General features: G+C 39.7%; 9 protein-coding genes across 15 annotated transcripts; 5 read left to right on the plus strand and 4 right to left on the minus strand.

Moving 5' to 3' along the window:
* The first annotated feature begins 5354 nt into the window (after positions 1-5354).
* Positions 5355-14044, plus strand: ELP2 (elongator protein 2). 3 transcript variants are annotated; one of them, XM_087332142.1, is made up of 10 exons: positions 5355-5519; positions 8557-8644; positions 8882-8970; positions 9046-9199; positions 9299-9459; positions 9561-10256; positions 10456-10789; positions 12814-13028; positions 13127-13331; positions 13414-14044. In XM_087332142.1, exons 1-10 carry the CDS (start codon positions 5394-5396, stop codon positions 13947-13949), a joined length of 2604 nt encoding a protein of 867 aa, XP_087188268.1. In that variant the 5' UTR covers positions 5355-5393; the 3' UTR covers positions 13950-14044. The 3 variants fall into 3 exon arrangements, with proteins under 3 accessions (XP_087188268.1, XP_087188269.1, XP_087188270.1); XM_087332143.1 differs by having other exon boundaries at positions 13127-13301; XM_087332144.1 differs by lacking the exons at positions 5355-5519; positions 8557-8644 and having other exon boundaries at positions 9104-9199.
* An 868-nt stretch (positions 14045-14912) lies between these two features.
* On the minus strand, positions 14913-18839 carry LOC147853416 (Leucine-rich receptor-like protein kinase family protein). The gene is made up of 2 exons (XM_087332522.1): positions 15926-18839; positions 14913-15831 (listed from the first exon to the last, which is right to left on the minus strand). Exons 1-2 carry the CDS (start codon positions 18822-18824, stop codon positions 15443-15445), a joined length of 3288 nt encoding a protein of 1095 aa, XP_087188648.1. The 5' UTR covers positions 18825-18839; the 3' UTR covers positions 14913-15442.
* A 521-nt stretch (positions 18840-19360) lies between these two features.
* Positions 19361-108495, plus strand: LOC147853417 (DNA-directed RNA polymerase I subunit RPA12-like). Of its 2 annotated transcripts, none has more exons than XM_087332524.1 (6): positions 19361-19390; positions 107237-107363; positions 107483-107523; positions 107619-107727; positions 107931-107987; positions 108079-108495. In XM_087332524.1, the coding sequence occupies exons 2-6, from the start codon at positions 107265-107267 to the stop codon at positions 108154-108156; spliced, it is 384 nt and encodes a 127-aa protein (XP_087188650.1). In that variant the 5' UTR covers positions 19361-19390; positions 107237-107264; the 3' UTR covers positions 108157-108495. The 2 variants fall into 2 exon arrangements, with proteins under 2 accessions (XP_087188650.1, XP_087188649.1); XM_087332523.1 differs by having other exon boundaries at positions 19366-19390; positions 107629-107727.
* On the minus strand, positions 28446-40130 carry TSK (tetratricopeptide repeat (TPR)-containing protein). Its single transcript, XM_087332014.1, has 18 exons — positions 39840-40130; positions 38550-39335; positions 37257-37433; positions 37089-37180; positions 35916-36023; positions 35011-35830; positions 34254-34401; positions 34014-34133; positions 32634-32734; positions 32437-32560; positions 32252-32364; positions 32072-32183; positions 31882-31986; positions 30652-30718; positions 30432-30555; positions 30156-30329; positions 29564-29681; positions 28446-29491 (listed from the first exon to the last, which is right to left on the minus strand). The coding sequence occupies exons 1-18, from the start codon at positions 40128-40130 to the stop codon at positions 28722-28724; spliced, it is 4350 nt and encodes a 1449-aa protein (XP_087188140.1). The 3' UTR covers positions 28446-28721.
* On the plus strand, positions 44404-48400 carry LOC147853419 (plant/protein). Its single transcript, XM_087332584.1, has 4 exons — positions 44404-44664; positions 47363-47465; positions 47560-47698; positions 47807-48400. Exons 1-4 carry the CDS (start codon positions 44419-44421, stop codon positions 48027-48029), a joined length of 711 nt encoding a protein of 236 aa, XP_087188710.1. The 5' UTR covers positions 44404-44418; the 3' UTR covers positions 48030-48400.
* On the minus strand, positions 58173-85348 carry LOC147853420 (binding protein). Of its 4 annotated transcripts, XM_087332057.1 has the most exons (40): positions 84949-85348; positions 83511-83574; positions 83157-83376; positions 82908-83054; positions 81972-82265; positions 81660-81843; positions 81479-81538; positions 79170-79278; positions 78799-79034; positions 77442-77757; positions 76741-77184; positions 76497-76658; positions 76236-76385; positions 74196-74351; positions 74065-74106; positions 73590-73931; positions 73319-73513; positions 72448-72608; positions 71651-71960; positions 71120-71570; positions 70684-71023; positions 70397-70585; positions 68290-68548; positions 68033-68224; positions 67728-67949; positions 66975-67151; positions 65248-65351; positions 64751-65173; positions 64483-64678; positions 64040-64261; positions 63489-63959; positions 63053-63403; positions 62516-62968; positions 62394-62440; positions 62048-62141; positions 60744-60950; positions 60500-60625; positions 60020-60403; positions 59708-59939; positions 58173-59618 (listed from the first exon to the last, which is right to left on the minus strand). In XM_087332057.1, exons 1-40 carry the CDS (start codon positions 85077-85079, stop codon positions 58909-58911), a joined length of 9573 nt encoding a protein of 3190 aa, XP_087188183.1. In that variant the 5' UTR covers positions 85080-85348; the 3' UTR covers positions 58173-58908. The 4 variants fall into 4 exon arrangements, 2 of the variants coding, with proteins under 2 accessions (XP_087188183.1, XP_087188184.1); XR_015531161.1 differs by lacking the exons at positions 58173-59618; positions 59708-59939; positions 60020-60403 and having other exon boundaries at positions 60744-60928; XR_015531162.1 differs by lacking the exons at positions 58173-59618; positions 59708-59939; positions 60020-60403; positions 62048-62141.
* LOC147853421 (RNA-binding KH domain-containing protein RCF3-like) lies at positions 102209-105635 on the plus strand. The gene is made up of 4 exons (XM_087332012.1): positions 102209-103124; positions 104100-104516; positions 104641-104901; positions 105006-105635. The coding sequence occupies exons 1-4, from the start codon at positions 102333-102335 to the stop codon at positions 105246-105248; spliced, it is 1713 nt and encodes a 570-aa protein (XP_087188138.1). The 5' UTR covers positions 102209-102332; the 3' UTR covers positions 105249-105635.
* Positions 108496-113230: 4735 nt separating the features above from the next.
* Positions 113231-118403, plus strand: LOC147853422 (alcohol dehydrogenase 1-like). The gene is made up of 10 exons (XM_087332015.1): positions 113231-113381; positions 113693-113832; positions 113977-114014; positions 114261-114592; positions 114790-114872; positions 116110-116185; positions 116263-116324; positions 117256-117351; positions 117807-117968; positions 118144-118403. Exons 1-10 carry the CDS (start codon positions 113339-113341, stop codon positions 118261-118263), a joined length of 1152 nt encoding a protein of 383 aa, XP_087188141.1. The 5' UTR covers positions 113231-113338; the 3' UTR covers positions 118264-118403.
* A 16250-nt stretch (positions 118404-134653) lies between these two features.
* LOC147853423 (uncharacterized) lies at positions 134654-136196 on the minus strand. The gene is made up of 2 exons (XM_087332713.1): positions 135447-136196; positions 134654-135283 (listed from the first exon to the last, which is right to left on the minus strand). The coding sequence occupies exons 1-2, from the start codon at positions 136070-136072 to the stop codon at positions 134968-134970; spliced, it is 942 nt and encodes a 313-aa protein (XP_087188839.1). The 5' UTR covers positions 136073-136196; the 3' UTR covers positions 134654-134967.
* Positions 136197-144179: the final 7983 nt, after the last annotated feature.

Below are 144179 nucleotides of genomic sequence, written 5' to 3' on the forward strand. Positions count from 1 at the left end.
TGAAAATATTTCAGGTTCTTATAATCATTGTAGACAATGATCTACTGAGAAGAGCCTTCTAGAAAATGACGTCATTGTTGAAAAGAATTCACGATTGCAAGAAGTTCTTTGTCATGGATCTCGTAGTTGATCTCTGCAGCTTCAAACTTTCGGGAATGAAAGGCAACAAGCTGTAACTCTCCGTCATCTTCAGTGTGCAATAGGACACTTCCTAGCACAAAATCAGATGCATCAGCTTCAAGGATGAAGCGTTTTGTTGGGTTGACATGTGCTAAAATAGGTGCCATTGTAAACGCCCGTTGTAAACTTTCAAATGCCTTGGCTGCATCTGAACTCCATATGAATGGTTGATTTTTGTGTGTGAGTTAAGTAAGCAAAAGCACAACCTTAGAATAATTTTTAATAAATTTCTAATAAAAGTTTGCAAACCCAAGAAAGCATTGCACATCGCGCATTGAAAACGGCCATCTGCCACTCCAAAATTGTTTGAACCTTCATGGGGTCCATAGAAATACCATCTGATGATACAACGTACCCCAAAAATTCCACTTGATTTTGGCCGAAACTACACTTTTCTAATTTTGCGTAGAGACCATATTCTCGTAGTCGACGTAGTACCTGACGAACATGTTCATCATGCTCCTCTTGGGTCTTCGAGTAGATCAAAATGTCATCTAGGTAAACTATAGTGAAGATATTGTGGTGTGCATGTGTTCCTTTGTGCCACCCTTTTTAGGATGCACGTACCCAAGTTGACCCACCCTTTTAGCACACCCTTTTTAGGATGCGTGTCCCCAAAATGACCCACCCTTTTAGCACACCCTTTTTAGCCAAGCCAACCCAAATGGGTTCCATTGTATCAACTATAAATTGATTAAGAAGTAAGAAGCTAAGTAGACTAGTTTTGATCTCTTATGTGCATTTCACAATATCGAGAAAATCTCGAAAAATATCATTCGCCATATGTTGGAAAACTGCATGTGCATTCGTGAGACCGAATGACATCACAGTATACTCGAAATGTCCATAGCGAGTGGGAAAAGCAGTCTTCCATTCATCCCCCAAACAAATCCGAACTAGATTATATGCACCATGAAGGTCCAACTTCGTGAAATATTTTGTTCCACTAAGACGTTCCAAAAGATTCGGGATTAATGGTAGAGCATATCTATTCCGGATGGTCACTTTGTTTAACCCTCGATAATCCATGACCAACCGTAGAGACCCATTCTTTTTCTTATCGAAGAAGATAGGTGCACCAACAGGGGATCTAGAATGTCGAATGAATCCATTTGCGAGATTCTCGTCGATATATTCCCGCAAAGTCTCTAGCTCTACAGGGGAGAGATTATAAATTGGGCCCCGTGGAGGTTCTTTCCCTAGTTGTAAGTCAATACGGCAATCGTATGGCCGATGCTCTGGCAATGTATTGGCCTTCACCTTATCAAAGACGTCGGTGAACTCTTTGTATTTCTCTGGTAGTTTAATGTCCCCTTCATGTAAAGTGGTTGATGGACTTGCTACTATTGTGAATACGAACATATCCTCAATCCCCCCCTGCCTCACGTAACTGGCGCAAAGAGATGGTTGATAACTTATGGGATCTAGTATCAAATGTCGGAGAGTTGAGGGATGCGAACTTTGTTATTTCTTCTTGGGTCTCCTCAATAGTCCTTTTCATCCAATCAATCTTTGGGTTATGGAGTTCAAACCAAGGGAGACCTAGAACTATTGGGTGTTCCGGACTACGAATAATGTTGAAAGAGATTATGCTTGCCAAATTGCCAAGAACTATACAAATTGGCTCGAACTCCTCAACTATATCACCTAATGCTATGGGACGGCCATCAATGACTCCTTCAGCTACTGGGTTCGGGAGCTTATTCAAAAGGATGTTTTGTGACAATGCAAATTCACGGTACATGAAACAAGAGTTGGCTCCAAAATCTAGGAGGGCAGAGGTTAGGACTCGATGACATGTAGATGTGGTAAGCTCAACTTGTGCAGAAAAAACTCTACTCACTTGACTCGATGAAATGGAACCACGACTAGGAACTAACTCTATATATCTAGGATGGTCCAACCAAATGGCTCCTATTTTGGCCAGACTTACTTGTTTAACACATCCTCTAATTGACTCAAGACATCGAATCTATTCTCATGGCATGGACTATTAGGCTTACTTATGTTATTAGAAGTAACAATGGAACTCGAAGTAGGGATGTCATGTGCACTTATTTGGTATACTTGACGTCTAGGTTTATGTTGACAATTCACAACTATATGTCCTGGACCACCACAATATAGGCATAAGCGGGGCGGTTGACGTCATTGCTTCTCAGCATCTGATAAAGGCCCTTGACATTGTGTTGTCTCTATTTCCATCAGAGTTGGGCCATCCGTTGTAATGGGTCTGGAAACTGTGGAGGCGTTGCGACTACAAAAGCATACGTCTGTTCCGGTTGGCGGCGTAACATTTGTTGGCACTCAGAACATCGTTCAAATAGGCGATTATCACATCACACGACTCGACTAATGGCCTCTGTTAGAGACTTTGGATCTTCATGGAAAGTAAGAAGAAGATCGTTGACATCATTACGCAAACCTTGACGGAATTGATCCATGCAACCTCATCCCAAGGGATATCGCATGCCAAAAGACGGAAATCAGTTGCGTAAGCCGATGCAAGACGATCTCCTTGTCAGAGCCTTCGAATCTTGTTTATCGTCGTCCTAGTGCTATCGGTGTCTCTGAAACTAGTGTGAAACTCCTTAACAAATGCCTCAAAATCCTTCAGAAACGGTGATTTCTTCTCGAGAACTGAATAACCAAATGGACTTGATTCAAGAAGCCTCGAAATAAAGACCTCGTACCATCAAACTTGGCAGGGAGGCTAATCTTTGGTTCTCGAGGGGAGTTTTGAGCCCCCAACGCTTGTTCTTGTAATGACAATATAGTAGCCTCAAGTTGATGAACCCCTTGTGATAACTCTTCATATTGTTGAGCTTTTTCGGTATTCACTTGTTGTAGGTCGCCCAGTAGCCTTTGATTTTCATGCTCTAATGCCACAAATTTATTCATGATCATGTCGAGCTCAAAGAGAACACGCATGTATTCCTGTTTGCTCACAGACTCCATAACTTGCGAAGGGAGAGGAGAAGAAAGAAGAGAACTTGTTGGAAGAGGGAGGAATGAAAAATTGGTTCAAACTGTCAAGACAAAGAGAAAAAGAGAGAGAAAGAGATAGAAAGAGAGGAAAAGAGATATATTGTTAAGATAGAATGAGAGAATTGAAAAGAAAGTATTGTATTGCAATATAAGATGGAGTACAAAGAGAGAGGGAGCTATAGGATGGTGTTGAACCAATTTGGTTTTTGGAGGATTGATAGATCCCTATTTATAAGTCCCTATAGAGTAATATAGATTACTCTAGAATATTCCAGGACATTCTAGAATATAGAGTAACCTAGTAGTCTAGAAGGTTTATTGAGTATTCTAGAAGGTTCTAGCATATAGAACACTCTAGAATATTCTAGGGCATTCTAGAATATAAAGTAATATAGAATATTTTTATGATATTGGATTATATATTCTAAAAACCATACACATAAACATGTTGCTACAATGGTTAAGGATTTGACATGTGTATAACAAGGTTGTGGGTTCAAATCCTTTCGAGGCATGATGTGAGTGTCATCATGATAAAGATAGACCAACACTTTTTCGTACAAGAGACGTCATTGCATCCGGTAATTCTCGGCGAACCCTACATCACGGCGGCTCGGATGAAAACCAAGGTGCTAGACAATGGTTCAGCCTACGTGAGGATGAAAAGTCGGGACAACTAGCACTCCGTCCAATTCTTAACGGTCCAGCCGAACCACAAGCGGAATCGGGATTCTCTCGGCGGCGAAGGCTGAGGGGATTTTTAGAGAGGGCTACCAAGGCGTGGGGCCACGGGAGAAACCCCACACCTGTACCATAGGTAGGAAATTTTGGTTCTTTGACAACGGAGGTAGTACAATAACCAGCATCGGTGGCCGGGAGAAGAAGCAAGTTGAAAGGCGTGCAGAGCCTTGGACCCCGAAGACTCGATAAGTTGTGTCGTGGAGTCGGTCTCATTTGATGACACCCTCGGGGAGATCGAGAAGGTGATCAAAGAAGGCTAAGCGAATACCGGATGATTCTGGTCAATTCGGTCGAGATGTACCAAGTCATCGAGGACTTCGGGAGGATGGTCGGGTCGGATCGGATCGTGCAACCCGAGTAGACAACAAGTATAAGACTATGGACCGGAAGGTGACGCCAATCGCGACACCCTTACCAGAGGACAACTGCGAGCAAATGAAAGGGGTCGCGACTGACCCGAGTTTGCGAGATTCGGTCGGCATAGGACACTGGTTCATCGACGAGACGCTATGGGAACTGAAGATCGGTGCGGGTGGCTTTCTACTGTCGGTGGAGGAGGACCGGTTTTGGAAGATGCTTGAAAGGCACAGGAAAGCCTTCGCATTCTCATTAGGGGAGATCGGGTGCATCGACTCGACAATCGTAGAGCCAATGGTGATCTTCACGGTACCGCATGTGTCGTGGAGTCTCAAACCGATTCCAGTACCGAGGGATGTCATCCCGAATTTGATAGAGTTGCTCAAGCAGAAGGTGGAGATGGGGATTCTCAAGCCATCGAGTGCTCCTTATTCGAATTGGTAGTTTACGGTGCCGAAGAAGAATGGCATGCTACGCTTCATACAATGCCCTACTTAAGACACCACCGAGAAGGTTGAGCTCATATGTGTATGCTTTATTCACACATAGAGACTTTATGCTTCAATGTATGAATACCCCTTCTTAGGAAGGAGACACATATCAAGAACACATGTATACTCTGGTCCCATAGGTCAAATTTGGCTTCTTTATGGACGATAAAAATTTCTAATTCTAATATTACATCCATGAACGATGTAGTTTGTAGCCATGAAGCGTGTGGCGTTGGCCAACACCTCATGGACCTAGATGTTAACACTTACTCGAGTCGGTAGAAGAAGATGGCATCATATAAACCCATTCGTATGGTCACTAAGCACTTCCATGTCACCGAATTGTATTATTGTGAAGCCCCCCCCGTCAGGTGACAAGGCGGATTGTAAAGCCCCCCGTCAGGTCACAGGGCAGACCACCACTTTCATGGTATAAATAATTATGTATGTGAAATCTAAGCTTCGGGGACCCTTTCCTTATGTAAATAAATAAATATGTATGTGAAACCTAAGCCCTTAAGTTCTAAGTTCTAAGACACACAGTAGGGGCTTTAAACATACATTCAAAACCCCAAGGCAGAACAACAACATAATAACAGACAGACAGTACCGAGAGAGTGGCGATAGAGTATAGTGATGGTTGAGGCGGAGGTTGTCTTCATAAGCTGCGGATGCAACAGAGCTGTGAAGGCTGCCGCTTGGGGCCCCTGCAATTTAGTAGCCTTTGGTTCTCACAATGCGGTCGCCATCTTCTGCCCACTGGTATGAGTCCCTGCTTGCATTTTGCTTTACTTACATAAAGAAAAACACTAAAGCAGCACGTTCTTCCACATAAATCCTGAAATTCTTCCCCATTCTCGTCCACTGCTAGCCAAGAAGCACAGGAAATGACCAAGATTCACTTTCGGCTTGGAAAGGAGTCATCGTGCCATGCATACAGCATCAAGGAAGTGCTAGTATTTCACTAGCTATTATTGTCCAAAACTAGGATTGAGCCCACACTCCGAAACATATTGTCCTCTGTAGGAAGTGCTAATGTTTCTCTAACTATTGCTGGATCTCAAGCTCAAAGTGTTTGAATATACTATAAATATGAGCCTCTCTACGATGGTTCCCCCTGCTTTAGGATTAAGTACATATTTAAAAAGAGGTGGAAAGAGGAGCCTACTGGCTTGAAAGTTACTCAGAAATGCATTATGACGTTGGTCCTTTTGGTTCCGAAGGTTTCGAGAAATCTGTCTGTGATTGAAAAAGTGTACCTATGCACAATGATAGATGTAACTTACAGAGGAACATAATAATTGCGAATTCCATCCCTATTTATGTTGTCAGTTGATCAGTTGATGTAATCTCCTACAGAGCTTATTTTTAAGGATCATATTTTTGAGTTCTGTAGATGAGTCCTATGTGAATATTGTTAATCCTTTCATCCATCATTTTTCATGAATGTGAGGCGAGATTGGATTCAGAGAGGAGCGACATCCCTTGTATATTTGTGCCGGTGTGGATTAATTTTAGACTTCTAATAATTATCACAGGCTGGAATATGGTCTCAAATCCATACATATCTAGAGAAAATCATTGAATTGCATGACCAATTAGCCACTCGAAACATATTACAATTACAGTAAATTGAAAAACAATGATAATGGAAAATTCAAACTTTTAAGATCAGTAGATTTAGTCTACATTTTTACATGTTTATTTTGTCCATAGAATTTTCAGACTTTATGGAGTGACTGGGTTAGTTATAGTGCTTAAACAATCTCAAGAATCAACCGCAGTTCTATGCATCAATAATCAGATAGATGTCTTGGAACATTAAAACTTAGATGTCCCCATTATTTTTCTGTTCTCATGTCTCTCGATTGGAAAATAATTTGAAGCGCCTCAAGTTCTTGAATTTCTATAAAACACCTTCTACCTGACTTGTTATCAGTTATGAATATGCATTGGATGGCAAATGTTTTTGCTGTCAAACTCTAGGCATAGATTACTAGTTCCTTGAAACCTATCTTTTCCATAGCCATTCTCTATTGAATTAGAGTGAATATGTCAAGATGACGACTTCCCTGATAGTGGTGAAGAAATTGCAGGAACTCTGAGAGAAGAGATGAAATGCAGGAAATTGAGAGAAAGATTTTGGCTTGGAAAGAGATCAGGTATAGAGAGGATTAAGTTGAGGGCTTAACAAATTTGCGATTAAGAAGAATTTAATGCAATTTAATACAGTAAACAAATGGGATTTGACAATGAAATACAAGAGAATGCTGTCATCTCTTCTTTTGTTCTTTCAGTTTTCCTTCAGTTTGTCCCTTGGTTGGCTTCTTATTTCATCCATTGATTAGATTACTGCTCTTCTTCGATTGGATGTGACTGTAAATGCTAAATCCTCACTGTCCCTTTTATGATTGGATGTGACTGCGGAGTAGTTCTCTGCCTCCTCTGTCTCATGGTGTTTCTTTTTGCACTGTGTCTCTTTCCGGCTTACAGTTCCACTTTCTTCTTTAGTGGTGCTCTTCAGGCTACTTCTATTGGGGTTATGAGTGCCTAGGGCTGCATCATTTTCTCTTCTTTTTTTAGTTCTGTTTTTGTCTCTGATAGCTTCCATATCCTTATATTGTAACTCTTTTAAATATCATGAACATAAGGCTAAATGCTTATTACGGCATAACCTTTAGATATTGACTAGGCTTTGGAAACAGTTTGCATTGTTTATATATGCAGCCTTATCTGTATTTGTTAATTATTTCAAGACCCATGCAATGCCACTATTTTGCTATCCCTTTTTCTTTGTGCTAAAGTGGAACGCGTCTTAGGTTGCGGATTTTTGTCATGAGGCCTATGTACTTCAGGACATCCACCCTCTCCCAAACCTGCACTTCGTTTGGTATGTGCCGAGTCAAACTACCTTATTCTTAAGAAGTGGTGTTTTCTAGCATGTGACTGAGGTATGGGCTGTTCAATCCACTTGTAGTGCATGAGGCAACAGTTGTGGCTAATTTCTTATTCGTCCCCTTCAGGTTGGATTGGAAGATTAAACAATGTCCCCTTTCTATCTTGCCATTTTCTTCTGGATTGTAATAGAATGAGTTATAGCTTTATCTCTATTTGACTGAAGAACTCCTTTGCTTCTTTTAATGCAATTTTCCTGTGGTCTGCAATTATTTTACCTGCACGTTCATATCTGCAATATCACATTTTTAATAAGGAATGACATAACGATTGAGTGTGGGTATCAAGTCATCCCTATGCTGAATAGTAGAATATTTCTGACACATCACACAGCTGTCCACAAGCTGCATCATATCTTTATACATTCTTTGCCGCCACCACCATTCTTTCAGTTTTGCAAGGTCCCCTAAATGCCACTTATGTATGCCCATAGATTACAATGAAATTAAAAGACATTGTAAGGAAATGCCCATAGTCTTTTAATTTCTTCCTTACAAGTTACTCAAAGGGAATTTCCAGTCAGCTTCTTTGATGCTTTCGATTGAAACTTGTTTATCGTTTTCATTACCATGATGGATTGATGATCCAAGTCTTTAAGAAATTACTAGTCTCCACCCGTTCATCCTCACAGTAGCTTGTTTTTTATTTTTATTGTGAAGCCCATGTACTTCACGACACAGAATGGGAGATCATCACATTTACACAAGCCTCAGATTGTGATACGGAGATGGAATGGCTATCTTGCAGAAGCAAACTTTTGTTGCATTAAGGTTTTTTAATGTCTTAATTTTACATTTGAAGATGGGCATTGAGATACCTTTATTCTTCTTCTTCTTCTTTCCAGAGAGCTCAGATTGTTCAGACTCTTCCTGGGCACAAAGATCTGGTAAACTGTGTTGAATGGCTGCCAAAAAATCAAGCTCATTCTGAAGGTAAACAATGAGAAATTGCTAATGGACTGCCGTTAACTTTAACTCACACTGCATACATATAATAGACAATAGTATCTCTGCACTAAAATCTACCTGGGAATTGCTCCACTCCCATACCTGACAGATATCCTTTTATGCGATTCTTTAGAAGGCTTTAGCTATATATTTTCACATCCTGCACATAATTGATGTATGCTTCGGAAAATTGCTCATGCTTCACTTGGAAATTCTTAGCAGATGGTGTCGGATCTGAGGCACAGTATCTTCTATCTGGAAGTGCTGATGGTATTACGATTCTGTGGCGTTATGATCAAAGGAAAAATAAGGTGAAGCTGTAATCTTCATAGTAAACTTTTGTCAGTACCATTTTAGGTCCAACTTGCCTTTGCTTTCATTTGCAGTGGAGGAAAGAGATGCAGCTTCCTAATTCACATGAAAAGGCCGTTTCCTCTATTTCAGGGGTCATGCTTTCCTCTCATGAAGCTGTTTTCGCAACAAGTTCTTCTGATTGCACCGTGCATCTGTGGAATATTATACTACCTTCAGAAGCCGAAGGTTTATTTTAGGACACTTCAGAAACTTTTTAATAGCTATTGTCCCGATCCAAAGAGTGTTAGTTATAGTCATAATCGTTACATCTTATCCTGTCCTTAGATGGATGCAAGCTACTTTTCCTTCAAAGCATTTCAACCGGATCCCGGGCTGTTGTAGCTGTCTCCCTAGCTCTACTTCCAACTGCTGCACATAACATTTTACTGGCTATGGGTGGGCTCGATAATAACATCCATCTATTTTGTGGGGCACGAAATGGCCAAGTACACTACCTCACCATGAAAACAAATCAAAATTTGTTATTTTATTCTTGATGTTTATGAATCCTCACGTTTACTTGCTCATTGCTTCCTTATTTCAATAGTTTGCACGTGCATGTGACTTAAAAGGTCACCAGGACTGGGTTCGGTCTTTGGACTTTTCACAAGCTGTAATGGATGGAGACAAGAAAGCCATTTATTTGGCAAGCTCTGGGCAAGATAAAAACATAAGGATATGGAAAGTTAGTCCTAAAATTCATGGTGATGAAACTGGGGCAAATGATGGATCAAAGGGCCAAAGTTTTAGCATAAAGATGTATATTGAGGGTCCTATTTTTAAAGTGGGATCTAATCTGTGGCAAGCTTCTGTTGAGTCTGTGTTAATTGGTCATGATGATTGGGTCTACTCAGTCCAATGGCAACCACCTCAACTCGAATGGACAGAAAACTCTGCTGGATTGCAAGCAAAGATTGTGCAGCCAATGAGCATTTTGTCAGCTTCGATGGATAGAACAATGATGATCTGGAGACCTGATGTAACAGCTGATCTGTGGGTTAATGACGTGACTGTAGGAGAACTAGGGCACACTGCATTGGGATTTTATGGAGGCTCTTGGAGTCAATCTGGAGATGCCATCTTGGCTCATTCATTTGGTGGGTCATTCCACTTGTGGAAGAATGTTGGACAACAGATCTCCAATTGGCAGCCTCAACTTGTACCATCCGGACATTCCAATTCTGTTTCAGATGTCGCTTGGGCTAAAAGTGGGCATTTCCTGCTGTCAACGAGTCATGATCAGGTAGAACAGGTTCTTTTGTAGATGCTACTGCTGGTTCTCATAGAGTTGTTTAATGCTCGCCCCTTCACCTTTTCACTTTTTGTTCTCTGGAGACTTGTTTTGATTTGATTAATTCTTGGATGCATAATTTCCTATTCTCTGAACTCAGCAAATTCTTGCTTTAAATTATGAAATACTTCACACAGAGTTTATTTTGCAGACTACCCGTTTGTTTGCATCATGGGATTGGGGCAAGATGGAGGAGAAACAACAGAAATACTCATGGCATGAGATAGCACGGCCTCAAGTTCATGGGCATGATTTGAATTGCATTGCTGTGGTGAAGGGTGTGGGAAACCATCAGTTTGTAAGCGGGGCAGAAGAGAAAGTTGCAAGGGTTTTTGAAGCTCCAGCAGCTTTTCTCAAGTCCTTAGAAAATGTTGAAGGTTATATTGAGTACATCAGGGATGAATCCTTTCAGGCAGATGACATCAAAGTTCTTGGAGCAAATATGTCTGCTCTTGGGTTGTCACAAAAACCAATCTATTCATCAGGTATTTATCTACCCTAAATTTCAATCAGCTCTGAACATTTTCATTAAAAAAGAAAATTATTAGGATCCATTTTTTATTATGAGAAATGCTATATTTCTGGTGGAAGAATCATGATGAAGATCCTATGCCAAATACTGATTCCCTCTGTCCTGTAAAATGAAAATGGATGTCAGTGTCTAGACGTTGGGATTGATTCTGATTTATTAAATAAAGCCATCCACCATTCAGGTTATGTTCATAGTCAAACAAAAGATGGCTACATGATTACTTGGGTATGCCAGTCCAATCTGATTGATGCATCACCATGTTGATTCAGGACGCATGGGCAAACAATGGACAAATTTACTGGCTGTCTTTGCCGATTCAGGAAAGTAAACTCTATAGGAAGTGTTACATTTCAAAGGATGTATTTACATGGTGTGCTTCTCCGTGACTTGATGCTTGGCTCTCTTCTCACTCAATTTCTGTTGAGGTTCTCACAATTTCAAATTCTCTTGCAAATTGTATTGGATTCATGAACAAATTTACTGGTCATCTTTCCTGATTTAGGCAAACTTTACAGGACATAACTTTTGAAAATCTGTATTTTCATGGTGTGCCTCTGCCCAACTCAATTCCCGATTCTTTTCTTGCTACCGTCCTGTCAACGCCTGCACAATTTCAAATCTTCCTATTTCGATGTCCCTAGTGAGTTCTTGACATTTGTAACAACTTTCGTCGAGTTCTCTTCTGATAGATTGAGCTCACTTAACAATAATAGGATAAGAGCCTGGTAATTCAGAGTTCATGATTGTTAGTACCTACAAGAAAGACATGTGAGTTTTGCATAATTTTTCTCAAATAATTTTACCTTGGAGCTGGGACACTCTAGTACATAACTATAATTATCGGGCAGGACTCCTGGAACTTCTAAACTAATGGCATCGAAGACCTACGAAATAATGCTTGGGGCTATTAATAAATTATTCAAATAGAATTGCTTTGGCCTGGACAGTCTAACACTTACCTAGTCACATGGATGTGGTTGGAGAATGATATAAGAAAGGAAACACGTGGAATGCAGGATATATAAAATGCATGTTGTACATCTTTTACTCATACATGCCGAACTGCATACAAGCTACTACCTCTATTGAAAGTTGGAGGGCAGACTTTTGGTTACAGCCCAGGCCAGATCCCTATATTCATTTAATCTACTCGCAAGCCATCATGCCATCAGCCCCTGCTTCCCTTGTGCTCGGTCCAATGGACAGTGGGCTAAAATCGCCGTGGCATGAAAAGACCACTCTATTTTGGGGACTCGATTTTAAACCATGGGTGACTGAAGATGGTCCTCACAGTCCTGGGCCTACATTTCATGCATGGTCATGTTTCAATCAGAACATCCATTCATCCTTGAGAATAGTCAGGGTGGAAAAGAACATCAGCCAAAAGCATATAAAATTATGTTTGTCCAACAAGAAGACGTTTCATATTTTGGAAGATGCACTCACATTCAGTGGAGAAGAAGCAAATGTTTCTATTTTCTTCTACATCTGGTCATCATGTTATCAAGATGATATAGGAGCCCAATACACCTTTTCACCAGTGAAAAGGTTAAAACATGAGGGGTTTTCCAGTGTAGTGTTAAAATCGATATCCTACACATAGGTCTATTAACATATGTATTGGAAACTCAACTCCTAGAAGCCCCTATGGTTTTTTGTCCCATTGAGCTTAAATACTGGATACACCTTGCATAATTACATATTACAGGGTTTTGAAGGGTTTGGGGTATATGAATTGCAGAATACAGTTTGAACTTTCAACGTAGGTTAAATGATGCTAACCAACCTCATCTTGCTGTGATGGGAGAATTAAGCTTGGTGAGATATGGAAACAGCCAGTTCTAATTTTTTGATTACTTAGTTTCTTGCATCTCCCCATATCCATAGCTTGGAGATTTTGTTTCTGTATTTTCACTCTCTGTAACGGACTTTGTCTCTTCAGATATGTTCACATTCTAAATTCGCTTTTCTGTGCAGGAGAACCAAGTGCCAAAGGAGTAGTGAGTTCAGATGCTGAGAGCATAGAAACTATTCCAGATGCATCACCAATGGTGCTAACGAAACCACCTATTGAGGAACATCTTGGTTGGAATACTCTTTGGCCAGAGACACATAAATTGTACGGTCATGGGAATGAGCTCTTTTCAATGTGTTCTGACCACCATGGTCGTCTTCTAGCTACAGCTTGCAAGGTATATTTCAAGAGTTAAAATTTTATGGTTTAGTATTAGCATGGAATAAGATTTTGTGAACAGTCTCAAATGTAAGCATGTAATGCATTTCTTTGCAGGCACAATCATCAAATGCTGCAGAGATATGGCTTTGGCAAATAGGTTCATGGAAAGCTGTTGGACAACTATGTTCGCACACACTCACGGTGACACAAATGGAGTTTTCACACAATGACAAGTTCCTATTGTCAGTATCAAGGGATCGCAATTTCTCAATCTTCAGAATCAAAGGCTGTAAGGAAAATGAATGGATGCCTTCTGGCAGTATGTCCTTGTCTGTGATTAACCATTCATCTAAATGTTCTGACATAAACAGCATCATGTGTGTGTGTTTGCTTGTTCATAGACGAAGATGCAGAGCTAGTTTATGAATTTCTTTACAAGGTAGAGGCACATAAGCGCATCATTTGGACATGCTCCTGGAGTCCCTGCGACAAGTTCTTTGCAACAGGTTCAAGAGATAAGAGTGTGAAAATATGGGCTATACAAGATGATGCAGGTGATTACAAAGACAAGCCAATTGAGATTTTGCCCTTGTTCAAAACGAGTGTGACAGCAGTAGCATGGTCACCACACAGACTTGTCAATGCATATATGGTTGCTGTAGGAATGGAAGATGGTTGTCTAGAAATCTGGAAAGCTGAACCTATTTTCACAAGGAATACGGGAAAAATAGAGAGATTCAAGAGTTGTGTACTTATTCAATTAAATGCATTCTCATGCCATGTTGCAAGTGTCAATCGTCTAGCTTGGAATGCGAAGCCAAACTGCCACCGATATGCCTATGATGAGGAAGCAGTGGAATACATGGAGCTTGCTTCTTGTGGAGCAGACCATGCTGTGAGGTTGTTCAGTTTTAAATCTTTAGGTCTGACTACATGAGATTAGTTTCTGATAGCTTGGTAAATAATTCTTTTTATTAGTATCATTATTTTATTTTGGAGGATTTTGAATAATATCAATCTTAATTTACTTCATTAGTGACCAGAGAAATTACAGTAGGCACTTAAAATCAGTCTTTTTTGTTTGTGTAATAGATAAAAAAATTATCCAGATATTTTATTCTCTTTTCCTTTTCACTGTTGTTCCTGTCCAATATGCTTTTTGGATATGAGGAACGTTTTGGACATTTAGGTATCAATCTGGATACTAGATGTCCATACCAATTAATCCCACAAATTGATGGTTCTTGTGGAGTAAACAGTGGCGTCATGTTACTCTGGTTGCAAATCTTCAACTGTTACAATCTCATTTTCTAGTTTTAAATCTCTCTCTCTCTCTATCTTTCTCTCATATTTTTGCAAGTTTCTGACATTTTTATCACATTTAGGATGTGTTATTAGAAATCTTTTTCATTTGCGTCAAGTAACAACAGAAATTTCATAAGAACTTTTATTTGCTTTTTTTTTCTCATCATGTTTTTTTCTAGTATGCGTCTTGGGTATTTGGAGCCTCAGGACATTTGCTCATATAGGTAGAATCAATTTAGATACAAAATGTTCATACAAAGGCAAGCCCAAATGAATGTGATTTGTGATTTTCAAGGATTGTGGTTGTGATACTGTAATGCAAAGGGCTTTCAGATCAAATTTAGTTTATTTGTTAAAGCCTGTGTTATCAAGTTATTGGGCACTTTGAGATAGCATTTTTTTTCTCTGAAGATTATGGATGATGGTTTAATTCTACACGTAGGTCGGATGTCCTGATGGTAGGAAAGAAATTATTATTTGATGATAACATGCCTTCGGAAATGTATACTGGTGGTGCTATTAATTTATTAAGAGTTTCTGAGTAGCTCACATAATAAAACAAAATGTAGGTAGTATAAGACTAGACACATTGGATGAATCAACATAAATCATATTAAAGAATCTGCTATTTCAGACTTATGAAGATGTCATCAACATAAATTTGGCATGTAGATGATCCCATCAGTCTAAATTGCAAATATCTAAATGTGTGTTGCAAACTAGTAAACAAAAGAAAATGATCAAGATTTAACATAGGCGAGCCATAAATTTGAGTCATAAAATTTAAGGATGTGAACCTTTACACAAAATGATTACTACTGTGCATGCAAATTTGCGAAGTGTTTTCATTCGAACTTTCTTGTTTCATAAACTAACATCTAGATATATATCTAGAAGCAACGAGGTGACTCTCTTGATAACATAGATCATAGGGTACATGTAGATTTCCTTAGAAATATCTTGATCCACTACTTGTGGTGAAACCGACAAGATATATATCCTGGTGTAGTATGCATGCCCTTGGATTGGACTATTGAGCTGCATAATAATCTATACTGGAAGTAGAAACTTATAAGAGGTACAGTCATAATGTACATCCTCCGTGCCAAGAGAAAGTTCTAGGGGTTAGGTGCTTCCAATGAGGGGTTGGGACATTTTGGTGTATTGATCTTCAAGGGGGTGCTGGACCTCAAGAAGAAGAGCTACCACATCCTTCATGGTGGGTCTCTCTCCAGGGTTAGGGTTAACACAGAGCAGAGCAATGCCTAGCACTTGTTCCATCTCTTGAATGAGGGGGTCAGCAAGACCTCTCAACCTTGAATCCAAGATTTCGATGCTGGGTTGATGATGAGACCTTTTCATCATCTTCACCCAATCCACAATATGAACTCCAGGACCATCATTGTACCCAGCATCCACCTCCACTGCTCGTCTCCCGGTCAATACTTCCAATGCTACGACCCCGTAGCTGTACACGTCGCTCTTCTCGGTTATCTTCAAAGTGTATCCGTATTCTGTTATAGTAACGTTCACAATTATAAAAAGAGATGTTTTTGAAGTATGTAACTAACATCAAAGAAGAAAGGTAAACCCTACTATATGCCTTACCTGGAGCAATGTAGCCATACGATCCAGCCACTTTGGACATAGCTTCCGGATACTTGTCTGACCCCTCAATCAATTTCGCAAGCCCGAAGTCAGCTAGAAATGGCTGATACTTGGAGTCCAAAAGGATGTTGTTGGGCTTGACATCCCTGTGTAGAATTGCAGGGACACAATCATGGTGTAGATAAGAAAGGCCTTGTGCAGCCCCGACTAGGATCTTATACCGCATGTCCCAGTCCAGAGGCAATGTTGATCTTGCAGGCTTCCTCTCGAACAAGAGGTCGGCGAGGCTGCCGTTGGGCATGTAATCATAGAGGAGCAGTTTATCGTCATGGTTTGTGCAATAACCAAGAAGCCGGACAATGTTCCGATGTCGGATGTGGCCCAGCGTCTCAATCTCGGATGCAAACGAATCATGCATCCCCTGCTGATCTTCCTTCCTCGATGGTACATAAAAGAGCTTCTTCACAGCGACTACATCCCCGCATGGCATCTCCGCTTTGTAGACTATGCCAGAGCAACCTTTGCCGATGATGTTACTGTCATTCAACTTCTCCAGCACATCTTCCACGCAAAAATTAAGCTTCCGGAAGTGCGTGAAGTTCCACTCCCATGGTTCCCCATGAACAATGTCCTCATCCTGGGCAGGTGCAGTTGGTTTTTGCATCTTGAACACAAAGCAAAACCCTATCAAGAACAGGAAACCAGCCGCACCGAAAGTCATGAGACATATGATGAGTGATGTGGCTCCCCATGATTTCGAATATGGTCTCTGGCTTTCACATGTACCACCAAAGGAGAGAGGGTTGCAGAGGCCCGGGTTCCGAGCGAACGCGCTAGATGGGAGAGTTCTAAAAAATGGAGTGTCAGGAAGAGCACCAGTGAACCCGTTGTAGGATACGTTGAGTGCAGTGAGGCTATCCAACATGCCGAGTACTTTTAGGGTTCCAGTGAACCCATTATGTGAGAGGTCGAGGGATTGAAGTTGGGCTAACCCAGCTAATTCGATGGGTAGATCACCGCCGAGATCATTCCAGCTGAGGTCAAGAGAGATCTCTAGGCTGCTGATGGTGCCAAGTTCCGGAGGTATGGTGCCAACGAGTTGGTTGTGGCTCAAATCGAGCAATGCCAGCTTTGAACATTTCTTGAGGTCAGCAGGTATTGTGCCCGTGAGCTGGTTATGGCTCAGGATGAGCTTGTTTAGCATACCTAACATTCCGGTTTGATCTGGAATGGGGCCAGAGAAACTGTTGTAGGAGAGGTCCAGGAGCTGCAAGTTTATGAGGCGAGAGCCGAGTTCAGGCGGGAAATGGCCGGTGAAAGTGTTGGCATGCAAGTCTAGCAACTGCAGAGGGGTGATGTTGGTGATGTCAACAGGGAGAGTTCCCGTAAACCCGTTGGAGTTAACATCCAAGAATGTGAGGTTTTTGAGACGGCCGAGGTCGTTGGGCAGATCCCCCACTAGGTGGTTGCCGCCCAGGCGAAGACGCTGCAAAGAGCTGCAATTCCCCACCTCCTTGGGCAGCTCTCCTGTGAGGTTGTTGGAGAGGAGGAGGAGCTTCTGCAGGTTCTGGAGGCTGAAGATCTCCTTGGGGATGGGGCCCTGCAGCATGTTATGGGACAAGTCCAAGACTTGGAGCTGGGTGAGGTCACCTAGAGCGCGGGGGATGGGACCCGATAGGCTGTTTTCCCACATGTACAAGATCTCGAGGCTAGAGAGCTGCCCCAACGAGGAAGGGATGGCACCCGAGAGACTGTTCTTATCGAATTGCATGTCTGTAAGACCGATACAGTTGCCGACTTCATGAGGGATGCTGCCATTGAGACTGTTGTCGCTGAGATAGAGCTGCTGGAGAGATGTGAGGTTTCCCATCTCAGTAGGGATGGGGCCGGACAGCAAGTTCCAAGAAAGGTCGAGGATGAGCAAAGAACTGCAACTTCCGATGGTAGGGGGTATGGTTCCGGTGAGCTCATTGCCCCAGAGAAGCAAGGATTCAAGTTGTGTCAGCCGACCGAGCTCCAATGGAATGCTCCCTTGGAGCTGGTTCATGTGGAGGTAGAGATACTGCAGTTTTGTGCAGTTGCCCAATTCATGAGGGATGACTCCGGAGAGCTTGGTATTGTAGAGCGAGAGTACGCGAAGATTGGAAAGGGCTCCAATGCTGGAAGGAATGGAGCCAGATAAGGCAGTATCAGCGATCCCTAGGAAGGTGAGGTTGTGGCAATTGGATAAGGAAGCGGTTAGCTCCCCGGACAAACCGAGGTTACCACCCAATCGGATGGATTGCAAGCTCGTAAGCTGACCGAGGAGGAGAGGTGGAATAGGACCGGTGAGGTTGTTGTCCTGCAGATGGAGGCTGAGGAGGGAGGGGCCGAGGGAGGAGAGCTGCGGTGGGATTGTCCCACTCAGAGAGTTGGAGGAGAGGAAGAGGTGTTGAAGGGAGGAGAGTCTGGAGAGTTGTGGGGGGAGGGGCCCTGAGAGGAGGTTGGAGCTGAGGTCCAGCACCTCCAGATGGGATGCATTGCCGAGCTCCGGTGGGATAGGCCCAGTGAGGTTGCAGGAGGAGAGGTTGAGGATGCGCAGCTCCGACAGCTGCGGGCTGCCCACCTCAGGGGGTATGAATGTGTGAAGGAAGGTACCAGCGAGGGACACTGCCACTACACGCGAATCCGACGCGCGGCACGACACTCCATGCCACGAGCAAGGGTTGGGATCTGCGGCATTCCAAGATGGTATCAGCCGGCCACCGGCGAGGGCAAGCAGGGCAGTACCGTCAGGAGACAGGGCATTAGCACTCTCCTCCTGCTGGAGACTTATTATTATTATTATTTGGAGGACTACTAATAGCATCAGATTCATCCAAGCATAGCAGCAGCACCGCTTCTTCATCATCATCATCATCTGTATAAGCTGATGAAGATGATGACAGAGCTCTGCATAAGCTGCACACCTACCTACCCTACCACACCGAGTCTATCTAGTTAGTAGCGGCATTGGTGATAGTAGAATCCTCCTCCACCTCCCCTTGCAGTACACTATACATATACATAACTACTCATCACCCGAAACTCTCTGCTTGTAATGTGCTTGCTTACTTCCGCGTTTTACCTGTCAATATGTATTCTCTCGCTCATCCACGTGAATTATATATGCGCACGGACTTTCTTCTTAAAAAAAACACTACCTCACCCCCCCCACATGAGGCTCTCAATCTACTTAGTATCTGATTGATCCCAGGAATACGTATCAGCCAATTATAGGATTCAGTTCTTTTCAGCTTCTGATGGATGGATGGATAGATTCTATTTACTCTACAGTTGCCCGAGTAACACTGCAGATAGTACGTCCATGTGACATAACAAACGTATCGGACGTTAATTCTATATTCTTCTCCAATTCCGGGTAATAATTATGCAATAACTATATATATATATATATATATTAACCCCAACTACAAGTTACTGGACGATTGCAGGATCCTATATATATATGTATGTATGAGTAATGCTGCTTCTGTACTAATTATATATAACTAACTGAATCCTTCATAGGTAGGTAAGCAGGTAGCTGCAACGAGTGAACTTACTATGTATGTTGACTGTCGCAAGCGCTTCGGATGAGCTGAACGAACAAGTAATAAGTCTACTACGGTGTATCTACCACAGACGACTCAGGAGGTGTGGTCTCCCTAGAGAAACAAACTATATAACTCACTGACCCACCGCGACAATCAACAGAGCAGAATGATAGAGACGTCACTTATGCATACATACATACATACATACATACATACATATATCCATATATATGTAGGGTAAAAGGGAGAGAAAGAAAGAAAGAAAGATATATTAACCGTCTTCTAAGGCCAAAATTGAGACAAATGGTTTACAACAAAAAATGGGATATTTACCCATTCATCGAAGAGAGAGCTAACAGTGTGTGTGTGTGTGTGTGTGTGTGTGTGTGTTTTTTTGATATGAATGAATGACCATATGGGTTTGGGGGGGCTAAGACTCAAGAGTGTAAGTAAGTATGTAAAAATAAGTACGTATGTATAATGTATGTTGGACACATGTGGACGGATGGATGCGGGCGAGACAGGGGAAAAGGTTTTGTGGCATTTCAATCAGATCTTCTACATCTCTCTCTCTCTCTCTCTCTCTCTCTCACCACTCATTGGAGGCAGGCAGGCATCTTCTTTATCATCCGTCCGCCCCGTCATCCCGTGGTTCCATGAGAGACGTGTCGCGTGGGCCCTCCCTTGCTTCCCAATGGTCGTCATGTTCTCTTTTGTTTACTAGCAAATAATGTTCTGTTCATTGTGTATTTAGCTTTAGATAGACATACATATTGACAACAGGACATCCTCTCCCTCCTCCATGTGCATGCACACACACCCCCACGCACCCAATCTCCCCCTCTCTCTCTCTCCCCCCCCTCTTACTTTATTTTATTTCCTCTCTTTTTGAAAGTATTCTCGTTTTGCTCAATCTTTATAGAGCCTCGAGGCTCCAAGGCATTCTCTCAAACGTAAAAATCTCTCTCTCTCTCTTTCTCTCTCTCGATCTTGAGCTTCCCTGCTTAAAACCCTTCCTTGATTACTATGCCTCATCATTAGCACTTAAATTTATGCTGTCTTTTAAGTATTCCCATGCAATCTTCATGCTCCCAATTACTCTTTCCCAGACCTAACTTCACAAATCCTCGTCCTAGGATTTAGAACATCAACAATGAAATGAAAACTGAATGATTAGGATAGCCTCCTCTTTGTGTCCCCATGATCCATCCACTCCATCTCACTGCTCTACACTACGGATAATATATATATATATATATATAGCCCTTTATCTTTTGTAATGACTACTAGTAAGTAGTAAGGGATTGATTAGTAACATTATATCCCCAGGGTCGTGCTTGCATCATTCCTCCATCTTGTATCTCAGTCCTGAATTAACATCAATAACATCTAATTGAGACTCAATCAAAATTTTAAGCGTGAAAACCATTCTTTTTTTGCCTTCCTTGGAGTCTGCATCATCACCCCTAATTTCTAAATAGCAATGGTATGCAGATTTTGGGCAACGACATTCATAAAGCAAACAAGCATGTTGTATATGTGATCAATCTCTTCAAAGCTTATGATGAGCGATATTGTTGAGGATTAACAATCGAAAGAAATTGATGGCTACTTCGAAGTATGTGACATGTAGGTGAGAACATGTGCACAGTCCTACATAAATATAAAACAATTCCAAACTCCAAGGAATCAATGTGCATGCACATTGTATTCGTATGCACATGTACTTGTTTGTTCACCTTCTCATTGGAAAGTAGTTTATTAATTATCGAATCAAAGTTCATACGTAATACATACGTATTGGCAAAGAGCGCAATGTCATATAGAATAGTGAATATGTAGGTAGCAAAGAAACTTAGAGTAGGCAATTCTAACATCAATGAATTACTAAAGTAAGTTAATGAGCTAATTTAGTATTATTCACCTTCATTATGCATATTGTGGAACATCTTGGATATTGTTTAGAAAACCATGATCCATCCAAATCAATAAGGTATACTTTAAAGAGGTAAGACGCATTTCGTGGGGCTATGAAGATGTGCACATGTCTGAGCATGAAACTTAGACATGGGGTGTACCGTGTGATTAGGGGGACTATATCTTTCAATTCATATAGGCACTAACAATGACTCTTCTTGTTGGCATTCAATCTAGAGGACTAGGGATCTCAAGATCTAAATTCAAATCCTGTACCAACCACCTTCATTAATGAGTGTATGGTGTTCTCGATTATCTTACAAACTAATGGGGTCTTTGATCACATTCAAATATTCGTTCCCACTTCTTAAGATGCGACCCTATCTCATAACATTACATTTGTCTACTCCATTTACTATACATACATACATACATACATATAATGTCATGACTCATAACAACACACTCTTGCATCTTGCCAAACATTAAGCCAAGGGACTTTTTCCATTCTTTCATAAATGTTCCAAATCCTACTCACACTCATTAAACTGTGTAAATCTTCCATCATCATAAGATGACTACTTGCTCCAAACTCCAAATCCTCTTTCACGAAGCTATATAGATATTATTTTATGACCCACTCTTTCAAAAAAAGAAATCAAAATTCAAAGGTTTAAATTAAGCCCACAATGATGTTGACAATTAAAAAATGTTCCTTTTAGGTAGCAATTGAGTGAGAGGTGAAAATAATTTCAATTTCTCCATAAAGAATAATTTTGAGGTGAAAATAATATTGAGCTCTTGCTTGAATGCTAGAAAAAACAAGGTTGTTCAAACCCAAAACACATTATCCCTAGATATCAACACGACAACTAATCCAATAAGCCCCTTACACATGTAAAGTGCCAAGTGGACATGGTAGCCACGTTGTCAATTGTTTAACATGGTGACAAATCACCACTTTAACATGTCCGCAACACTCATTCTCCAAATTCACATTCCCTCAAAATAACGAGACATGGAGGCAATGTTGTGGCATTTGCTTTCAAAGGCACATGGGCTTAGTAAAAAAATGAAACTTGTACCCCATTTTCCTTACCAATTTAGAAAAGAATGCCCTTCCTTGCTTGATCATGACAACCCTACCACGAGGGACTCACGCCACTTTCTTTGGGCAAATGATCATGCTCACCCATCTTCTTCACACTTTCTTTACTTCATAATTTCATAACTTTTTCATTTTATTTGGTTATGCTATGTTTTTTTTTAGTTGTTTATGCCATGCAATTGCCCACAAGTACAAGAGTCCATGTTCACACACGAGTATATTACACTTTTGCAAGTTCCTCCACTTACTTAACAGTGCTTCTTTTCTCAAACTCTGGATCCAATGCAACATTGGATTAAAGATACGCAAACCCACTCTGGTTCACCTTGAAACTAGACAAACCTTGTGCTTGATATCGTAACTTGTAAAAATTGGAGAAGCTTCTTATATTTTATGGAAAATCTAATATTTTTTTATGGCTCTACAAATCCAAGTAAGGCGATTGCCCTCTCCCACTATAAGGTTTCATGAAAAAAACATTTAACGCTAGGGCTATCTTAGTGGACGTCATGATCAACTTTTAACTAATTAGTAGTTTTTCACATGAAAATACGAGGCAAAACCGATGGAATGTATGATATTCCTATGCAACCATAGATATAGCTACATTTTTGGGGCTTCAAAATGCAACTTAATGCACACCACATCTCAAAATCAAAGAATCAAGATTCCTTCTTTTTAAAGCTGGCAATCAATAACATCAACACATTTAACTTTCTACAATTTTCACATTCTTTTCAAGTATTATAAGCTTCTTATGGGCTTTGAGTCACATGTCCACATCATAATAAGATACAAATGGTACACGTTCCTTTAGCCATGTTCAATATTATGACAATTTCTATATAATATTATAATCTCTATCCTAGAAGAAGCACGCCATTCATCATTTGATATGAAACTTTAAGAAGCCTTTAGAGCAACTTTCATAGAGAAATGTCGACTAAATTTATAGATTCTATGAAACTCAAATGCTTTACCATTGCACATGATAACTAATCACATTATCTTGGAATGTGGAAAAACTAAATTTCATTTACAGACCTTGACACGATACCATTGCTTTTTTATCAAACAAAAGAATCCTTTGCTGAACTTCAATCTAAATATACATTACTTACAAATTGCACATGCTCCCAAGTCAATGCATGATTGAAGAGCATATTGTTTGACAACACATTGAGAAACAATACCTAAATGTATCCTTCTTAGTTTTAAAGCAAAGCTTGATTCTAGTGTTATGAACTCAGTCTATGTTATAGATGCTCCAAAAACACAAAAACAACGGATCTATGGATCATTTCATGAGAAAAAAACACATATCAAGAAACATTTTGTAGAACTCAAGATGTTGGCACTTCTAAAGGAAGTCATGGAGTTTATGCCAAGGCAAGTAAATCTATACACTATAGTTTGTAATGCATTCACATTGCATGAAACAAATTTTGAGGACCTAACCAAGTGTTTTAGGTTAAGACTTGCACATGGTCTTTAACTTGTGTGTGAATACCTAAGGAAATTTGGAGTTTGTTACAAATGAAAACAGTTCTAATGTCACTTCAACTTGTCACTCTCTCCTTGTGGCTAACACAAACATTAAAAAAATGTGGTTGCATAACAATTCGATGTTTTTATTGGATTAATTACATAACAGTTTAATACACCATCATGTTCTACTCTTCAAGAAAATTTCCCTAACCTTAATCCCTCTTATAAGCATATGATAGGCACCATCAAATGCACTTGAACTTCACAAAATGCCACCATGAAACAATGAAGATGCAGAAACATTAGGTGAGTACAAGTTTCTTTATGCAAGTCAAGATCAAATAATAACAGAGGTATAGAATATGAAGAGTTGACAAGATATCCAAATCCAAACCAAGCTTCTTTTTAATCAATCTCTTCTCGACAACCATGTACATACTTGTTTATTGGGCTTATCCAAAGAGCAATACTATTATCTGTTAAATCATTTAGACATTTATGGTTTTGCGCTTCAAGTGTTCTTTAACTTTTCTTGATAATGTAGTACAATTGTTCATTATAGTTTTGTTGTATACTTGTAAGTTGTTCCTATGCTAATTAATGTTTAGAAACATCTCTACAGGAGGACTATTTGCATATTGTAACTCGAACCTATTGTATTACACATGTAAAATCTATGTATATATACTTTTTAAAACTAGATCTATTTCAAGAGTAGAAATGAAAACTTTCTTCTTCTTTTTTCCAAAAAAAACTCTTTCCATTAGTTACAAAATTTTACAAATGAGAATGTTATATACAAATCCCAATAGGAACACAATAGTTCCATCTTATGTGGAGGCCCACTCACTCAAGAAAGGGAGAGGATGACAGTTGTTGAATGCAGGCTAATTGTTGTCATTCAACTCCATCAGATCCACCCATGAGGCCATCATACTGGCTCTTTAGAGTGTCTACAACTTCACTCCATATCTCCTGCAATAACATTGCTTGATGCACGGTTTGATTGGAAAAAACCCGTCTACACCGTTATTTTCAAAGAATCCAAAGAGTTATTGGGATGAACATTTCCAACATGACAACTTGAGCTTTGGCATTAATAGGAGTTGAGTGAAAATTGTCAATGGTAGAAAACAAGATCCCGTCTGACTTTATCACCAATGTCATCCCTTGCTCTTAATGTTCATACTTGTCGACTGGGGCTCGCCATGATAACCAACATACGTTCCCCCACTTGATTGTGCCTTGCACTTGGCATAATTGTAGTAAGCGGTCAACCCCCCGCCATATTCGATGGGTCTCTGGCCAATTCCACATACCGTGTCAGATTGACTTGGTAGGTTACATTTGGTCACGTTGCATAATTAGGAGAGCTAAGTATCCCACGTTGCCACGCTCCAACCGGTAGTGACCTATGTATTAACATCTATTGGAACGCGGTAATTTGCCTAGCGTGGTGTTGTTTCCATATTTTCTACCAAAACTTGGTGATAATTGTATGGGGAATATGATATGTGTGTCATATCTTTGTAGTTGTCGGCTCTCGAATGGTTTGAGCAGCTAGAATGTGGCGACCCAATCTAGTCGTGAATTGGAAGAAAGGGATGACTTTGCTTCCTTGACCTATAATATAAGGCTCACACCATGTCCATTGCAAAAGGTCCTAGTTGACCTTACTTAGCCATGTGTTTTCATAGTGTCATTTTGGTTGTACATACATGAGAGATATCCTATAATGATATCAAAGATATGTTTCCTAAGACAAAAAGAGACCCTATGACAAAGGATGATATGGAATTCAAAGCTATCCAAGTAGCACATACGGAGGGCACAAAAACCTTTACGAAGGCATAACACCCATCATCTCAACCATAGGAGGTTATGAATCGACTATCTTGATAACTTAGTACAATAGTCCAATGTTGTTTTATTGTATGCTTTATCCTAATGCCAATTAGTTTTTAGAAACATCTATAACGAGGACTGTTTTAATATTGTAACTTAAATCTATAGATACATTTCAGACCTTTTGACATTCTAGTTATACGTTAGATCTAGTTTGAGAGTATTAATATTGTAACTTAAATCTATAGATACATAATACATTTCACACCTTTTGACATTCTAATTATACGTTAGATCTAGTTTGAGAGTAGACCCGAAAACGTTTTAAGATTTTTGGTCTCCATTAATATATGAGAGACATCCTATGATCATGTCAATGGTTTGTTACCTAATCATAAAAACAGGTCCATATGAGAAAGGAGTGCATGGAACTCAAAGATGTTGAGCATCGGGCACACAAACTGTTATGAAGGTATGGTACTCCTCCATCATCTCAACCATGTGAGCTCAAAGCTCATTGCATGAACAAAGCGGGCACACAAACTGTTATGAAGGTATGGTACTCCTCCATCGTCTCAACCATGTGAGCTCAGAGCTCTTTGGTGTGATCCAATTCCAAAAACCCATCTATGGAAGAGTGCGAGCATCAATAATGTACAAGAAAATGTTTAAAACACAAAAAACTAGTTAAATGAATCAATGTGGTCAAGCATTTTATATGATTTATGCATGAATGATAAGCAAAAGAAAAAGAGATTAAGGAGAATAATAGATTATGGATGCTTAACCATATCAACCACTCCCGAATGAAGGATATGAGACAAATATAAAATACCATCAATATCCTAGACTATTGAATGTTACATTATGTTTTACCTTGGATGTTAAATAACAGATCAATGAAGAGATCTTAGCCTAACTAATAGAGTCTTGATAGCATCTCAAGATGTTGTAACGAAAAGGGTAGCTAGTCCCCTTTGCATAGCTCAACGTCAAAGACTCCGAGACAACTATGTGTTCCCACATGCCATAGGTCCATATGGGTTTGTCCCATATCCTTTGGTAACTGGTAACTATCCTACCCTTAACCAATTAAAATTAGCTATCAATTAGTTCATAAGTTTATGCGTGATAAACCTTCTGAGTTCATGTGAATCAACCAATAGATTATAGCATGATAAAAGCCACCAATAGATTATTAATCAAAAGTTACACTTAGTCTTCTCTCTAATCTTGATGCATTCTCTTCATGTATTGTGGATGACTTTATGCCTTCAACCCTTGTAACGCTCATTGCTCTCCCGCCCACATTAGCTTAATAAACACATCAAATTTGTCTACTGTTTAAACTATTGTACGTGGATGACAGCAACTATACAAGGTCCTTTCCTTTAGGTAAGTCAATAAGTTTAAATTTTAGTTACTCATAATTTGGAGGATATATTTGAGTTATTATTCTCTATTATAAGATGCACGCTAGTGTAGGAGATATATGTAATAAGAAACTTGTACTCCATTGAAGACTTTGATACCCTTCAAATGTTTTTCTCTCTGTTGGTATATAAAGATCTTAGATTTGACAAAGAAAGTTAGAAACAAGAAGAGTGAGGGCATGGATGCAAGAAAAAACACCACAAATGATGTGATGATGACAATGCATTTGATCTTCATGATAGATAAATTGTTGGAACCTGGTTGTACACGGTGAAAGCTTAAGTGGAATGACTCAACTTAAGAGGGCACTAGGTTTAGCCACCAATAACATGATTATACACAAAAGACTTATTGCTCTCTCACAACATTGGTCAATCATCATGGCCTCTAACGTCTACCTCCTAAGGCATGTAACATTGATCAATCATCACGTCTCCCAATGTCTACCTTCTAAGGCATATTCATTAGATCATTCACGTAATACAACCCTTCTTGTTACACTAGTTTGATGGTTGACTAAAAGTTTACACTCCATAGCAACCAAATTTGCTGGCAGCCATGTCATGGATATAATTTTATAGCATACGAACACTGATAATCTAGCTCAGGAAGGAGAGACAACAAAACTTAATATGGTGCAGGCATATGATAAATTTTACTAAGATTCAAACATGTAAGCATAATATTGGAATCACATTCAACAGCCATTAAAGCAGGTTTCAAAATTAGTTTATTCCATTTTAGCTTGGATCTCACTTAAAAAACCATCATCATAACCAATTATGCATGTGCTTAGGTCATGGATGACCACATGCAAATCAACAACCTTACATAAATGTAGATGTATGCAAACTAACCAGTGGTAGGGCCTCCTCACTGTCACATCACAAGAAAACTAGACTGGATGAGCCTTAACAAGATCCATGAAATAGGAAGACTACAGTCAGATAAGCTGAAGGCATGCTACAGTACAATATGACTTTTTTCTAGCAAGGTAAGGTTAACTTGTATTGGTCATTAATCTAATAACACATCTTTCAACTTATTCAAACAAGCAGGAGGTCCACCAATTGAGGGCTTTAAGAAAGTGATTCACGAGCAGGACATGTAATTTTGGCAACGATGGACAGTAGAAAACCTACTTGTATAAATGAAAGGGCCAACTCATACTAATATTAGACAAATTTGATATTTTTTATGTACATATTGATACAAGAGTATCCCATCCATGCCAATCTTGATTTCTGAACCTTAAAATTTGTAAAACTATCATCAACAAGATCAGCACCAATTATTCATTTATGATGATGGATGATTAGTTTTTTAGACGTACTACAATCTGCAAGCTGTAATGAAGACACCGGACTATATTACAATTCCACATCAAAGAGGGACATGCCTCAAAAGCGACTTTATAGGGAACTATAAATCAACTGATGCCACAGCAATGCTTTAGGCCACAATGTTGCTCATTGTCAGCACTAAATTGAACTATCCTATTATCAATGACAAGCCTCTTTGGTTGATGAACCCACCTTGATGCCGCTGTCCATGCTGAGAACAACTTATCAACATCAGCTTCACCTAACCCATTGTCACTGATATCAAGAAATTTGAGTCCTTCATTGAGAGCTAGAGCTGTGGCAAGCTCATTGAGTGACTCTTTAACAGAATCGATCAGCATCACATCTCCCACTTTAAAATTCCAATGTTCTGGGGTACACAATATTTCTGGAACAGTATGCTCATGTAAGGATTGCAACCGTTCATCATCATCTTCACTATCTGATACCACACCAACTCTCAAGAACCCTTGAGAAACTTCCGGAATTGTTTGTGGGCTTGTTGTGTTCTCTTCCTGTTTGTTTTTATGGACCAGATGTTGAAGATTGTTAGCACGCTCCAGACTTGCATTTGTCTGCTCACTAGAAACAGCATAGTGTTCTACCTTACATTTCACAACCTCTGCAAGTATGCAGCTCATTGGAGTCTTTGGCTCCAACTTAAGCTCCATATCATCAAGTTGGCCTCCCAAAGCACATTGTTTAAACTCCCTAGAACTGCTTTCTATGTTCGATGAAAGTTTATTTCCACCAAGAGTCAGCTGTCGTAAGACAGTATTGCCTTTCCTAGAACTTCTTTCTATGTTCCCTGAAAGGTTATTTCCTCCCACTGTCAGCTGTCGTAAGACAGTATTGCCTGTTTCAAGTGAGAATGTCAGAAACCATTTGACAAGATGCAACAACTTTGGAAAACAATGAACACACTTACCTTGGAGGGCTTTCACTATTAACAAAATGCTTGTCCAAGTTAATTGGCATCTCTCTAGCATAAGCACCTTCAATATGCAATCCATACGTGAAAGCATTTGCGAAATTTGATACGCTCCCTGGTCGCAAATCACATAATCACAGAAAATCTAAAAAGGTACGAAAAACATACAATTTTGCAAGGGCAGCCATGATTTAAGGGTTCTGACCATAACCAAATGGACTTGCATTTCCGGCTGTATTAGATTCCAGTTTTAAGAAGTCATAGATGGCTGCCTAATAGGCAAATTTACATGTTTTAGGGCTTTCAGTACGTGGTCTACCTCCTCAAATGGATTGGATGGTTGGCATGTGGAGTGGCCAACAAGACAATACAAGAACTCTAGTAGAAGAAATGCTTCTACAAAGCTGATATTCTTCATCTAAATGAACTTCTAAAACAGAGCTTACCTATTGGAGTGACAGTTAAATAGCTTCTCTCCCAGCTTGTTTTCAAAGAGATTTAAATAATTACGTCTTCCAAAACTCAATTACATGGCCTCCTAAAACAGAACTTATGTATCAGACTTAGAATTTTATTGGCGATTAGATACCTTTTCACCTAGCTTGTTTCCACTGAGATTTAAGTAACTAAGTCTTCTGAAACTTTCAATTTGAGAGCACTGCATTTCATCAACATCCATATTGAGCTCACAAAAGGAGATATCAAGCTTTACGACCTTTGAGGGACACACATCAATTGCACTTATTAATTCGATCAAGCCTTTCTGCATTTTCAGGCAAACAAACTAGTTAGCGAATTGTCGCAATCTCATTGGTCCAACACTAAAACATTGACTTGGATAGCATGGAAAACTTTATGGAAGTACATTTTGTAAACAACAATCCCCGAGCATAAGAGTTGAGATGGTATGGGAAGATTTCACAAGACCTCCAATTGCCTCAACTGCATGTTTGTCAAGGCTGATGCCCGTTATGTCAAGTTCCAAGAAACTGAAATAAAGACAGCAGATGTTAGAGCTAATGGCAACATGGATAGCAAAGCCCACAAACATAGAGAAAGAAATAATCCATGGAATATGCTAATACTTTCTCAAGCTTGAAAGCTTTTCAAAAAGCCCGATGATTGCCATACTTGAAATAGGATTGTTCTTCCCTGCATTATTAAGAGAATCTTTCTCACTTTAAACTAATTATTTCATATATATACTCCAATATTGAGCCAAATCATATAGATGGTATCTATAGCATATAATAAATATAATGTATTTATTCTTTGTAAACTATGGATCACAATGGATTACTATGCAATCTACTATCATACTGGATCACTGATGATGGTTTGGGTGATAATTATGGTGAACAATATCCTGGGATGTAAAACAATTTGCTATAAGTACTATATACACACAACATGATTGGACCAAAGAATTGTGTGATAATTACGCCATGCATTACCCGAAGTATTGGAATTATAAAAACTACTGTATTCTTTTAAAGCTTTGCAGAAGCACAAGATAGTTCGGGACTTCCTCGTGTGAAGATAAAACTGACAACTACCAATATATAAGACTTGCGCTTTGTGTTAGAATAAAAAATGGGTCGATTTGTTGTATGCAAGGCTACTTCAGCTGAATGTTGTTCAATGACATTCACTAGGCAGGATAAATAATTCAATCAAATTAGTTGGTAAGATATCTAGAATACTCTCTAACCTGGAATGTGCATGCAAATTATGCAGATGATTGAGCCATGGAGATTGCATGTTTGATTGCAGATAGTTGCCATGCTAATGAAAGTATTGTTGATATGCTATGACTATGTCACAAACTGACTCCTTATTACAACAAATACTCATTACCTCTTATTGCAGTTACATGTTCATAAGTTTTATAGGTTGTTCTTCAGCCTTTGGCAATTTTCTTTGCATAGGTCAGATTTTGGGTTTTGTAACTACGGATATCCCGTGAGTTACAACAAACTAAACTATGATCATTCTATTGTGTATTTTGACCACACATTGAGTTTATCCACCAGTAATATGATGTATTACAAAACTTCTAGAAATTCCATATCTCACGTACCATTGGCATCCCGAGACCAATGAAAGTCTGCTAAATATAGCATAAGAACAAAAAAATTTAGCTCATCCTATACTTCCACATTCCATAGGTCAAAGTTTAAACCTGTTCCAACTTGCAAATTTAAGGACTCGACATGCAGGAAAAAGGAGATCAAAGTGTTTTATGAGCTACATTTTGGGCAATGTATGTAAAAAATATTCTCTCTTCCTTATCCACAGAAGGAAAGCATGCTTACCAATTGATAATTTCACAAGAGGGCAATCTATACTCAGGACACTTGATATTTTCATAATTGAACGTGTTGTGAGACAGCAATCCTCTAGCTTCAGAACTTCGAGGACTGCAATAAAAATAACAATACTCAAGGATCTTTACTCTACATTATAGCAAAAGTAGACACAGAATGATGCAAATAAACAATTTACCTTCCGACTTTCTAATCAGATCGGTAAGATATCTTGCTGCTGCGTCAGTTAATTTGTTTCCTGATAAGTTCAGGACTTCAAGTCTTGATATGACAATAGGAGACTCGCAGATCTATAAAAGCACAGAAGTTAGGACAGATCTTTTTAAACCATTATAAGACCACTGCAAGCATGACTCACATGTACAACAGAAACAGCGCCCAGGTTATTGTTGTGCAGATCAAGAATAAGGCCTAAATTCGGCTGACTATTTGTCGCAATCAATTCCTGAATCTTCTGCAGTGACCGATTACCTAGGTCCAAACGTGGAATGTAAATTTTGTAAAGCATTCTGTCATATGGTTACTCATTTTCCATTAACAAACCTATGGAGTTGTGTGAGAAATCCAGGTGCGCGAATGATCCATTTGCACTTAATGCCATTAATAATGGCCAGGCTGAATTGTCATCCAAGTCACACCCAGAAACTGAAATCTTCTCCTCGGTGTCCTGCAGACATCCGAAAATATGACCATGCAGGAATGAAACCAAAATATTTTTTCATGAGATTGAGAATCTTTACTTTGCTCTCCTTTAGGCTAATCATAACTTTGGTATTCATTGTCTGCTGATAAAGCTGACAAAATAACTGATATCGCTCCACAACTGGTACAGGAACCCAACCTATCATCAAGGCATTCTTAAGAAGATTAATAAAAACCAAACTTATGCACACTTACATGTATCAATGACTACATGCATAGACCAGTTAATAATCCGCTCTTGAAAAGAGAGGTTGTATTAAGATCTCTCAATGAAGCCAAATGCTCACAAAGCATAGATTCTCAAAGAACCAAGTCAACGAAAAACATTCTATCTAATGTTCTCAAAGAATTTGGGAATTGAGGAAGGGAAGTGATCAGTACAAGGCCATATCACTGGACAACATAAAGAAAACATAGACAAGCATCACTGACTTTATAGTTGAGAAAACATCTTGTCATCCATCGTCAAAGTGTCCAAAGCATTTAAGCTTTCTCTTCAACTATTTGATTCCACGATATTGATAAATATTTAAAATTCCTCTTTTGCAGCAGATGCTATCTTCACTTTTCGAGTTCTCCAGGCCCTTCCTATTTCTATATTTCTTTTATAATATGTCTGACTTGAGAATCTTACATTATAGATGACAATATTCTTCAGTCACGTCTTATTCTATTTCGTTTTACTTTTTACTTAGTTACATTTATTTTGATTTGTTGTTATCAAAGACAATACAAAATTTCCAGATGTAATCTCTCATTTTGGCTATTTTGGCCTCTTCAAAGACGATAGTATTTCTTTCTTTCTTTTAGAAAACTAACCGACCAGGGTATAACAAAGGGGTTACAATAGATCAGGCAATCACAATTTGTCGTGCACGTAGGCCCCGGCCCACGGACCATGACCTTGGCACCCTTGTCATCGACAGATAAAGGCCATTATCTCCCGCCATCACAGGTGCTTCCCTCGCTTCGGAGACCTCTCTATTTTGGATCCACCTATGCTAGAGAACTTTCGAAGACAAAAGTTATAATATACCTAACTTGAGAATCTCACATGTACCAAAACCAGATTCTTTAGTCTCTATTTACTGAGTAATATTTATTCTATTTTGATTTGCTGTTTTCAAAGACGAGACAACACTTAAGATGTAATCACTTGTTTGGTCTTATAGGCCATTTTGGTCTCTAAAAAGACGTTAATATATCTCTCTTTCTTTCAGCCAATTAACCACAACTTTACATGTAATTGAAGATAATGTGATGTGATGTATCATACACCAAGCAGGTTTCAACCTACCTTAGCATTAAAGCTAATGCCCATTCACACTTTGACTGTAATATCTTCCAAATAATACACATAAAATATCATTGTACTTCATAGACATTGAATTTTAAGTATATATTTCTATCATACTTACAATCAACCATAGCCTCCAAACTGTCTAAAGCATCCAATTCAGGCAAGATACAAGTGACTTGTTCCAAAGGTTGCAAAACCCTGCCCTTTAACAACAGGTGTCGGATCAGTGGCCTGGGTCCTGTAAAATGTCATTTTGTTTTGCATGTCTAATTTTTCATACATGATAAATTTTTTAAGCGTACATAGAATACAATCACCGAGCAATCATTATGAAATAAATACAGAGCATTAGTTGTACCTGAAGGATTCCTGGAGACATAAGCATGCACAACCTCTTGTTTCAACCAGTCAATTGTTCTAGAAACATTTTCAACTCCTCCCATCTGCCTAAGGATATTTACTTTGATAAATACATCTCCAATATGTACTGTCACAAAATCTGAAGGCTGCAACAAAAGCATGTCATGTTAAAATCTTTACAGCCTGAAGAGCATATTAATAATTAGATATACAAAGAATTAAATGAATATATTTATCTAAATATTACTAGAGGATGTTTCATATATCATAGTGGAGACAGCAGACACCATGATGATTCCTTCGAACAATTTAGTATGTCATCACATCCCCTAAGTTAGGAAGAGGAGCAGTGCTAACATGTCTATGGCAGAAATTCATAACCTGTGTTTTTACTAATGGGACTTATATTAACTGGGTAGCCTATCAGAATTTACATGTGGCTTAAAGAAATACAAAGTTTCAGAACCCCCTATGTCTGCATACAGGTGACATACACAACAGGTTATAGTAACGCTGTAACAAAACTAGCACTTAGAAGAGATGCAATCATAAATATATAAAGGATAACTAGGAAGACAATATCAACTCGTACAAAATCTACATATATTTAGCACTATCCAATATGTGCTCCAATATTCTTAGTATGGTTTCAGAGTTTCGTACAAGTGGGTCCCTCTATCTGGAACCCTAAAACATAAGAAGCTCAACAATAGATAGAACTAAAATACAACTTTTTAGCGAGACAAAACGATAACCTGATTCAACACCGAGTTGGCTTCATCCATCATAGGTGAGGTGCATTTACCAATAAAATCCTTCCTCTGGATTCCTGACGTCTGCATTTCATCTTCATTCATGACTTTTTCAACACCAGCATTTGCATTAGAAATAGAAAAAGTACTGTCATATTTTACTGATCCTAGTTCTGAAGTTTCTAATTGTTCCGTAAATTTCTTATTAGGAGAACTAACTTTCTCTCTCAATGTGTTTCTCTCTTTGACTTCAGCACCAAAAGATTCTATGAGGTTATCAGACTCTCCTTTTTTACCAATAGTTTGGGGCTCTCTAGATTGTAATATTGCTTCATTTTGGTGATTGTGGTCAAGTAATCTTTCATTCACATTCGTTAATACATGAATTTCAGACCCATTGTCTGCAGACGCAAAGGACTCCTCGTTGTCTTCATCCAAAATCACAATACGTGGACGTTTACGAGACCTCCTTACTTCTAGATTTCTAGCTTCTTTCCCCAGATGAACATATTCTACTGACAGGATAGATGTATTTTCTTGCAGCATTGGTTTTAAGTCTTTCTTGCTGGCTCCTTTGTTTTGCAGACCTTTTCTAGGCAGGAAAGAAGTCAATGGAGCATTGTCATCATCGTCCATATCAGTTTCCATATATGCACTGATTTTAGACTTTTTCACTTCTGTACAAATTGTCCTGGCTCCCTTTTTGGGTACTGAAAGAGATTCTGACTCATTATCTGTTTCTGGGCAATGTTCATCATCCTCAAGGAATGCCTCTTGTTTCTCCTTCAATTCGTTCAAGGTGTGCAATTTAGATTGAATGGCCCTAGGAAAATAAACTAAAGCATGATATGAATTCTGAGATGAGTGTAAGCAAATTACAGATATTTATAACCTCTGAAAGATATTACTTGGCTTCAGTTGTCCGCTCTAATCGAACAAAATAGCAGTACTGTATGTTCTCCAGTGCACTAATCTGTTGTGACAACATCCTTGTCTTTCCTTGTGATTTAGCTATCCTGTAAAGCCATCAATTTCCCAACTATAAACATGTTCATATAAGAAGAGATTCAATTGAATCATAGTTTTCATAAGACCAGAAAATCTGGAAGCAAAATCAACATAAACAAAAAACAGCATGAAGAAGCTCAGATATATAGGCACATGTATAATTTCTATACTGTATTATATTCAATAATTAGATTTACCTAAAGAGATAAACAAAAAACAGATAGATGAGACACATGTGATTCTTTTCAGTTGATCATACTTTACAGTATATACAATCAGAGCTTTTTCAGAGAGTATTCTACAGGTAAACCAAGTCCATGTAGCCATAACTGTATATTGCATCAACACTCAAATTTGACGCTATATTTATTTATCAAACACGACATGGTGTGTACCCAAACTAAGATCACAGGTAGATACATAGGGCATATGCTAATATAACAATTCGCCAAATTATTTTATCCAGATTCAGCATTTTGAGCTCTACAGTATTTCTTGGAGACATCTAATCTTTGCTGGATAGAGTACATTTCTAGGACACCTAATCTTTGCTGGATTTCAAAATGCCAAGATAGTAAACTAAGTTTAGGAATTCACAGCACCATTTTTGGAAGGTACTATATCAAGTATCACTGTGGGACTCTCTAAGGCAGAACTAGTGGAGGATAAAAAAACTCAGAAATAACAAAACTGAAGAGCTACTCGGTAAAAATGATTTACCATGCATGAAATCAAGTTAATGACAAGAAAATCCTGATATTCCTCATTATTGAAACCACATGAATGAGCTTTTAAATCATTCAAGTCATCTGGAAGGAGTGGAGTTACAGACATGTTTGGATGTCAAATATAATTTATAAGCATTTCTGTTTCCATAAGTGTGAAGACGCACCAAATTTGTATATTACACATTGCAATTAAAAAGAGATCCTTTGAACACCTCAAATGCAACAGTTATGTGCTTTTCCACACTCGAAAAGGTGACGTCAAACTTGGTGGCATCTCAAACATAATATAGATCATGCACCCATCCTTTTTTACTCTGAAAAACTGCAAGTTGTAAGAGACCATACTCATAAGCATCCTTGTATGCCTTCAATGCTTTATCCCACTCTTCAGTATAGTCAAGTGCATTTCCATAGTTGATCAATGCAACAGATTGTCCCTGTCAGTGAAACCAGAGAAAAAATCAAAACTTTCAAAATAACCAATTGCAGTAAAAACTTTCTTAATAGGCTTACTTCAAGGTGTCCAATGCGTTTACATAGATCCCAGCTCCTCAAATGCCATTTCTTAGCCTTGCTAAAATCCCTAAGATTATAGTAAGATTCTCCCACAATCTCCAAGGCATCCCCAAGCTTTTCCATATCTCCAATCTCTTTGACAACTGTTTTCAACCTCTTCGCAAGTTTGAGATGCTAAAATCCAAAACAATCAAAATCATCAAGATAATGAAAAATAGATTTTCACTGATTCACAGGATAGAAAACGTATTTATGACATATCAAACAAATATTCCATACTCTAAAATGTGGGCTATGTATTTTGTCACAAGCTCAACAGAGATCCTGGACAATATGATCTCTATTTGTGTAATAGAAAAAATAACCTTGGCTGAGTTGGTCTTCATGAAAGAACCAAAAAGGTCAACTCCTTGGGGAAGGGAACATAATCTTAGATATTGCAATGAGAAGTGAATAGAATACAAACCAGACATTGGCCATGGTAAACATATGTAGATGGTGAGTAACCTCTTACCCAAGGTAAATATATTTGTTCTCCAATGCGAACTTTGTCAAGGGATATTTTTCTTGTTGATGCATTTAAAACTGTATCACAAGTTTGCAGATTTCTTTGAGGTCCCATGACGTTGCAATACTCTATTTTATTGGGGATAAGGAACCTCAATGTAGTTTGGTAGAACCAGCATTTGGTGCAGAGCATGGGAAAGTAAATGAATATTGTGATACAAAAACAAGCCTACAGTTACAAATTTGAAGGTCCTGTGCATGGACAAAGTTGGCTGCTCCTAAGTCCATACATTCTTTCGTAACAATGGCCAATAGAAAAAGCAATTGCTAGTTTGGGCTAAGGCTCACATTTTACAAATGTTAGGTGCTTTGATGAGTAATCTGCAGCTTTAAAGTTAGAAACCCAGGTGAGGAGAAGAATTAGGACTTACATGCCATTGACTAGTTTTTCATACGGGAGGTTATTCATAATTCCAAAGGTATAGATCCATATGATCACATGTTTTATGGGCATTTCAAACTGGATAGCAGATTTGAAAAACATTTATCTCAGCCAATTAAACAACTATAAATATTTTATCACTCTGTTTTCCTCCCTGCTGGCAAGTTTAGCAAGTATGGAGATAAGGAGCAAATATTCAAGGTGGCCGTGGTTAATGATGGTTATTAACCATTATAAAGATCCAGAGTACATGAATTCTAAGGCAAATTCAGAATTCATCCTTACATATAAACATTATCAGAAATTAAACTAGTAAGACAAGTCAAAAAATTTATAAGTACCTTCTCCCATGCTTGCAGGTCCTCTGCAAGCCCAATAAGTTCATTAAGCATCTTGCACTCGTCAGCTTTATGACTATTCTTGAAATCATTTAGCCTCTTCCGCTGGAATTTTTTCAATTGCTGCTCACCAACAGTTAATTTTAACAGCTTTTCTTCTGCTTGACCAACAACCTCCAGGTTCTTTTGTGCTGTTGAAACAAGGTCGTCCTCATCATCCAGAGATTTTGCTATTTGCAACGCCCTTTCAAAGCAGCGTTTAGCCTCTTCATATTTTTGGCGCTTGAAGTGCATTTCCCCTAAGTTGATAAAACCTTTTGCCTCACCTTGTGGTTGTGGTAGCCTTTGGCATATTGATATATCCATTTGAGTGTGATACTTGGCTTTATCCCACGCTCTTTTTTCGCAATACAAGCGTCCCAAATTATGATGTAGTCGGGATCGTGTATCATCATCCTCCCTTAGCTCTTCTTCATTGCAAATCTTCAATGCTTGCTGAAAATATCTGGCAGCCTTACCGTGGTCATCTATAACCATCATAAGCAGTCCCATGTTGTTGTACGCATCAATTAGCTCTTTTACAAAGGATGAAGAGTCCCTGCTAGGCGGATTCTCTTTCAGGCTTGTCGCAAGGTCCAAGGCAATCTTGAGATACTGCCTGGCATTCTGAAGTGCTAAAAAGTCATCTTTCCGCTCATAGATCTCAACATAAGTTCGCCCCAGTTGAGTGGTTGCTCTCTGTTGCTCCACTAGATTTTCAGTTTCTTCCGCCAATTCAACATGTTTTTTCTGGATAGAACAAAAACAAGCATCTTATTAACAAGTAATCATGTGTTAATTTGGGGCCTGGGCGGACGCTACATGCCTACCCTCCAACAGGTCAAAGGTTATTCCAGCAGTGTTACGAAAACCGTATCTTCTGATGACTGCAAATGGAACCGTATAGCTTGGGTGATGGAACAAGTACATCACTGTATATAACCAACCATATATATATAGTTGTTCATCACCTAATATATAGTGGTTGATGGCTAGGCTGATAAAACTGCACATGATTATAGCATAACTATTTGTTGATAAAACCATGTCTTCTTATCCTCGGTTCATATTCTTCCAAAATGTTTGACCTTACTTGAACTGGTAAATTTGGGTATGTTTCTAATCACAATAATCTACATTTCTCTGGAAATCATACACATGAAGAGAAAACTATAGACTGATTGCACAGCCTGGATCATGAGAAGACAGCTGTGCAATGAAAGAACAAAGAGTGAGGGCCTATATGCGCAGTACCTGGTATACAAGTGCTTGCTCGAAGTCATTGAGGCGGAAGTATATCTCGCCCATGGATTGGCAGGTGGGCATGAGGTTGGCCGGGAGTGAGGCATCCACGTCTCTTCTCTTTGTGGAGATCTCATAGTCCTTCCGGAACCATTTGAGGGCTTCCACGTACTGGCCCATCTCCTTGCAGATGTGGCCCACCTGATTCGCCCATCGGGCCTGCTCGTCCCTGTCCCCTCTCTCTACAGCCTCCTTATACCCTGCCCTTGCCACCTCCGCCTCCTTCCTCCCGGACCCTCTCATTCTCGTCCTCCCCTCCTTAGTCAGCCACCCGACGACCACCCGCAGCTAATGATCGGTGTGTGTGCGCGCACAGCAGCAGCAGGAGGGCTACTGCTACTGCTACTGCTGCTCTTGCTGATGATGATGATGATTAGTTAATGCTGCTGCTGCTGCTCTTGCTGATGATGATGATGACTGCTGCTGCTGCTGCTGCTCTTATTGTTGATAATGATGATGATGATGATGATGATGATGATGATGATGACGCTACTCTCTCATCTAATCTAATCTAATCTACCTCTGCCCATTGAGCGCGTGATCGCAGAAGATGCTGCTGCAGAGCCAGCCCACGCCGCGTCGTCTTCTTTTCCTTTGGGCGGGAAACAACAACTATAACATACATATTGAAAGACCGAAAGAATATGTATCTCTTTGTTTCTTTTTACTGGTTCCAACATTTGCCGAGATCTCGTCCATTATGTACATACTGTACATACCTGCCCATATGCATGCATACATGCATGCGGGTGGTATGCCATTTAACATTACCCGCATCTCACTCACTCACTACATACTTCCTTCCTGAAAAAAGGCTTTTTTGCGGAACGAAATAAATGTTGGATGTCCAATTTTTGTTTCCGCCCTACAACATTTCTCATGGGAGGATACGTCTTCTATATTGTTGGACTTGGCATGCAATATGTTTAAGAGGGTTATCAAGTACATACCTTCTTTGCATGATGTATGTATGTATGTATGATGGCTCAAATGTGATGATTGGTTGTCAAGCACATACCTTCTTTGCAAGATGTATGTATGTATGTATGTATGTATGATGGCTCAAATGTGATGATTGGTTGAAGGGCATTTATGAAGAGGCAATGACTATCATCCCATAAACATCAGAGGGTATGAACAAACACTACTCAAATGGGATTCCCGTCATCTTTCTTCTTAGAAAATAGAAACGTTAGAATGAGTTGATCCCAAATATTTCCAATAAAAGGCAAGCATATATTGTTACATTTGTTCTCGGACACGACAAAGGAATTTCTCAAACTAAGCAACTAATCTCTTTTATAAAACATGGAAGTACAACTTGGATTTTGAATAAGCAACATTCAAGTCATTCTAATAATGATCCTACCAATCATACATAATTTTGAACAAATTTTTGCAATGTGTCCAAAGTACAACACCGATGTTTGGTCTCTATAATTTGTGTAAGTTGATGTTGTTGGACCCATATGGGATCACTAACTTTGTAAAATTACTTACTATGAAGTCGACTAGAAGTATTTGAGTATCCAAAATTAGTGTAAATGTGTTAAGAGTGCCTTGACAAGGAATATTGGCACATAAGTATCGGGAAATGCTTATCAATCTTTTGGGGTACGTTGGATCAAGAAACTGTTTTTTATCATTATCATAATTCATCATTGACTTTACATGTGAAAAGTTTTCAGGTGTACGTTACGAATAGCTCCTTGCAAGGAGTCAAGTTCTTTTCTAGGTGTTATGTTTGGAACTTTATTTCCTCGTTGGCCTTATGGATTATTTGGAAAGCAAGGTGTTCTAAAATATATAATGATGAAGATACTAATGTTGTGGATCAAGTTAAATCTTTCTGGGAATTATTGGTAAATATAGTTAAAGGTGAATATGATAGCTATAAGGGTTGTGGAAATGGGCCTAACCGGAAAAGAAAGCGACTTAGAAGAGTCTGGTCAACCATTCCTATTTTTTTGGATGCAACAGGGGAAGATGTAAAGTGGAATTATGTTCCACCTCGATGGTTGTTTCCGCCACCAGCGCCATTTATATTGAACACAGCCGTTTAGGATGAGTGCGTGAGGAAAGTGTAAACTGTTTTTGTGTTGTAAATACAGGTTTTCCACGGACATTGGCAACAAGCTATTCGACGAGAGGGCTGATGTGGAAAGAAGGAAGAATGTGTAAGAGAAAAGGATGGGGTATGGTGGCGGGGTCATAGTCGACAATCGTGAGTGGGTGGGGAATTTTTACACTAATTTTTGTTTTTAATACAGGTTTTTCGTCAACAGTGCAAGATGTTAATCGGCAAGAGGGCTGACGTGGACTGAATGAAGAATTTTTTGTTTTGTGATAAGGATGAGGGAAGATGGCGGGGGGGTCGAAGCCGTCTATCATGAGTGAGGAAACTTTGAGATTAACTGTTTTGTTATTGATACAGGTTTTTTCGTGGACATTGGTCATGACGATAATTGGCTAGACGGTTGATGTGGATTGAACGAAGAATTTTTCTGTGTGAAAGTGATAAGATTGAGTGAAGATGGTGGGGAGGGTGAAGCCGACTATAACGAGTGGGTGAGAAAATGTTTACACTAATTTTGTGTTGATCAATACAGGATATGCGTGGACATTGCCACCGTGTTAATTGGTGAGATGGCTGATGTCGACTGTATGAAGAATTTCTGTGTTAAGGATGAGTGAAGATGGTGGGGAGGGTGAAGCCGACTATAACGAGTGGGTGAGGAAATGTTTACATTAATTTTGTGTTGATCAATACAGGATATGCGTGGACGCCACCGTGGTATTTGGTGAGATGGCTGATGTCGACTGAATGAAGAATTATTGTGTTAAGGATGAGTGAAGATGGTGGGGAGGGTCGAAGCCAATGTGCAGGAGTGGGTGAGGACATGTTTTAACCTAAATTTTTGTTGATTATACAGGATATGCGTGGACATTGGAACCAGGTTAATCGGTGAGATGGCTGATGTCGACTAAAGGAAGAAATATTTGTGGTGAGGATGAGTGAAGATGGTGGGGAGGGTCGAAGCCAATCATCACGAGTGGGTGAGGAATTTTTAGACGGATTTTATTCTTATCACAGATTTTTGGGGTTTTTGGGCAATGACGTTAATCGGAGACATGACTGATGTGGGTTAAATGAAGAATGGTTGTGATGAGATTATGGTCTAATCAATGTATGGCTGTTCTGAGTTGGTAGAGATTATCATGGTTGCTTCAAAGTGACAGGTGCTGCAGGGACTGTTTTGGTGTTGTGTTTTCAACGGCAACAGCCGAGGAAGGTTCAATCTTGCATGGGAAAAGACAGACAAAGATACAAGAGGTTGGACAGATTTATGAGCTTGGAAAGTCAGCTTGAAGAAGACTACGGCCAAGAAGTAGCAGATTACCTCAATGGCTTGATTGGAGAGAGCAGTTTTGTATTACCTAAGTGGTACAAAACGACATTCACAAGGGAAAATTAAAGGCCAACGAACGGGAACAACTATTGGACAACCAGGTGATGGTGAACAACTTTAGTACATGCGGAACCAAATGCAAACATGGAGTTTTTAGACTACTAGCCATGATTACCACCAAGATATGTATTCACTTGGACCGCAGGAATTTGTTTATAGGTTGAATATGGGTATACTAAAGAGCTTTAGTATATGTGGAATCACATTCAACCAATGTTGGCTGCAACATGATGTTTTCAGAGGCCATAACAAATGCCATCATTATTTGGTCCCTTTTTTTACGATATATACTTATGGAGTGGAAATTATTATGTACAATTTGTAGATTGCCTTTGGCATTGTTAATTTTAATACCAATGGAGCATATTTTTTATGGAAAAAAAAAAGTATCGGGAAATGCTAAATCAACGTAACACCATCTTCAATGTAACCATATGTAATACCCTGGTTGTTGAATAACATATTCAAAGAAGAGAGCTTTGCCTCACCAATAAAGTCTCGACAATGTTTCAAATGTCGTAAAGAAGGGATAGCAATTCGAGTTATGTAGTCCTTACACCACCGTATATTCCCATATGTCCATATGGATTTCTCCCAAATCCTAGGATAACTGATATTTATCGACAATCCAATCCAGACGTTAACCCATTAAAACAAACTATAGAATTAGTCTATACGGTTATGCGTACAACAATATCCAAACAAGAAAACCGGGTCCCTCTCATCATCCTTAAACGGACGGAGTCTGAGGTTCCATTTTCGGTTCCTCGAGCAGATGCACTGAGGTTCCATTTTCGGCTCCTTGAGCAGACGCACTGCAATGTTGTGACGTACCAATAGACCGATCAAGCTTTGGTGGATAAACGAAGAAAGAAAGTATCGAGCGGTGTTGTGAAATTGAAAAACTAAGCAAAACATCGTGTATGCGGAACTTGGAAGGAAGGTGTAAATAAACTTTAAAGGTCGGCCGCATCTCTTCTCTGTCTTTTTTTCACCCGGCGGTGGCAGGGCTACAGAGGTTGGCTGGCTTTTAGGGTTAATCACGATCAGAGGAAGCAGACATGAGCCTCGCTCTAGTGCAAGCTTATTCCTCAGAGGAGGAGGAGGAGGAGGAGGAAGAAGAGGCGGAGGTGCTGCAGTCTTCCGATGCTGAATCTGATGGTGGTGGAGCCACAGCCACATCCACAGCCACGCCTATTCCCACCTCTCAACACCAAACCACCATTTCTTCTGTTTGTTCTACAATTGACTCGCTTCTCAGCTCTTCCTCATCGCTGCTACCTTCAGCCGCCATGGTCTTCTCTGAGGTAAGGCCACGATTACATGCATACACGCATTAATAGAGGCGGACATGGCCTATGTTACGCATCCAAAACTCCTACAGTCGTGTCATCAGTCATGCAGTATATAACCCTAAACCCATTGGAATAAAAACGCCCATCGATCTGGAACTGAAACTATAGAAAGAGCTCCCTTAGTAATGAACATTACTATCAGAGCAGCTGTGCGATACGAGATACATACAACCCAGGGGAGTAGTCATCCTAGAATACCAAGTCAGCACCGTGGCCATAATGTATGTGTGTGTGTGTGTTACATATATAGAAGGGCGGGGGAGCTATTTTGGAAGTTACTTGATCTCGCTATCACCAGGCCTTCTGTACAGTGTTGTTGGCATAGTCCACATATATCAGTTGCGTTCTTTGCCATTGCAACAGTTTCCATGGAAGCACTGGATGAGTTTTGATCTCAGAGAGATGCAGAACAGTAAGAGTAATAAGTGCATTCTGCAGATTCCTTGAAGCAGACATTATAATGTTTTAACGGCATGCTCCAAAAAAGCAGCTATGATCATGACAGAATGGTTGTTAACAAATCAGTATACTATCCATCCACGTGACAGAAGTGGACAGGAAGAACCTGGAATACCTTACCTTAGAAATTCATCGTCCATTTATACATTCCAGTGGTGTCAGAATCATTGCTATGAACTCTAACCACCATTTTAGGTGCTATCTTCAAGATAGTTGCATTTATAGTTTTGAAGTATATAGATTCATTATCTGTTATCTCGGGATCAATGCTCAATTATTTCAGAGATGCGTTTGCATTTATGATCCTAATGTTTAGAATAATTGGATGGTGACTTAGAGAACCACGTTTACTAACCCTTCTACCCAATCTCCAATGTTCGAGATAGATTTACTTGTGGTCCCGTGTATATGAAGATTAGTGACCATGATTGGTCAGGATTCCCGCAAAGGTGATGTAATTTAATCCAAAATCCACTCTTCTTGCTATTTCCAGTTTGTACAGCAGGTAATTTGCTCCATATATTCAGATTAGTAACCGCCGCAATGACATGTAGAATTCCATTAAAAAAAGGTTTTCATTAATCAAATTACTCTTCTTGTGACATCCTATAGATACGAGAGTGAGGAACCTAGCTGAAGAAAATTATCAGGATAGATGTTACATGTTGGTTCCTGTGTGGAGATGTTTGAACTTGACATGCATTGTCGTTTAGCTATATAAGGAGACTCTTGTATCATATATTGCATGAAAATCACCTCTAGGGAGAGCTAGTGGATTCTCAACGATGTGAACTATCACTGTTGCATAGGTGATGAGGACAGCACTCTAGTCAGCAATCGGAGGAAATTATAGTGTGGAGAACGACAGGAACTGAAGAAGAGAAGGGGTGTTGGCAATGCTTGGTAAGGCTGCTTAGAGTTACAAGGGTTGAATGGTGTGGAGTATTAAGGAGGAAGGTAGAGGCATGGGGATATGGTTGATTGCAGTATGAAGTGGTGTGGTAGTGGCTGTGCACAAAGGTCATTGCAGAAAAAAACAAGCATAAAATGCAGATGTCAACGAGGAAGATGAAGCCAGCTACTTCAGCCACCCTCATCAGCATGAGCATTGGTTCACCTATCATTATTATCTTCTTCTTCAACAGTGCCTGTCTCTGTCTGGCTCGATTAACTCTTGAGATTCCATAGCAAGCAACCTGGGTTCAATCCTTGACATGTCAAAACCTTAACTTCAAAAATGACGACGACTAGCTTCTAATCAAAAAACACTTATTTCTTTTATAAAACGTAATAATGAATATCAGTCATTCTAATTTAGCCTAAGTGAAAGTTTTGAAACTAGTTGAAGATCTATGTAGCCTAACCATGACACAAAATATATGACATGCATGATAAGAGATTAAGACTGCAGACAAACAAGAGTGAGCTCAAGGAGTTGTCTGTTATATTACCTTGTAAGATATACCTTTCAATACATAGAGCATACAAGAACATTTTTGTTTTGTCAGTGTGTATCTCATATGCATCAGAATGTATTAACTCATGATTAATTGTCTTTTGCATGATACTACATAATGTATGTGCATGTGGTGATACTAACTAGTGGCTACGTCAATAAAAACATTTATGGATATTTGTAAGGCTCCAAATTTTTTAAGGGAAATTTCCATTTAGTTCGAAGTTTTTCACAAATGAGAATCCATAAACATTTTCTGGGTTGCAAAAATTGGTTGGGAACTTCCGTATATCTCTCTACCACCTCGTAAGCATACTGCAGAAAGGCTATTCTCTAACATTCATTAGTGTCTTTATGCAAACTATAAATTTTATGTAAAAATATGCATTCAAATTTTAGAGTTTGTAGGGTGGTTAGTATTAAAGTGCGCTACTTCGCTGAAGGTTTCAGATACTACTAATAATGGAGTCATACACTCATTACGTTGGTTTCCTTGCATTTGTTTTTAAAAAGATTTTCATTCTTCCGTCATTCACATAAACTTATGGTTATTACTTTGTTTTCATCAAGTCAATTCTCGGTTAACTACTTTAAAATATGATCATTGCTTCTTTCATGGTGTCAATTCTGGGTTTGTTCTGATGAAGATATACGCATTAGTGATGCATTTGAAACAAAGTATTATTAGTGTTCTCATTATCCTTAGAGATCTTTGCCATTGTTTACTTCTTGTAGGTAACTGGACCTCCAGATTATCTGAAAGACAGTATGGGATACCTTGTACCAATTCAAACCCCCAAAACCTTGGTTGCACGGCCTCAAAAGGATCTTCCTGCTGGTAAATTGAATAACATATGGTAATTCTTTTCTCTGGTTTTTGAATGAATTTTGTTGGTTGTGACTTTCTGGTTTGATTTGCCAAATGTTTCCAGGTGCTATTGTAGAATCAAAGCCACAATTGTTTGGGCTGCAAGAACGCGTTCGAAGTGATCAAAGCAAAGAGAGAGAAGAATCTAGAAGTCTACGAACTGCAGGGATGCCACCTCCTGATGATGCTGCAAAACTTTTGGGGTCTGTATGGTGCATTCTTTGTATTGCATTTTCCATTCATTTGTTATCATCTCCTGCGAATCTACTGGTTTAGTTGTGGATAGCTGACATGTTTGAATTTCAACATAGGGTCTGCCTGCAATGTGGTGTTCCGAAGACGTATTCTGCTGTCAAAGAAGGCTTGGTGTGCCCAGTTTGTAAAGATCGTCAGTTTTCACACAATGATGCAGATTCAAAGAGACGAGGATCTAAAATTAAGGACAAAGAACGGAACAAACGTGTCAAAGGTCAATCATCACATGCCACGTGGAAGAGTGAAACTGAAATGCACCTCAGGCAGCAATTTGATTGATGAGGGCAGACTGCTGCCGGAAGTAGAGTTCTTCCTCCAAATGTGAAAGCAAAAAGGCTGTACGATATTATAAAGAGCAATCTCATTCTTTGGGAGTTTCAAGTCAATATTTTGCTTGTATGTTTTCCTGAAAGCAGTGAAAATCTCATGCGCGGTTGTCAAAAGCTGCAATGAATATGCTGCCTACATTTTGCCTGTTTGCATTCAGGTGGGATGTCTGTTGGGGAATTATGCACTAATCGAAAATTGGATGTAATAGTGAGTAGATATTGTCATTATGTGAACATACAGTGATGAAAGTAGTTAAAGATAGGGGGAAAGTTACCTTTGCTCAGTTTTGGCATTGAAATTTACCATTAAAGTTAGTATCAGGCTCTGGTGCACAAACCTCACTATCTAAATCTGCTGCACCTGATCCGGACTTGCTCACTTAATGTTGTGCTTAACCCGAGTGTTAATAGACCTCATTTCGTTATTGAGGTCTGCGTCAGATGGTGTTAGTGAGCTTATGTATAACTTTTTGTCAGAAATTTATTGCTTTTTTAGGGCCTTAAAGTTCGACAGCTCCCTGGCCATATGAATATGATAGTTCCCATACTGATTTTTCTATCAAGGGAATGTTAATAACGTCTTCGAACGAAGTTTCTTAAGGTTTGTTAAGTGAATACTTCAGAACAATTTTCAGCAGCCGTGACTCCAGGGAAACTCACATCTTTCTCTCTAATATATGTATAGATTTATGCTCATGATAGTGGCATTTACCTTTTGTGTGGTCCTATGTCCCTGAGGGAATGGAGACAAAGGTGATTTACAAGGCAAATAATGTAATACTTGTGAGTCTGTGACACACACACACACACAGTACTACATAATTATAACGGCTTGTGCAATCGTATGTCTCTGAGGTAGATGAGACAAATGATTTATGTGGCAAACTATGTAGTAGCTTGCATACTCATTGCAGAATAGATGGAGCTAGTGAATGTTCTCTTGATCATAACTAATTGTGAAACCTCAGTTTATTAACGATGTAGTGAAACCAAGTTTCAACTCTAAACATCCACATTTCCCATTGGATCTCATTTATGAACTTCTGATAAGAGTGGGTTTTGTCTTGTGTTAGCATATGTCGCTGAAGAAGGATCATAGATGAAGGTGATTTATCAAGGTTTGAACAACTGTTTCTAGATCATGACAACCACTTGCAAAACCTTATCTGATTAGCTATTTAGCCCAACAAAGTTTCAACAAATGTAGTACTGTTGCATGCTCCAATGGTAACATTTCAAATGGTATATTTGCAATCTTCCAAGCTTTTATGGATCATCTATGGGATGTTTGATAACATATATAATTGCGTTCTCTTGCAAAGAGACGGAAGAGAATAAAGATGGGATGGAGGCCATATTTGTATATGAGACTCACATTTCTAAGTAACTTTGTGAATAAATTCACATCTTAGAGAGATGGAATAGAAGAAAAAAAGAAAGGAAGTTGTCATTATATGTTGGATTCTCATTTATAAGTCAATGAACCATTTTTTTTGAAAGTGCAACATTTTGGGAAACTCTTGACATGTTACCATACTCTTCATGTACTAAAGGCAATACTCTTTCAAGTAATCCATGGCGATACCTTTTGAAACATCATATATACATACTATCCTTGTAATCATATGCATGTAGAGATTGATCACCATACATAAAACAAGCACAAAGATGATTGATGTTCGGATTATTTAGACATGATGCATATTCTTCATGACCACCACATGGAAGTAGAGGTAGAAATAGACTATTAGATGAATGATGATTATGAGAATGGGTTAATTGATGTTATCCGTACTGAAAAATAATAAAAGTTCTAAGTTTCCTAAAGATCCATGATATGATCATGCATGTGGCAAAGAGGGTGGTATAATTCTCTCTTATGTGGATGTAAGAGCGACGCTTGCACACAAATTTCCTCGCTCTCAATACCTCCACATAATTTGCAAAGTGTTTTGGTTTTAGATATGCATGCTGGTAGTTGACTTTCAATTTCTAGTTGGTAAACAGAAATTTGAGTTGGCTTATTGCTTTGAAAGCTCAATGGGGTATGTAGATGTCTATGTACCTTGGTCTCTTTATGAATATCCTATGAGAATGTTATGAAATGATTTTTTTATTAGGACATCTATGTGGGAAGAGGATCCCCCAATGTGATTCAAGTCTTTGGGTGTAAAGTTGTCATAGGTATTCTTGTATTACTTTGTTTTGTTCAACATTTTCAGGAGTGTGTGGTATAGAAAAGGTGGCACGTTCTTGATGTCAAAGTCATTGTTGTTTAACAACTTCATCAAATGTGAATATTATGATACTTATCATTTTTTATTTACACGATTTCCTTCGATGTTTCAAGCCTTGTAATAATTTGAGGTGTTTTGTTACAAATTCTATTGATGAGGTTCACATATGAGAATTTTGCTTGTACCATTATGGGAGATATGACCAAGCTAATTATTATGATCTTGTGTGGGGTTGAGGATTTTCTACATATTATTTGTGACACCATCTTGACCACGGACATTTGATTTATATTAGCATATAGATAGCAAGCGTTGAGACTCGCATGGTTTTGAATAACTATACTTTGGGACAAGACTCTTGGAAGCGTGCTTGGTGATAATGTTGACATGTGAAACTTAACCACACACTCCTTGGGGCATGTATGTGTAAAATTCACCCTTACATTAATCTATGAGACATACTTGGTAACATGTAGAATGGATCCTCTTTGATATCTTAATCTTTCTCCCATCATTGGAGTTTGGTTCAAACTACTCATATATACCAAAATAATATATAAACAAATCCCACACTTATTAAGTTGTTGGTTTATCCTTGTATAACTATACTTGGTTTTGTTTAATACATTGTCTTTCATAACCTTGTGTATCCCCCCTTCCTCTACCTCTCTAAAATTGGTAGTCCACAGAAATAAATATATATAACAAAAAGGTTTAATAGAAAAATAAAAGAGAATAACATAATGGTTAGAGCTATTCAATAGGCTTGCAGGGGTATAGAATTTGAGTATTTGATAGTGGAGCATGAATAAAGGATTTATTCCCTTTTCTTTTTCGAAGAAACGAAGGGATGCATTTAATGCCGAAATTAGATGCCTTTTTTTCTCTATAAAAGGAGGAGAAGAGTGCTTCTTTCGGGTCCCTTTTGTGGTTTGAGGGGTATCATTAGAAGTCGCCCATTTTGAGGTTTAAGGGTGGACCATTAGGGTTTGAGGTCACTCATTTTGGTTCGGAGTGTAACATTAGGTTTTTGTTTTGTTTTCTCTTCTTCTTCATCATCGTGGGAGTCGAGAGTAACTTAGGTTTTTTGTTTAGTATTTTTCTAGACGGGCTACTTTTTCGACTTTTCGGGTTTTACCTACTTATGTCTACCTTGGTGGTTTGGTCTTCTTCTCCACGGTGGAGAACATTACACGTTGTGACTTCAAGAAAAGGGTAGGGCTACCTCGCGCTCCGGTTGTTGGAGGGAGATGAAGTGCACTACACCGCCATTCGGGTGTCGTAGCCAACGGTTGTAGTCACGGTTCCAACAACTGACTTCACTCACCTTCATCGGAAACTCCATAGCCTTCCTTTCGTTCGTTTCGTTTTCGTTTTGTGCTCAAATCTTATGACCATTTTGTAAAAACCATCGAAGTCGTCGTATTCTAGCTCTAATAATTGTAAACCCTAATTTGTAAAGTTATCCCTTGTATATTTTGCTCACGTTTTTGTTTTGATCTCATGTATATTTCCTAATCGCGCGCTAATCATCATTTGAGTCATTGCTTTGATCGTGTTTGAAGAGGCTTCAACTAAGGATTCTTCGACAAGAGCCTTCGTCTAGGTTTCTTTGACAAGAGCCTTTGACTAAGGTTTCTTTGACAAGAGCAAGCCTTCGACAAGCTCAAGTCTTCGACTTACTCCCCTTTTAACTCTTCCTAACCTTGGCGTCTTCCTTGGTCCAAGACCCTCGTGGTCCTGCTCATGTAGCACGTGCATGCACGTTTACGCAACAACGTGTGGAGAGTTATGGTACTTAACGTTTCTTAACTTGTCTATGCATTTAAAAATTTATATGAGCTATATCTTGCCGGAAAAATGATGTGTTATGGTCCTCTTTCACACATGTCTCCCTTCTTTACAATTGAAGATATATGCATAGGACTTACGAAATTGGCCTCTCGAAAAGCAAGCAATCTTCAATGTATAAATGTTGAAATACTCAAATGAATGGAAAAAGAAGCACATGCATGGATAAGTAATATTGTTGATCATGCATTGCAACATGACATGTCTTATGATTGTAATACAAATTGATCAAACCTTTACATAAAGGTGGAGATGTAGATAACGTAAACAACTATTGAACCCTCATAGTTGGCTCGATAATGACAAAACTATTTGGATGTATAATGGAATCAAAGATAATTGCATGGGCTAAAAAAATGGTAAGAGAGTTTATGGACAAGTTGGCTTTTGAAAACACCATAGCACCATCGATGACTTTGTCACCCTTCAAGTATTAAGGAAGGAAAATTGCTTGAGAGGTACAAATATATATGTTGCTTCCTATACTTCAAGAAAGCTTTTGATATGGTACCTCGTGAGTATCTTTGGAGGTGAATAGAAGAACTGGAGGTGCCAAGTGAATATATGCTTGCTAGGCGATAGATTTTCATTTTTTTTCAATAACACTATTGGTGTTAAGGAAGGATACCCACTCTCACCAACTCTATTTGGTCTATGCATTGATGAAGTATAAGAAATGGTTTCCAAGTTTTTAATGGAAGAAGTAGTTGACGAAGTTGCCAAGGGACTATAGATATCATGCTTTTGTTATATGCGGATGATGTAGTGATTTTTGCAAATACTTTAGAGGATGTGCAAAAGTTTATGAAGGCATTGGAATTTTTTTGCATGCATACTAAATTAAGTGCCAACAACTCTAAAACAAAGATAATGCTTGTGAAGAGCCAGAAAAAGATAAACCATGCATAACTTTCTTGCTCCCTCTCATCGGTTAACAATACATCTTCACTATTCGGAAATCTCTAGGGGGCATTCCTAATTCTCAGAGGGTATCTCCTATCTTAGTTCTCATCAATCGGGTCTGCCTCATTCTTTTTTTTCGGCTCCTCATCTGAGTCCAATTCGAATTCCTATCCGGATCCGGCCTCCGGTTCTCTTTCGGCTATTCCGACTTCTTGTCTGATCTGACCGGCCCACTTAGCTCTTTGGCTAGCATCCGGCTTCTGGCCGACTGGGTGTGTATCTCATTTGGTTGCTCTCCTTTGCTTGATTGAGGGGTTGATCCCTTCTTTTCCATTTCCCAGTAAACAATAGTCTTTTCTTCCATAAAGACTATGTCTCGGCTCTTGATGACCTTCTTGTCGATCAGGTCCCACAATTGATAACCGAATTCAACTTCACTGTAACCAACAAATATGCACGGCCAGCTCTTGGGATCAAGTTTCCCCCCTCAAGTCCTTAGCTATATGTACATAGCCTAGGCAACTGAATACCTTCAGATGCCAATATGACACATCTTTGCCTGTCCACACCCTCTCTGGGATATCACCATTATGAGAATCGAGGGAGACCTATTTATTACATAGATCATTGTCTTCAACGCTTTTGCCCAATAGGTTTTCGGGAACTTAGCATGTGCTAGAATACATCAGACTCTCTCTGTCATGGTCCGGTTCATTCTTTTGGCCATGCCATTTAGTTCAGGAGTCCTTGGCACTGTGTATTCTATTGGGAGACAGGTCCCTCCGGATGGAAGAGAGAAGAACAGTGCCTCGGCTGAAACCGGATGAGGAGTACTCGGCTACGGAGAGCCGGATGGTGCAGACCCGGTGAGAACCGGATGAGGAGTACTCGGCTACGGAGAGCCGGATGGTGCAGACCCGGTGAGAACTGGATGAGGAGTACCCGGCTACGGAGAGCCGGATGGTGCAGACCCGATGAGAACCGGATGAGGAGTACCTGGCTACGGAGAGTTGGATGGCGCAGACCCGGTGAGAAATGCTCACCGGATGAAGAGACATATTCGTAAATATGTTTCTGAGAGTCCATCGAGGCTATATTTGTAAATAGCCGAAAAGTCATACTAGTATAAATATGACTTAGGGAAAACTTTTAGACCGTTGTCGTTGTCATTTCTTGTGTGTACAGAAGGAGAGAGAGAGCGCGTAACTGTGTACAGAGAGAGAGAGAGAGAGAAAGAGGTTATTGCCTTTGTTGTAACCGCCAACTGTGGCGAAGATCGTGAGCATGAGGTCGGTGCCTCCGTGAACTCACTATTGTACATTCCAACATAGTGATAGTTTGCAGCCTGTGGGCTGCCGTGGTTTTTCCCTTAGTTTGGGTTTTCCACGTAAACATCCTGCGTATTTTTCTCTTCTTCGTGTCGTTCATTATTTCCGTTTTCTGTGTGTGATTCCAAGCTTGGTTGTGGTCGAGCGTTGCGTATAAGGCGCCTTGAGTTCCCGTCATACTCTAGCTGGATTCCTTATGACCGACAATATTCCTCGAACTGCCCTTTATACTCCCCTCCATTATCCTTCCGGATAGCCTTAATCCGTATTCTCTTTCCGCTCTTGCCTAGATTTCTTTGAAGACGGACAATACTTGGTCCTTTGTCTTTAGTTTGACCCCCCCAATTTTAGGCTATAATAATCTATGAAGGTCACGAAATATTGTGCACTGGCATGAGATGTTCTACAAATCATTCTACAAATCCATGAGATGTTCCCTCATCCATGACCATATCAACCATTGAGATGACAATATTCTTCTCAACATCTTCCTTATTTTTTTGTTTGACATAATTTTTTGTGGATGGTCCACCATGATATTTGAATTCAGCCATAAAATGCCCCAATTGACCACATTTAAAACAACGTCCTACAAAAAGCCTCCTAGTGAAGCTTAAAACGAAATCGACCAAATTGAGATGTATCTATACTCAACCATCTTGGAAGTTTACAACTCGTGTCCCATAACATGCAAAATCTACATTTGCTCCAAGAATTAGCATGAGGTGCAACCAAAACTTTACCAATTTGAGACATCAATTCTAGAAGTGATTCCCCAAAAAATGAGTTATTACAATCAATAGTCACCCAAATTGGATGTTGTTTTAATAAATCTTTATAATCCACCATCGGAACCCATTCTATCACATGCACTAATCTTCTATAAAAAAAAGATTGGTAGCTTTGCCATCAAAGCAGTACGATGTTTTGATGATCGGAAAACCATACCATAGAAACCTCTTGAACCCACACACACATCCTCAACACAATTAGGTATTATGAATGAATTCAAACACTACTTAATCCATGATACCAAATGAAAGTTACGAAAGCCACCCACCACTCTATAAATTATATTGCATTGAATTATTGTGAGCTTACATATTTCAATGTTATCTATTGTTAAGCGCTTTGATTGCACCACAACCAGTCATGAAGAAGAGCGCATCAACAAGGACGTAGTATGGGTAAAGGACCTATGAAGAGGAAATGGCAAGAGGAAAAAGGGCTAAGGGATATCCAAGTGTGAAAGGTCCATACCCTAAATTATAATGCTATATAAACCACATGGTGGTGGCTTTGTAAGGGTTCTTCCATTTGTAAAGATTTCCCTATTGATTAAGAGCTAGAGCTCCCTCTCCTCCTTGTAACCTTTCAGCTTAAGAGAGATTAATGAGGTGTTTAGCTAGAGAACACTAATCTCTCTTGTTTGTTGGTGCTAGACCTCTTAGCAAAGAGGGTTAATAAAAACATTCATTACTCCTATCGTCTATATTCATTAACCTATTGTCTATGAGAGCGAGCTTGAGAGAGCAAGAGAGATATCGTGCTTAATCATCTATTAATCGCTAAGTGAGTGTGAGGCTCAGAGGTGTCTGACAACCATCTTCGCCCGATTCGCCATAAAAAAGGTATACGCCGGTCCGAGCTCTACAAACGACATCGAGGAGTTAACTGCGTCGATACATAGATCCACCACATGTATTTGGCGCCACTGCCGGGGATACGACCGACGATTGAAGCCAACTTTGAGTGAGCAAACACTCATAGGCAACCCACTTAACAAGGGAAGAAATCGAAAGGAAACCATCATTTGTGTCAATTAAAATTCTCACTATTTCACATTTTCATTAAGTTAATTTTATGTTTTCTTTTAGTTTTAATTTTTTCACTCTTAATGTCCCGAACATTAGCAAGCTATTCGTTCGGTTAACGCTAAGCATTGTTCAAATTTAGTCATTGTAGGGCAAGAATAATCACTGCGATTCTCGCTGATTACGATCATCCTACGGAACACGAAATGGCCGTTGCCGCCAAAAAATTCAAATTTCCCGCTCAAAGTTCGTCGAAAGATCAAGTTCGACAAGAGACCATCTTTCGACGAAAGATTAGAGTTCGATAAGGGAAGCATCTTTCAACAAAAGATCAAAGTTTGCCAAACCCACATCTTTCGACAAACCCTTAAAGCTTGACAAGAGGATATCTTTTGACAAAAGATCAAAGTTTGTCAAACCCACATCCTTCAACGAAAGATCAAAGTTTGCCAAACCCATATCTTTCGACAAACTCGTAAAGCTTGACAAGAGGATATCTTTCAACGAAAGATCATCCTTCGTTGAAAGATCAGAGTTCGATAAGGGGAACATCTTTCGATGAAAGATCAAAGTTTGCCAAACTCACATCTTTCGACGAAAGATCAAAGTCTGCCAAACCCACATCTTTTGACAAACTCGTAAAGCTTGACAAGAGAATATCTTCCGACAAACCCATAAAGTGAGTGTGAGGCTCGGCGGTGTCCGACAACAATCTTTGCCCGATTCGCCATCAAAAGGGTATACGCCGGTCCGAGCACCGCAAACGACATCAGGGAGTTAACTCCATGGATACATAGATCCACCACATGTATGATTATCTTGTCCATTGCTTGTTATTTTATTCTCAAATTACATTCAGTTATAGTAGATACATATGTAATTATTGTTGCAGTAATTACAAACCAAAAGTTATATTTCCTTTTCAAAAAGTACCATATAAAAGATTATAGAAAAGATCATACGATTAGTGCAAGTAGCAATGGGCTTGGTTCAGTTCAGTTTATTAGCCTTAAAACCAAACCAAACCATTTATTAATAATAAAACCGAACCAAACTATTTAAAATTTATAAAGCCATTTAAATCAAACTATTTAGAGCCGAACCGTTAAAACCAAACCGTTTAAAGAATAGGAGAAACTAAACCGTTTACGAAAAATTTAAAACCAAACCAAATTTTTTATTATTGATATTTATCATCATAGTTATTATAAATTTGTGTGAGAAAATCATCATAAAATTTGTCATTATACTTACCATAAATTTTGTTATTATACTGATCATAAATTTGATTATTATACTTATCATATATTTGATCATCATAAATGAAAAAGAGACTCTACATATAATGTACATAAAATTTAATAAATTAAAACTAGAGTTTAAAATTAAAAGTTAAAAGTTAAAGCCTATAGGGAAAATTTATGAGTAATTTTTAATCTATAAACCTATAAACCGAACCACATAAACAAAAACTGATAAACCGATAAATTTAGAACCGAACCGAACCAAAATCCATTAGTAACATTTGAAACCAAACCAAACCATTTATTTATCTTCAAACCTATAAACCATTTACGCCACAGTTTATAGGTTCTTTTTAGTTTGAGCCAAAACCGGGCCCATTGCTAAGTGCAAGTGCATGTCCAAGTGAGTACTCAAAATTTCTGCAACATTACTTTTTTCTATGTTTGCTCCCTAATGAAAATGGTGCTTAACATCGTTCAACATTAAAAATTTCTGTCTTTAATTTGAAGGCCATGAAACCTCATTGCTATAATGTTGACATTGAGAAGTGGGAATAACTAGTAATTTGTTTCTTTTGAGATGTTGACACAGTATTGTAGGGCAGGGCTTCTTTGATGGTTTGTCATTGAAAATGTCTACAGACGGTCAAAATGACTGAGGTTACAACAATAATCTGACCTCATACAAATGGTTAAAAGAAAATGTACATTAGGTATACTCGGGCAAAAGAACAACAATGCTTTCACACTGCAGTTCATATTATTAGACAACACATGAATAACAAACGTATTCACAAGTAATTTCAATATCACACAGACAATTATTTCTAATTTACATTTGACGAGGGATTCAGCATTATTCAGCTGCTGCCAATGTTCTTTTTACAGGTACTTTGTTTCAGTTACCATGAAATATATTAATGGAAAGGGAGATGTCTGTTAATCAACCCAAACTTATGTTCAGACCTGTGTAGGAAGGTGATGCATTGCCAAATGCAGATAACGCAGCTGAAGGATGTGTCCAAAAACAAAGTACCTCCCACATTATGTGCATGGAAATCCACAATAAATGGAGTTTTGGAGAGGCAACCACAGCTGCTGCTTCTTTTTCGACTTGGTATGTATCACTATCTTCTCCGAGCATCCTGTCTTTGGTTCAGGTACAAGTTCTAGTGCCTCATTTGACAAATGAAAACATCATTTCAAACTGTGATACCAAATCTTCTTATGAGGTAGCAACAGGTATGTCTTGTGTGCAGAATAACCAATTTGAAATAATGTCATCACCAGGAGTTATATATTCATCTATAGGAGAGCAGACACCTCTACCGAATCAAAGGAATGTTTGCGCCCTTGATAAGTGGGATTTGACTGCAGTTAGACGCTCCAAAATATTTAACTGCCTCAGAAAAACCAAAGATTTAATCTTTACCTTCATGGCACAGGATGCATTCAGGTGTTCCTGGCCCGTAAGGTTTGGAGGATACTGGATGACTTCTTCTGCTGTTGTCTTTCAATGGAATATATTAATAGGCTTCCATCTTGCATACCGACCAAGAAACAATCCTCGGGAGTAATTGACAATGATAATATTGGAACATTTGTGGTATCATACTTTCTTATCACGTCGAGTGTGTATATTGACCGTAGAATTACCTGACTTTGATCTCCTCCACATAACAAAAACTCCCCACAGCTGCTTACTTCTAGGCAATTAATACGACCATTTGACTCTGAGCTAGCCAAATGCTTGCCATTGACAGAGTACAATAGGAAAATAAGATCATCATTGGAGAAAAGAACTAGTCGCCCATGTTTTGAAACAACTAGCTTCGAGATATAGTTCCCCATAGGATGGCGAATAGATCTAACATATCTGCCTTGACGAAGGCTGTGGATTATGCAAGAACAATCTTTTGATCCACTAACAATGAGGTCGAGCTCCACACTTACAGCCACACATGTAATAGCATCATCATGCCCAGACAGAACATGCCGGGGGGAGTCACATAGCATACTTTCCCATTTTCCTGATTTCTCTGCATTTACTCCAATATCTTTACTCCCTGCTTTTCTGCTTAGGATTGGTGAAATATCCATTTCCCAAACTATTACGGTTGTATCATAGCTACCAGTTACAACAATACTTCCATCACTTGAAACTGATGTGAAAACATGAGAAGAAAAAAAATCAATTACTCATTAGGCAATAACTTAAAATTCTGTCAAAGGAGAATACAGCATGGAATACCTGCAAGACAGCTGACAACATCTCTGTGCTGTCTATTGATTTGTACAAGGGAGCCATCACTAAGGGATGTTACTCGGAAGCTGTTATCCCAGTGACCGCATGTTAAGACGTAACTAGATGCCCGGACTTGCAGAACCTGAAAAAAGGATGAGTTTAGCTCAACACTTTCAGAAAATGGTCCCTTGATCCTGTGTGCTTGGGATACTTCAGTACCAACTCCGTAGAATGGCTCCTGCGAAGACCAAGCAAACTGAATCGATGCAGTTTCACAGATATGTATATTAATTACAAATACGGGAAATAGATAAGAACCTGCGAAGATGAAAATGTGAAATTTCCTCCGGCCTGAGAAGCAGTGACCCAATTCCTCACAATTATCTTCAACTCATTTGTAATTATAACCACCTTACCATCAACTAATCCTACAAAGAGCAATGAGATTGCCTTGTCCCCAGCTGATGGTATTAACATGCTTGCAGGAACAGAGGAAGTTAGAGTAATTGAAGCTGGAGCATAGTACAGAGGTCTTGATATTGGCATTGGTGCACCCCTCCGAGGGTGTTTTTTCCGGAAAAGTTGTATGGGTGTCTGGCCAAAATTTGCAATTTGATCTTCTACAGCTGCACGCTGTAGCCGATCCAAGGATTCCAATTCTACTGCCCCTTCATATGTCAGGTGGTAAAAGACATTTGCAGCCTGCGAAAATCAAAGCTAATATGCATCAGCCATGTTGAGATTGTAGAGCTAAAATGACATGGAATAAGGCCAATTTGTTGTTTTGCCGTTCAAAACCTCAACAGCTGGTCGGCCGCGCTGCTTGTATCCAAAAATGAGGTCAATCCACTCATGAAGATGTTGACTGACATATTCACTCTCTAGAGCTTCCCTATTCTTTGATATAAATTTCTCTGGAGAACCCTGTGGTTCAATAACATGTAAGCAAATACATGAATAATGAGATCTGGAACAACCATTATGGTTACTCCAGCAGGAAAAAGTACTGTTTATACATATCACTATAGATATGAATATATACCTTTGCCCATGGAGGCAATACTACGTTATCAAGTCTTTCTCCATCTTGCTTTACACCCATATGATACTTGTTGGAATTGACCAGAAATTCTGGCATATAGAAAAACTCAGGTAGCAACTCCTTCACATCACTTGTATTGGCCAAGCAGTTTCTATATGTCCCTTCAATGCTATGAAATAGGCGATCTGCATGATCAAACTTCCCGCCCTAAGCAAACATAGATATGAGAAGGATCAGCCTTCCTGGTTTAAGTTAGAAAGAAGATGAAAGAAGAATACAGTAACTGTTTGTGTTTAACTCATCAGTGTAACAAAAGAAAAATATATCTAAGCTAAGTTCATAATGGTAAATGGATTGAAATATAATATGGATCATTTTATACATTTTATACATGCATGAGGCATCATTCCAGTGATATTAGCCTTGATGTTCACTAGAGCAATGTGTGAGGCTTATCCTGGAACCTGGAGAACCACAAGGATTGTGCCTTTACCAAAGTCAGGAGACCCTGCCTTGACAACTACCTACCATGCATTAGCCATGTTGTATGCATCCATAAACGACCATGACTTGAGCAGATGGGCAGAGCATAAAGGGTGTTACAGCCAAGGCACCGGTAGGATTCAGACGGAGCCTTTCTACTTTTGATCACATATGACATTAAGAGGCATCATTGATGGATTTCATCATGAACTCCAATAGGCACTTTATCACAACAGTAGGTAGAGCACTGACTTCAAAGGTACTTCCAGAACCTGTTCGTTCCACTATTGCAAGCAAACAGGAATGCCTATGCTATGTCAATATTTTCAGTTCATTGCTCCTGCAGTTGGTGGGTACTTGGATATCCATACAATTATATGCAGATGATACTGATCCTATACCACACTCTCTGGATACTCTTCTTCCTTTTGCACACAATAATGAGCTCTGTGTGAACATTGGGAAACCAAGTTGAAAATCTTTGGCATAGTTACTATATATATATATCTTCCTTTTGCACACGATAATGTGGCTCTGTGTGAACATTGGGAAACCGAGTTGAAATCTTTGGAAAATATATATGTATCATGGATCGTTTTTGGGTTTTTCTTCATCTTCCTGTACATCTCAAGAGCGTTCTTTCTGGTCTTCCACAGTATTGAAGGAGCTACCTGGAACATCCAACATGAAGCACTACGACTAGAGGGGATGTGCTCAGACAGTCAGTTATAAGAGTGATGAACTAAATTGTGGCTATTTGCCCCAATGATTCTTTAAGGAAATTTTTGGAGATGTGAGAATTACAAGAATGAAGAAATTACCTGTAAGTTTCGGTGGAGAGATGTGAATGGCTCCAAACGCAATAAATAGAAAAGCACTATACCCATGCTTGAATAATGAGATCCATAATAAAAGCTGTACGTAATTTGAAAACAGGGTAGTTATGCCCAAATTTAAAGCCTTCAAATAGGGTAGTATTTAATATAAGGCAGCTATCGTTCCAACAACTGATATGGGAAAAATAATTGCAGGAAGTTATCTTGTACGAATTACAATTATACATTATACATATACATATATTCATGCATGCATGTACATTCTATTTATCATCTGCAAGCTCTTCCAATTTTTTTAATTAAATAGAAGAACCCAACTGAGAATGCTCACCTTGGGATGTCTGGATCACTAAAATTTTGGAATCTCTCTTCAAAAACCTTCCAAAAAGAAGTGTTTTAATGAAAAATAGCTCATCAACAAACATAATACATTAGGGTTGTACATACTCTTACCTCAAATCTCTTTGCATCTAATGCACCAATAGGTTTAGAAAGGTCGCGAAAAGAGGAAGGAGCGTTCAAGTCCAAAGTGTCAGATGTGTAATCAGATATAACCCAGGGGAAAACAGGATACTGTGTAAGATCATTATAAGACCGGCCTGCAAGCGTGTTTAAATACATCAAATATTCAAAGTTACTTATTTCTCTTCTGCGCCATTGGTCTTTATACCTTTCAGCAAGCTCAAGTGAAAATCTCTTGTCAACAAAATATCTGAATTCCATTTTTTCTCTAGAACTTCCTTTTTTCAATACAAAACTGTTTCTAAGTGTGATTATTTTCAAGCCAACATCTTTTGCATTCCTTTGAAAAGGAAAGTTTAGGAAAACTGGTGGCATTGAGTTGTCAAAAAATATCTCTAATGCAGTACACTGGAGAAGGTAGCGTGTTCCATGAACTGCCTTCACCTGTAAATGAATGTGATGAGCTTGTCATGAATAAGTAAACTGTAACAGAGTAGCCGTAAAACAGAGACACTAATTCTATATCACCTTGAGGAGATCCCAGCGCCGATGGCGCTTAATGCCTTTTCGCCATCCTTGTAAGTGGTCTAAATGTTGAGGAAAGTCAAAACTATCCTGGATATTCACTTTATCAGACATGAAATGAACATAATCATTACCCTCTCTGGAATCTGCTCGGCTTTTTCCAGCTCTTTCCAATACATCAAGCGCTACATGCTCACTGCAGTTTAGCTGTCCAGAAGAAGTAAATACTGAGGAACCTGCTGTCCCTTCCACAAGAAAATCACCATAAAAATGGAGGGAGTCTTCTGTTATCTCAAAGCGACCTGCAAGTTTCCGCTTGGGTGTCACCAATACACAAACAGTGGAGTGAAGCACCTGCAACATAATCACACCTTAGAATTTAACAGTTCCACTATTCACAAAATGATGCACTTATTAAACAAATAGCAAGAAAGAAAACCTTATCTATGCCTTCATCATCAGGCTTCTTTATGCTTTGTTCAGGTGAAAAAGATACAGTCTCTTCATGTTCCATGTCATTTTCTTCCAGAGAAGAGTTTACTGTTTCTGATTCTTGTTCATTAATGCTCTTATATTCCACCAAAGAACTCTTTTCTTCGTCCGATGTATCAATAATCTCTTCTTCACTAATGCCTCGCAATCCTTTTAACAGCACTTTTGAGGTTTCCAGAAGTGTGTCCAAACTTGTGACCTTAGCAACAGGAACTGAGATGGAAGCATTGTCACTTCCTTCAGGTGTGAGAATTAGATGACCGTTTAGACTGTAGTTACGTTTCATTTTTGGTCTCCGTCTCCATGGATCCTCAGTTTTATCAAGCTTCCATAAAATTTGAATATCATTTGGGAATGGAAGTGTTGACCAAGGTCCCCGTTCATCTGTCAAATGCCGGAACATGTGGCACCAATGATTCTGTGGTCAAGCACCTTCATCTCTTTAGCACAACATTCAGATACTGAGATACTTTATGCAATGATAACAATGAGACTTACAGCTACAGATTGCTGATCTTCCTCATATGCCAACTGAACTGCTGCCACTCGTGTAGAATCATTTGCACATAAGATACTAAGATTACTCTGTCGTTGCTCTTCAAGAAATTTCAAGTTTGATTTTCCATATTCCTCTGCATCTTTGAGCTCGGCATCTAAGGAATGAACTTCATTTGAACGTTCAACAACTGAAGATTCGAGAAATTCTCTCTCTTCATTTAACTGAGTTCATAACTACTCAAGGTTAGAGAAAAACATACGAACATTTCAACCACAAAGATATTAATATTTAGTTTTGAAACAGTGGCATTTATTTCCCTTTGACACCAGATAAAACAACTAAAAGCAATGAAAAAGATTTAACTTCAGACATTTAAAAAATTTCAGTCATTTAACAAGGCCACCCTCTTTAGATGTCTCATGCCTGAGGAAAAAAAACATACCGCATGAATTATCTTATCCTGTTGTAACAAGCTTTGAACTGATGGAGTATCATTTAGGCCTTCATCTTGTTCTGTCATGCTTACACTTAACATGTTTTTCCCATGATCAACAATCTCTCTGATAAAGTGAGAGATGAGATGGAATCTAGCTCCGTCATCAGCCAAAGCCAGCTGGGAACGAGCTTCAAGCAGACACCTGATTTAATCCAACTGTTTATTAAATTCAGTGTGAAAAACAACTTGATGCATAATATAATGTAATCATTACCAGAGAAAAAGTTGAAGCCTATTTTTGCATTGCTCACTTTCACTTGCAAGAAAGAGTGGTAACAAGGACACAAACTGATTAACAAATGATGATGTTGCTTCAAGACTTGCCCTATACAGATAGAGAAGTGCCAGATGACAAACAACACGTGGAAATTTTTCACCCCGTAACTTCACAGCTTTGTCAATAAGTTTTCCAGGGTTCATGTTAACAACAGCACCAAAGCCTCCAGCAACAACTGCAGCTGCCATCTCAGCAGCAGGTATATTCATAGACTCCACCAACCCACGTGCTCGCTGACCCAAACTTGGAACAGAAAAATCACCTCTATCTTTCCCATAAACATCCTCCAGTACAGCCCAAAATCTAGTATACACTTGCCAATATTGTTCCTCTATAATGCTGACATTGTCTGGCTTCAATCTGATTGCAAATTGAAAGCTTAGCCCTAATTCTCAAGAATTAAACATGAGCAAAATTTATTCATCATATATTACCTCAGCTCTCTATTAATAGATTGTTGGGTATTATTAAGGTATCTATCAGAAGATGGCGACTGAAGACCCTCTGCTTCATCACCTCTCATTTTTTCCTCAGGAAACTGTTCAGAAGACACCAATGCTTAGAAACTTGTTAAAATTTTGTATGCCAGATACAAACTAATATTTTCTTCCATACTATATGACAAAATACTCAAAGATCTATGAGTAAAACTTTTGCCTTCAGAGAATCTCCAACATGGGGACATTCTGCGGATGGGAAGTAAAACTAATGTTGTTTAATGTCATAGTAACTCAAGTATTGCTTTATGGAGTAGAAGTATGGGGTGGCACCATCTCTCGTAATGCATGAAATGAGATTGAGAAAATTTAAAAGATGTTTTTAAGGAGGCATCTAGGAGTTAAATGCACTACCTCCTACTAGGTTATGATCTTGGAAACAGGTGTTCAGCCCATAGAGATATTGACACTCCAAAGAGTATATAGATATGTTACAAAAGTCAAGAATATGCCGAAGCATCAATTACCACATCTTGCTTGGAATGCTGGATGTAAGCTACAAAAGAATCATAAGAGTAAAATTCTCTCATCCAATTGGGTTGTTTACATAAGAAAATGGTTTAGAAGATGGGGTGTGGATGATCTTTTAGGGCTTTTGGGCAATGTTATGCAATATGTAATGATTGAGGAAAGGTTGGTGGAATCATTAAGGATGAAGTGGGAAGATGCTAAGAGGACAAAGCTAGAATACTACATTGCAAATGTCAACCATGAAGGTTGGTCTCAATATAAGGCGAGAATGCCTATTGATCGTATCCAACCTTATCCCAATGCCAATATGAATAGCAATGCTCGTAGAGCCCTTGCACTACTTCGCACTCGATCTCACAAGCTAGGTATTGAAGTTGCATCATGGTATCAAAGTGTAACGAATTTGAAGGCATGTAAAGTATGCAATGAAGGCACGGTAGAGGATGAATGTCACTTGCTCTTCACATGTGTGGCATATAGCGCAATTCGTTCAAGATATGATGACATATTAAGAGGGAGTGATAACTTAACTGCCATACTTAAGACACCACCTAGAAGGTTGAGATCATGTATATGCCTTATTCACGCATATAGACTTTGTGCTTCAATGTATGAATACCCCTTTTTAGGAAGGAGATACATATCAAGAACACACTCTGGTCCCATAGGTCAAAACTGGCCTCTTTAAGGACGATAAAAAAAAATCTAAAAAATTCCAATACGGAGAGATCTCCATAGAGAATGAAGCACCTTCAGTGCTGGTTGATAATGATCTTTGTCTGTCAATCACAAGTGGCAGGCCATTGTTCAGATGGTCATGGCCAACAAGATTGAATGAGATATTACATCTTAAAATCTTGCCTCATCTTTGAGAGCAACAAACCACAATAAATATACCTAAATTTCACACACCTCTTGATGTTGAGTAAGGTACTTTTCACTGTTGATCAGTTTTTATAAAATTATCGGCATTGGGCCCCTTGGCAATGCTAGTGCTTTTTTGTAGAGTTACTATAAAGTGTTATTTTCCTAGATAAAGAAAAACCATACATTGCTATACTTCTATCTCGAAATTCTCTACTCGTATACTGAACAATTTATGATTCACAAACTGTTAATTTTAAGGATATTACTTAATATTACATCTAGAGGTTTATCACTTACCAGTATAATTTGAAAAAAAGTACACTTACAGGTAGAAATTGTATTGTATCTTTGATGAACAAGTCATCCATTAAAGTCAGCACATAGAGAACGTTGTCTCGGCAGGGCTGTGGCATTTGTCCAGTTTCCTGTGACCTAGCTTGAAGAAGGGCTTCTAGCAAATCTCCAAGTATGTGATGCAGAAGGCTGAATTTCGAAAAAGAGCCCTTTCAAATAAAAGCCCATTGATGTAAGTTCATTTGCAAAGTATTTGAGATAAGTGTCATTAGGTAAATATTTGAGATTAATACACTACATATTATATGAGCATTGCAAAATATAATCATGTAGAACATTGTGGTTTAATAAAAAAAATACAGGCTCTTATTGTGAAATATCAAATAAAATTCCCCTGAAATGTTTTTACTGGGTTTCGGCATCTCCTTAGAAATATTAACATTAGGGCTTTTTCTATCATCATAACAGTATGAAAAAGTTCTCTCCAGTGAGGAAGCTATTCCCAACATATAGCTGAAATCAGACCTCTGGATACATGGTAACTAGAGATGTTGACAATTATGAACATCCACAGGAGAAGAGCTTAGAAAAGAGAAGGCAATAGATATGAAAATAATAACACATAAAACAAAATATTGAAGACAGTAATAGATCGTATTGCCTACTCTCAAGGAAGGCCGAAATTACATATTATAAAAATTCCATATATCACAAATAACAGCTGTTCATAAACAATATTTAATAAATCCAAACATAGATATCTTGAAGTCTAAAGCAACAGATACCTTATCAGCATATAAGTGGGCAGCATTAATAGTTCTTTCAACATGTCTCCATCCACCCTTTACATAGTATGTGCAATAAAAATGGATGATGGCAAAGATACCATAAATCAACGTTTCCTCTTCCTCCAACATGCTAAGAGAAACCTCTTGCTTATTCGCATAGATTTTTACATCTTGAATATGTACAAGTAAGTCAAACAACCAACACTGCCAGAAAGGTTCCTGCATATTCCAAATCTGTCGTGTCACAAGTATGGAATACAGAATTAGAAATGTAATAATCAAGCATTCATCACAATACACACAAGAACAATAGCATCACTTCTTGAAGGGTTTGCTTCCAGCAAACGAAACAAGTCTCGTAGAACAGTACAGCATGTCTCTTTGTCATCACAAACCAGCAGGAACTTCATAAGTATGCCCAATACTTGTGGCAGAGCAAACTGTGTTGATATAAGTGAAGCATCAGGCATAGCACTAGTGCTCCTCTGCAAAACCTGCAAGAGTATCTGGTTGGTTAAAATGAAGATGAATGCAAGAATCTGTAAGGTATATCTTATACCTGTTTTAAGCTTGCTCCTCCTAACAGCATATCAAATAAACTAGCACAAACCAAGTCTGAAAATGGGAAGACAATTAGCCTTTCCATAATTGCTGAAAAAAGAGGGTTAAGTTTCGTTCTTTCAGCTCGAGTACTGTCATACAATGACCGAGTGACCCCAGTAGCAATTGTAAGAAGCCAAGAACCTTTCTTCTCAGGAGTTGAGATAAGTAGCAAGCCAATTATTTGGAGCCCTAAAACCCTCAAAGTTTCTTCTTCTCTGAAAAAAACAAAATCAAAAAAATTGTCCACAAAAAACAGGTTATCCCTGAAACATGTTAAGAATGAGCGGTCTGTGACCATTAAGCTGCCACCCAATGAACAACCTCGCTGAGGGCAGTAGGCAGCTAGGTTAGCCAGATAGGTAGCATCATTCCTTAATGTTGAAGTCATCATTTATTATCATAAATCTATGAAGGCTCTTGATTATCATAATCTTTACCTTCGTAATGTCACAGTACATAAATTCCTGCAGCTCTCTTCTACTCTTTTTGGCTTACATTGACATTGCAGCCAACTAGATTTGTGGCGTGGGTGGTAGAGATGACCTAATAGTACCACATATATTGTGTCTTCTACTGATGATGTTATTGTTTTGTTTTCAGGTCACATGCAAGCCTACTATTCCACCAATCAGGAACAATTATCTCTTCATTCAACCCAGACTACACGTGAAGGTAGCTGATTCACATGCCGTTGTGAACACACCAAGTTGATTCCCCATGATATAGGACCAATAACCTTGAGTATTGTAGCAATTACCACAAAAGAAAAAATGAAATTGAGTGTGGTGGTCACATGCAAGCCTACTATTCCTCCAATCAGGAACAACTCTCTTCATTCAACCCAGACGACACGTGAGGGTAGCTGATTCACATGCCTTTGTGAGCACACCAAGATGATTCTCCATGATATAGGACCAATAACCTTGAGTATTGTAGCAATAACCACAAAAGAAAAAATGAAATTGAGTGTGGTGGTTGATATCCCTATGCAATGCATGAATCCCAAAGGATGGGTGGTGCATGATTTGTAAAGTGGGTGGGGTACAAAATACAAACAGAAATACATTACTTTCATACACAACTATCACTGTAGCAGTCTTTTGTGACAAAATCTTTTAGAGGACAATCTCACTCCAACTCAAGTGGCACATCGCAAAGAAAACATACCATGATTACTATTATTGGTATTGGTATAATTACTATTATACCAATACCAATCTATCAGATCACTTGCATACACAACCTAACACTGTAGCAGTCTTTTGTGACAAAATCTTTTAGATGACGATCTAACTCCAGTGTGGCACATTGCAAAGAAAACATGCCATGAGTGCTGACACAAGAAAGAAAGGACATTGAACTATATAGATATGGTAAGGTCATCATTACAAAGGAGAGAAACACATGACGATGTATGGCCCATGAGACCTTATGCATGACTGTATGGAATTGCAATGGCTAAACTTGGTAGAGTCATACAAAATAATTGGTATGATGAGGAATGTAGGATATTTCTACACAAACAAGAAAGAACAACCTTCCAACACCTCATGAGGAACCAAAGTTCCTCTTTTGAACTTTCAAGAACGCCTTAATATTCATGGATTCTTATACGATAATCTTTAATGCGACTCAGAATATTTAGCTAAATTTGAAGCACGTGTGTATTGCTTGTTCCCAGGACAAGAAAGGAAAAGAACAGGGAAAATGTTTAATGAGACACGATCTACCACACAACTGACCTGATCTCAGGTGTGGCACGAATATGCAAAGATACTATATTGGGTTTGGTTGTCACATGCGCTGTATTGAACACTTGAGGATGATAATAGATCTGTCTCTAAGAAACTCTATAATACTCCATAGCATAAAATTGGAAACAAAAATATCCATGATCAAATTCAGAACTACCCTTGGTAATAGAAAATAGGGTAAGAATTCCATTCTCTCTAAGAAATACACGATTATCAATAGCTTGCATACAAAGTATGCTTGCATTAACCAATTTACTATTGTGCGTTATGAACAATAAGAAACTGAAAGTATTGTAAGCAATATAATACCTTTCCAAAAGACTGAGGAAAAGTTGACAGCCACCAAAAACTTGGATGTCTTCTACAAAAACTTCTGCAAACTCTTTCCGTGACAATAGCCTTAATAGCATGTGTAAAACATCCTCTAAGCAAACAGGGTCTTCACTTCTTTCTAGAAATGCAAGAATAGCTTTCACATCTGACAAAGATATATTATCCCTACATGTTCAGGCACAAAACATTGTTCAGTTGGACATCTACTGTTGGTTCTTCCAGCTTCATATGTAATTGCCAAAAGATATTTACAAAATTCTAACCTTACAACCATCTCCGCACTGCTTAACAGTAAAATCCGCAACTTTCCAACCTCTTCTAGAGAAGGCCGAATACCAATCACCTGCTTCGTCACAGGATGAAAGAGTCGTTTGGTGCCTGAAACCTTTCGACTTGACCTAACCCAATAGAATTGCTGAACTAAATCCAAGATTCTGGGAAGGGTTATATGACTCTGTGCTAAACCAGCCTCACTTTCACAGAAGTTCAGAAGTGCCATCAAAAGCTGACGTTGAACTGTATACGGAGTGTAAATCCATATATTAAGATTCAAGAAAACCTTCACCAGTACCTCTTCTACAAGCTGATTTGAAAAAAATCCACCTGTTTTCAGAATAAAGCATTATTTTTTAGTTTTATTTCACTTGAACAAATGGATACCCTCACAATAACAGGCAAGAAATGGCATAGTCATGATACCAGTTTTTTTAGACACAACTGACAATAAGTGCACCAGAGCATTTGCAACTGTGGATGTCAGATGTTGAGGTGAAACTGATTGCAATAGGAATCCAATAATTGAAATCCCTTTGTTCTGATGCATGTACTGTTGATGAGCAGAATTATCAGACAAAACAGAGGTTATTAGGTCAATAACCTCTGCAGCATCATACACATTAGACGTGTTTATGTTTTCAGCATTGTCCAGAACTTCTGTTTCATGTGAAACTATCACTGATGTTACAGGTTGATCCAGTTGTGTCAACAATGGAAAGAAGACACCTAGACCACCAACACAATCAATGATGTCCTTTACCAAGTGTCGATAACATAGCTGATTCCTGGACGTTATGACTGCTTCATGAGACATTCCCTCTGTTGTACCATCAGAATTGAATGCAACATTATATATTGTACAGCCAGAGCTTGCCTGTATGTCACACATCAGAACAATAAAACATGTTCTCAGAAAGGAAAACACTAATCTGAAATATAGACATGAAACTATACCTGTGCATTAAATCCAAAGATAAGTTTTGATGACAACCCATCCTTCATATCAAAAATACTATTAGATGCAATATTCTCCGGTAAACATCCAACCTCTGTTGGTAAAAACGAATACATATATCCTGGACCAGCTTGAAAAATTTCCATAATCTGATTAGATGAAAGTGAATCATCAAAGAAATAAATTGGTCCAAGCTGCCCACAGAATGGCAATGAAAACTTTCCCTTATCAATGAAGCCTTCAGACGTAAGAAGAGGAGAAACACCACCAACACTGCACCTACTCAATGGCTCGGAAAATTTTGGATACCTAACAAACAGTAATTTTAGTTTTTTCTATGTATGAAAGTTCAGAATTCCTCTACAATTGACATATACCAAAGAACAAGCCATGCCTCTTAGTTCTGTCTCTCTATAGCACCACAGGGACATCAATATCAGAAAATGAAATCCTTAATAATATTTATAAATTAGAATTAGGGTCAGCTAGAAGAACAATATTTCTAGCTCACCTGAAGTATTTGACAATATTTTTTCATTAAGTTTTCTGTGCTTCAAATTAACTCTAAATCTTCTCGAGTTAAATGCCTCCTAACATTTTACAGACCTTGTGTAAACCTTACCGCTGCTTACTTTTGTAAAAAGATTGTTTATATTTAGGATAGATAAAAGTCTATTAGCATTGCCATGTTATCCTCACAGTATTTGAATTCCATGTGTCAGAACATTTCAAAGCTCAAACAAAAGGAATAATGAAAGGCAAATTATAACAGCAGATATCCTTGTCCTATACAGACCTTAGCTTACTATTCGAAGCAAGACATCCATCGACATAGACTCTCAAAGTGCCTCCACCTGACAATGTTCTTCCAACAGAATGAGTTACAGATAGATGATACCAATGCTTTGGTGCCATATGCAGATTTAGAATTATTGACTGTTTTTTCTGTGTAAAAGCCTGCAACAAAACATGTTCTGTGAGAGAGAAATGCCAAGTGGAATTTACTTGTAATATGAATAAAAGCATCTTTAAAAAAATTAAGGTTGTGGCTGGGATATTTCAAATTCTTAGTTCTTTAAAAAATCCTAACTGATAGATGAATATTTACATTTTTACTTAGTAACATTTATTTATTTTGATTTGTTGTTCACAAAGGCGGGATAACACTTAAGATGTAATCTCTCGTTTGGTTTTCTAGGCCATTTTGGCCTCTTAAAAGGCGTTAATATATGTTTATTTCTTCTTTTGTTCTTTCTGAACTTCTTATAAAGACAATAAACAGTAAATGCAGAGAATCGTGGATACTTCTCCTCCAATATTAGGAAAAAAAAGCATTAAAACCATCATCATGTTATAATCAAGAACAGACATTAAGTAGGAGCTATATATATAGGGTTGACTGCCAACAGTGAAATATCCTTCAAAGACAGAAGTTTTAGTCCATATAAGCTCACAGTGTTTTATGGTTTAGTTAATGATATAAATTTTTTACCTAGGGCATAGAGTATCTGTCAATGCCCTTGGTGAAATGCTTGAGGGATAGCCAAAATACCTTACTGTTTTACTAATATATTTGTTGTTATTTTGATTGTTATTTGAGAGAATGGACAGGCTAACCAAATTTAAGAAGATTTAAGATACGACAGATAAAATGGAACATGAAATACCTCTACTACTAGTTTTTCTGGACTAATCATAGTAGAGTACCCTTTTCCACCATCTGTCAAGAATGTGAAAAGGCCCATCAACATTGTATCATTCTCAACATTCTCTACAGTTGGGAATGTCTCCATGCGCATCCAGCATGAAAAGGTGAAACCCCTCAAACTAGGCCATCGCAGAGTAGATGTTATGATGATCCCCTGTACAATCATACAACATCTAGGTTCATTAAATGGGTTCATGCATCAAGAACAGTTAAAGTGGATGGAATCATACCGAGTTCTTCCCAGATAAATCAAAAAATGCAGCTGGGCCTTCCTCACGCAAGATGCCTTGAACCACTTTCAACAAGATTTTTCTGTGCATAGGCTTTGAACCAGTATTCGCATTTCGTAAGAGTGAGAAGATTTTGCGCATATCCTTTCCGGTGATACTGTGGCGTCCAAGAGTTTCTATGAGTATTGTCAACTTACCAATTAGTTTATCATTATATTCACTGCCAAACCAATCCAATAGTAGGCTCAGCAAACCAGCTTTGGCACCAGCAGCCTTGTTTGCTGTTGACTCCAAAATCCGATTGAATGTAATCAATCCAAATAATTGTAAAGTCTCACCGCACTGCCAGAGTCACGCTTCTTAGTCTCTCGCTTTGTTCATGACAGATTATAATCTAAATGCGTATAATTGGACATCTAAATGCTTTCGATTTGTAACACAGCAGAAAAAGTAGATAAAAGTGATGGTTAAATACCTTACGAAGGATACTGAAAAACACAATGATTATATCTTCATTCTGGATCAAAATCAACACCAAGCATATGTTAAACATCTAGCTTTATATTTTAACAATCAAATCATATCTTAATTGAATTCAAACTCCACCTGAATTAGAATGTTATCTGCTGCCTTGAACTCCCCATCAACTAGCATGTCTAAAAGTGCACTCAGTAACCCCTCCGTAGGTGACCCCAGATGACTGTTCAGGAGCAGTGTCTGCAATGTTGTATAACCAACACCAACAAGGCTCCTAAATGCATCCTGAAAAATAAGAATGGATTAGATTTTTTACACCTTTTGATACTTCATCCTTTTACTAATACTTCAGAGATTGTACATAATATTCGCAATCTTCGTACATATTTGTACAAGTTGTTAATAGCATCAAGAACAGTGCATCTAAGAATGACCTTCTCTGAAGCCATTTGAGAAAGGCCTGTAATTTCATCGATTTTAGGAGGAAAATGTATCCTTTAGGTGTCTTTGGGAACATATACATAGGATTGATAATTGAGTAGCTGGTTTACCTCAGCTGTGCAGTTTCGGAGTTGGCTTTCAAACATTCTCCGTCACAATTAACACAAGATGGAATGCAGTAATGAAAGCACAAAAGAAACTTCCTACTGACAGAAGGGAGAAGCTAAATATTTAAGTGCTTAGCTAATAAGATTTACAGTATCTTAGGCAGTTCTATTAATTTAATATTTATTTTGGTTTGTTATTCTCAATGATATCACCATATTTTCAAAATGTAAACTTTTCTTCAATCTCATAGGCCATTTTGGCCTCTTAAAAGATGCTTTCTTCCTTTCCCTGTATTTACTTTGGTTTGTTATTCACAAAGAACCCCATTTAAAATGTAATCTTTCAATAAATCTTATAGGCCATTTTGGCCTCTTGAAAGACGTTTTTCTTATCTTATATCTACTTTCGTTCGTTATTCGCAAAGATTACACGATTAGTTCAAAATGTAATATTTGGATCGATCTCATAGGCCATTTTGGCGTCTCAAAAGATGTTTTCAATCTTCCCTTCTGTCTTAGATCCTGTATATATGCTCACACTTATCATGCGCAGTTACAATAATCACTGAGGCATTGTTCTGATCAGTGACTGGTATCCAGCAGCTTTGGGATGTCCCTAAACAAGGTACAAAAGGTTGACACTTATGTCATCCAAAAGACTTCCTGAACATGGAAGTCATCATTGTTGGAATGCTGAAATGCAACAATGGTTTGCATCATAAGCACAAATGCACTACCCCTGTTTCAATATAGCTTGGATTGTCCCCCTCTAAACATGACCAAATTGAAAAAGAATAGAGGATCGGAACCAATATTGCCAAATTGGATAACAGAAGAATATGGATCAGCCCCACAATATCTCTCCATAGAAAGATGAACAACTAAAAAGGCACTCGTTTTACACACATTGGAGGATGAATTCATCATCAGGCCCTCTTATATAGACATCACCTATCACATCTCTACACAATGTGATAAGGCAGTTGTGGACATCTTCACATCAGTTAGATATTGAGGTAGGCAGATATGCACGCACCTCTGGAAAAGAGAATTTGCCAATTTTGTCATTAGGGAGTGGAATCTGAAGAATACTATGATTGCCACTGTACTGTTTTTTATAAAATTAGAGGGAGATACCCATTGCTTCTTTAACCAAGGCTTTGGCCCACTATGGAAGGTAAAGGAATATGAGAACCAATGGTGCTTGGGACTTTTCTTGCTAGAACTCAAGAGACACAGGCAGAAGTTGTTAAGGACAACAATACAACCACACAAGCTCATCATTCTTTAGCAAGACAAAATTTTAAGTTGCAATCTCTTGTTTGGTCTTACAGGCCATTTTGGCCTCTTAAAAGATGTCAATATATCTTTCTTTCTGGTGTATGGTATGTGATACCTTTAAAATGAACACTCTACATATATAATTGGATACATCAGCAAGCCAAAAAAGAATGTCTTCTTTGGGGAATGTCAATTATCTTTAGAGCTTTATTGAAGCTTCAACCCTTAATGAATCTTCTCTTGTAGTTACTTTTTACATTCATTCTTTTGAGAATGATAGTCTGATAATAATATCTAAAACTATTATATTTCTATACTATGCAGCACTAAGAGAGTGTACCTTGGATGATTTGTTCCCAGCAAGTAGGCATCTTAATGTTTGAATGACAGATAAGCACAGGATCTTTCCATTTTCTTCTGAAAGATTTTCATTCAATAAAGAGACTATATGAACAAAGCATTCTGCTTCCTGAAAAAGCGATTGGTAATACTGCACAAAAACACAAATTTGAACAAAGGTAAAAGGAGATTTTTATTTTATTAAATTCGACCACTTCACCAATAGCAAGTTAAAAGTTATTGTCAATAAAGTAAACACTACCACTGTGTCTGTCTCAAGCACATCTCTGATTCCACTGAGTAAATCCAGCAACACATCTATATCCCTGGGTTTCCCATCAACACTGCTTCGAGAAAGAGTCTCAAGATATTTGATGCACAGTTCTAGCTTAGCTTCTTGATCAGCTTCAGATGTTGGTGGTAGCTACATGACCATAAAATACAGTGAGCTCATAATGTAAACTCAACAAAGTAGTTGAAAGATAAATGAATACCAAAAGAAATACCTTCATGACATCCAAAATATGTCCCAATGCAAATTCTCTTGATTCAAGATCCCATAATAAATCAAAAAGCACTTGTAGTGACTTCACGCTGTGTAAAGAAACAATCCTTGCTTCCTCTGATGTCAATACATACTCAGCAAAAAGATTGAACACAGATTCTCTAGAAAGACGCCACGTCTCTTTTGGAGTGAAATGCTTTGAGCTTCCATCATCTTTTTCTATGCTGTCAAAATAAGTTGTCTCACTTCTGATTTTATTATACTCCTGAAGTTGTATATCCATCACTTGTGAAAGTAATACAAGTGCTTTTAGTTTCTCAAAAGCACGAACAGTCTGCTCTGGTGCAAGCTGCAAAATCCGGTGGAGGCTCTTCACAATTGTCGTTGACACACTAGGAATTCGAGCACATTGCTCCAAAGCTACCATCAATGCGTGGCATTCTGGCTATTGAACCGAAACAATATAAATGTAAGTCTCAGGAAGCCATGTATAAAGATGTCTACAACCATATACAGCTGATGTATCTATTCAACCCAGCTGTAATGCTCTTATACCCACCAGATACATCAATTTAGCCTCCTAAAAAACCCAGATAAACTAGCTAGGCACCCAACCATGTATAATATTTATATCAGCTATGCATCTTATTTTGAATCTACTAATAGATCATAACCCTGCAATGAGTGTAAAAGAATTTTTACCGCATTATCATAACTGCTATTGGCTGTTGCCGCAAGTTCCACAAATGATATAACCTCCAAACGAAGGGGCTCTGAATCAATAATTTCTTCATGGTCACCATGGTCAAAAATGCCAGATGAATACAAAACTTGAGCATCAGACAATCTTCTTCCATCAGTTGAGATATTACTACTCATTTCGAAGTAGAAAAAATGTTCTGAAAACATAACATCCCAAAGACCCTCCTCGTGAAACAATGATAAGATGCCAAGTGAGGTAGCAAACATTTTCTTAAAGACATAAAGCACATAGTGTTGCAAAGTTGTCGAGCAAGGCCTGCAATGCACAGAAAGACCAAGACCTTCAAAAAAATGAGATACGGTCTTCACTCTAAGAAATTTATATAAATGAACTTCCCTTTTGAAAGAAATTGTAAAAATCCCAGTCATTGGATACGCATAAAAGACAAGACCTCTTAGACCTCAGTAATGCAAAATACAATAAAAAGAAAGCTGAGAATAAGATTTTATTGTTGACTTCTATCCCTGGCAGGATGCAATTGCATATATAGCCATGACAATTGCAAGATTTATCAAAAGATTGATGTATGCTCCATGCAATAAGACATCCCATCATATATAGCATAATTTTCATTGTTCTTGGAGTGAAGGTAAAACATCCTGAGAAAGTTCCCTACGTATGTCTAACGCAGATTCTGTCATCTGGCTGAAGGGACAAAATCTATCTCAAAACAAGAAGGGACATCTCCCTCTAATCTCGTCATTCATGGTGCAGAGTTGCAACAAACCCTCATTTTCATCCATTTCCAACTTACAAAACTACTAGCCCTTACAGAACCTATGATCAGGAAAAATGTCATCTGCAACATTATTGCAGATATCAATATGGATATTAGAACTCTAGCTAGGCACCAGGTAGCAAATCCCCTTCTAAAACCTGCTTGCTCTAGAGTATATTGTCCATTTGCTCCGTGACCACTTAGATTCTAAAATAGATCCATAAATCTTGGTCAAACACTGATTAGCATAATTGTTTGTAATTATTAGCAAAACAGAGTTGCCAGTCTTGAAAATCAGTTTAACCACGTGCTTAATTGAGCTAGTTCGATATTTCAAATCTCATATCTAGTGCTACAGAAATTAGAGAAACTGATCAGCTTCCATAAAATATTCATCTTTTATTGCTCTAGAGAAAATATTCTGATATCCTTCAGATTACAACAGCAGAGGTTTACATTATTCTATGGAATCATCTTACAAATGTTTTTACCAAACTGGATGAAGTATGTTATAGAATAGAACTCATAATCAAGCTGATGTAGGCACTCAAAGATACCAATGATCAAGTGCCAAATACCTGGTAATTTGTGTGGCCTTCAAATTCCTGAAGGTCCCCAGCAATACTTTCAAAATCCACCGGGTGGCAAGTTCCCAATAAGAACCAGGAGCACTAAGAGCATCATGATTACAAGCCAAACCCGCAATAAAACTACGAATATCACCAGACTCTACAAGAAATGAGCACAGAACAGTGCATAGCTTGGACACCCGTGAATTCCATCCTTGAAGATTATCCCCATCTGCATCTTGTCCCTACTCAAAATCAGAAGACCAACACATTGAGAATGTGATATAAGACTGCCAGTCGTTCTAATAAAGATTTTATTTGAATTAAATAATCATCAATGCATGAATATTGTCCAGCAAAAATGATTTTTGATTCAGTACCTTTAGATTTGACTTGGGGAAGATGAATGCTGCCCAGATTATAAGTTCCACAAATTTATCAACACCCCCATTTTCAAGGACATATTGCAACCCACTTAGGTTACGAAAACTGCAGTTCACATGATGGTTAAGTTTCTCCAAAATAGAAACATGGAAAGCAATATCATAACCCTTATGTAGACACAATAATCTGTCTGGAAGTTGTCGATTTAGGGATCATATGAATCTATAGCATCAGAAATACTGATTCTCTTTTTTCTTCTCCCATCTTATTCTGGCCCCGCAGCATGTAATAATTAAACAAGAGAAAAAAGCATGCAACAAGCCAAATGAGACCAGTATTTTTCATTATTAGTGTCCATGCATGTAGTGCTGATAATTAATCTACAGATTCAGAATATCTGAATCTAGTGATATACTCCAATTGAAAAACAATTGAGCTACCACAATTGGTCACACCTGGCCAAACTGTTAAGCAGGAATCAAAGATACACTCCAAAAAGGGAACTGTGGGACTACCATGACTTATGACTCTCATGCAGAAGAAACTCTATGGGGCTGAACTTGACACAGAGTTGAGCAAATGTGATGAGAATAATGAGATGAAGGGGCTATGAGCTTGTGACAGAGATTCAGAAGCAACTTCTCCATCATTGGCCACATCATCAAACTAACACAAGCTGAACTATTACGATGCACTAGTCCATCTGAAAAGGCCATGGTATACATGTGCCTTACAAGCAAGGTAGGATGCCAGTTAGAGATCATTGTTCGCAGAGGCTGTGTGAAGCAAGCTTGCAGTTTGGACAACATCTGAGGATGGTAGATTACCGAGTACTATTTTTATTTTTATTTATGTTGCAGAATCATCTTGGTTTCTGATTCACAAAGATGCCTATAATAGCACTGACACATCCTAGACGATTTAATATACTATTGTATTTCACTCTGATTCTTTGGAAGATCAAGGTCATCATCTTCCACACACCAGCACTAGTCAAGAAATAGGGTCTTTTCATTCTGAGCAAGAAATCAAGTAGAGCTAGTGAACTCGTATGTTTATTTGGCAGTCACGTCAAGGACTAACTTGAGGATACACAACAGTAAACATGCTAGAGAGAGTGATGTTGGGCACTTTCAGCAGTAGCTTGGCGACTGCTATAGAGACTAATAGGCCTGATTCTCATTAATGTGCTGGTTATATTTTCATAGTTGATAGGCAAAGTATATACATAAGACCTTCAGCATCAGATGAGTATCTTCCTATTTCTCTTTCAAAAGCAAAAGTTTCAGTCTATCTAAACTCAGGACATTAAGTGTTTAGCTACCCAGATCAGAACATTAAGGGTTGGCCGTTTTACAAATTTGATTATATTTATTTGGTTTGCTGTTCTCAAAAAATATGTAGTCTCTCGTTTGGTTTCAAAGGCTATTTTGGCCTCTTAAAAGATGTTAATGTATCTTTCTTTCTCACACTAAATGTGAAGTGAGGAGCCTTTACATATATTTGGGTGTTAAGTGCATGCATGACATGTGGCAGCTACCTGAACCTCATAGACTTCCCTCGACAAGTATACTCATTATATGATATTTGAAACAAAACAACTCTATCTATATCTAAGTGGTATAGCCAATGACCTATAAACAATGAGGTTTTTGGAACAAATTAAAACATCCTCTCTTTTAATTCATATTATGGATATGTGCTTGTAAGTTTTACTCGCCATTATAAATCCTAGAAAAACTTCAGGTTCCTGAGGATTTTGCAGCTCCCATGTTGTCCTGCCTCCTCTAAATGAGAATGTGCACCCTGAGAAGTACAACATTTTACTAATAGAAATGTGGGTGGCACCAAGTCACATTTTCAGCAAACATGGTGCATGTTAGCCAATACTGAACAGCCTAAGCTTTGGGTTGGTAAATGCTAGTGTATGTCACTTGAAGGAGATATCAGCTAGCATGAAATTTGTCATGAATTGCCAAACTTCACATTTTTGTTCAACCCTTTAAACTACAAGAAACTTTTTGTTCACTTCATTGTTATTGCTTTCCATGGATTTGGACTTCATATTGAAACCTCTACTAACATTACTTCATTGTTATTGCCTTCCATGGAGTTGGGCTTGGTATTGAAACCTCTACATAACTACATTATTAAAAAAAGTGGGGGTATTAGATAGATACACATGCATACACACAAATATAGCACTCACATATACAAAGATTTACACTCACAAATATATGTATACACGTGTTCTATGCATGAATCATTGTTACTTTACTTCTATGCTCTACAAACTTAAGGATACACAGCCTCCCTTAGAGCTTCAAGAGCCAAAACTTGAATCTGAAAATCTTCAGACGAGTACCTGCAATATAAAAGAAAGAAGAAGAATATTAACGCCTTTTAGAGGTCAAAACAGACATCCAATTTTCGCAAATGTATTCCTACAAAATTATTTTCATAGTTTGCTCTGTTCTTGAACTTACATCTCATTTTGAGGACATCCTATGCCATTGACTAAGACATCAATTCCCCCCAGACTCCTAAAATGATTTTGAGCACGTACATTCACAATTAAAGCAGCCTTTAATGTCATGAGTGTCAGTTGTTCCAAAGAAGTGTCTATAAGCATGCTTGATGTTCGTAACCTTTTGACCACCCTCAAAAGTTCTGTATAAAAAAGGTATGAATATCAGTTAGTTCTACACGTAGCTCAATATCTTTACAATGCCATGACAATATGTAATGCATACAAGTTAATGTCTCAGAAATCTTATATTGATGTCCAATTAACTCACCAACGAACCAATTCAAACCACCCATCTCCATCAGTGGCACAGATCCACTTGCTCCAACCCTCTCTTTTCGTGGAAGTTCCTCTATACTTCCTTTGTCAGATTTTACATATGATTCTAATCCTTCAGGGCTTTCTTTTGACGTGAATGTTCCCTCCACGTTAATGAACAATGAAATTGTTTTTACAACACGTCGAAGTAAACCTTGTAGAAACTCAGGTAGGCCTTCGATAGATGATGAAGCAGAATGCTCCATTGTAGAAGTACTAACTACCCGTTTCAGTTGGACTACTGCAGCTGTAATAAAGAATGTAGAAACATTCGCATTAGAAACAGAATAAAAGGAATGTCTAAATATCATTATTTAAGAATGTTTTCTTTTTGTGTGCTTAGACATCCAGAGACAAAAAAAAGGTCATCTTCAATGAGTGCAATGTTGCTAACAAGATCCACACAAACATTATAATCACGGTATCATATAATATAACATTAAAGTTTTATGAGCTGAAATGTAAAGTACAGAGTAATCTAGAAGCAAAATAATGAAAAAATTGCCCTTTGTACTAAACCAAACTACACTCCCTATTCCTACCCATCCCTACAACATTCTGCTATGTATACCGTTATATTCAAAACAAAGAATTTAACCTCACGAGCATAAAGAAAACACAAAGGAATGCAAACGGGGAAGAAAAGTAATGAATAAAGCAAATCCATAAATGACAATAATGACTATAATGCAAAAATAATCATGAGTAGAGCAATTGGATCATATTTTAAAGTTTAGCATTATATATCATGTCATAAAATTATGATGCTAATCCATGAGCAATTGGCAAGTCCAAGCTTGTATCACATTTGATATTACCAATACCATTTAAATCAGCTCCTACAAGAAAACATCATTGATGGCCATAATCTTGGAAACGTATGACATACCCTTCATTACATTCACTAAAATTTGCAATCCTTCATATTTTTTAAAATTATGTCGATTGTGGGCAGATCGGTTCAATATTTCCAAAACGTGTAGGAGGTCCTCAATCCGTTTTAGTGTAGACTGGCTCAGCTTTGTACCATCAGTCACTGCAAACATTAGGTACATAAGATAATAATGATGAAATAAGGGTTGCTTTCAACAACATATGCATACAACAAAGAGAAAAAAGTTAAATGATATTAACGCACGGCCATTCAGTATCCTTGTGATGTCTTTTAACTCTTCAATTAAGCTAATCACCACAGTTGTTGGATGTCCTGAACTGCATCCGAAAACCACATTCTCTTCAGACGAAGGAAATTGATTCTCTCCATAAAATGGTTCTGTTGGCACCCAGCTTTCATAAACTTCTAGGAAATATACCAAGAATGCTGTCAATCCAGCTTCAGCTTCTGCCAGTGACTCGATCTAAAGAGGAAAAACAGGATAAAAGCAACTGAATAATGACATACTAAGCAATGCATGATTTGAATTATTGCTGATATTCAAATTATCACTATATCAGGGTGAACAAAAAACCACGGAAAAAAAGTATTGATTACCTTTCTGGACGAATCTTTGTAACATTTCCACAAAGATTCTAAAACATGTTCATCCTCATTGTCACTGCATTCAAGATGAAAAGAATTTCTAAATATCACAGCATGGTTCGCCGCCAACATCAGTCTATCTTGAGATAATACAAGCATGACCACTCAGAAAAAGTTTATTTTCAGCAATGAATAGATTCCTCAGATGCATGATTCTCATGTTATTCTCTACAGAAGAGAAGCAACAAAATCTATTGTTTTTCAAAAAAGCTGTAAAGGAAAATAAAGCATGGGTGTAAAACATGAATAAAGTTCAATAAACTTCCAGTTAACATCCAGCCAAATGAAAAAAGAGCTACAGTAGAGTTTAGACGCTAATCATACTACTATATGAGTCCACATCGACCAGTGATAATTTGTCATTTTCTCCTGGTAGCATAAAACAATTGTTCTAATCTATCAGCCAGCGCTTGACTGCAAAGGGTGCCTCATGCACTCAGCATCTGGTAATTGTTGAAAAGAAAGGGTCCATGGATCCTCTCCCAACAAAATCTTCACGTAGTCTGATTACTTGAAAAATTGAAATTCACAGGAGATCGCCCATCCTAACACTGCATCTATGCTTGTACATTTAATTGCAAGGTTTACCAACTTGCTTTGGCTATCCACGCCCAAAACATTAAGATATTGGTGACCTCAAGCATAAAAACATGGCACTTGGAATCCCCTTACAAAACATCCCTCTTTGGTGCCAATGTAGTTCTCTTAGCTAAGAAGGTGCAGCCTTATTTAGCATGTAGTATTTAAACAGTTTATTCATCTCATTCCTGCTAGTCTTATCAGCGAAGAGAAAACTGTTTCTTTGTAACATCTTGTAGGCCATTTCTGTCTGCTATAAATTCAAGAAAATAGTAAAACTGTCACCTTTGAAATTAGTTTCCTGATGATCATACTTGGCATCCCAAAAACAGTAGTTTATCTGTAGAGGAAGGATAAGAAACCATGGAAAGTGAAACAAGGAAAGAGATGACACAATCATGTCAAAACTTAGGCGAAAATTTTATTTCAATGCATCTCATTATAAATTAGTACTTGGATTTATAATGGCATTTCAACACAAAACCATATGGAGTCTCCTCAATATACAAACTTAATCAAACAAATATGCACTGCCCATGTCGCACAAAAAGGTCTGTTTCTCTGCTTCTGAAACTGTGGGCAGCCATAAGCTCATGGCAAGTTAGAGATAAAAAAATTGCACAACCCATATGTCTTTGAATGTTAGGAGAATGGTCATTGATAAATAATTTGATATTCAAACATCTGAAGATGCATACAGCAGGATATATTCAATTCAATGCACAATATTGTTTGAAGATGTACAATATCTTTATTTCACAGTTAATGCATTTCAATCAAGAAATATACATCGAATAACATTCTGCAGTACCTCTTAAAATGGATTTCTGGCCAAGTAACCGAGATATCCAAAGTTCTCCTCTGTTCTTCCTGTGATCCGATGCTTTCTTGAGTCGCCAAACTCCTCCGAATAAGACCAGTGACTCCTCTTACAATGTTCATACTTCTCTTTACTAAATTCACATCAAAAAGTTGGATGCTACTGCTCGGGTTTCTTCGTGCTTAGGAACATAGATTCCCAAATAACAGTTGACGGTGAACATTCTGCATCAATCACATCCATTTCTCTGAGTTGAAGATTCGGGATATTCGAGAATTCTATGGTACACAGAAATCTGCATTAGCGACGAGGAAACCTAGAAGTGTATAAAATCGCTCGTTTTCGTGGAGAAATAGGATGTGCAGACGTGGTTTTCAGGAGAAACGGGGAAGCTTACGGAAGCTTACGAGTCTCGAGCACAGATCGAATGATAGCGGATCGGGTTTGTATAGAGTAAGTAAGAAAAGGGGGGGGGGGGGGGGTCAGGGGAGATGAAGGAACAAACAAAACATTGATGAGAAGAATAGAGAGGGGAGGGCATGGGAAGAGACGGACATGAACGCCAATGCCAATCTTTACATGTTCATGCATTGCATTGTTTGTGTCCGCCCTTCTCGTGAGTGAGCATCCCACTCCCACCCCACCCCAAACACATTGGGGGAGGGGGAAACAATGGGAGGATCACAAAGCGGATGGAGTTTGGGGGTTCACGAGGAATATCAATATATATTTTTTTGGTTTTAAAGATGTTTAGTTGAGGCTACAAAACAAGGAATATGCCATGAATAGATGCAACAATGCATTTGCAATATTGATATCAACTAGCAATCACACCTTCCATCGGTTTCTACTAGTTTTCCCTGCAAGACTGATTGCCTTTTGGAACCCAATGCCTATGTTAGATTCATGCTCATCCATTGAGAACAAAGGGCTCATGATACTACAAGTGATTGCTTTCTTCAAAGGTTCTCACATCTAGATCCTTAGTTTCAAATCAATGATAATGTGTTACACATCCTCCAATGACATTTGTGCAACACCAACTCTAAATTGCAATCACAGTAAACCTTTCTAATTCAAGTGTTGTAATCAAGTCTTGTTGTCTAATTCTCTATCTCGCCTTTGTTGTCAACTCTTATTTCAAGTTTTCTTTCAAGATCAAGGGGTAGTGAAAATGCCCCAAGCCAACGTCCGAGCACTAGGCTTTAACGATATTCATTTATGTGTAATACCCAACAATTAATATCACGTTCTCAAGCTCAACATGTATGTAAGTTAAATCTCAAGCATGCATACATTCAACCATCGAGATGGCATGTGATGATTCTAACCATTCTGTAAAAAAATGGAGAATGTGGGTGACCTTGTGTAGTGGAAGAAGAAATGTGTGTGTGTGTGGGTACATAAGACAAGAATGAAAGAGACAGACAAACAAACAGAACGAGAAGTTATATTAGGAAAAATGAAATACATCCAACATTTACTAAGTTACAAAAAGGTTGGTTTAAATACCAACTAACCTAGGGTAATTGCCCTAGTGTGTCCGCTGCTAGTGTGAAAGCCATTGCATTTGGGAAGTTGGGTTTGATTCTCAACACGCCCCTTCGAACACAACTTTTGGTCGTCAAGGATATTGTCTTATTGTTTGGCTCGTTTTGGCTTTCTAAGTTTCTCAGCTCTATGGTTGGATGGTCCATCAACTTCATCAGTGGATTGGTCGGTTTGGCTACTACTTCGATTGTTCCTTCAGTCGGCTACTATCTAGTTGTTGCATTATATCCATCAACTTTTGTTAGTTGTGTTACTGCACTCCCCCGCAAGCTCAGCAATGTAGATATCGTTAGACCAAGGTCCAAAGTAAATTGCCCAAGCTTGTCGACTCCTAATGTTGGCAACCTAAAGGTTTGTGCTAATGAGTTGTAGGTCAACATCTGTGAATCTCTCCATCACATTGTTGCGTGTGGTCTTTAAGTGTGCTATGGAATGTATGTATCTTTTTATCCCTCTCTCAATCAGCCTGAACACGCTCTCGAATGAAGTGATAGTGCTCTTCGATATGCTTCATACACGCATGGAACACTAGATTTTGAGCCAGATGAATACTGCTCATATTGTCACAAAAAAGGAGAATCGGATCCTTGATGGGAACACCCAGATCCTTCAAGATTCGTTTAAGCCAAACGGCTTCATAGTGGGCAACTATCATGCCCCTATATTCGGCCTCTGAGCTCGACAATGCGACTATCGATTTCTTCTTATTGTTCCATGATATACTCCAATATCGAGGGAGAAGATAAACCCCAAGGTTGATCGTCTATCGGCCTTATAATCGGCCCAGTTTGCATCTGTGTACCGTTCGAGTTGAATGATCGTGTTTGATTTATACATGACGTCACAATCCATCATCCCACTGACATACCTAAGTACTCTCGTAACACAATCCAGGTGACTATCCTATGGTTGCTGCATGAATTGGCTAAGTAGACCAACCGGACAGTTGAGTTCGGGTTGTGTGATGGTTAGATAGGTTAAGCTTCTGATCAACTTACAATATTGAGTCGGCTCACGCTCTTCCATTCCTGAGTCGGCATCGATCAAAAGGGGTGGGCACAGGTTTGCACTCTGTCATCCCAAACTTGTACAACAAGTTGAGAATGTAGTGTCGTTGGGAGATCATGATCCCGACTGGTGTCTGAATTACTTCTATACCGAGGAAGTACTGATCTTTTGGACTTCAAGCTTCTTCTCAGTTACAAGCTCCTAGATATGATGATATCGCACATCAATGTGTTTTGTCTTCGTGTGGTAGACTTGGCTCCGAATGAGGTGTATTGCGTTGTAAGTCGCAATAGATCGTTGGCGTTGGGTGGTTGATTTGACTTGTCGTTGAGAAATCGGTTGACAGTCGATGCAACCATATTGCTTCCTTATCTGTTTTTAATGTTGTTATGTACTCGGCCTCTGTGGTAGACAAGGTTGTGCACTCTTGCAACTTCGACCTCCATGATATGGTGCCGCCACTATAGGTGAAAACATAGCCTAATGTCGACTTCTGATTGTCCGAATTCCCGACATAGTTGGAGTTAGTGTAGCCTTTGACTTTGATCGAGCTTGTTGATCCAAAGGTCAGTAGTGCATCCTCGGTTCCTCTTAGGTACCTGAAGATGTGCTTGATGGACTCCCAATGCTTCCGTCCTGTGTTTAACATGTATCGGCTAACGACCCCTTCGGCATAGGCAATGTTGGGTCGAGTCGCCACCATCGCATACATGATGCTTCCTACTGTCGATGCGTAGGGTATCTTTCCATTAAGCTCTTTCTCCTTGTCCGTTGAAGGAGAGTCTTTGTCCGATAGTTGGATCGACGTCGGTAGAGGTGTTGGTGTTGGCTTCACATTCTCCATGTTGAAGCACTTCAACACTTTGCGAATATAGCCGGACTGGGAGAGTCAGAGAGTCATTGTTGTCCGATGTCGCTCTATCCTCATGCCCAATATGTGTTAGGCTTGTCCGAGTTCCTTCATCACGAACTTTTCGTGAAGGCTCCGCTTTAGCTTTCTGATCTCTACTTGATTGTTCCTTGAAATGAGCATGTCATTGACATATAGGATTAGATAGATCCTGGACTCGGCGGCCAGTTGCCGAACATACATACATGGGTCGGAGTCGGATCGGTGGTATCCAAGCTACTTGATGTAGGAGTCAAACTTCTAGTACCACATCCTTGGCCCTTGTTTTAGGCCATCGAGGCTTTTCTTCAGTCAACATACAACCTGAATTTCCTCCCCCATCGCCAAGAAGCATGCATGTTGGGACATGTAAATGTCCTCTTCCAGATCTTTGTGTAGGAACGTCGTCTTTACGTCCAACTGCTCGAGCTCGAGGTCTTCTGTCGTCACAACCCCAAGTAGGAGCCGAAGGGTGATCATCTTGACTATGGGAGAAAATATCTCATCATAGTCGACTCCATGTTCTTGTTTGAATCCCTTTGCGACGAGTTGAGCTTTGTACTTGGGTTTCTTAGAATCAGATACATATTTCTATCAGAATACCCATTTGCAAGGTAGCGGCTTTCTTCTAGCTGGTAGTTCAACCAACTCCCATGTTTGATTCTATCAAATTGAGTTAATCTCAGTTTGCATGGCTTGTAGCCATGTATTGGCATCCGGTGCGGCTATAGCTTCTTCGTAAGTACTTGGTTCACCTGCGTCTGTGTAGTTGACGTAGTCGAGGCCTGGTTGATAAAATCCTGTAGGCCTTCTGACTCATCCAAATCTTCCGAGTGCCGATTTTGTTGGTTCCAAGTCTTCCGTCGGCTCGATCGACTGATTGGTATTACTTGAACCGTCTTCAGGAGTCCTATTAGTTGACTCACCCCTATAGTAGGATTTCGGTGATGTCATGGCATCCTCCTCTTTTTTGGGATCAGTTGCCTTGGAGGTAGAAGACTTAGCTGACTCGGGTCTGTTTTTCCCTTTGGCCTTGGGTGTGTCGGGCGAATCGGCTTTGTCGTTTTTGGTGCGCACCTTGTTGACTTTGCCTTTTTTTACTCTTGTTGATTCGGCTTTGTCTTTGATGGCTTTGTCTTCAAGTTCGACCAGTGGACCTCCTACCGATTTAGAGTTGGCGGGTGTGTTGTCGGCTTAGTCGAGTTCAACTGTTTGTTGAATCTCTAATTCGGCACGGTGGGTCGGTCTTTCTACAATGTCACTATCGACTTCGAAGGAGACCTTCTTACCAACTATTTTCTATTTGTTCCTACCAGAGAGAATAGAGCCTTCGTTGAAGACTACGTCACTACTCCGGATCAATTTCTAGTTCTATGGGTTCCATAGCTTGTAGCCGAACTCCCCATCGGTTCCATAACCGAGAACTCCGGATGAATGCGTAGGCTTCACAACCAAATATACAAAGCCTATCGTAGGTCGGTTGTTTGCATGACCATAGTGCCTGTGGCACTTCGAGCCTGATTGCTTTCGACGGCAACAGGTTGATCAAATATACCACCGTCTGCAATGCTTCGGCCCAGAACTCCAACTTCAGTCCAACTTGTTGGAGCATTGTCGTCACTCTCTCCCGAATCGTTCGGTTTATCTGTTCTGCCACTCCATTCTGCATGGGTGTGTATGGAACGGTCTTTTGATGTCGGATCCCTTTGTTGGACATGTATTGTTTGAATGATCGGGAGGTGTATTCTCCTCCATTATCGGATTCGAGTGTCTTCACTCTATACCCTAACTATTCCTCCACTTTAGTTATCTAACGAGTGAAGACCTCGAGCGCTTTGTCTTTCGACCTGATTGAGTAGGCCCAGACTTTCGATGTATAATCATCTACAGAAGGTGATGACGTACCAAGAGCCTCCTAGTGATCCCTCAAGCATAGGCCCACATATATCTATGTGCATGAGCTCTAGGGGTTGTCGTATCGTCTCGTAATGGAAGAGAGTGCAGATTTCGGGTCTGTTTCCCAGATCGACAATGCTCGCAGAAGCCCGTCTTTGCTTGGAGTTTTGGAATGTAGCCAACTGCCATTAGTTGATCAAGTCCGGCTTGACACATATGGCCGAGTCGACCATGCCATAAGTTCGGGTAGGTCTTTTCAGCTACATTCACAACCCGATCTGGATTGATCGCCATCATTGGGTACAAGTTGTTGTGTTTGAGCCCGCTTCCAATTTTCATGTTTCCACAATTGATCATCCATGTCGACTCACTCGTAGTTGTTTTGTACCCGTCTTCGGCTAACATGTTGATGGAGACTAGACTCCTTTTTAGTGCGGGTACATGTCGAACTTGGTGGAGGACAATTGTGTTGCCATTTGAAAATTGAATTGGTACTTTGCCTACTACGACGATTTTGCATTCCTGCTCGTTGCCTAGTTGGACCGTGCCACTGGCGTTGGCTGAATAGTTTGAAAACCATTCGATGTTTGGGGTTACGTGAAATGTGGCGCTAGAGTCCAACAACCATGTATGTGCATCTTGTGCGTTGTAGAGCACTTCTCCGATCATCGAGTCTTCTAAGGAGAGGATTTCTCCCGATTGGGTGTCGACAACATTGACTTGGTTGAGTGGTTCGAGTCGGATCGTCCTCGATTTCGCTCGGAGCGCTGACCACTCTCTTTTCTCTCGATCGATTAGCAGTCGGAAACATTGTGACCAGATTTTCTGCAATGGGTGCAGAATTTGCCTGATCAACAAGACTTCGATCGTTGTTGGTCTCCCCTCGTTTTCAATCGATTGGTATTCTGACCAGTTCTCTCGGCTTGTTCTTTCGATCAACTTGTTCGAGTGGTGGGGTTCTGCCGATCCGTCGATGGTGAGTCCCATTGATTTTCTCCGAATGTCCTCGATGAGGACTTGGCCGATCGTCTCATCTAGAATTAGGATCGGATGGCTATTGGCAAATGTCATGCCGAATACCTCCCAATTCGCCGACAAGCTCGATAGGAGGGCAAGGGCTTTCACTTCTTCCTCAAAGTTGATCCCTTCGGAAGAGAGTTCAAACAACACCCGACTAGAGGTGTTGATGTGGGAGGTTGCAATATCCGACTCTCTCATCTTCATATTGAATAGTTGTTGAATCAATATGAGTTTCAACAAGTTGGACTTATTTTCGTATACTACTTGTAACTTCTCCCATAACGAGAAAGTTGTTGTATCCTTGGCCATGCTTAAGTAGATGTTTTTGGCCAGATATATTTGAATGGTGGAGCGCACGATTTCGTCTATTGATCTCCACTCTTTGGTTGTCATCGAAGCAGAATTTTCATTGTGCCGAATAGCTTTGACCTATCTTCTGATGATCAAGACATCCTGCATCATCTCCTTCCATAGGGCAAAGTTTTTGTCGTCGAACTTTCGGATCACAACTCCTGTACTAGATGTTGAAGCCATGTTCTTTTTGGAAGTGGGATTCACTAACCTAGTCTTTTCTCTTTCAACTTTTGTATGAGGACTTGATACCAGTTGTTTGAGATATGATGTTCAAGTATGTGCGGAAGTATGTATGAGGACTTGTCGGTTATGCATAGCAGACAACACAGATGGTATGATGGAGGAAACGGTAGATAGAAAAAGCTCAAAGCTTTAATGGAAACTCTCTTTATTTATGTTTTCTCTCTCTCTCTCTCAGAGACTCATAATGCAAGAATGATCAAGAAGATCTAAGTTATAACGTTAGGTTATTGCTTATATACTAAACCCTAACTATTGGACGTGTTCACACTAGTAAGGATACAAAGTGGAAGGAGTCGGCCTTTTATGCCAACATTAACTCCGTTCGTCCAGGTAATAGCGGCATCAAGGCTTTCGAACTCACTATCGAATGAGTGAGTTGATGCGTTGTCGTCCAGATCTTCGTACTTCGGCATTTTCGTCGTCCCTTTATCCATCTTCGGACTTGGCTGAGATGTGATTTGATCACTCAAAGGCTCTTGAGGTTCACTCAATCTGGTCATAATTCGACTTTCTTCGAACATATGTTTGAGTCGATAATCGTCTTCTATCTCTTGGTCGGCCGAGTTCGGGTCGATTGGGGTTGGAGTCGGAGTCATCTCTGGTTTGTAGTAGGATGTTGATTCCTCGAAGACGATGTCACGACTCACTCAAAATTTTTGGGTATATGGGTTATAACACTCAATGTACAACTTTTGTTCGAGTGAGTACCCTACGAGGATACATTTCTCCGACTTGGGATAGAGCTTTTGTCACTTCTCATCAGGAATATATACAGAAGCAATTGAACCAATATATCATGTCGTGGGATAAGTTTGGCTTCTTCCTGAAAAACTTCTCGTGGGGTGTTACGTCCTGTACCCCAAATGTTGTGCACTTATTCATGAGGTAGACGATTGTGTTTACCGCTTCTACCCAATACGTCTTTGGCAGGTTCTTTTCGTTCATCATCGCTTGTTAGGAAAGGGAGTCAGTGGTGATTGCAATGCAACGGAAGGTGAACATAGGTGTGTGTATGTGTAACAAGAGAGAGAGAGAGAGAGAGATAGAGAGCTCGAGAGACAGAGATAGACAAAGCGTATATTATATTAACAAAACAAAATACATCCAACATTAACTAAGTTACAATGAGTTGGTTTATATACCAACTAAGCTAGGGCAAGCACCCTTTCTACTACATATTTACAAAGCTAGCCTGGAATGTCCATGAGCTAGTGTCAACCTATCTATGGGAAGTTGAGTTTGATTCTCAACACGCCTCTTAGAACACAACTTCCATATGTCGAAAAGTCATTTGGTTCGTACTTCGACTTGTCTAGTCGGTTGTGTTGCGTATTGCGTAGCCAATCCGTGTTGCGTCCGCGTACTCCCCCTCAAACTCGGCAATGTGGATGACGTGAGACCAAGATCTAATGCAAATTGCCAGAGCTTGTCGATGCCTAAGGCCATTGTAAAGATATCAGCAACTTGTAGGTACGTGCTGATGTGTTGGAGGTCAAATTCTCCGGCCTGAACGCACTCACAGATGAAGTGGTAGTGCACTTCGATGTGTTTAGTCTGTGTGTGAAATACGGGGTTACGCACCAAGTAGATACTGCACATGTTGTCGTAGTACAAGCGTATTGGATCTTTGATGGGAACGCCCAGATCCTTCAGTACGCGCTTAAGCCATACGGCTTCACATGTAGCGACTGTTGCGCCCCTGTATTCGGCTTCTGTGCTCGACAATGCGACCGTCAACTATTTCTTGTTGCTCCAGGAGATCTCTCCACTCGGCATGCCGAGGGAGAAGAAGAATCCGGATGTGGATCGTCTATCTGCTTTGTATCCTGCCCAGTCCACGTTTGTGTACCCTTCAAGTCGAATGGTCGTATTCGACTTATACAAGATGCCATAATCCAATGTTGTGCTGACATACCGTAGTATCCTCTTAGCACAATCGAGGTGAAGGTTACGCGGATTCTACATGAATTGGCTAAGTAGACCAACCGAATAACTTAGGTCGGGTCATGTAATGGTGAGATAGATTAGACTGCCGATCAGTTGACGATACTAAGTTGACTCACTCGCGGTCGTGCCAGAGCTGGCATCGATTTTGAGATTACGTTCAAGAGGGGTAGTCACAGGTTTGCACTCTGTCATTCTGAACTTGTAGAGTAGGTTGAGAATGTAGTGTCGTTGTGAGATCATGATCCCAACTGGTGTCCGAATTACTTCAATACCTAGAAAGTAATGAAGTTCGTGCAGATTCTTCATTTCGAATCTATCGGAAAGGAGTGATTTAACTTCGTTAATCTCAACGAGATTCTTTCCTCCGATAACTAAGTCATCCACGTATAGAATGATGACTATCGGGCTATCCGACTCATTTCGGATGTACAGAGATGTATCGGATTTTGACATCCGAAATCCAACTTGGTGAAGATATTGCGTGATCTTCGAGTGCCAAGCACGCGGTGCTTGTTTGAGGCCGTAGAGTGGCTTCTTGAGTCGGCATACGGCGGGCGGATGGTTACACGCTTCGAATCCGGGTGGTTGGGACATATACACCTCTTCTTCTAGCTCTCCTTGGAGGAAAGCGTTTTTCACGTCCATCTGATGGAGGTGCCACCCTTTTGCTATTGCTAGTGCGATTACGGTCCGTATTGTCGTCATCTTTGCCACCGGGGCAAAGGTTTCTTCGTAGTCTACGTCGTGTGTCTGTGCGTAGCCTTTGGCAACGAGTTGTGCTTTGAAGCGGTTTACGGAACCATCAGCATTGTGCTTCACCTTGTAAATCCACCTGCAACCAATTGCTTTCTTGTTCGGGGGGAGAGGAACGAGATCCCATGTCTCGTTTTTGCATAACGCTTCATCTCCACATTCATTGCGTTGACCCATTGTGGATCCTTTGCTGCTTCAGAAAGCGTTTCCGGTTCCTGTACTGATGCTACCTTCATCATGAATGCGTAATGATACGCCATGTACTCGTCATAGCTGTAGCGGTTTACGGGGTTCTTCTCGCGCGTGGATCGGCGTGGCTTGTCATTTGCGGATTCTTGGGGTTTCTTCATGTTGTCCGTGTGGATATCATGGCCATCAAGCTCACTATCGAGATCGAAATGATCTTCATACTCTTGCATTTTTGCCTTGCCTTTGTCCAGCTTCAGACTCAGCCGAAGTGCACTTTCATCACTCGATGGCTCTGATGGCCCACTCAACCGTGTTGTAATTGGGTTGTCTTCTAACATCTGTGTGAGTCGATCCTCAGCTTCTATTTCTATTTCAGTGTCATCCGCGTCGAGCGGGATTGGAGTCGAAGTGTTCTTTAGTGCGTACCAAGATGCGTATTCATCGAAGACTTGTTCGAACCTTATGGGTAGATGGATTGTAGCATTTGTACCCCTTCTGTTCGAGTGAGTATCCTACGAGGATACATTTCTCCTACTTTGGGTCAAGCTTTTGCCGCGTATCATCGGGAATATGTACGTAGGCGATGGAACCGAAAATGCAGACATGTGACAAGTCCGGCTTCTTTTCGAAGAACTTCTCATGCAGAGTTATATGGTGTACTCCCGAGGTTGTGCACCTGTTCATGAGATATACGGTCGCATTTACCCAGTACGATTTCTGCAGGTTCTTCTCATTCATCATGGCTCGTGCAACTTCTACTATGTGGCGGTTTTTACGCACAACTACGTCGTTTTGCTGAGGTGTATGTCGACACGAGAACTCTCGTCAGATTCCTTCCTTGAGGAGATACGCTGAGAACTCATCCAAAAAATATTTTTTGCCTCCATCTGATCAAAGGCAGCGTACATGCCGGCTCGTGGCTTTTTCCACTTCGGCTTTGAACTTTTGGAAGTGGTAGAACACTTCACTCTTTTCATCGGATAAATCCAGGTATTTCTGGAGAAGTCGTCAATCAACGTGACATAGTAATGGCATCCGCCGAAAGTAGCTGTTTGGGTTGGTCCCCACACATCTGAATGTATGACATCCAAGATCCCTTTGCTTACATTCCGCTCATTTGGGAATGGATGGCGGCGTTGTTCTACAATCTGGCCGACTGAGACCGGATTTTTCGTTGTGGTGGGAACATGTAGTACGTTCTTGAGGTAGGTCTGTTTGCCTTCGTTTCCGAATGGGACATTCCCAATATGTTGTATTGGATGAGTCGTATCATCACATGTTTCAACATATTCGTGACGTTCGGGCTTCCATAATTCCCAAAACCAATCTTCATGGGAAGTCATGTGATTGGAAGCTCCCGAATCGACAAACCATACACTGTTAGGAGTGGAGGCGCGGGTTGTCGCAAATGCAGACATCGAGTGTGCTTCGTGCTTCATTATGAACATTTCGCCACGGTCGCCGTAGTCGGAATTTGTGGCGTAGTTCGTGAGTTGTCAGTCTGCCTCACGTTTCTTCTTCTGACACTCTTCTTCATAGTGGCTGGGTTTTCTGCAGTACCCACACTCCACTGGGTTTCAACGATTACTCGGCCTGGCGTTATGACTCCCCCTTCCGCCAAGCTCTCTGGGCCCATTCCTATCCACTTGCCACTAGTGGGAGTTACGCCCTTGATTCCGCCGATCATTATGGCCCTGTCTGAAACGACCTTTGTTTCCACAGTCGAAATCTCTTCTATTATCCGACTGGGAGTAGAGCAAATGACCATCTAATGCGTTGTTCCTCTGTCGGGCATGATTCTCTTCGACCAACAATATCAATTGAAGGTTGAAGGAGGGAGGGTTCTCCCTTGCGAGAATAGCCGATCTAATTGCGTCGAAACGCGGTGCTAAGCCTCTGAGGCATATCTACACCAGTTCGTCATCGTCAACGACGACGTTGATCGATCTGAGGGCGTCACATAGCTCCTTGATCTTCAAGGTATAGTTGTCGATTGACATGTCCCTTTGTTGAAGATTGTTCAGCTCCTGTCGAAGTTGGAGCTTTCGTGCGGCCGTATTGGCTGCGAAGATCTTCTTGAGGTTTTCCCACGCCTGCTTCGACGTTTTAGCCTCTCGAATGTAGCCAAGCATATGATCATGAACGCATGATGCAAGGCAATACAACACACGGCTTGCGACCTGCTCCCAAGCGGGATAGTCAGCGTGTGTTGGGTTGGGGTGTGATTCGTGAGCTCCTTCGATGTAGCTCGAGTAGCCTTGTCCGACAAGATATTGATGCATCTTGTATTCCCAAGATGCAAAGTTCGTTCTATCGAGCTTCTCGGTAGGAAGAGCGCTTCCCATTTGATTATTCATGGTGATTTCTTCTCTGTCGATGAGCCGGTTCTGTTGATCGTCGGCATGCAGCACAACACATTTGAAAATGCTTGATCAGGCAACCACATGCTCTGATACCATGTTAGGAAATGGAGTCTGTGGTGATTGCAATGCAGTGGAAGGTGAACGTAGGTGTGTGTATGTGTAACAATAGAGAGAGAGAGAGATATATATATATAGAGCTCAAGAGACAGAGATAGACAAAGCGTATATTATATTAATGAAACAAAATACATCCAACATTAACTAAGTTACAATGAGTTGGTTTATATACCAACTAAGCTAGGGCAAGCGCCCTTTCTACTATTTACAAAGCTAGCCTGGAATGTCCATGAGCTAGTGTCAACCTATCTATGGGAAGTTGAGTTTGATTCTCAACATCGCTCTTGTCAGCTCGAGTATGTGCCGATTCTTTCATTTAGTGACTCCATTTTGTTGAGGTGTGTGTTGGTAGGTAAATTCCCATCGAATTCCTTCCTTTTAGGAGATATGTTGTAAATTCATCCGATAAATACTCTTTTACTCAATCCAACAAAAGGCATCGGACATGCCGACCTGTTACTTTTTTTATTTCATTTTTAAATTTCTGGAAGTGTGACAACATTTCGCTCTTTAGCCGCATAGGATAAATCCTGGTGTGCCTGGAGAAGTCATTGATGAATGTGACGTAGTATCGACATCTACCGAAGGTTGCCATTTGGGATGGTCCCCATACATCTGAATGCATTACATCCAAGATCCCTTTGCTCTCATTCCTCTCTTTCGGGAACGGTTGACGATGTTGTTTGCCGAATTGGCAGGCTTCTCATACACTTCTAATCTAAAGAAGAGGTGTTGGTCAGACCATGTGCTGACATCGAGTGTGCTTTATGCCTCATTACAAACATTTTGCCATGGTTGTCATAGTCGGAATTCGAGGCATAGTTAGTGAGTTGTTAGTTGGTCAAAGTCGACTCTCGTTCCTTCTTTCGACACTCCTCTTTGTAGTGGTCGAATTTTCCACAATACCCGCATTTGATCAGGTTGTTTTGGTGACTTGTTCAGGTAGGATGGCTCCCCATTATGCCAAACTCCCTTGGTGTATTCCTGGCTTCTTGCCAATGGTGGGGGTTGTGTTCTCGGGTCGGCTGATCATGTCAACCTCGTCTGAATTGACCTCTATTTCCTCGATCGAATCCTCTTCCCTCGTCCGATTGGGAGTAGAGCATATAACCATCTGGTGTATTGCACCTTGATCGAACATGGGTTTCTTCAAGTAGTAATATTGATTGCAGGTCGAAAAATGAGGGGGATTCTCCCTTGCAAGGATGGTCAATCTGATCGTGTCGAATCATGGTGCTAAGACGTTGAGGCATATTTGCACCATTTCATCATCGTTGATGATGACATTGATCGATTCAAGGGCGTCTCACAACTCCTTCATCATCAAGGTATAACTGGTGATTGACATATCCCTTTGCTGAATATTGTTCAACTCTTGACAGAGTTGAAGCTTGCGTGTGGCCGTGTTGGCAGCGAAAATATTCTTGAGGTTGCCCAATGCTTCTTTATGCATTTATGCCTCTTGAATGCACCCTAGCATGTGATCATGGACACATGATGCTAGGTAGTACAACACGCGATTGTCACTTGCTCCCAAGCTAGTAGTCAACATGTGCCGGGTCGGGTTGATTTTCTTGAGATCCTTCAACGTAACACCAATAGCCTTGGCCGATGAGATATTGTTGCAAGAATTGGATGATGATTTCCTAAAACAATATTGGAAACAATTATGGGCCACTAAGATTGTTGAAAAAATAAAAGCTTTCTTATAATTATGTAGACACAAATCTCTTTCGATATGCGCTTGGCTACGGGGATTTGATGGGCAATGAAGTTGTGCTCGTCAACACTAGAATCTCTAGAGCATTGCTTATGGGAATGCTCTCATGCACAAGAAGTTTGGTCGAATGTGATGAGAATACTAAGGAAGAGTAGGTTGGAAGGCTCCATATATTTGGGATTTGCATTATGGTGGAGATTGGAGAAGAATGCTTGGATATCACGGAACTTAGGTAGGCTGAAGGAGTTTTGTGTGCAAAGAAGTAAATGCATTGTACAACAAGCCAGGGATTTGCAAATTTGGTGTTTGAATAGGCTAAATCTGGCCCACTATAGCTTCTATCACGCAATGGAATGTTTGGAAATCTAAATGTAAAGTAGGTCTCGTGGAAGAAGAAAGTCGACCAAAGGAGACCATCACTGCCCTATGGTATGATCTGATTACGAATATACAAGCTCGATATGAAGAATTGGAAGGAACTTCTGACATGGTGGAAGTTGCGAGACTTTTTGTTTCGACAATCATGGTCAGATTCACACTTGGTGGATTATGTAGATGACGTGTCGAAGTGGTGTTACACCACCCAAAATGGTTATTTCCACCTTGGCAACCCAACCAGGAAGGTACATGGTATTTTTCTGAAATTTTACATATTGCAGGATGATAAATGCATACTAGGGTAATGTGGTTGCATGTGTATGATTCAGTTGTACGTATCAGGGTGTAAAGGCACTCTACCTAACTAATGGGAAGTATCTTTTTATATAAAAAAAACTTTAAGTTAATATAGTTACTTAAGGAATTCCCCACTTGTACTAATAGGTGAGGTCATGATAGAACCACAAATGTGTTCATTTTATTGTAATTAATCAATGATTGCCGAGTGAATTCTGTTAGGAGGTTCTATCCTACTCCATGTAGAAGACCACATGCGTGGTTCAACCCATTGTTGTTATTCACGCCTCACAATTATTCGAAAGAAGCTCTCATTGTGTAAATGGACGAGTGAGCATGTGTTTTTACCAAGTGATGAACATGCACAAAATTAGGTATATTGTGTACAAGGAATTTCCAATATCATCAAGTTATTCTATATCTCAATCCAAATTTGGGCTAACATATCCAAAACCACTATTACACTCTTGAGTCTTATATTTCATATTGTAACCAAGTAAAGAATCCTTCTTATGGCGTTTATTAGCTAGCAAAAATATGTGTTTGCTTTGTCCAATCTATTGTGCATGGGAACCTATTTGGCAGAACTAGAATAAGAAAACAAAATTTTGCCTTGAAATTTGTTGTAGAAGGCCCAAGAACATGAATAGATATCCCAAGAAGTTTGTATATTCTAAGTAACTTTAGTAGTGAAAAACCATTCTCCTAGCAAGGAAGGCAAGGAGATTGTCTTACCATGTATGTATAATGTAATAGATTTTCTCCTTATTGCATGTGATATCCTTTGGAACAAGTAGCATTAACTAATCAACTCCATCAGATGCTTCATAACGGTAAGAGAAATTAATTATCTACCCTTCATGAAGATCCCATATCATTGATACATGTTTAAATTTTGATAGTTTGAGCAATGTTTCAAGCATCAATATGTCATGCAACAAACCCACCTTCAAGGCCTACCCACACACATCATATTATTTTTTCGGTCATATGCAAGTGTACATTACCACAAGAAGTTGTCAAAGACCTTTATGTATAGCTAAAAAGTCACGATATCGAGCAAACTATGTTTAGATTGTTGTGACCCTTCATATATGATTGTGAGATTTTATATATAGACCAAAATATCAATGTAAATTTGATTCCAATTTTGAGTGAGATGATATAATAGTCTTAGTACTCCTTCTTAGTACAATAAATTAAAAGTTATGGGTCAACCATAAGTGAAGCGAAACAAGTTAACTAGACTCAAAATTGAAGACATGATCTTTAAAGCTTTTGTCCAATGTTAGTCCCATTTCACCAAATTGGCTTAGCAATGTTTTTGCAGCACAAGTCACTCTCAGTACAATAAGGTGCGACCAAGTTCGTCACTATGTTGTTGTCTTGGTAATCTTCCAATGGATATTGATTTTGCCTTGACATGACAAACTCTCTTGAATAAACATATCGCTTGACATTTGCAACAATCATTAGAGTAATTGGGTTACTTGATAATCAATCATAATTTTTATATAGCTACAATCCCATTAGTTAGTCAATAATCTCATACGTCCATTAGTAATATTGGTCTAACCTTCCATGTGCACCACTGTTATTAGTCTAGTCCCCTATGTGTAGCTTTTTCTATAACTACTTAGTACAATAAGTGTAGTCTCCTATATGTACTATTTTTTCATAACAACATAGTATTGTATGTATATGAGCATTTATTTCACTTTCCTTTCTTTTTTCTTCTAATATTAGAATTATTTATAGTAGTTTCAACTCTGACAACATCAACATGCAAGCTCCAACATAGACAATACCATATATAGAGTTGTTAGAACATCATTGCAAGCAGATATGTTAGAACTTGGAAGAGGTGACACTTTCTTTAATTGAGGGATTGTGCCTTTTCTATAAACAAATACAACATCTCAAAAATACACATTCCATATCCCAAAATGTTTCGTGCATAAAGGAGCAACCATTTGCATGAAAATGTTGTCTTTGAGTCACAAAATTAAGGAGTAAACTCCTTTCCGAGCTAAGTGCACATTTTCAAGATGTTTGAATCCATGCGCGATGTGCATCAAATTTCAAGAGTCAAATACATAAGGTAAACATCTTAGTACATTTATGGTTTAGTTAAGTGTCAAACATATTAAGAGCTAGATTTATGCGTGAAATGTTCAAGGTGCTCCGTTAGACAAGAACTCAACGTCAAGAAAAATTGAATGTGTAACAACCATCTCCGTAGCTGCCGCCTATGCCTAAGTCGCTACGTTTCAATGCCAAGTTACTTGCTTATGTTTATTAATATTTTTGTTTACGGGTAGGGGATATCCATGATGCTAACAATGATGTCAAGATGAATTATTTGGTGTCGAGGGAAATTCGGTGAGTGACTACACTAACTAATGACCATATTACCCCCTCTCCCCCCCCTACCCCATTAACATTAACAACAAAACACACAAGCATAGCATAATACACACTTGGGGAATAGTCCTTTCTTTACACACTTGTGGAGGGGGAAACTTACAAAGACTTTCATTGTTGCCAGCAATTTTAGGTTTTCAGAACAGGGAAGGCAAGGCAGGGCAGAGCAGAACAGAGCAGAACAGAACAGAACAGAAGAACAGAGGGAATTCTTCTCGATTGATCGATGGGCGACTGGGAGAACTCGCCAGCGAAGCGACCTTATCCCCGCCACGAAGATGAAAGAGACAGGGACAGGGACAGGGACAGAGACAGAGACGACAGAGACGGGATGAGACACAAAAGGAGGCGTCCATCCGAGACAGATCATCGTCTCCCACCGTCGTCATTTTCTTCTTCTGATGAGATCGAGTATAGGATCCTTTGTCCCATAGCCAAGATCGGTGGAGTTATTGGAAAGGGCGGGAGCATAATCAAATCTCTTCGTGAAGAAACTGGTGCAAAGATCAGGGTCGAGGATGTGGTTCATCACTCTGATGAAAGGGTCATCTATGTTAGCTCTGCCCCAGGAAAAGACAGAAACGGAGATAAAGAGAGAGGCAGAGAGAGAGAAAGAGATCGAGACAGGGACAGAGACAGAGACAGAGACAGTGACGATTCAAGAGATAGGGATAGAGATAGTCGGGATTCACGAGAGAGGAGCAGAGAGAGAGAAAGAGAAAGATATGACATGCTTTGCCCTGCACAGGAAGCATTATTGAAGATACACGAGAGAATCACCACAAGAGAAGATCGAAACAATATCCGGGATAATGTAGATTCTGGGGACGAAGAGGAGGAGAAAGAAGATGAACCTAATTTGGCTCGACTTCTTGTTTCGGATGCTCAGGTGGGTTGCCTAATCGGAAAAGGTGGCCGAATTATCGAACAAATGCGAAAGGACATTGCAGTACAGATCCGGGTTCTCCCCAAATCAAGCTTGCCTCCCTGCGCCTTCCCCAATGACGAGCTTGTCCAAGTAAGGGCAAAATAAACCGTATCATTTTCCCTCCCTTTTCGATTCCTTTTCATGATGATGAATTTGGCCCCTTCTATAGGCATTTTTTCTATGTTCTAGTTTCATTTGTCAAGATCCTCATCATCACAAGATAGCATATTCAGGATGTGGGTGAGAATACACATTTTGCTGACATGAAAAACACAATAATGCTTTGAAAAAGAAATATAAAGCCTCATTGTCAATGCTGAATCTTATCTTCAACATAGCATATTGGGAAACATGATGAGACGTCAAACCCCACATTAAGTGTGGTAATGAGCCATGATGTAAGTGTGGAGCCCGACCTTCAGCCTGGCATATTGAGAAACTCGATATGCTGTTAAACCCCATCCTAATCATTATCGTAAGCTGTTGTATATGCTATACAGTGAACATCTTGACATAATATGATGTTAAGCCCAAGTCCTACGTAAGCATTGTTACAAGCCATGGTCTAAGATATGCAGTCAATACCGTTCCTGGTTCTCTAGTATATGGTTTTCCTTGAAGAAATGTCATCCTGGCAGTTTTGATCTAATCAATATTGCCAAGCTTTAGAATCATGATATGCCTGCAGCAACCATCATAATTTTTTTGCGTACAATCTTACTCCCGATCATGAGTTTTCTTTTGGTATCTTGCCAAATGGATTAATTAAACTCTCGCTTTACACACTGAATGAATAGCTTACTGGCAAAGCAGAAAAATTACTAGAATAAGAAAATCATCAAGATTTTGGTGGTGTTGGCTGCCATTTTGATGACTTATTTTAACTCTACATTAGCAAACTTCTGGATTTAATCAATAACGTTTGACATACCTTTGAAAGCCAAAAACGGCTGCTAGAATCCATAGAACCTCCAACAGCATTCACCTCGTCAATTCCTACTTCCATCTATGTTTATTGGCATACTAGAGTGCATTAATAGGATTACATTTCCTTCGCTCTTGCAGTTGTCTGGAACCCCTTCACTTGTCAAGAAAGCCCTATATGTTGTATCATCAAAGCTCTACGAGAATCCAATCCAAGAGAGAGCAAATCGACCTGTCACATTTCCTCATCCCGCATCTATCCCCGGTGGTGGTATGTACCCTGCCTTCCACCCTCCGAGCTCAATTGTTAGCATTGGACACTTTGGTGGGCGAGGAAGTGGTGGGAATGCTTTCCCAGCACGAGCTGGCAGGTCCGAAGGTCACTCCGAGGAAGAACTTATGGTCTGTATCTTATGCCCTAATGAAAAGATAGGCAGTATGATTGGAAAAGGTGGCAGTGTGATTCGCAAGCTCCGTGAAGATTCTAGTGCCAAGATCAGAGTATGTGACCAGGTTGGAGATGCAGACGAGCGAGTTATCCAAATATCTGCTATTGAGGTAATTCAACGGAACACTCTCTTATGCCATCTTATGTTATGATGTTGATGATTGCTACGTCTTATGTTTCTTTTTCTTTCTAATTTAATGATATCAATGATTAAGATCTACCCTGGTTTTGTAGTATATTGATGGCTATGCCTCCCCTGTTCTTGAAGCTGTCATACAAGTGTGCAGGCGATTAGCAGATATTGCTGCTGATAAGGAAGGTCGAAATGCCATTCTTTCGATCCGAATATTAGTACGCTCTAGTCAAATAGGTTGCCTGTTGGGCAAAGGGGGTCAGATCATTACTGAGATGAGAAGGACAAGTAGGGCAAATATTCGCATTCCTCCTAAAGAGGAGCTACCCCGATGTGCTGATGAGGGCAGCGAACTTGTTCAGGTGGGAGAGAAGATAACATAATAGTTATGGCTCATTAAATTTACTTTCTTCTTCTGTGTAAGCATGCTAATACATATTCTTTTGGATATGTATATACATCTCAGATTTCTGGAGAGGCACCGATGGTGGAGGCTGCCCTTATTCAGGTGCTAACAAGGCTTCGTAGTAACCTATTTAGAGGACGGGATACGAGTCGTGGAAGTTTCCTGGGCAATGAATCTGCTATGCCAGCATATGGAGGAAGAGATGATCCAATCTCTCCTGGGGGCTATCCCAATGACTATGGTGATTATAGCACTTCCCCAGGTGCTCGGAGTACTAAGGATTCTCGCCGCCGACCTCATTAGAACACCGTTATTCAGTGTTGGGAGAGAATTATATTTAAATGATAACAGGTGGAAATTTGGCTGGTTAGGGAGCTCATTTTTGTGTTTTTTTCTGCTTTCAACATAAGAACACCACTGTTGCATGGATGGATGGATGACTTTGGTACTTGCCTGGTAACCAGTTTTATAACATAGTCCCACTATTGCATAGATGGATGACTTTGGTACTTGCCCTGGTAACCAGTTTTGACATAGTCCCATTGTTGCATAGATGGATAACTTTGCTAATTACCTTGGTAACCAGTTTTAATGTAGTCCTGGTTTATATTAAAGTCTTAGTTGATAAACTTGATTCTAGCAATGCTTGGATGGCACAAGAAGAAATTGAACCAGCCTTGCCTTTGAAGCGCCATCGTATTCTATGATTTGTGAAAGGTGAAGTAAAGTGATTTGAAACTTTATTTTGACCTTGTTATGTAGTAATCATGGCTGTGGTCTCTAGATGTTGCTGTGTACTCGTACTGTTGATTAAATTATGTTTGTATTTCATTCATTGACGTTAATACATAAGAATCAATGTGCTTAAGAATTTGAATGGATGTTATAAGCTGCTTATACATTGAAAACTTTGTTTTGGTTAGACCTAAAGTGATACATGGAAGTTCTTGATACCGTTGGTTGGATTTCTTTGTGATGATGATTTCTTAGCTTTTCAGCCCAATCTCCTAAAACTATGTTATATTTAAATTGTAAAAGGCAATGACAAACATGGAAAATTTGAGGGGTGTCAGACTGAATTCTAAATGCTTTACAGGATTCTAGAGATTGACATATTGCTATGTTCTCGTTAGGAGTTATGATGGAGGGTGAGGAACAATTTTGGGAATATGATTAACATTTAGTAGTTCCAGTTTATTGGTAAGTGGCTAACCTTTCTATGTAGTTTGTTGTACATATTTCGAGATGTAATCATATATGTTAGTGAATGCAGATATTCAAGGTATGTCTTGGCTATGCCTCTTTGATAAGAATATATGTAGATTTAGCTAATTGTGTTGACAAATATGAATGAGATCAGTTGGATATTGCATGATTTGAATTATAGGTATCTTTTTAACATCCACAGGACACCGATTGATGTCTAGGAGATGGGGCCTAGCCCATGGCAAGGAATGCCTTGAGGTTCTCTCAATTATATGACTTAGATGCTGTGGTGAAGGGACAGTTGAAAGGGATGTGAGTGATACCAATTTGTCACTGTTATCCATTGAAGTGAAAACTCCATCCCATCTACACGAAAGATATCATTTTATCATAACATTTGAAGTTTGATGGAAAGTGAGAATCAACCTTAATCATGGCAATTGCCATGCATTTTCAATCCTCATTCATGATTGCAAGGAACCAATGATTTGTGGCATGAACTTTTTACGACAACTTGCACTTTTGGTCTTATACCCTAAACGAGCTCAATTTTGTGATGAATATTCTCAAGTCATTAGAAGAGTAGGTTCACCTTGATTCTTTGGTACATACAATAGAACCGACACAAAACATACATATGAACAGTCCAATTAAATGAAGGATGCATTGTTACCACATGAGACATTTGCAAGTTAGAGAGCTACCTTTCATCGTGAAGCAAGCCATGGTACAATTAGATCGTTTTGCTATCAAAGCACCAAGGAGCTAGTTGCTCTACGACGTTGCGTGTAATGGCCAAGATTTCCGTGTAGTGACTGACTGGCAACACATTGAGAAAGCAAAATCACCACATGAGATACGTACAAACTGAGTTACTCTCTTGTGAGACATTCATTCAACACATTCTACATTTGGTCAATAATTTGGTTTAGGAGATATTCTCTTGTGAGACAAGACGTTGATATTCACATTCACCTGCTGCTTAAGTGAGTGAGTGACAGAGAGAGAGAGAGCGCTAGGTACAGGCTATCTATCTATGTATATTCTCCTATATGTACATATGTATATGGCAAGATAGTCTCGAGGTTTTGAAGGCGGCGGCGATGGAGACGTATGCATCCCTCTTCTGTAGTCTTTGCGGCACCCTCCTCTCTTTCGAGTCTGAGACTGCTGCATCATGCCCCCTCTGCCACTCCCACAAGGAAACCACAGGTCAAGCTGTGTGTCTCATCCCTTTCCCTCTTCCTTCCTTCCTTCCTGTCGTCCTTAAGTCTCGATTCTTCTTTTCCCCCCGTCTGATTCTATCTGGTCTTATTAATGTTCCCTAACAGCCATTCAGGAGAAGGAATTCTGGTACCGCACCACCGCCGAGGTACCATATCGATCCAACCCCTTCTCTTTATCTTTTGGAAATTTCTCATCTTTGCATACATCAGAGGACAGCGTGAGATTCATGGTTTCTTGAAGCATAACCCAGGATCTGTTAAGAAGGCTGGCGATTGAACCACTCATAAAGCCTTCTTCTTCGAACCAAGTTGCAGGGGAAAGCGCAGAAGAGGCACCTCAACGTGCTGTGGTAACTAACGTATTCCTTGTTTATTCTTCTGATTAGTAATGCGTCCATTGCATTTCAGTCTACGCTGTGTCGTTTACAAGCAGAAGCTTAGGCTCCAACATTTCTGTCTACTTCACATATGTATTTACATTTGTACATGTTTTGAGGTCTGATTTGAAAGTTTCCTGTATTTCTTGGTTTCATCACTATCTTATGCCCCAAAGGTCAATGATGAATGTCCAAAATGCCACAACCCACAGCTGGAATACTACACTAGACAGGTAACCACAAATCCTTAGGGGATTAGTTTGAGAAAACGGGCATTATTTTGACGTGCTTTTTGATTGCTTTTTTATGGCATTTTCCTTGCAGCTGCGGTCTGCGGACGAGGGGCAAACCGTATTTTATGAGTGTCCCAATTGCCATTACAAGTTTGCACAAAACATGTGATATGGTCTGATTGTTATCATGCCATATCTCAAGTGTGCATGTGCCATGCCAACTTTCCACTTGGGCCATTTTTTAAAGATCTCATTCACGGGAACTTACCAAGTTTGGTGCTCTTTGGGTTTGCAGACCCAATGATTGTACAAGAATAGAATAGCATAGGTTTTTTTATCCTCCATCAGGAGACCCAGAGTTTGTACAAGAGAATCTGAAAGTGCTTTTGGTATTGCAAGCGTTTGCCACTCCATGGTTTTTTCGTTCTCTTATTTAATGTAACCAAACAAATGTTTGATGTCTTTCTTTAGCTTTAAATTCAAAGAATTCAGGTTCATGTTATGACCATTCTCTGCCCAAGTTGTCTTGTTTATGTTAGAGAAACCATGGATCCTTTCGAATATGCGAGATCCTTCCGAAGCTTGAAATGCCAGGATTCTAGGTTTCTTTAAGGAAATTCCACAGGTTCAAAGTATTTCATAAACATTCAGTAATTTGACTTGTGAAATAGCCGTAAAAATGACATTTCATAAGATCCAAGGAGACCCACAAATAACGTCCCTGGATCATCATGCCAATTGCTTAAATTCATATATATCTAAAATCTCCACATTCTTTGTGAGCCATAACTTCCAAGATCGAGGATTTAGAGATCCTATCACTATTTGCATAAACTGCGACACTTTTGTATATATGTCATTCTCTACACCACTCATCAGCTCTCCTCTTTTAGTGCATAATAAGGCTCAATATTGATCAAATGCTAATTTACATCCAAATGAGAGTGTAGGGTCCTCCAAAGTTAACGCAAATGACCTTATGTGCAGGGTTTTGCTAAATATCATGGATGACAACATATGGGTACATTTGTATCTACATGTACATTGGGAGACTTGGACCCCATATGGTTGCAACATACATGAGGTTAGGGTGGATGATGTCAAATAACAATGCTTTGGTACAAGGTTCTTGGAAGTGCGCTTCTTGGCACAATTGTTTTTGCATGCCCATTGGCTAGAGTTAAATATCGTTGAGTGAGTCAATCTTTGGCACCTTAGGACATAGCGAAGTGCCTTCTCATGTTTGCAAAAATGTGACACCTAGCTATACATATGAGCACACCATTTCATCCTACTCCCATTATAGGGTGAAGTTAGTTTGTCAATTAGTCGACATGAATGTGTGGAATGCTATAGTAGGAGTGATGAGGATCACTGCCTCTTCACCAAAACAACTCGAGATGGGTCACTTATCTTCCTCATCATTTACTCTCCGGGCGGCATGATGGAGAGCTTGCTGAACTCGTTCGACAAATGCGGTTGAAATTCGCCATGAAAAACCTCAGTCCGGTGAGACACATTTTAGGGATGAAGATAAGTCAGCTTCGGAATTGAACACAATTGTTCTTGACTCAAGCCGACTATATTGGACGTGTCTTGGAACGCTTGAACATGCAATCAGAAAAATCTGCTTCGACCCCACTCTCAATTAGACTTTGACTATCTCAGAGGGACTGTCCTACATCCGGTTCGGAGGGGGAAATTATGAAGTCAGTGCCATATGCATCAACTGTTAGCTCCTTAATGTACGCGATGGTTGCAACACGACCGGATTTAACCCATCCTGTAGGAGTCGTCAATAGATTTATCCAAAATCCTGGCTAATTGTATTAGAACGTAGTAAAGCATTTGTTCAGATATCTCGTGGGCACAAGAGACTATGACATCCTATTCGGACCGAATGATACTTCAAGCGTAGTCAATTATACCGACTCGGACTTTGTTGACTGTGTGGACAGTCAAAACTCGACAACCGAATACTACATTAAATTCGACAATGGAGCAATCTCATGGAAGTCGAAACTTCAGAAGTGCATTGCTATGTCAATGACCAAGGCTGAATATGTAGCTGCGTCCGACGTGGCGAAAGAGGCCTTATGGCTCGGTCGGCTGGCACACACTTTTTGACAAGCGAACTGCGATTCGTCTCCAGTTGTCTACAACGATAGTCAAGGCACGGTCACTTTGTCAATAAATCTGGTTCAACACAATGCCTATAAGCATATAGACGTGAGATATCACTTCATTTGGAACTACACCATCTTAGGGAAAATCGTTCTCAGGAAGATATCTACAGTTAATAATGTTGTAGATGGGATGTCGAAGTGTCTTTCGGTGGGATCGGTTCCGGTCCCTTTGGCACCAGATCAACGTAATGGAAAATCAGTCCAATTGAATTGGACATTCTGGATGGTTTCGGACAATCACCATCGAAAGTTCGAGATTCGGCTTTAGTTCTTTCGGCTTTGGCTGACCCGGCCTTAAGTTCCCGGATTTTGCCAATTTGGACAAAGCCGATTTGTCTGACAACCTTGTATAAATCTATATTCTTTTGATTGCTTCTTTTCGTATAGATTTTTTGTTGTATACGCCCATAACGAGGGAGTGTCGAATATGGGTACATAATGGATGTATTCACACTATCTAATTTGGACACACTAGGTTTAGGCTATTTATGTAAATAGTGCAAAGGGCAATTGTCCTAAGTCAATTGGTATTTAAGCTAACTCTTATAACCTAGTTGTGGTGGTTGTTCATGTTGTACTGTGCCATTGTAATGTTGAGCATAATAATACAATTACATTGTCTTGTGCCTACTTTGGTGTCCCTCTTCTCCTTGTCTTCTCTTGATATTGTCTTTGATTAAGTTGCTTTTACTCTCAAAATATGTTACTGTTTGTTACCTACTTGAGATCTTCATAGGAAGAGTGTTGATTCTTGTTCTACACATGAGGACTGTTTGCAACAAATGCTATATACAAATCCTATTTGGGACGTTGTCCATCAAGAAACATAGTGTAAGGATGTAGTTGGTGGTAGACAAATCTCTCCTAAATCCCTCTTGGTATGGGGCTCATATCTCTTTGACATCAACATGCATAAGTGTTGAGTTATGCTTCAAGCACTACATAAAATTTGGGCTAGTGTATTGTCAAATTTGGGTTAAACATCACAATTTGTAAATTGTAACTTGTTCATCTACCATACCTTATCTTAATAAATCTAGTGAATCTCGTGACACAAACTCTTAGTTATGCTTGATAAACCTAGTCTTACTATTATGTTATCGCAAACAAATGGTTAAGTTATAAAAGTCTCCAAAATTTCCGTACTATTGTTGAAGGGTCATTTGAATGATTGCAATGATACATCCATGACAAATAAAAAGGATATTCAAAACTAAAAAGGGAAAATAAATATTCCTATTTTCACTAGGAAAAATAGCTAATTATTTTTATGTTGAAAGGCCATGTGGTACGCCATCCTCTTTTTCCCTCCCATAAACATATATTTGATGACTTGTTTATCATTTTACATATTTGGAAAGTATATTGTTAATTTTGTGCACTTTGGATGGTGATTCAGTTGAAAATGGAAGGGAGTGAGGAAGAATATTCCTTTTTATGCCTAACTATTAGTAAGTTCACCAAAATTTGAAGTAATTGAAGGGAGGTAGTTAAAGCCTTTATTTCCTTTGGACCTTTGATTAAAAATTCAAGAAACCTCTTTACAACTCAACTTGATGGGATTCTTGTTTGGAATGCTTGGCCATATGTGGTCTATAAATATTGGTTACTACACACCATGTTTTGAAATGCATGTCAATACAAAAGTTGTGCATTGTTTATTAGATTGGGATGTTAGGAATGGCCCATGTTCATTGGAAGACACATCATCTAAAATATTGGAACTTTTAGAGAGTAAAAGTGAGGGCACTTGTTTGACGAATGCAATAGACTCAACTTTTGTCCAAAAGAAGACACGTTGAAAAAATATCATAGGTACAAAATGAAAACAATTTTTTTAGCAAACATGGGTGAAGGGATAGCTAGGCTTAGTGTAAAGGCATTGATCCTAGCGATTTCTCGCTGGTAGTAATCAAGCAAGGCCAACCATGTGCCATAACAAAAGTACAAGTAGGAGTTTAGTAGTAATTAAATAATGGGAAATCCACAACGTTCATTGCTAGAAGATGCCACGCCAATGTATGTGGCTTCATGAAATATACTTTGTGGGATAGATAAATGTACAAATTTGGAAGTATTCAAATTGAATCTTGTTAAGCTGAATCTATTCTCTTTGGGTTGACTACTAAAGTGAAAGTTGCTTGAGGAGTTTTAAGTTTGAGAACATGAATGTGATAGCATTGTGGCATTCTATATTAGACATAGAGAGAGATAGAGAAATAGAGAGATGTTAAAATAAATATCCCATTTGTGATGCAAGAGTATACAACAAAGTCCAAAGAGAAAACGACACATGAATATGAGAGTAAACTTCACACTGAATTCGAGGTGTCTTCATGGGTCACAAACTTAACATCATATATGTCTACTTTGTAAAATGAGTTTGTAGAAGAGATGATAGTGACATGGATACCGATGTTGGGGTAAAGGTCTCGGAAAGAAAGGAGGGAGCGATCTCAATACATTACTTTTCCATTTGATTGACGTATCAAAAACATAATAGTTTGGATGCTAAGACCGAATCATTCTCGACAAAGGGTAGGTATCTCGGCTGTCTATAACATGCCTTCTTTCTCTCTAAAACTAAAACTCTTTTAATTTATATTTATGTTTATTTTTTATTTTCGATGAATGGGTGCACACCCCATTATGTACATATTGTAACCAATTGGATCATGGGCCAAATTTGGCCTTAGGAGACGTCAATATATCTTTCTTTCCCTCTTTTTCACATCTATATATATATTTCACGAGGCTTTCTCCATTTTATATTTGCGGAGGGTCGGTGGGATTGAACAAGAGAAGCCATGGATGGCATGCAAAAATTGAGTGTATAAGATTGTATGTGTGTCGAGTCTCTAGGTATGTCCCCCCCCCCCTCTCTCTCTCTCTCTCTCTCTCTCTCTCGTAGATTGGTCCTGCTGCACTACACCCCCCCAAACAACCAACACCATTGAAGGCCAATGCGTTTTCTTGTCTTCTTCTCTGTAGGTGTGAACATGAAGAAGAATTAAGGAAGGACGCAGGGCTTCTCTCCTCTCCTCTTCGTTCTCTACATACAAACTACCATTATTTCTCACTTTTTCTCTCTCACGTACTGCTTGGCCTGGGAGGAGGAGGAGAAAGAGGAGGAGGAGGGGTTTTTGTCTCAGGTTCACAGAAGACATGCCATCGCCCAGCACCCAAGGCCAAGTCATCACTTGTATAGGTGCGATAACTTCCACTGATTATCCCTCTCTTCTCTTCTCTAGCCCCCCAGAGAGTAATAGCAATCTCAATTTTGTGCGGATAGTGTCTCTGTGGATTATATGCACTACATATATGTAGGTATCTGCCTGTATTCCAAGAGGTTACGTTATTTATCCGAATGAAGGTTAGTTTTGATCAACTTACCTTCTACAACAAGAAGTTATCTTTTTAGTTACACGCATATAATTGTTAATTTGCTGCTCTCTTTCACGGATATGATTATGAAATCCGGAGAGTGAAAAAATTGAAACATTTGTGTATGAAATTCAGCTGCTGTGGCATGGAGACCCAAGGAACCCCTATCATTGGAGGAGGTTCATGTGGCACCCCCGCAAGCAGGCGAGGTCCGCATCAAGATCACCCACACCTCCCTCTGCCACACCGATGTCTTCTTCTGGGAATTTGATCAGGCATGGCATACCAATATCTTGTTACTCCACATGATAATGAAGTGTACTACATTAATCCCTAATTGTTATGCAAGGACAGATTTAGTGCATCATTGAGGTAGGTATGCTTGTATATAATACTTCCCTTTGATTATTTGATTCTAGGGAATGTTCCCGCGCATCCTTGGGCACGAGGCAGCTGGGTACGCCTTATACTATGACCAGATGGATCAATATCTATAACGGCGATCATACCTATAATCACTTGAGTGAATGAATCTTCAAAACTTAATATCATGCGGATGGATCATCTCAATTTGTTAAAATCTCTTTGCAATGTAAAATTGACCCAATTCATGTGTGCTGCTGCTGTTTATAGCACTACCCAGCAATCATCCCATGAGGTGCACGGAACACCTTGTTAATATGTGTGCGTGTTGTGTATGTAGGATCGTGGAGAGTGTAGGGGAAGGGGTAAGTGATGTGAGAGAAGGCGACCATGTCATACCTCTATTCACCGGGGAGTGTGGAGAGTGTCGGCAATGCAAGTCGGACAAGACGAACCTGTGTGCGCTGCTCAAGGTGGATGGGAACCGTGGGGTGATGCATGGCGATGGCACCAGCCGTTTCTCGGATGCACGTAGCGGCCAGACCATCTATCATTTCCTCAATGTTTCCAGCTTCAGTGAGTACACTGTGGTGGAGGCTGGGTGCGTAGCCAAGATCAACGCCTCTGCCCCCTTGGACAGAGCCTGCCTCTTTGCTTGTGGCATTTCCACAGGTCTGTTTTCATGTTAGGGTATGTATATATATACACATTGAAAATGAGTAGGCCCAAAAGATGTGTTGGAAACAAGAAAGGGATGAATGATGTATCTTTGATGTTGTGGTCATGTTGGGAAATAAGTTGATAGTATACTAGTAGTAGAAAAGAGTGATCATGCATGGTTTAATAATGCTATTGATCGGTCGGCACAGGTGTTGGAGCCGTATGGAACGTTGCTAAGGTGGAGAAAGGATCAACGGTTGTCATCTTTGGGCTTGGGGCTGTAGGTCTTGCGGTAAGTATATCCCCTACTCAAATCCTTGTTTCATTTGAACCACCTCTCATTATGCATAAATATGTCCTCATTGGATATTCACACATACAATAAAATGGTCGATTGTTACGGGCCAAATCACGATCTCTCTTGTTCATGATATCTTCTTTTATGATGTATGCTTTTGGACTTCAAATAATTTAAATTTGCTTGGAGAGTGAAAGGTTGCCAAGAAGACTTATCTTTCTTCCCATTTATTGAAATTCATATCGCATGTTGCATACACACATCCCTGATATTTGAATTACATGAGTGAAGTATGAATGATAAGAAGACGTCGAGGGAAACAACAAAATTCAAGATTAGTCTACCTTAAATATTACAATGGTTGGCTTCACAAACTTTCTGCATGGGTCTGCATTTTTCCAATAGAGAAGAAAAACAGCAATTTTGAGCATGGATAACTTCTAGTGGCGTGAATTTATCATATCAGAAGAAAAGAACATGATTGCAAATTCAAACTGCTAACTAGATAATAAGTGCACAAGTGTAATGCCATAATATCTTGAGCTTTATTAATGCTACTATGAAGCCATTTAGATGAACCCAAATGATGTGTGGAGACATATGACCTCACACACATGCGAAGGCCCACTAACATATGTGTGTGTGTACTATGTCTGATCTTTCAAAAGGGAAATGTTTTCAATTGCATTCCTTGTGCTGTGGAACAAAAATATCTGTGTCATAATTGAGATGTTCATTTAAATGGTGAAAATGACTTGAATCAAGAAGGTTTTTATGTGCACAAATGCAAAAGTTGAATTTCTACCGGACAACCTTGGTTTTTTACTATTGAATGGTGATGCTCAAGGTCGTCCTTGATGCAAATAGGTTGGTCATGACAAGTTTTCGTTTTTAATTAGCCTAAATAATTTTAGTCAACATTAATGCTTAATCTTGTTCACGTGCCTCTAAAAGTAATTTTAACGTCTCATCAATAGGGCTTGGAGCTAAGGCTTGGATTTTTATCATTAAATTGCTTTACCAATACACTTCTTGTGGAATAACAATAATTTAACCTTCTATGTCAATCTATGAGCAATAATTTGTGGGGCCTCTTATATGATGTATATAACCAATGGTTTTACCATCATACTTTAGCATATAATGTTCTGTATATGTATTTGTCATAACCTTCTCTTTCTTTTTCTAATCGCTACTCATTCATTAATTTTGGCAATATGAACTATCAAAGGTTGCAGAGGGTGCACGAATATCCGGGGCTTCAAGAATTATTGGAATTGATGTGAATCCTGATAAATTTGCTCTAGGTAACCGATAACAAGGCTTTAGGGACAAGACAAACATTCCTACCTTATATTTTATATTCTCCTATTATTTTGAGCAGGTAAAAAATTTGGTGTTACTGAGTTCGTCAACCCACGAGATTCAAGTGAAGCTATTGAGAATGTAAGTCACAAATAATATTGGATGTGATAACTCACATGGGTATTTTGTCAATGTTTTATTCAAGTTACAAATAGAAGAATGCCCTACAAAGTATCCAGTGGCTTAACAAGCGTTGATTTGTATTTGAAAGTTCATTATGAACTCGTGCATTAACTTCTTTAAGTTTCAAAACTTTCAAATGGTAATTATCCTTTTGCACCTTTAATATAGAATTAGAATTCCTTGTTGAATTTTAAAAGGTTGCATTGATATGAGCAAACCCTAAACCCTACCCCCCCCCCCCCTCCTCTTTCACTTCCTACCCTCCCCTCTTATACCCCCATCCTTTCACTTCCCACCACTATACATCACCCTCCCTAACTCCAACATCACACTTTTTCAGGTAACACCATAAAATCTTTAACCCCCCACCAAATCCATCACGCCCCCTAACTCCCACATCATAAAATTCGAAACCTCTCTTTCTCTCTCTCTCTCTTATCCCTTATCTTCCCTATATAAACCCCGCAAATTCTACATGGTCATGTGCACAGATGAGCTCCTTAGGAGCGAAACTAGTTTGCCACATCGACCATTTCTTTGTATTACCTTTTAAGTTTCTTAATATGAATTAGTTTTTAGTGTGTGTCTCTCTCTCTCTCACACACACACACACACACACACACATTTGTATTCTTTAGCTAACACTCTCCCTCTCACATAAACCTACCGATTGTATACCGCTCACACTCCTTGCATTGACCTCATAGTCTAAAACTTTCAAATGGTAATTATCCTTTTGCACCTTTAATATAGAATTAAAACTCCTTGTTGAATTTTAAAAGGTTGCATTGATATGAGCAAATAATATTGAGTATGATATGTAAGTTTTGGTGTTTTTCCATGCCACGAAATTTTACATGGTTGTTTATTTCATGTTAATTGGATGTAGGTTGTGCAAACTATGACCGATGGTGGTGCTGATTATTGCTTTGAATGTGTCGGAAATGCTGATGTCATGCTTGCTGCCTTTCGTAGCACTCATGAAGTAAGAAACTTGGATTTCTCAGAGTTCCGAATTCAAAGCATCTCTTCAAAATAAAGTTAGATCCTAGGAATATATAAGAGAAAACATCAAATTATGAAAGCATTACATTCATGCATTTTATAAGAGACTAGAGTTCCAGATGGAAATAATTTCTATGATACATGTGATTAGTATGTCATGATGCCTTGCTCGTAGCAATATATGCCCGTTGGGCATAGCAACTAACTGAAAATTTGAACGAGATTCAATGAATAAGTATTTAATGACAAGCCATAAACATCCAAAGTTTTTCCACACAGTGTGAATGTTATAACATGACTTGGTCAATTATTAATTTTTGGTTCATATGATTTGTACGATCTAACTCTAATCCTGATCAACATTGGATAATAATCATGTAATTTGCAATATTGGTTTTTGTTTAAATCATCATGATAACGTATGATTGTTTGTAGGGATGGGGTAGAGCAGTGTTGGTTGGTATAGAACTTAGACCAAAATTGTTGGCCATGCACCCCATGGAACTTTTCAGTGGACGAGAGATAAAGGGAACAACATTCGGTGACTACAAGGGGAAATCACAAATCCCATCCCTTCTGGACATGTACTTGAACAAGGTAAGAATACATTAATCAAATTTAAACTTGAATGGTGCTAGTGCTAACAAACCTGTGACCTCGTCACTTCATTTTCAAAACCAATCACTTGCTTATAGATAATAATTATTGTTGTATGGGTTGAATGACATGGATGAGGTGTTAATTCACTGTGTATTGTTGCATGCAACACAAGACATTGAAGGTGGATGAGTTCATAACCCATGAGATGCCATTCCACAACATCAATGAAGCATTCAAGCTCCTATTGGACGGGAAAAGCTTACGGTCTGTCATGACCATGCATTCATCATAATATTTGCTGCAATAATGTGAATATTTGATTCTTTGAATGACTTATGCAATTGTTGTTTACAACCTTATAATGCAAACGTTGATTTATGTTTAATATTTTTATATTTAAAAATATAATAAATATTTGAAACCTTTAAAGTACCTTTGAGTATGAAGATAGGTAAAAGTTCTTCTTTTGGAGGGTTAGACGTGCTTCCTGTAAGATAAAAGAATGAACATGTCGAAATGAAATTCTTCTCTCTCTATCTCATCTCTTACCTCTCCCCCCCCCCCCCCCCCCCCCACCAATTTGTACCCAAATGACGATTTAGAAAATTTGTCCAAGGTTATGGGAAATCAAAATACAAGACAACAAATCATATGACAAAAGATCATGTAATGGAAAAACTAACAAACCACAATTATAGAGTGGAAAAACAAAAGGGAATTTTCTAGAGACCCCAAATGTGAAAGAAATGGTGAATGGATCTTTACCCATGCAGGCAATAAACCTTACACTTGATGAGTGCAAAAGCAAACACTTGGAGTTTAGGACAATGACAAGCATGTATAAAGTTGATTGACAAGTTGATCATGTTCAAAATCCAGAATTTGCATAAGTAACATATGATTTCATGAATGAGTTACGTTGGTCCTCTTATTGCACCATTGAAAAATATGAAAAGTATGTTGGAGTTCAATGAGGTATATCGTTGCCCTTCCAATAGGAATCAATACAAACAACTAGACGGATTTTATGCTATCAAATAAGGTGAAACAAATTCTTTGATACATGAGGCCTATATCATTGGTATTACAGTGATTCTCAGACCACGCAATATCAAAAGCTCTATTGGATATGTATAAGAAGACCCTGTTTAAGTAATTGGGTCATCCATTGGTCCATCTAGAGTTCCTATTCAAGAACCTTATAGTAGAGTTATATTCTCACCATATAGTAGAGGTACCCAAAAAGATGGTTTAGGGATTGTGGATGTGTTAATCAAGATAAACATAAACTTGAAAAGAAATCCTACGTTTTAAGAGAGATTAGGGAGTTTACAATTGACAAGATATCTTATACTTCTAACAATTTGGTGATAAGAAAGTGAGTTCATGATTTTGTTTTCTTCTTTCCATTGACTTGGGGTTGTCATGGACTAGTAAGTTTATGAGTGACAGATAATATATGGAAGATTTAACTATCGTTGTTCCAAGGAGAAAAAACATCTTGAGTTGAAACATGATTCAATGTCAATAAGAAACATTTTTTCTATCTACTATTTCTAGTTTTTCTTTGACTATCAATGGGGTTGTTCCTCCAAATAGGCTCTATTCCGCAAAGATTGTCTATTCAGCAAACCAAGAGAGAAAAAATGATGAAAAAGGGACTGCCACAAAAGTTGAATTGGCTTAGCACAAAGTTTCAACCATTTTATATTTGAGAAGGATTTCAAAGTGGCCATGCAAGTTAGACTCCTTCATTAATAAAGATGTGATAGCATTTCTAAATTTTGTTAATGATTTAGTGTGTCATGGAAAACCCCATGTCTATGAAATATGTGCGGGACCGTTGGGCCCTTGAATCTAGGAAGATGTGGTTGAAGATATTGTCCTAAGTTTGCCGTTGGGCCTTTGCCAAAGTTTGATGCACAAAAGCATGTACTTCCTTGTGAGAATGCATGTCAGGTGGCTGCACAAACATGAAAGATTGACGTTTTAAATTTTAATGAGTGTTCGGATTGTAATAGCGCATGCCCAAAAAGGTGCAAAATTTTGTTTGCTTAGGTAGTTCAGTTTATGTGTCTTGGTATGTGCTTCTATGTGCATTTTAAATCCACAAGTGTTTGTGTGCACTCATTGTTGAATCCAAGATTGTAGTATTATTTTAAATATTTATTTGTTCATGTGAGATAACTCGGTGTTGAACTTATCCATGTGCATGTTAAGCACCTGCCAATGTTGTGACGTGGTGTGTGCATTAAAGACGTTGTCGTGATGTGGCGTGATCGAGAGTGGGAAAAACCGGCGAAAGGGGGGTCAAAATGTGCATGTGCAATGTGTGTGCACACAAAGGCGTTTAATTGTGCATATGCAAAATAAAAAGGAAAAGAAAGGGTGGAAAGGAGGTATAGAACAGTGTTGGGCAAAGTTTGTAGCCCCTACAACCGGAATTTTAAAATTTTGGCCGGCCACGTTCCTACCAACAACAATTTCAACCGGAACATGTTGAAATTTTTTTTGGCCGCATAACCAAAAAAAAATCTAATGCAATGCTCACTAGGAGTAGTGCATTGCTCGTCACTCGCTGCTCTCTATTGTTGGGTGAGTGCACATTTTTAAGTATTAGGGTCTAGTACCCTCAATCCATTTTCTCATATAATTATGTGAATGTACATATTAATAAACGTGGTCTTCATGTACGTAGTTTGATGACACTAAGACCTTAAGATCAATCATAAAATGTAATAATAATGAAGAGATTCATTTTGCAATACATTGCAAATCGCCCACAGCTCGTTGCTTCTTCCTCGTTGATTGTCAGCGGCCGCTCATCACTCAGAAATTGCCGCTCATCACTCGCTGATTGTCGCTCATCACTCGTCGCCCATCATTCGTTGCTCACCGCTCACCACTCGACGATTCACGCGCATTACTTGCCGCTCGTTGATCGTTGCTCGTTACTTGCCGCTCACTAGGAGTTGTGCATTGCTCGTCACTCGCTGCTCTCTATTGTTGGGTGAGTGCACATTTTTAAGTATTAGGGTCTTGTACCCTCAATCCATTTTCTCATATAATTATGTGAATGTCATTGCCTTGTTTATTTTCCTTCTAGATTGTATGTTTTTACTCTAGAATATACATATTAATAAGCGTAGTCTTCATGTACGTAGTTTGATGACAATAAGACCTTAAGATCAATCATAAAATGTAATAATAATGAAGAGATTCATTTTGCAATACATTGCAATGTTGGCTTTCAATCAAACACTCATGTATGACATTTTCTATTATCAAGTGATTTGATCACTTTTTAAACGTCTCTTGAACATTGTAAGGAAAGGATGTGATATCATTGCAAAGTATGTGCATTTGGGGAAGAGGGTCACATCTTCATGCTTCTTTTTAGTGGGTGAACATGAAGTTGTGTTCAAGATGTAAGGGAACTAGGTGTGGAAAGAGTTTTTAAATGTCTCTTGAACATTGTAAGGCAAAGATGTGGGATCATTGCAAAGTATGTGCATTGGAGAAGAGGATTACATCTTCATGCTTCTTTTTAGTGGGTGAACATGAACTTGTGAAGATGTAATGGAACTAGGTGTGGAAAGAGATTTGCTCTTCTTCATCATCATCATCAAGGGGCTACTATGATAAACAAATTAACGAATCTGAAATACTATTTACTTATTACAATATAACTAGATGAACCAACAAATTTGAGATGAGAATCATCATGTAATTCAAACACATGTAGTGGACGATAGGTTAAAAATTGGGAGGGAATTATGTACAACAAATTATCTTAGCACAAGAAAAGCATAGAAAGATGATGGGAATAGACAAGAATAAATCACAAGGAGGCATGTATATTCTATTACTACCTCGCATTCATATTGTCATCTTGTTTGTGATCTCATACGAATGCGAGGTAGTAATAGAATATACATGATCTCGAAAGGTCGACGAGTCGTGATCAACGAGAGCCACCGGCCTCACAAAACAAAGGGCAACGAGACCTTACTCGGGAAGGGGTCGGGAAGTAGTATTGTCGTAAAGCAAACCTCGGGTCTTCTCTATCCCTTGAGTACTCCCTAGGCCAAGACCCCCGTGGTCCCGCCCACGTGCGCGAAACTTCGCGATATAAATCGGTGAACCCGACGTGGAAGGGCGGTAAGGGAGAACCAAGATGCGAGGAGGAGAACTCATTGAAGTGATGGCAGCTGCGGTGGACCGCTTGGTAAATACCCGAGAAGGCATCACCGGCCTAGATCGGGCCATAAAGACGGTGGTCAGCACAACGGGTCGGTTCAATGGAAGAGATATCACGAGCTACTTGGATGCCTATAAGACCGAAATGCTTATGTGAAATGTCCCCGAAGATAGGCGGCTAACCGGATTCGCTAGAGTGGTAACGTCGAGTATCCACGCAGAGGTACTCAAGATCCAACAGGATTGTTGCAATTGGGTGGAGTTCGAAGAAAGACTCCTCGAGAAGTATGGCCTTGATTACTCACTTAGAATTTCGAAGTACAGCCTTGATGACTCATAATCTCCTAGAGTGGGTTGAGCTTCCCGACAAGGGGATAAATACTATGGTACTTTTACAAGAATTTGAGAAGCGCTTCGTGCGACTCTCGGCTCTCGATAGGATAGTGCTTGACACAAGTAAGGTTCTACTATTCATAAAGACTGTTGATGCACGAGACCGAGAGAAGGTGGGGTCCCTCCTCGAAACTGATGATGGACTCACGACGGATTGGGCTATGGTAAAACAGGTTTGTAGCCGCTTCGATAAGAGAAGGGAATGGAACGACGGGTCTCCGTTGAGCGGCCAAACATCCACAGGCTCCATTAGTGAGACACATGAACCCAGGGGGGGTAGAATACCTCAAGAAAGAGAGCAAGCAAATGCAAGGTTCGTCCCCGAGAGAAACATGGTTGAAGCACCGTCGAGAGGGTCGGCAATCGACAAGCTTACAAAGATGGTGCGAGATCTCCAAATAGCGCAAGCTAGGAGAGAGAGTGGCGGCCCTCAAGATCGACATCCCCCGTTCGCACAAAGATGTATGTGGTGCGACAACCCCGACCACCTACGAAGGGAGTGTGGAGACTTTCAAGAGGCCCTAAGAAAGGATATTGTCTATCTTTGGAACAATAGGGTCTATTCGACGGAGACAAGGTGCCCCTTGGGATTGAATCAAGGCCGAGGGGGCATGAGAAGGCTAATGGAGGAGGCCGATGCACGACATGTTGAAGTCGTCCACTACTCGGCGTCGGCTAGGATCCGAGTGGGGAAAGAGGTGAGGAGGCAAGAGGAGAAAGAGTTTGACTTTTGGCCGGCAATCCTTGGAAGCCTCTCTAAGGGGAAGTTCAAAAGAGAAGAAGCGGACGAAGTAGAAAGAAGGGTCCAAGAAGCAACCGGGTGGAAGGATCCGGTGGAAGAAAAGACAGGCTTAGTGGAAGTCGCTTGCCAAAACTACGAAGTAATGGTAGAAGAGAAGAAGGTAGGAAATGACGAGGGAGCCGATCCATCAAGGAAATACGACGCTCGAGGTGCACAAAGAAGGGAAGAGCCGAACCAGTCTCAAGCACGTGACGAAAGATGGAAAGAGAAGGGGAACCCCCCCAACTTCAAGCTTTGCTCGGAGATCGAACAAGCAACGGACTTGAAGAAGGTAGTGGAGGAGAGGATCCTCGATAGTCGCATAGAGTTTACTCTGCGAGAGGTCCTCGGAATTGCCAAGAAAGAATTCCACGAGGTCATCATCGACCTAATGAAGAGGAAGCGACTTTCGACGGAGCAAGAAGTGGCAAAGCCCGCGATTGTAAATGCATTGTCAACTGAGGTTCCCGAGGAAGACGAAGACTATGCGGACAGTCACTACACGAGGCCGCATTGGGCGAGAGCGACAACGGAGACACTGGTACGGGTCGGAGATGTAAAAGAGCCGGTTGTAGCATTGATCCACCATGGCTCTGAGATCAACCTTATGTCCATGGACTTTTATAAAAAGGGAAAGTGGTCGATCAACACAAAGCACGGGTGGAAGATTAGAGCGGCGACCCGAGCAACCGAGGAGCTATACGGGGCTTGCCTGAATGTACGTGTGAAGGTGGGGGACGTAGAGAGACGTCCTCGCACCCATTCATCTTGGGTGAACCATACATCACGGCGGCTCGCATGGAGACGAAGGTGCTAGACAACAAGTCGGCATATGTGAGGGTCAAGAGCCAAGATGGGAAGCATTCGGTCCAATTCCTTACGGTGAGGCCCAACCATGAGCGCAATCGAGCCTCCCTCAAAGGGGATAGCCAAGAGGATTTTTTATTCGGGCTATTAAAGAGTGGGGTGTTGCCTCTTAGGAACACGGTCCGTGGTCAGTCCTTCGACCTAGACCCCAAAGTGGGTGTGGAACAACAAACAGAGCTTAAGTGTACTGCATAAGGAGAGAACCTCTGTGATTCCTCCGTGGGTAAGGGGAGACGGCTACAACCGACTCCTTATCACAGGTTGCGCTTACGTACTACTACACTTACGTATCCGAGACACAGACACTGAATTAATCGTAGCTATACACAGAAAACTCAGAGAAGATAGTATTCTATTATCAAGCATTCTTTTACATTTCCCAAAATTTACACGCGCCTCCTTAAGAGGTTTTCTGCCCTTTATATATGCAGGGTCTAATTAGCCATTCACGCTTCCCCGCGTGAACCGTTACATACGTTACGCTTTATATAATTTCTTATTCCTACGCTTTTGGCCATCGGTTACTATTCCGACGGACAACATGGGGCCGCAATAGCCCGAGGCAAACTAAGACCCTAAACCCTTGTAAAACTATTAAATGTAATAGAAAACAATTTTGGTTCTCCGAAAATGGAGCTTGTAAAATTAATAGTTTAAGTGATAGAGATAAGTCTAGGGCCAAGAGATACGAAAGGTATCTAAAACAATGTAATTTATTGGGGGAAGATGACACCATAAGCGGCGCTATGGAGGCGGTCTCGTTCGACGACACTCTCAGAGAGATGGAGGGGGTAGTCGTTTCGGGCCTCAATGAAGACAAGATAATTCCAGTCAACTCAGTTGACATGTACACCGCCATTGAAGAGCTTGGGCGGTTGATTGAGGAAGCGAGGACAGTCAAGGTGCAAACAAAGTACAAGACCGTGGACAAGAAGGTGAAGCCTGTGGTTGCCTCATTGCCTAACGATAGTTGGGATCGGATAGAGGGGGTAGCGGCTGATCCTAGCTTGCAGGATCCACGAGGCATAAGGCACTAGTTCACCGACGAGACGCAACAGAAGCTCCGCATTGGTGGGGGTGGCTTCCTATTGCCTAGGGAGGAGGAAAGATTTAGAAGGATGATCGAAAGCCACGGAAGGTCTTTTGCCTTTTTGTCAGGTGAGATAGGGTGTGTAAACCCTAAGATCGTGGAGCCAATGGTGATCTTTACGATGCCGCATGTACCATGGAACATCGAGCCAATCCCCGTTCTGATAGCTCACATCCCGAAGTTGATTGAGGTACTCAAGGAAAAGATCGAGATGGGTATCCTCGAGCCATCAAGCGCCCCATACTCGAATCGGTGGTTCATTGTGCCAAAGAAGAACGGAACATTACGCTTCATCCAGGACCTACAACCTGTTAATCAAGTGACAATTCGAAATGCCGGGGTTGGACCGAGCGTTGACAAATTCGCTGAGGCCTTCGCTGGAAGGTCTACTTATTCGATCAGTGATCTATACTCGGGGTATGATCAATTCCAACTAGTTGTGGAGAGTAGGGACATCACAATGATGCGGACCCCTATCGGCCTAGTGCGAATGTGTACCTTGCCACAAGGAGGCACTAACTCTGTAGCCCACATGGTAAATGCAATGAACAAAGTGTGGAGAGATTGCATCCCCGACATCACCATGCCATTCCTCAATGACATCCCCATAAAAGGGTGCTCTAAAGCGGAGAAAGATGAAACCTTGGACGAGGATGGGTGCAGACGTTTTGTGGCATATCACATCTCCGATTGCGAGAAGGTTCTACAAAGACTCGAAGATGCACGCTTGACCTTCTCGGGTGAGAAATCGGCATTCGGCCAACCGGAGATCCTTGTGGTGGGACACTTGTGCAGGGCGTACGGACGGAAGCCATCCCCGGCAAAGGTGGACACCATCACAGACATGAGGGAAGAATGTAAATCGCAAACAGAGGTGAGGCGATTTCTTGGTGCCTATGCATTCTACCACATCTGGATCCCGCACTATGCTCACCTAGCCGAGCCCTTGTATGGGCTACTCAAGAAGGGGCAGAAGTTCAAGTGGGAGGAAGAGCACACTGAGGCAATGAAGAGGCTCAAAGGAATGTTGATAGCAGCACCAGCTTTACAAAAAGCCGTATACAAGGAAGGGGTGCCCATCTACGTGACGGTAGATACAAGTCCAACAGGGATCGAATGGGTCATAAACCAAGAAGGAGAGGATGGTACACGCTACGCCATCCGGTTCGGAGCCAAGGTCTTAAGCGAGCGACAACGAGGATACGCCCAAGTAAAACGTGAGCTTTGGGGTATTGTGTCCGTAGTAAAGGCAGATAAAGATTACCTAATCGGGTCAGAGGTGGTAATAGAGACAGAATGCCTTCCAATCCTAGGGATGGTTTCGGGATGTGCAACACCTGACCTAGCTATGCTAAGGTGGATTGCTTACATCAAATCAATGAACCCGGAGATTCACCACATTTCAGGGAAGAACAATGCCATGGCTGATATGCTATTGACGGCAAGATTCAAGGACGAAAGTGACATGGTGTCTGAAGATGAGGATGTCGCTATTGACTTCTTTAAGACGGCCCAAGCGTCTATAGATGATCGAGATGTGCGAGTACTCCACACCTTCAATGAAAGTGAATACGAAGGGGAGTGGCTACACATTGGCAAGTTCTTAAGCTCAATGACGGTGGATAGTTCATGGTCGAAGCAGGAAGCACAGAGAGTCCGAAAGAAAGCGTACAAGTACTTCCTACGAGGGGGATTCGTCTGGAGGCACCGGAAGAGAAGGACGGGGACGCCACAACGAGTGGTCATAAAGGAAGAAGACAAAACAACATTGGTATCTGAGTTCCACGAGAGTTCTTGGGCGGGCCATAGAGGAACGTGGGTAACATTTGAGAAGTTAAAGGAAAAGTATTGGTGGCCGGGAATGTACAAGGATGTCGCCCATTTCGTGGGGGCTTGTGAAAGCTACCAGATACACTCCAACATATACCATAGGGACGAGTTGCACCCGACCTACCCACTCACCATACACTTCAAATGGATGGTGGATTTGGTTTCGATGCCGATGGGAGTGGGCCAAATGAAATATTTGGTGCTAGCAAGAGAAGACCTAACAAACCAAGTAGAAGGGCGAGCCTTAGCAAACAAAACGACGGCAGGGATGTGTAAATTCTTACTCGAGGATGTCATCTATCGGTACGGATGAGTGGGAAAGATAGTGGCCGACAGAGGAGAGTTGAACGCTCACGAAGCTACAGAGCTCTTTGACCGACTTGGATTGAAGCTCTCTCTCACGACCACTTATAACCCGGAGGCTAATGGGAAGATAGAACGCGGACACGGGCCTATCGTAAAAGCCATTGTACGAGCTTGTCATGGGCAAGTTGGGAATTGGCCTCGGTTACTACCTTATGCCTTGTGGGCCAATAGAACAACTCATAGCTTAGTTACAGGTTTCATGCCAATTGAACTCATGTACGGACAAAAACCGGTGATGCCCATTGAAGACACGATCGCTTCATGGGTAGCGATGCCGTGGGAAAACGAGATGAGTCGAGAAGAGCTTCTAGCCACAACGATAAGGCAACCTGAGAGAAGACCCGAAGACTTGGAGTTCGCAAAGGAGAGGTTAGAAGCAGCTAGACTAAGTAACAAAGCCTGATTCGACAAGACACACCGACTACGCCCTCGGAAGATCGAAGAAGGAGATTCGGTGATTGTATATGATAGTAGTCTCGACAATCAACATAGCTCGATGCGGAAATTCGCAAAGCGATGGTTCGGGCCATACGTGGTAACGAGTGCAAACGATAATGCTACCTACCATCTCGCTGAACTCAATGGGACTAAGCTGACTTTACCAATAGCCGGGAAGCGGGTCAAAATCTTCAAAAAGCGACACAACAAGGAGCCAAACCTTGATGACCTTGACGAAGATAAAGGCGAGCAAACAACAAGCCACGGGGTCAATGAGGAGGAGGAAATGAACTACTGACCACCCTCAGCCCGCCATTCTTGGCACATACCGGAGGATGTGTGGTTTGGTGGGGATGGATGTCGTGATGTGGCGTGATCGAGAGTGGGAAAAATCGGCGAAAGGGGGGTCAAAATGTGCATGTGCAATGTGTGTGCACACAAAGGCGTTTAATTGTGCATATGCAAAATCAAAAGGAAAAGAAAGGGTAGAAAGGAGGTATAGAAGCTCGTGCAAAAAGTAAGAGAGAGGAGAGATAAAAGGTAGAGGGAAGATAGGTTATGAATTTATAGGGAAAGAATTATATATTATACAAGATAGAGTTAATGGGTTAGTGGATAGTTATATTAATTTTTAGTTAGAGGTGCATGGTTCAAATCTAGTCTTATAATGTAATGTGATTTAAGGAATTTTATTCCTTTTTCATTTAAGACAAAATTGGCGACCCCCCTTCCTTTTTTCCTATAAAAGGAGGTCGAGGGGGGCTCATTCGAGAGGACGTTTTGGGAGGATGAGACTATCGCCAATTTTCCTTCGAAGCTCTTCATCTTCTTATTCACCACTTCTCTTCATCTCATACCCCTTCATCCCCTCATCGCCACGTTCTCGTCTTCTTCGCGTCGGCACTCGAAGTGCTCGTGAGCCCAAACTTTGTTGGTTCGACGTTGCTCCGCCCCGTTCGTCGTTGCGAGCCTGTGTGTTCGCCGTTCGGGTGGTCGTGGTTTGTTGGCATTGGCATTTTGGTGGTGCTCGTGTGTTCATCTTCGTCGTGTTCGGATTTGCTTTTGTCTCTAAGGGCATTTAATATTTATGTTTTGATTGAGTTTGTGGTTAACTATAAGTTGCCATTGTAAACAAAACCCTATTTTATAAAGGGTCCTCTTACGTTGGAATCGAACACGTATTTGTCTCTTTAGTCGATATCATTCGTGTTTCTTTTTCTCCTTCTTTCTTTATTCGTGTCTTCCTTGTATGTTTGGCCGTCTTGTACCGAGGGAGTGTTTCGAGCGTGCCCATGCACTTCTCCTCATAAAGACGTACGAGCATTTGTGCGTGTGTTTGTGTCTTCCGTGTACGTTCGATCGTCTTGTGACGAGGGACCGTTTCGGGCTTCCCCATGCACCTCTCCTCCTCATAAAGGTGTACGAGCATTTGTGTGTGTCTGTGTCTTTCTTGTACGTTCGGCCGTCTTGTGACGAGGGACCGTTCGGGCTTGCCCATGCACCTCTCCTCCTCATAAAGGCGTACGAGCATTTGTGTGTGTCTATGTCTTTCTTGTACGTTCGGCCGTCTTGTGATGAGGGACCGTTCGGGCTTGCCCATGCACCTCTCCTCCTCATAAAGGCGTACGAGCATTTCTGTGTGTGTTTGTGTCTTCCTTGTACGTTCGGTCGTCTTGTGACAAGGGACCGTTTCGGGCGTGCCCATGCACCTCTCCTCCTCATAAAGACATACGAGCATTTGTGTGTATGTTTGTGTCTTTCTTGTACATTCGGCCATCTTGTGACGAGGGACCGTTTCGGGCTTGCCCATGCACCTCTCCTCCTCATAAACACGTACGAGCATTTTGTGTGTGTGTTTGTGTCTTCTTTGTACGTTCAGTCATCTCGTGACGAGGGGGCGTTTCGGGCGTGCCCATGCATCTCTTCTCCTCATAAAGGCGTACGAGCATTTGTGCATGTATTTTGTGTCTTCCTCGTACGTTCGACGTCTTGTGACGAGGGAGCGTTCGGGCGTGCCCATGCACCTCTCCTCGTCATAAAGACGTACGAACATTCATGTTTGTGTTATCGTGCCCTTGTGCGTTCATGTTGCGTGCTCATCTTACTTGTACCCGTTTGGTCACTTGGCTCGTGCGGTGATCTCGAAAGGTCGACGAGTCGTGATCAACGAGAGCCACCGGCCTCACAAAACAAAGGGCAACGAGACCTTGCTCGGGAAGGGGTCGGGAAGTAGTATTGTCATAAAGCAAACCTCGGGTCTTCTCTATCCCTTGAGTACTCCCTAGTCCAAGACCCCCGTGGTCCCACCCAAGTAACACACGTGCGCAAAACTTCGCGACAACGTGTCTAAACCAAGTTAATGAGTGACAAAGTTTATGGTGAAAGAAGTAACTCTAAAGAGCTTAAATGAACCAACAAATAGAACTAGCTCAATTGTCAAGGGTTCATTTTTTGACGGTGGAGAAGCACTTTTCTGAAAATTGAGTGTCAAGGACAAGTGGTGACTCATGGTACAACGTATAGGGGAAAGGTGACTTATAATACACAAGATATGGAAACAAGTAATGAAGTAAAATGAAAGGAGTAATGCACTTTTGCAAAAGTCAAGTCTTGGGAGCAAGTGGCAACTCATGCTATGAGTTCCTATTTTCAGACAAGGCTCTTGAAATCTACAAAAAGAGGAAGAGAGCTCGTTGGCGAACTCGTTGTCAAGGATGGTCATATTGGGATTGACCCCGGGCTCTATCTAAGTTCGGTTTAACACGGAGTATTGAATAATGATGGCAAATTGGAGGCCTACTACAGCAAAAGGCAACGTGGTGATCTATCGTAGTCATCATGCCGAAAATCAAGGATCTCCCTCCGGCACACTCTTGATTTTCTTATTACATCTTCGATTAGTTCTCATACCCTATGTAACAAGGTTATTCATTATAAAATATTAGTGGTGGCTTAGTCTCAATTTTTCTTAGGCTTTTCCTATAGTTGTGCAAGAATTTTTATCTTGATGTACTGTGGATGTTATATTTGATGAAAGGTTTAATTTGGAAGGTTGTAATTTGTTCCGTCTTGTTTGTATTTGAATTCCGATTCAAAACTCCTAAGATCTATTGCCGTTGTCAAGCGTACTCTAATATGATCGTAATAAAAAGGAGAAAATTATAAAGGGAGGATTTGAGACCACATCTCCAAGAAACTCAGTGCCCGACAATTGAGCGACACTCATCCAAGAAGAGGGGACGGGAAACCTCCTAGGGTTATTCTACTTTGGCGTTCTCCGTCTATGTTGTTTGCATACGGACTTGGACGTCCACGAAAGTGTGAGGATCTTAGTTTGAGATCAACAAGTCAAATAGGGAAGTGAGTCATAGGTTTATGCTCAAGTGTATATTACGTGCAAGATTTGTCAATACACTCTACACAAGTGAGAACAAAGTGCTCTATATTCTCATATTGTATTATGTTGCACGGTATATAAGATGAGGGATTATATGACTGGGAGGTGATGACTATTACATGTGGGACATTGACTATGCATTGAGTTCTATGCCCTCTCTCACACACACTAGGACAATGAAAATACACTAGAGTTTGTCTTTCACCCCACACTAGCCAAGCAACCCTCTATTGGCACCATTGACAAATAGACGACGTTGTTCGAAACAAGTCTACGAGGGATATCCACTCCTGTTCAAGATTTTGAGCAAACTACAACGACGTCATGAAGATCTCGACAAGTGTGGAAGACCCCGCTTTATTCTTCTCACCAAGCTTGGACTTCGTCAACTACTCAAAAATTGATGAGCCATGCACTTACACTGAAGCACTCAACATGTCGGATTCCGAGTTCTAACGCATGCATTACTACTCGTGAAATTTGTGATAGTGTTGTTCCACCCCTACCTCCGGGTCAACTTTTTTATGACCTTGTTTTGGACTCCAAGATTGTACGTAGCAAGCTTTATTATCTCATGGATTGATTAGGATATACACCTAATGATGACACTTCAGATCCTGTCGAGCACCGTTACAATGCCTATGAGTTGGTAATTGAATTTAATCGCCAATATTCGGATAACATGAGTCCAACCAATGCAAAAATTGAAGCGCGGAAAAAACCGCTTCTCTATTTTGAATTTTCTTGTGTCCCACTTGCATGCATTTTTTTTGTTTGCTAATTTTGATTAGCATTTGGAATATACCTAATGAGATGAAAGAAATCATATAGACAAGCACCAATGGGATGTAGAATTTTGTCGGCTTCACAATAACATCAAATACATTTTTTATAACAATCGAGATGTAAGCCTATGTCATGGTGTTTATTGAGTACATCATGACCTTTACATAATCCATCAATCTATAGTGCACCAACCATCAATGACTTGCATTGTAAATAAGTGTCTATCTAAAGACATCCCATCATGGTAGGCCATCACCCTCAGCAAAGGCATCAAACTTTCGACCCATCTACCATCAAGGCCCAAAAGTGTGTTCTTCGTTGAACTATTATTGACATCTCAAAAGAGGAGTTGAATTGGGAAATCCCTATCAAAGGTCTAATGGGTTTCGTTCGTTTGAAATCAACTTTCTAAAACATTTGACAATGATATCAAGATTCAAGGGGCTACGATCATATCAATATCTAATGTAATGATCAACGGATTGACTGTAGCTCTTTTCAAGTCTATTTGGAGCGTGATCAGGGAAAAAGGTGCATGCACCATTCACAAAATTACATGAATTAGCCACTCGGAAGTTCTTGATGTTTATAATTTCTCCTCACATTAATTCTTAGTCATTCTAAAGAGCAGGCAAAGGGGGAATGGCCAGCGAGAGCAAATAAAAACGGTGGTGTTGCCTTTTTATAGTGGGCCATGTTCCTACCAAGACACGTATGTGGTGGGGGCCATCCATCTCTCTTATAGACAAGACAAGACATACACGCGAGTCTAAATAACCAAATGAAAAACCCAATGCAAGCAAAAAAAAGCCAATATTTTCTTCATGAGCTTGTGTGTGTGTGTGTGTGTGTGTGTGTGTGTGTGTGTGTGTGTGTGGAAGGGGGGCACCTACGGTGACCTACCTATACCTGGCCGGCCGGATTCCATTGATAAATGAGGAAAAGGATTTGTTTCCTTTGAAAAAAACTAAACATGGAATGAATGGGCCGACCTCTTCCGGAAATAACTGGGAAGCAAATCGGAGAATACTACGATGATGATGACCCCCGGGCCCCCATACATAAGCCGACCTTCTTCGCAGCAGAACAATGAATGATTCGCGCCATAGACTTTCAAATTAAATGGATATATATATATATATATGCTTATATTATGCCTATTATGCCTGTTGGCCAGACGTGCATGAGAAAAAACCAACAGAGAAAAGATTTAATGTATGTGAGCTGGGATTGACTGACTGATATGCGCGCGCACGCGCGCACATATATACACTATCGACTGCAGATCGATCATACACGCTTACAACAACCTTAACTTTGATACTGTGCGCTCACCAAAACATACAAACATGAATGATCCAAACCGGCCGGACCTTTTGTATGTAAATCGTCGGCCCAAGCACCCACTTGCACTAGACGAGAATACGAATAACCTTTGCGTAAAATAAAAAAACATACATTTTACATATATGACCGGCTAGGGTAGGGTAGGGTAGGGTAGGGTACCCTCATTCCTCCTATGGATTGATTCATGACAGCAGAAGACAGAGATGGGATGGGGATGGGGATGGGGATGGGGATGGGGGTGGGGGATTAAATTACAGACAGACAAAAAGGCTGCCAAGCAAAGCAGGCAAGAATTGATTCGATCAGAAGCGCAATAACAACTAGCACCCACCCCATCATTCAAGAACACAGCAAAGGTAAATTAGAAACAATATGCATATGCATGGTTAAAAGTGAGTGAGAAGAGAGAGAGAGAGTGCCTTATTTCTTCGCTTGTCAGAAATGTGATGGGACGTATAGATGGGTAGAAAGGAAGGAAGGACAAAAAACCATAAAAGCACTCCTTGAAATCACTACACAACACACAGCGCAAACAAAGAAAAAATAAACCTGTCCCTCCAATTCATTCAATGCTCCCTCCCATCCTTCCTCATCACATCTCTCTCTCTCTCTCCATAGCCACATACACACACAAACGTACATCATTAGACCAATATTACATATCCAATCACCCCAATTACTAACTACTACTTGCAACAGCTAGCAAACTATGTACCATGCTCATTATATGCCCGCCCAGTCGAAAAGCTTCATCTGATTAGCTTAATTAATGCAGATGAATGTACCGCCAAACAGTAGTATGTATGTAGTCCATTCACTAACTATCTAGATTAACCAAGTTAGACGCCAGGATGAGAGTGAATAGCTGCAGCATCAACTACAGATGCTAACATACGCTAATAAACGTTCAATGACCCTTCCATTCCTTCACTGTGATCGACAACATTTATTAAAAATCCGATGTACAATGCACATTGTAACCGTACGTAGGTAGGTAGAATGCACATATACAAAACTAGTTAGTTCTATGCTTGATCGACATCACATATATCATCGGAAAACATGAAGACAAGGATTGAGAACGATTATGAATGATCAGACGGAATCCAACCCGAAAAAAGAAAGCAATGCACATCGTTATCCATAAAACACACGAGACGTAGTGTGCTTAACCGAGATCAGATACATTCTGTGAACAAATCGCAGTAATTATTATTATATTAAAATTGAGGTTCACAATACTTTGTTGCGTCGTAAGGACATGCAATACAACACACGCACACACTATGACTGGGGTAATAATAGAAATGGTGATTACAATAGCGAGTTAAAAATAAGAAAAGAAAGGAGATGGCGGCAGGCAGAAGTCAAAATCAAGGCAGGAAAGGTGGCGGATGGGACGGGCGGTCATCTTAGCTAGCTACATACACAATGAGAGGTGGGATAAGAGGCAAGAACGAATAAAAGGGAGGATGAAGGAGGAGGCGAGAGATTGCGACTTCTAAACTGCGATGTTAGCCTGCCGGAAATCTACGGCCTGCTTGTATGCGGATTCGGGGGTGATGAGCGCATCATTGAACCGAAGGCGAACCTCCTCAGGAGAGTACACGAAATCCTGGACAGTGTAGGCATTGAGAAGGGAGGCTGCGCCTTCGCGAGCCAAGAAGCTGAACTCGTCTTGGTTTGGGTTGACGAGCGCCTGCATCAGCGTCATCTGCCCGCCGTACACGGACGGAGTCCTGCCTCCGAAGATGCGTGCCAGTGTGCCCAGCAGCGACAGTATGTTAGGGAAACCACTACCGTGCTTGCTCCAGTACCTGTGCTCACACACACACAACAGCCAAACAACAACAGGTATTTCAATTACGATGCGCACAAAACACAGATGACGGTCTTCGTCGTCTAAGCTCTAACATAATCTAACCTACATTATGTTAGAGACACTAACTTAGGACACGTCTATACATCATTATCCATTACCCGCATGTTCCTCTGCCGTAGCCGCCGCTTCCTCCGTAGGGAGAACCGCCTCCTCCGTATGGTGAGCCCCCGCCGGATGGCACAGTAGGGCTGGAGATGGGGCTGGAAATGGGCGTGAGAATGACTGGAGAGGAGATGGGAGAGACGATTATGGGAGAGGAAGAAGGTGATCCAATGCCAGCAGGCGAGCTGCCGCTGCCGCTGCCGCTACTGCTCCCACCGGAGTAAGGCGGGGAGACTGAAGGAGCGGTGGCAGGAGAGGAGGCGGTGAAGGGGGAGGAGCTACTGCCGCTCCCGCTCCCGCTCCCGGTGGAGGAGGGAGGGGTAGCGTAAGAGGAAGAGGGGGAAGGGGTGGTGGGAGCTGGGAAGGTGACAGGGGAGGAGCCGCTCCCGCTCCCGCTGGAGGATGGAGGAGGGCTGCTATAAGAGGGCGTGGTGGGAGATGGGATGTTGACGGGGGATGACCCAGAGGAGGAAGAAGAAGGGGGTGGGGGGGATGTGGGGTAGGGCGACTGGTACACACCCAAGCTGCGCCGTGACTTCTTGGCGGAAACCGACGGAACCGTTCCGACTGCAGACAGGAGGAGGGAGAGCAGAAGAAGCAAGCTAAACTTCCAGAACGCCATTGCTTTCTCTCTCTCTCTCTTCTTTCTTGTCTTGCTACTCTGGGTCTTTCTTTCTTCCTCCCTGTCCAGGGGGAGAGATAGAATAAGAGGGAAGAGGAGGAAGGCTGGCTTCACTACGGGGTTGTTCGACGGGGAGATTGGTTAGCCTTCCTACATACATATATATATATACATGTGTGTGTGGGTGTGGGTGTGGGGTGGGGGCGCGGGGTTTCCCACGAGACTCTGCGATGGCCATAATATGTTGTACATATGTATACATATGTTGTGCCTGTGGCCGTCCGTGCCTGTTGTGTCCTGGACTCCTGCCTGCCTGCCTGCCTACCGGGCCCCGCCGCCTCACTCACTCTCTTACTCCTCCCTCCTCCATTTGGACCGACTGACTAACTGACCGACAGGTCAGGTCAGGTCAGGTCAGGTCAGGTCAGGTCTTGTGTGGCCCCGCGAAATCATTTAATGCTTCTTGGTAGCCAAATCGTTGTGAGCCCTTTTTTGTTTTTCTTGCACTCCAGCTAAGAAGAATAATACAATACTAAATAAATAGTATGTCATATATATATATATATATATTATATACATATATGTATGTATGTATACGTATATACGTGTACGTGTGTGTGTGTGAGAGCGCGCGCGGGTGTATATTTATTTATATATCATACATCCTCTTTTGTCGACTACTACTGTACATATTATTATGTTCATAGGATTGAATGACCACACTCCCTCCGCTCACGAGTACCACCGCCCAGCCAGCAAGCATCATAGCAGCGCCTAATATGTATGTATGTAGTAGTAGTGTGTAACCTTGTTATGGGCTCACCGTGCCACTCTGTCTGATCTGATGATCTTTTGTCGCCCCATGTATGTGTTCTACAAGTCGATTATTACTACTCACTCCAGAGTTCGGGGTATTGCTCACCCAATTTCCCTTTCCATGGATGAAAGCACCATAGGAATAACAAGAAAAACACCTTAGGAATTTTGTAAAAGCTTTCTACATAAATACTCTCCATTCTTTGATCCATTTATGATGGATGGGTTGCAATTGGCAAGCTCAAATGTTTAATGAGTAATGATGAATGAGGACACCTTTTTTTTCCAACATACCTTGGTAACTTTTTCAATGATATCTATCTCATGTGAATTCCAACTACTCTCATGTTTCAAGCAATTGTAGTTTTTAGTCTCTCTCTCTCTCTTGACAATTTTCTCTTCCAGTTACATTGGGTACATGTATTCTATAGAGGGTTCAACCATTCCAAGATGTCAAGGGCATCCATATATAACAAACTCACACAACATCACACAATTGTTAGAATGGGTATGTTGGGGTGGTTAGACGATCACTACCTTTGATGAGTATTTCACTTGGCTCACTCAATGTGTCTCATGAAACCAACCTATCAATATGTTGGTAATTATTGAGGAAGCCTAAAAACAATAGATTCATGATCCTTATTATTGATGTATAAGTTTTGTTTTAATTCGTGTGACATGAGAACTTCTTAGAGATGATCTTAGTTATCGGTGGAGCTCGATAATGATGATGCTCATGCTTCTTATTGACAGAGAGTCAAATTCAAATTGTGTCTTGTGAAAAGCATTGATGGCATGATGAAGGTCCCTTCTGCGAGTCACCCAATGAGGATAATCCATTTAGAGTTGATAAATTGCATTAGTTAGACTCTCTCTTAACTTCCATTGTCTATGTTTAAAGATGTTGAAGTTGTAATAGAGCACTCAATAATGTGTTGGATATCCCTCAATGGGAATTAATGAACTAAATGTCGTACGATCCCATGTTCCTACGAAGATGGAAATGGTTACTCCCATAAGGTGACTTCAATGTTTATTCACTTAATTGCCCATAAGGGTTTAACGATCTGAAAAAAATTAAAATGTTATGTTTTTGTTGTTTTGCAAAGCTTCAATGAGTGTTATTAAGATTGCTGTCTTGCTAGGATATGGCTACATGATCCTTAATATTCGAGTAGATTTTTGGGCGTGTTGATGAACTTTTCCCATTGATTTTATAGAGGAGCATTCAAGTGAGTGTATCGTGAATAGGAAAGTATCGTAGTCGTATGGTCTGAAAGAGATTGTCTTTAAGAGAACTTGAGATAATTAGGAAACATTGTTGCTATAATACATGTATTTATATGAATTACATCATCGACATGCATAAAGTGCCACATTGATTGTAGGAAGTAAAAAGGATAATGAATATGGAGGATAGGTGGATTGAAATGGAAGTTTGGAGGTTATGTCCTAACATGCTACAAACATATGGATACTATTATTTTTCCTCTGTAAATAATATGACAAGTATAACGTTCTATCCCAAAAACTTCCCCTGAAAAGAGAACACACTTTCTCCAAGTTCTTGTGAATTAGATAGATTCATTGTGCGAGGGCTTTGAGCGAGTTTGTTAGAACATTCCTAAAACAACACAACTTTGTACTTCGATCTTTTGATTTTACTTGTATGATTTCAATTGGTTGTACCTCCAATGCCATTGAGAAAACACTCATCCAATCTTCAAATCTCCCCTTTTGAAAACTCTTTTCTACACAACACAAAATTTCCCCAATCTAACTCCCTATCATTCTCTTAGTGCATCATCCTCAAGCCCCCCTTTTTCATTTGTAGTCTATTATTTCCTTTTTATGGTGTCCATGTTATATAATGTTGCACTTAATGCTCTCCCATATTATTACCTACCATGGCATCACTTTCAGCCCCCTCCCCCACACTTTGATATATATATATATATATATATATTATAATGTTGAAAGTAGATGTATATGTTCTCTCTCTCGATAGTTCAAGGAAGACAAGTTGCCTCGTGGAACTTTTGGATTGGTCAACATTAGCAAATCTATCACATTATCTCTATTTAACGTTCATTAATGTTCATTTTTAGACCAAGCAAACAAACTACAAAATGCATATTGTTTCAGTCTCAAATATAACTTTCGCCTCTTTAGAAACACCAAAAGTTATCCTTCCCGCTAATGCAATCCATACAGATTTCTTGAAGATTGTGTTTTCTCTTATTATTATATGCTCCATAATTCTTATTCTATTTATTTAGTCACTCTTGTGAATGACTTATATAACATGTAATGCAGTTTGGTAAGTAATGCAAAGTAGTGTTTTTTTTTTGGGGGGGGGGAAACATGTAATGCAATAAGTTCTTGGTTTTGCATGTACATTACCTTATCAATAGTAGTAATTAAAACACCTGTGAAATGTAATTCATAAGAATATAGAAGAGATACAACACCTATTGATCATTTAAACTTTCATGTGGTGTTGAAATATAAGCCCTGTATCCAATGGATCATATGCATTCTTTGGCGAAAATGCAACCACTGCACATGGATTACATAGGAAAATATTTCCATTGTCATGAAATGTGAATGGAAAGATCTATCTTTGGGCCCAATCGAATATGACATGTGATAGATATATATTCTTTCACAAAAATCTCTCTATGAAAATAGAGTTACAAAATTCATAATCTTAGAGTTTTTATTAGTACATATTTGCATATGCCTTTCAAAAGTGTATTCTAATGATTGTGGCCTATCACTATGATCTTATTAATGTTTGCATATGCCTTGCAAAGTTGATTCTAATGATTGCAATGTATCAATTGTTAGTATTTTCACATATTCCATGCTATGCTGACAAATAATGAATTTTGTATGGGTCCAAGGTATGAATGAATGATTTGGAAGATCGGATGCTATACACTTGTTTCGTGATGTTTCGATAGATTCTCTCAACAAATGAGGTTTTTTGCATTCCCCATGTATCGTGTTGTCTCGTGATAGATGAAAGGGCTTGGGCTTCACGCACTATATTATATTACATATGTTGCGCTGAAATATAAAGCCATTGTTCGTTTTGAATACGGAAATCATACTAACCCATACACAATAAAGTCCATCCTGAGTCATATTTGCTTGCTTCCCCACATTTTCCGCCCCGTGTTATCCCTACACATGTTATGTGTTGGTCACAAATTTGCGCTCTCAATCACAACATTCATTGGTATGATTCTCGAACATTTAGAGATGCCTAAAGCTATTGGATAGGCGTGACATGTGAAGAAATAATTTGGAAGATGGAACACCTTTAGTTGCCTTAATGATGTGTCCATCAATTCATCCATGAATGAAGCTCTTTTCAAAGGCCAATGTATCGGTAATATGTGGAGACTCATGTTCACACGTTATATTATGTGTGTTGCGCCAACCTACGTAACATCTTTATTTCCGAAATGGTAAAAACACACTCATTGATACATGATAGAATTCTTCTTTTTGTTCACTATCAACACCATTACTTCGTACAAGTAGCTCAAAAATTTCATTGATGCGAGACATGGCATTTGGGCACAAGCGAGGGAACTCATCGACTATGGATATTTATCCTTTATCAAAATTGTGAGTTTGAGTTGCATATCACACTTCAATACAATGCTCTAACATCAATTGCATCAAGTTTGCTTTCCATGTATTGTTGATCCTATCCAATTCCTGCACACACTTCTTCCACAATCACAATGTGCACTATCGATTACATTGCTCGTTAGTGCATTTTTTTTTACATCGAGAATCAAAGTTGCTACTCAGCTCCACACATGCTACGTGAAAAAGTTTTGCTTTTGTTCCATGGGTCATGTTTGACCCTGGAGGATGATCAAATAAACTCTCCCTCTCCCTCATTTGGTTCATAATTCTCACATCATCTCCTCGATATGACTTGGGTCACACTCTCCTTAATGCAATACAAGGTGTTGTGGCTCATGTGAGAAGGTTCATTGATGATGGATACTTTTTCCTGAAGAAGCTTGCGAACTTATCACACTCTATTGTAATGGTTTAACATTTATCACATCCAAGTGCTCATTTGTAGCTCCCAATTGCAATGTTCTGATGGTCAAATTAGTTTAAGGTCTATAGTCACTTACCAACTACATTAATCTCTTAAGGGATTGGTTCCCCAACTTATATTTGACCTTCTGTTTGATATGATAGTCTCAATCAATGTTGATGGCACCTATCTCTATACCTATATTGCACATTTTGTTCTTGTTGGGGACTCAACATTGGAGAGAATTGTATTATACAAAGCACATACAATGCAATAAAAGGCTGCTTCTCATAATCCATAATCTCTCCCACCTCATGGAGGAACTCTTGAAAGCAATAAGTGACCCATACAAACACAACTATACGTGTATGTTCCCTTCTTAACATGGCCATGCTAGTGACCTCACGATGGCAAAGGTATATCATATTCTCTCTCAGTCTCTCTCTCTCTCTAATCATTTCGTTCCATTGATAATTTTTATGACGTTACAATGGATGTGCATTCGTATTAAAAAGTCTCATAAGATAATTTTGGCCTGTAAGGAATGAGCACACATTTTCCTTTTCTTTCTTTTACGCAAAGCCCTTTCCATAGACCAAATAAACACCTCTTTGAAAACCATTGTGAAAGCAACAATGTATGTGAACTCCACAAATAACTATTGACTAGGAATTCTTCTTTTCAGATAAATGACAAACGGTTTGTAGGAACACACATGCACAATATAACCTTACTCTTTATGCAAAAGCAGACAAACATTGGTGCATTTAAGTATAAGTGAGACCCTCAACCTTAGTATTCTTCTTATAAACTCCAAAGCTTGCGCCATTGGAGATGACACAACATTTGGGCATTCCATGTGATGCTAAACATTACGTTAATATGCAATATTTCAAAAAGACTGAGACGTAATAAAGGAGTAAAAATTACAAGTTATGTTGACATGTATTAGGAAACTAGAATGTACATTATTGGAAAAAATAGTGTGATCCACAAGCCTCAACTTCCATAGAACACATAGAGGCAATCCTGAAACCAATTAGTAAACAAATTTCCCCAATTCCAAATGTATAATAGCTTATTCTGGTAATTTCCCAAAAGAATGCCCACATTAATTTTTCCATATGCACCCAAGGAGATAGTAAGATAGATATAGGGAGAGAGGTACAACTTGAAGCTAGCAGTAATGAGTCTACACACACTTCAATGAACGAATTGGTTTGTGTGTCTCCTAGTTATCATAATTTATATGTTAATCTATTTAAGTTGAATCTCAATAGAGGCATGTGCAATAAATCCAGAAAAAGCTAGAAAAGACAAACCGGCTTAAATGCTTCATGACTATATTCAAATCGAATGCAATTTGAGGGCAAGAAAAAAGAAGATGACATATTATTGGAGCCATCCATGTGAATATCAATCCCTCTTTTTGGAGCTAGAGTGCATTGTGGGGTGCATCTGGTTCCCCTCCCACTGTCCTTGTTACCTATGTTTTGCACAAATTCACCAATTTCTCTTTTTAAGAGGGAAAATATTTCTAGCATTTAAACCACCTTGCCATTGTCTCTATCCTCTTTGGTATTTTTCTATTGTTAGCACAAGTATATCTTGTGTGCCCTCCTACCTTTCCTCATACCATCGAACTATGCTACTCTTACCATCCCAAAATATTTTGAACTTATTCCTTTGGAACATGCTACCAACCCTTAACGTGAATTTATTTTTGAGCTCTTTGAACGGGGGGAGTATTGTAATTATCTGGCATGTGTTATGCCATCTCAAATAGCACATACACATCACAATCCTCAATGGTTGTAAAGTTATAACTTTTAAGATATATTGTTTCCAACATAAATAATTTGCCACTTCAACAAAATTTTTTGATGATGGGCATTTGGTTTGAAACTCTTGATGATGAAAGATGCATTGTTTAAGTTATTGTAACTTGTCAATAATTTCTCATTGGCTTCGAACATGAATTTTGTATGATTAGCATATGCATGAAGGGCATGGCCCATAAGCTTGACAATTACATTGTAGTGTCGATAGAAACCAATTTAGGATATACCTTTGTTGAATTTCAAATACCTTGCAATCCTCTCAACTCTATTTAAAAATATGATGACTTTTGCTTACATTGTGTTGATCATTCCATAAGAAAGGTGGTGATCTAGCCCCACAATGGGTCCTCCTGTCCTAATATGAGGTGTAGATTGAGAAACAAATAAACTAACCTCCCTCCCAATAGGATCTAAGACACACACTAGAACTTTAAATGTTTTTCACAACACACATAAATTAAACTACTTGCTCCACAACCCATGACCCTTGTTCATTTTGCCATTGTTGTAGAAACAATATTGCTCTTCACCTTTTACACCATCAAATAAATGCTAGCGAAGTTCATGTTTCCCACAAGCTTTTTCTCTTTTATCAAGGCGAAAAACTATTGTCCCTTTGTCAAGCATTAATGTGCAATTGATGCTACTCACTTCCAATTCCTACTTGGCCCTCCTTTTTCTCGAGCATTGATGTGCAATTGATGTTGCTCACTTTTAATTACCTACTTGACCTTATTCATGAACGCGGTTTAAAGTTTTTTGAAGCATAACGTTAACAAAAACATTGACGAAATTATATTCATTTAAAATTTATAGAGTTGATCTTAAGTTAAATTTTGGCAGATTTGATTTAGTTTAAAGTTTTATGGAAATTTATGTACACATTTTTCCTAAATGTTGGCTTTTCAATTACAAGTTTGAGAGGTATTTCAACAAAGACAATCGTTCATAAAATAAATTTGGATGATACTCCCAAAATATTACTTTATAAATACATATTCCACATCTAAAAGTTCAAACATTAGATCCAGAATTTGCTAATATATATGTGCATTTTTAACGATGTAGGATTCATTTTGTTATGCCCAAATCAATAATGTAAATAAAAACATATAGTTTGCAACTAGGAATGGACAACAAATCAGTTTTACTTAAATTGAATGGCAAAACTATAGCTTAATATCTTAATGACGATACTAGACTCTAGTTCGGTTCTCTTTGAAGTTTAGTAATTTGTAAAATGTTTGGTTTGGGGGTAAAGTCTTCTTGAGCCTTGGCCCATTATTGGCTTACCACTTAAACATTTTGGGTAGACATTTTTGAAATTTTTATTAAATATATAAATTGAATTGATATATTATGTAAGATTTAATAGTTT

The sequence above is a fragment of the Azolla caroliniana genome, unplaced genomic scaffold (genome assembly GCF_043228905.1).
Source record: "Azolla caroliniana isolate FFs.n. ecotype wild unplaced genomic scaffold, voAzoCaro1.0.p SCAF_16, whole genome shotgun sequence".
NCBI lineage: Eukaryota > Viridiplantae > Streptophyta > Polypodiopsida > Salviniales > Salviniaceae > Azolla > Azolla caroliniana.

What these genes read in the sequence shown, in the direction of transcription:
- LOC147853417 (XM_087332524.1), top strand. Translation starts at nt 107,265, where the DNA reads ATGCATCCCTCTTCTGTAGTCTTTGCGGCACCCTCCTCTCTTTCGAGT. An exon ending in CTCCCACAAGGAAACCACAG is followed by an intron (nt 107,364 to 107,482) that starts GTCAAGCTGTGT and finishes GTTCCCTAACAG; the next exon opens with CCATTCAGGAGAAGGAATTC. An exon ending in GGTACCGCACCACCGCCGAG is followed by an intron (nt 107,524 to 107,618) that starts GTACCATATCGA and finishes GGTTTCTTGAAG; the next exon opens with CATAACCCAGGATCTGTTAA.
- ELP2 (XM_087332142.1), top strand. Translation starts at nt 5,394, where the DNA reads ATGGTTGAGGCGGAGGTTGTCTTCATAAGCTGCGGATGCAACAGAGCT. An exon ending in TGTCAACGAGTCATGATCAG is followed by an intron (nt 10,257 to 10,455) that starts GTAGAACAGGTT and finishes TTTATTTTGCAG; the next exon opens with ACTACCCGTTTGTTTGCATC. An exon ending in AAAACCAATCTATTCATCAG is followed by an intron (nt 10,790 to 12,813) that starts GTATTTATCTAC and finishes TTTTCTGTGCAG; the next exon opens with GAGAACCAAGTGCCAAAGGA.
- LOC147853420 (XM_087332057.1), bottom strand. Translation starts at nt 85,079, where the DNA reads ATGAACATTGTAAGAGGAGTCACTGGTCTTATTCGGAGGAGTTTGGCG. An exon ending in AGTGCGGAGATGGTTGTAAG is followed by an intron (nt 70,586 to 70,683) that starts GTTAGAATTTTG and finishes CTGAACATGTAG; the next exon opens with GGATAATATATCTTTGTCAG. An exon ending in CCCACTTATATGCTGATAAG is followed by an intron (nt 67,152 to 67,727) that starts GTATCTGTTGCT and finishes TTTATTTGAAAG; the next exon opens with GGCTCTTTTTCGAAATTCAG.
- LOC147853421 (XM_087332012.1), top strand. Translation starts at nt 102,333, where the DNA reads ATGGGCGACTGGGAGAACTCGCCAGCGAAGCGACCTTATCCCCGCCAC. An exon ending in CCAATGACGAGCTTGTCCAA is followed by an intron (nt 103,125 to 104,099) that starts GTAAGGGCAAAA and finishes TCGCTCTTGCAG; the next exon opens with TTGTCTGGAACCCCTTCACT. An exon ending in AGGGCAGCGAACTTGTTCAG is followed by an intron (nt 104,902 to 105,005) that starts GTGGGAGAGAAG and finishes TATACATCTCAG; the next exon opens with ATTTCTGGAGAGGCACCGAT.
- LOC147853422 (XM_087332015.1), top strand. Translation starts at nt 113,339, where the DNA reads ATGCCATCGCCCAGCACCCAAGGCCAAGTCATCACTTGTATAG. An exon ending in TTGGGGCTGTAGGTCTTGCG is followed by an intron (nt 114,873 to 116,109) that starts GTAAGTATATCC and finishes GAACTATCAAAG; the next exon opens with GTTGCAGAGGGTGCACGAAT. An exon ending in TGGACATGTACTTGAACAAG is followed by an intron (nt 117,969 to 118,143) that starts GTAAGAATACAT and finishes ATGCAACACAAG; the next exon opens with ACATTGAAGGTGGATGAGTT.
- LOC147853419 (XM_087332584.1), top strand. Translation starts at nt 44,419, where the DNA reads ATGAGCCTCGCTCTAGTGCAAGCTTATTCCTCAGAGGAGGAGGAGGAG. An exon ending in CCGCCATGGTCTTCTCTGAG is followed by an intron (nt 44,665 to 47,362) that starts GTAAGGCCACGA and finishes TACTTCTTGTAG; the next exon opens with GTAACTGGACCTCCAGATTA. An exon ending in GATGCTGCAAAACTTTTGGG is followed by an intron (nt 47,699 to 47,806) that starts GTCTGTATGGTG and finishes ATTTCAACATAG; the next exon opens with GGTCTGCCTGCAATGTGGTG.
- LOC147853423 (XM_087332713.1), bottom strand. Translation starts at nt 136,072, where the DNA reads ATGGCGTTCTGGAAGTTTAGCTTGCTTCTTCTGCTCTCCCTCCTCCTG. An exon ending in TACGGCAGAGGAACATGCGG is followed by an intron (nt 135,284 to 135,446) that starts GTAATGGATAAT and finishes GTGTGAGCACAG; the next exon opens with GTACTGGAGCAAGCACGGTA.
- LOC147853416 (XM_087332522.1), bottom strand. Translation starts at nt 18,824, where the DNA reads ATGATGATGATGATGAAGAAGCGGTGCTGCTGCTATGCTTGGATGAAT. An exon ending in GTATGGCTACATTGCTCCAG is followed by an intron (nt 15,832 to 15,925) that starts GTAAGGCATATA and finishes TTACTATAACAG; the next exon opens with AATACGGATACACTTTGAAG.
- TSK (XM_087332014.1), bottom strand. Translation starts at nt 40,130, where the DNA reads ATGAGAGGGTCCGGGAGGAAGGAGGCGGAGGTGGCAAGGGCAGGGTAT. An exon ending in AACGCATTGGACACCTTGAA is followed by an intron (nt 37,181 to 37,256) that starts GTAAGCCTATTA and finishes TTTCACTGACAG; the next exon opens with GGACAATCTGTTGCATTGAT. An exon ending in TGTCTCCAGGAATCCTTCAG is followed by an intron (nt 34,134 to 34,253) that starts GTACAACTAATG and finishes GACATTTTACAG; the next exon opens with GACCCAGGCCACTGATCCGA.